At 41.1% G+C, this 144,179-nt stretch overlaps 2 protein-coding genes across 2 annotated transcripts; both read right to left on the reverse strand.

Moving 5' to 3' along the window:
• Nucleotides 1–16,031: 16,031 nt before the first annotated feature.
• Nucleotides 16,032–17,214, reverse strand: LOC147459658 (uncharacterized). Its single transcript, XM_086510883.1, has 2 exons — nucleotides 16,438–17,214; nucleotides 16,032–16,357 (listed from the first exon to the last, which is right to left on the reverse strand). The coding sequence occupies exons 1-2, from the start codon at nucleotides 16,576–16,578 to the stop codon at nucleotides 16,208–16,210; spliced, it is 291 nt and encodes a 96-aa protein (XP_086367009.1). The 5' UTR covers nucleotides 16,579–17,214; the 3' UTR covers nucleotides 16,032–16,207.
• A 182-nt stretch (nucleotides 17,215–17,396) lies between these two features.
• Nucleotides 17,397–20,029, reverse strand: LOC147459659 (uncharacterized). Its single transcript, XM_086510881.1, has one exon. The coding sequence runs from the start codon at nucleotides 19,252–19,254 to the stop codon at nucleotides 18,703–18,705; it is 552 nt and encodes a 183-aa protein (XP_086367007.1). The 5' UTR covers nucleotides 19,255–20,029; the 3' UTR covers nucleotides 17,397–18,702.
• Nucleotides 20,030–144,179: the final 124,150 nt, after the last annotated feature.

Consider the following 144,179-nt stretch of genomic DNA (forward strand, 5'->3'; position numbering starts at 1 on the left):
AAGGTGTGCATTTGATGGAACATGGATAGACCCATTCCGAAGCTTGTAATTTGAATATGGCGTGCTTTGGATCCTTTCTTCAAGAAATGGTGTTTGCTTTATTTTCTACAACATGCTACGAATGTTGCAAAATTGGATATTATGCTAGGAACTACCCCATGACTGGGGTTGTTAGTAAACCAACAGTCAAGAAAACGTGGAAGCAAGGTGTTAGAGATTTCAAGAATCTCTAGGCTGGTAATTCAAACATGTCAATAGAATAAGGGAGTCACCAAAATATGACAAAAGTTGTAGCCATTGAAGATACCTACCCACCGACTTCACAAAACAAGGAGGAAGAGAGCAATGGTTGCGAGCCCGCACATGAAATTGTTGGACCGTGAAACCCAAGAGAAAATTAACGCAAGGATTGATACACCTAGGCAACATATCATCCTCCATAGCCTTATGGCAAGCTCGAGGGATTTCACATGAGGTTTTATCGATTGAGAAAACCCAGATGCACGAAGTCATCAATGAGGCCACTCCAACGATGAATATCGACTTCTTGAAGCACCTTATAGATATCCCTAGCTCATCCGCAAGTACTAGTTTGATAAAAAAGAAGTATGGGTAATTGTATGTGCAGCTGGCCCCTTGCAAAAGACGGAAAATTGTAGTCCCTCTGGTTCCATGGCAAATTATCTTTGCATGGACTAGCTTGTATTTTCTTGTTTTTCTCAATACAACCCACATAATGTGGGAATCACTTTTTTAAACAAGGTGAGAAGGCATGAAGGGCTGCTAAGTTAAGGACGGATGAGATTTATGGAGAGTTAAGTTTAAATAAGTGCTTACAATCACATGGAATTTTTGCTGTATTTTATTATAAATTATTATATCCATTATACATACATAATCACAAATGGTTTATATATTAGGAAATTCCCTACAATAATAAAGTGAAAGTTGCACATTGTACATTATCATTTAAACACAAAATAAATGAAATAAGTACATAATCACATATGATTTATATATTAAGAAAGGCTTTGAGATCTTACTAGTCTATAGGGTGATTAAAGAGCTTGATAAGGTGGTGATGCCAATTTGTGAATCCAACTTTGAATGGGATGCTTGGAGATGGCCCAGGAGTAGCCTCTTTTGGAAACCACACTCTAAAGGCATTTACCATGCATTAATGCACGAGGCTAATTGGTGTAGCCCCCTCAACAAATTATGGAAGAGGCACTGGATGGAAAAACAGTGGGAGGGAGTCATGGAGAACATCTGGAAGCTAAGATGGCCTCAATATATGAAGATATTTCTGTGGAAAGTGACGTGGGATGCTCTACCGACGGGCATAAAGATACAAGAAAGAGGCATCGGGTTTGATCGTTGCTCGGGCTGCAGAATTGCCAATGAAGACCTAGCCCACCTTTTCATGGGATGCCAAGCAATCGGGGGCATGGCTGGGAAAATATGCAAGTGGATTCAAAGGACATGGAAAATTAAGTTCTTCAAGAATGATCTATTCTTTAATAGTAACATGATGGGATGTCCTGCTCTTCTTGTCTGCACTCAAATAATCAGGTACTACTTCTTGCACCATATTTGGCAAGCAAGGAACCACCGCGTGTTTGAGGGGGATCTAGCTGTGGCAAGCTTTTGTGAAATCATGCAAGAGAGTAGAGTGATGATCCACATGATCGGAGGCAAACAAGCCTCAGAAGACTAGTCTAGAACAATACATAACATGTTGTAATAAGTAAAGCCGGTGAGTAGGAGTGGTTTCTCTTCCAAGAAGATAACTTGTAATCCTTTGACCCTCAAGGCTCGGTCTGAGCTCAAGGATTGGTGTATATTTATGTTCTTAATACTATCCACCCGCAATTGTGAGTTTTGCAAAACAAAGGGGGGGGGGGGGGGGGGGGGGGGGGGTGAAAGGTGTACATTTGCACATTATCATTTGAAACCAAACTAAATGAAAAGGAAATAAAATAAAAACATATATTAAAAAAACTAAAACAAAAGAATATTTTTATTCCCTAATAAAAAAGGATAGATTTAATAAGCATAAAATATAACAAAACAATTTAATGAAAAGAATCTTTGTGAAGTTTTTAATGAAACGACTCTTTACAAATCAAAATATAAGAAAAAAGTATTGAATCAATACTTCACATCAGGGATCAAACTCCTATGAATACACTATATTTAATCTTTTGTTCTCTAAAGCCTCTTTTTGCATGCCAAACAAGGTGAAGAGGCACGAAAGCCTCCTAAGTCAAAGGGGGAATGAGATTTTTTGGAAAGTAAGTTTAAATGAGTGCCTACAGTCACATGAAAATTTTATTGTGTTTTAAAATATAATTATATTATCCATTAAAAATAGATAATCACAAATAGTTTATATATTAAAAAAGGCCCCACTTAAATAATAAGGTGAAAGATGCACAATGCACATTATCATTTGAAAACAAAATAAATTAAAATTTAAAAATAAAAATATATATTGTATAATTCATTATACATGCATTATACATACACAAGTTAGATTCACAAAAATCGACAACAAAAACCTCGAACTCTTTCTTCCACAAGAGACGGGGGTATTTCTATAAAGTTTATTACGTACGATTTTGATGTCTAATGAGCTGTAGTGTAGTGGTAGTGTTGTGCAGTACATAGTTGTTGCATTCAATTCAATCACACCAATTCACATTTCGTGCTAAAAAGTGGATGGTGGAACTGCTCTTACGAGGGGGGAAGGATTGCTAACTTTTTTGTGGGTCCAAAGAAGTGTAATTTCTTTTTGTGGTAATTGATACCCATTCCTTTTTGGCTTTCTAAAAGAAGCCTTAGTGTTGAGTAGAGTTAGGCATCCTTCCAAATGTTTTCAGTGAGTGCCAACGATGGAGACTCATCTTAATGTTGATGGAGTTTGTCAAATGGGTCCCTTTAATTTCATAGCCTTACATAGCTTTTTAAGACTTTGCCTTGTTTTTTTTTTTGTCCTTGCTCATCTTATATTATTTTCAACATGAACACACAATTTATACTTTTTCTTTTTTCTTAGGATAGAACTACATGCTTTTATTTTGTGTACCTTTTTATTTGTAAAGCTTTTAAAGAGTAAAGAGCTTTTTTCACAAAAACAAGCGATTGTGACTCTCTCTCTCTCTCTCTCTCTATATATATATATATTGTATTTTTATTTCTCTCATATCTTGATTTCCTTTTTGGAAAGCCATCGTGAAATCTCACCTTGTTTAATTTCTTTCATCGGTCTTGTGAACCCAACCATAATCTAGAATGGTTTATATATTAGAAAACGCTCCACTTAATTACTAAGGTAAAAGGTGCATTATTCTTTGAAAACAAAATATAATGAAAAAGAAATAAAATAGAAGCAATAAAATAAAAAATACACTAAAAACTAAAACAAAAAATTATACTAATGCTTTCGTCAAAAAAGATAAATTTAATAAGCCTAGAGAATAACAAATTAATTTAATAATTTAATAAAACAAATCTATGTGGAGTCTTTAAATAAAAGGACTCTTTACAAGTGAAAGTATATTAAAAAAATCATTAAAACAATACTTCACATTATGGATCAAACTTTTATGAATACTCTTCAATTCTTTGTTCTCAAAAAGACTAGGGTAAACCCCCCCAGTTTAAGAACCTTTAAGCCAATGTCGTGTGCATTTTTTGATTGTTGCGGAGTTTTGACTTCTCTCTAGTGCAAAACGTAGATGGCGTTAAGTTCGAGCTGTAGCAAAAATTTGAAGATCGATTGCATCTTTGGCAATGTGTGCGACAGCGGAACAAGTTTCCCTTTGTTTTAAAAAGGGATTTCAACAACAAGATTGATAAGGGTGATATTACGGACAAGAGTGCCACATGAGATCCAGCCTATGCGCTGGCCAATGAGAAATTGGAATGCAATCATGTAGCCATTCCATCACACCCACTTGCTTATACAAGAATTAACGCTCTCTAAATTCATTATTTAGCCCATGTCTATCTCTCTTCACGGAGTCACCCCATTACTGAACTCGTATCCTATGGATCAAACTCCTATGTAATCCTTTGTTCTTTAAAGTCTTTTTAAGCATGTCAAAAAAAATTAAATGAAATCAACATTAGGAAATAGCATTTGAAATTGAAAGGAAATGCTTTCTTTCTTTTTCAATTCTTAAAGGGATACATGCTTCTTTCATTGGGAAACAACATTTGAAAAGGAAATGCTTTCCTTCTCTCAATTTTTAAAGGGTCACATGTCAAGAAAATAAATTTGAAGGACCTTCACCCATATGGATACTAAGGCCTTTAGCATGCCAAAACATAAATTCTACTTGGGAAATAGAATTTGAAAGGACATAATTTCTTTCTCTTCAATACTTTAAGGCTCTCTTGAAAGATACACTTGTAACAACTAGAATTGAACTAACCTTCACTTTAGCATGCCAAAAAAACAACACACAGAACAATTCAAGAGTATCTTTGAGTAGGTGGGAGTATGCTCTTCTCCCATTCCCAAGCAGGATAAAAGTGATGAATACTTTTATGATTCCTTATATTGCCTTCACTAGCCTGCTTCTCAAGATGGCTAAGTGTCATTGGAAAGAGTTCTTAAAACCAGTAAAAAGGTTCTGATGGAAAAACAACACGAAATCCTCCAAGTCATGGCAATGGGCCCGTTGGGAATCAGTTGCTCGGCTAGTGAATCAAGGAGGCCTCGGAATTCTCAACCATGTGGCCCATGCAGAAGCTTGTTGCACCCAGTTTATTGTTTCCTTGGCTAAACAAGATCAAGTTTGGGTTGTCATGGTCAGAGATATGATAGAAGCAGCTAAACTTGGCTCGAATGGTGGAAAGTGGAGAGGGGTGGAGATTCATGACAAACTGCTAGCCCCGGCGTGGTCTACCTTAAGACTGGGGGGCAACTCAGGAGAATTGATAAGAAAATGCAATAGAGAAGCAGGAGTCTTAAAGTGGGGGGAAGAAGCAAGATACTTCAAGAACTCCATCTTGCATTGATCCCCCTAGATTTCCAAAGTTGTAGATCCACCACAACATGCCTATTGGATTGAGACAGCCAAGAAACTGATTAATAAGGGTCTGAAGCGACTTGGGCACTTTTGGGACAGTGACAACAAGAGTTGGAAACCGTTGGCCTTTTGGTTACCCAGTACCAACTTAATAGCTTGGAGGTTTTTCTTGTCCACAAAGTGATGAAAGAGCTTGACAATTTAGTGATGCCAATCTGTGATTCGGAGTTTGACTAGAATGCCTGGAAATGGCCGAGAAGCAGTCTCTTTTGGAAACCCCATCCTAAAAGCATTTATCAGACAATGATCCATAAGAAGAATTGGTCTAGCCCCCTTAACAAGCTATGGAAAAAAGCAATGGCCGGGAGCAAGCAATGAAGAACATATGGAAGTCAAAGGTTCCACAGCACATGAAGGTTTTTTTATGGAAGGTAATTTGGGGTGCTCTACCAACGGGGGTGAAGATTCAAGAGAGAGGGATTGGGTCAGATCGATGCTTGGTGTGCAGGATGGCTAGTGAAGATCTGGCCCACCTATTCATGGACTTCTCAACTATCAAAGGCCTCGTAGGGAAAATATGCAAGTGGGTCCAAAGAACATGGAAAATTAGTTTTTTCAAGATTGACCTATTCCTTGGAGGTAAGAATTTAGGTAGTCCTGCCGTCCTCGTAAGCACTCAAGTCGTCAGATACTTCTTCTTACATAATGTATGGTAGACAAGGAACCACCACGTGTTTGAAGGAGGTTTTGAGGTGGCAAGCTTCGCAGAAATTATTCAAGAAACCAAAGTGCTAATATGGACAATCGAGCACAAGCAACACTCGGAGGATTGGTCTAGGACTACTTGTGCCTTGTTGTCAGCACAGATGGAATGCATAGGATGGGGGGAAATCTTGGCCATCGGTAAATAAAAGATCTTAGAAAGAAGGATAAGATTATGGACCTTGTGTGTCAAGGAGGAGGGGGCAAGTTGATAGGGATGGCTGCCCTGATAGCCGATGTAATTATAGTCCCTAGATGATGTCATGGCTCAACAAGAGCATGACAAGACCTTGCAATTTTGTGGTCTGTTCAATATAATTCACTCACAATTGTGAGTTTTGCTATTAAAAAAAAAACAATTCAAGAGTTTCCTTGACTTGTGTGGCATGTATACATAAAACCTATATCTAGTTGATGTAACCTTCTGTCCCTCAAGGCTCGGCACGAGCTTGAGGGTGCTTTGTAATTTTCTTTATGAGATTTTAATACAACAACCACTCACATTGTGAGTTTTGCAATATATATATATATATATATATATATATATATATAAATATAAATAAATAATAAATTATATATATATATATATATATGTATAACAAGTTGAGTTTGAAAATTTCTCTACACTGCAAAATATATAGTTTTTAATTTATCTTTCAAAAACAAGAAAAATCATGCACTCAAATCGTGGAGTAATCACCTTTATCAAATGCAAGTTGTAGAATTATTGGATCACAATTGTTATAGGTCAGGCAAAAGTGAGATTGTTTTTGAAAGAACAAAAAATTTGTATTAAAGAGATGAAAAAGAAGAGCACATGGCCTCAAAGGTAGGGAAAGAGGCAGTCCCAAGAGAGGGTTACAATAGGCTACATGAGTTATCCATATCCAACCTTTCCTTGGAATAGAGAGACATAAGCTTAGGTCTCCATTTATTGCAAGCTATAGATCTTTGAATCACATAAAGGGGTTCAAAAGGTACATCCCTCATGTATTGAATACAGTAATTACCTAAAGACTTCATCTCAGCTATGAAGAGATAGGGGGAGTTAGACTCAAAGCCATTGTACAAAGCAAAGGGTGTATGCATGATAAGGTGTACCCACTTTCAGTAGTCTCCCTTAGTAGAATTACCAAAAAACAATCTATTTTTCCACACTATTATGTATATTTGACTTGCTTGCATGTACTTTTTAGCGACAAGATTTGGTGCCACACAGGATGCATAGTATTAAACACTATGGAAATCTCTGATATTCAATTTTTCAAACAAAAATAGAAATTTTAGTGTGCAAGAAGTACTTTGGTCCAGCATGTCACGCCCTATCACAACACTGTAACCTTAATGAACAATTGTCTATATCTTTATATGGATTTATTCGCTTGGCTTGTCCTTTTACACATCAATTATTCACTTGACAAGCAATTTAACTTGATTTTTTTTATAATTCTTTGGGTCTATATGTAATTATTGTTTATTTTTCTTTGTTAGAATCGCTATTTAAAAAAGCCTTAATTTTTTACACCAGATCTCTAATGATGTATAGATCATTTTCCAAGATCCAACGGTCATTTGATAGATTACGACCTGTAGAATGTGACGATGCAAAAAAGTAGAATCTATAACGGTTCTTTTTTTTTCAAATCTAGCTCAAAAAAATAACAAAGACTATTGAGAGGATCTTAAGGGAGTTTTTTATAAACATATAATAAATAATTTATATTGCCATTCAATTTGATTTTCATGTATCTTATGGCTTTCAACATAAAGTATTCATGAAAAAAAAATTGAGTCAATTTGAGCTAGAGAAAGGTACTTTTCTATTGTTCTAATTTTTCAATTCCACAATTAACTTAAGGTGTGGCTCCTTAGGTTTGGTAAAGTGTCAACCCTAGAAATTTTGACACTTGTCCATATTTCATGGTTTGGTATCTTTCTCCCAATCCTACTTATCTATTCCATGTCATACAAGGAGGCTACCACATCACCAAAAGTCCATGTCACCTTCCACATCACCATAGTCAAAAGTTTGACTTTACACTTGGTGTGCCATGTCATCCTAAACACCACCTCATCCACCATCCTCAATTTCCACCTTGTATGCCACCTCAGATTAGATGCCATGTCATCCACTACCTCACGTGACACTTGTCCGTGGTGCTTGCATGGCTTGCCACATCACACGCCACCTTAGATTCCACTAAGCATGACACATCATCAACTCTCGAACTCACCATCTACCTTTTTGCCACCTAAACATTCTATGTCACCATTTTGCAATGTCACATAATGACTGGAAGTTGAGGAGGATTTGATCGCCACATTATATTTCCACATAGACGGTTATGTCATCCATGCAAGGCCACCTCATTGCCACGCCATTTATTTCTATCTTTAATATTTTTTTATAAATAAAAATGAATTTTATAAATTATGTAATATAATTATTAAAAGACAAATTAAAATAAATTAATTTTTATATTTTTTTCTTTTTTATTATTTTATAATATTATGATTATTATTAATTTTTTATTTATTTAAATTACTATTGGATGAGAACTTAAGGATTATAATTTTAAAAAAATAAAAAAACACTTAACATAAGTCAACTACCTTAAAAGATAATTATAATTCTATATAAACTATTTTTCTAAAATTCTACTGGTGTAACCTTATCAAGATTTACACCATTTTAGATTACATTAGGGAGACAATGCATATAAACCCCTTTTTTTAGTGCACTTCATTTGAGAGTTTGAGAGTGAGTAACTTTGGAGCATTTATGCTCTTTTCATTCAATTACTAACTATTCTAACATTCATTTTTCTAAATAAGCATGGTTTCACAATCATGAAGGTCTCGAAAGAAGCAAGATAGATAGCACAAAGATCCCATCCAAAGTTTGAGATGTAGAAGCAATTGCCCATGCAGAAGAAACTCGACGGAAATCTCGAGAATGCAAGCAATGCTCTAAAGCAAGATTACGTGCGGATATGCTGCAAGAACCCACTACATGCCCTACGATCAAGGATTCTGAGGGTGTTTGCACGTATCACCGTACGAGGGTGATACTTCTTCTCTCCCTGTATCGCCTAGCTTTTTGCCTTCTTCCCCTTGCTCAACATCTACAATCTCGCTAGGAGAGGCGTCACCTGCTAGAGAGATCACACCCCCCACAGTGGGTGCCTTTGGGGAGTCTCACATGGTATCGCCAGCCTTGGAGCATTTCGGCAGTCCGTCGACGCAGCACAGTCGCTTCATTTCATTGAGTGGATCTTGGTCACTTGCTCTTCGACCACCCTTTGGAGTTGGCATGGAGGCATGTGTGGACCCTACGATAGCATCAGAGACCAGCCCTTCGGTGACGGTACGCTCCCTTAGCGCATTTGAAGCTAGATATCATGCAGGCATCATTGCAGAGACCTACTTCAGCGACATTGATCTTTCCTCATGCACTCAGGTGCTTGAGCATTTGTTGCGACACCCTTGTGTCGTTGAGGTCCACACAGCTATCGAGATCTGTAGTCCGAGGACCGGTCGCACAACGGTGACAGTTGTAGATAGTGTCAGACGCTCTTACATTGCACTATCTCAATGAGGATCCAGGGATGCACTTGCAGCTCGTTGCACACTCACCAATGCAGTGGCAGCTACATCCATCGCAGGTATTTCTCAGGCCACTTCTCGTGTGTTGTGCATTCTCGCCGGACCACCTTGCGTGCCAGACGCCTTAGGAGACAGTGACTTGATTTGGGACATAGTGATGAGCTTGGGCAAGCAATGGGCATACTCCACAATGCTCACACATTCTAGATTCACGCATGAGAGAGCTCATAGGAGAGTTTTGGGAGGAGAATTGTAGCGCCTTGCCAGACTTCAAAAAGGCAATTTGACATAAAATTGGCCGCAAGCAATACATAGAGCATGGTGTTATGATCCTAAAGATTACACAAAGTCAGCTCTTTCATGCATTCCAAGATGCCCACCCTGAGATTAGCATTGGCCAATGCTCCTTCGAGGATTGCAAGCCTTGGTATGTGTGATTCATGTGTGAGAGAAGACATGTTAATGTAGATACCATGTGCAGATTAAGATTATGTATGATGTGTTCCGTGCTCTTTTGGGGCATGGTGGAGAGGTTGCGATGGGGCCACGAGACTTTGTCCACTCTTTGTTGTGTGAGTATGTAGACGGAGCTTCCTACCATCAGATGTTGTGTATGGAGGGCAAGTGTGTCCAATGTGGGGATCTTGCACGACTTACATCTGTCATAGATGATGGTGATGCGGGTGCGATAGTTACATGGTATCAGTATGACTACCAGACATACATGGGTCTTCGAGGTGGCACATTTTGTAGGTTGCAACTCACATCTCATACTGCACCACATCCCTACTTCATGCAGGCTTTTAGGTCCGTTGTGTATCCATATGTGCAGCATGCGCATCACTCAAAGTGGCAGGATAGTGAGTTTCATGCTTGCCTTGCCGCCTTCCCCATTGACACTGTGGTCTTTGTCATGAATTTCGTAGAGAACTGCACCTTTGATCCTTAGGAGGAGATCCAACATGAATACTACTTCTCTGAGCAGGTAGAAATGATGATAGTTTGATAAATTTACATTTGCTTTGCATTTTTATCCACATTATATAATTGCATTTTTTCATTTACTCTAACCTTTTTAAATTCTCTTGAAGGTGGAAATCCTCGTCCATATATCTTATCGTCATGCAGAGGCGGAATTTGATGGAGTGGAGAGCTCTGAGGACGCACGAGTGATACATGAGTACCATTTCTACATCAATGACGATCGCTCACACAGTGCGCAGTTTCTGCAACATTGTTTCTAGGAGCATGATGGATTCCTTCGTGAGCCCCATATCTCATTCTTGTCACTATATTTGGTCGGATGGTTGTGGTGCACAATTCAAAAGCGCACGTTAGTTCTTTTGGTTGTGCAGATGGCACCATAGTAGTGGCATATCTTGCATTTGGAGATTCTTTGATTCTAGGCATGGAAAGGGAGAGCACGAGGGTGCAGGCGCTTGAAGCGTGCTCTTTGGTGATATCAGATTTGACGCAACAGTGACCGATTTAGAGATGCTAGACAGGTTGTGGAGTGGTGCTCACAGCACATGGCACATGACTCATCTTCAGGTAGTGGATGCGAGGAGGTTCTTTTGGTGTGTGGATAGCCAGGATATTGATCTCACTAGTTGGGACTGTGACACAGTAGCAGGTACGCTCCAGTTGCACAGCATTCGGAGTACCGCAGCTGGGGATCCCCCCGGGGAGTCCATTATGTAAAAATTGCATATAGCAGGTGCGAACAAGAGGTATTTAAATAATCCCTTGCCTGTATATTTTCAAGTATTAGATACCCCTTATGTATGCATTTTTGTAAAAAAACTAGCCCTTATGTATGAAATTTTTCACTTTCTCAATTTAAAAACCCTTTATGTAAGTACATTTTTTTGTAAATGTACCTAATTACAAATCCCTTATTTTGTTCGCACGTGTTATCTTACATATTTCCTAGTGGATGCCCTGGGGGGATCCCACTATCTTTACTAGGCACTACTCATGCTTTTGCAATGCTTGCATACATGGTGAGTGGGCAAATTACACCATGATAGAGTGGGTTGATAGGTGGACACTACATCCTCTTTCACCATCACAGGGTATGACCACATCAAGTAGCTCCATTGATAGCCACACCGCACAGTTCTCTGATGATGCTGATACTCTCACAAATTACTTGGCAGAGGGAGATGATTTGCATTTTTTACAGAGGAGGGAAATTCAAAGGGAGTTGACTATTATATTCTTGGGTGCACCAAGGCAAAGTATGTGCTTCAGGATTCCACCATGGATGATTATGGTGAGGTATATGTTTTTCACAGTATGGTTGTTTCAGGGCACTAATTTTAGCATGTCCGGCACTACATCCATTTTGTTCAGTATGAGTGGTCGAAGGTGGCCATACACTACTCCCATGTTGTCCTTGTTGTTTGGGTCCGGATGAGCACGAGAGCATCATGGAGATAGTCTGAAGTAGAGTAGGAGTTGCAAACATTTCAGATGATATTAAAGCTCCTTCTAGAGATGATAGTTGTGATGATGAGTGCTAGCGATGACCCCTACATTCGTGTTATTTACCATTCCACCTTTTGGTCATTTCTATTCTTGTCTACTGTTGTTCACTGATATTCTATATGGTGTTGTACTTTCCCTCGTTCATTTGATGTTCATTTTTTAAATTACCATTCATAGGTTGATATTTTATTAAAGGTTCACGGTCTTACGTTTTCGTCTTGACTGTCATTAGCGAGATGAATCCCAATTCGTTGTAAGAAACCCTACACGATCGAGACGGATTGCGATGCCCATGAAACTTTGTAGGGGCGGGGATTTGTGTGTTTTCTCCACCCCTATGGAGTTGCGTGGCCACCCACTCTCGTCTTGTTGGTATAGGTTAGCACAATCGCCAATTTTTCCACTTTGGCCTCGCCAAGGGCCCTTAGCGAGGCTAAAGCGGAAAAAATTGGCAACTGTGCCACCCTAGACCAACGATACGAGAGTGGATAGCCATGAAACTTTGCAGGGGTGTGGAAAGCACACAAATTTCCACCCTTGCAGAGTTTCATGGGCATCGAAATCCGTCTTAACGGTTTAGAGCGGCATAATCATCAGTTTTTGACCATTGGCCCCTTGGTGAGGCCAAAATAGAAAAATTGGCGATTGTGCCACACTAAACTGACAAAACAGGAGTGGAAGGCCATGCAAATCTACAGGGGCAGGGAAAGCACACAAATACCTGTCCCTATAAATTATCATGGGCATCGCAATCCGTCTCGATGGTCTACGGTGTCACAATCATCAGTTTTTGACCATTGGGCTCTTAGTGAGGCCAAAGCAAAAAAATTGGTGATTGGGAGCGGATGCCCATGAAACTTTGCAGGGGAGGAAAAAGCACATAAATCTCCATCTTTGCAAAGTTTCATGGGCATCACAATCCGTCTCGATGGTCTATGGTGGCACAATGGCCAATTTTTTTACCATTGGGTCCTTAGCGAGGCCAAAACGGAAAAATTGGTGATTGTGCCACCCTAAACCGACAAGATGGGAGCGGATGGCCATAAAACTTTGCAGGGATAAGGAAAACATACAAATACCAGCCCTTGCAAAGTTTCATGGGCATCGCAATCCGTCTTGACGGTCTACGGTGGCACAATTGCAAGTTTTTTACCATTGGACCCTTAGCGAGGCCAAAACGAAAAAATTGGCAATTGTGCCACCCTAGACCAACGAGACATGAGTGGATGTCCATGAAACTCTGTAGGCACGGGGAAAGCATACAAATCCCCACCCCTGAAATGTTTCATGGGCACCGTAATTTGTTTCAACGGTCTACAGTGGCACAGTCACCAGTTTTTGACCATTGGGCCCTTAGCGAGGCCAAAACAAAAAAATTGGCAATTGCGGCACCGTAGATCGACCATGAAAGTTTGCAAGGGCATGAAAAGTACATAAATCCCTACCCCTGTAAAGTTTCACGGGCATTGAAATCCATCTCGACGGTCTACAGTGGCACAATCGCCAATTTTTCCGCTTTAAAAAACTGACCATTGTGCCACCGTAGAGCGTCGTGTAGGATTGCGATGACCATGAAACTTTGAAAGGGTGGATAAAGCACACAAATTCCCTACCCTTGTAAAGTATCATGGGCATCACAATCCATCTTGTGGGTCTACGGTGGCACAATCGCCAGTTTTCTACCATTGGTTCCTTGGCGGGGCCCAATGGTAGAAAACTGGCGATTGTGCCACCTTACACTGACAAGATGGGAGCGGATGGCCATGAAACTTTCTAGCGGCAGTTAAAGCACACAAATATTTTCCCCTACAAATTTTCATGGGAATCGCAATCCGTCTGATGGTCTATGGTGGCACAATCGCTAGTTTTTGACCATTGGGCCCTTAACGAGGCCAAAGCAAAAAAATTGGCGATTGTGCCACCTTAAACTGATGAAACGGGAGTGGATGGACCCATGAAGCTTTGCAAGGATAGGGAAAGCATACAAATCCTTGCCTTGCAAAGTTTCATGGGCATCGCAATCCTACTTGACAATCTACGGTGGCACAACCGCCAATTTTTTACCATTGGGCCCTTGGTGAGGCCAAAGCAAAAAAATTGGTGATTTGGCCACGCTAAACCGACTAGACGGGATTGGATGGCCATGAAACTCTGAAAGAGCTCCCTCAACACCCAAATCCATACCCTTGCAAATTTTCATGGGCCTCGCAATCCTACTCGACGGTCTACGGTGGCATATTCACCAGTTTTTGACCATTGGGCCCAATGGTCAAAAACTAGTGATTGCGCCACTGTAGACTGTTGAGATGGACTAGGATACCCATGAAACTTTGCAGTGGTGGGTATCTATGTGCTTTCCTCTCCCTTGCAAAGTTCCATGGCCATCCACTCACGTCTCGTTAGTTTAGGGTGGCACAATTGCGAATTTTTTCGTTTTGGCCTCGCCAAGGGCCCAATGGTAAAAAATTGGTGATTGTGCTATTGTAGACCATCGCGATGAATTGTGATGCCCATGATACTTTGAAAGGCAAGGATTTGTGTGCTTTCCCCACCCTTGTAAAGTTTCATGGCCATCCGCTTCCGTCTCGTCTGTCTAGGGTGGCACAATCGCCAATTTTTTCGCTTTGGCCTTGCTAAGGTTCCAATCGTTAAAAACTTGACGATTGTGCCACCGTAGACCATCAAGACGGATTGTGATGCCCATGATACTTTGTAGGTATGGGGATTTGTGTGCTTTTCCTGCCCTTGTAGAGTTTCATGGATACCCGCTCCTGTTTCGTTGGTTTAGGATGGCACAATCGCCAATTTGTCCGTTTTGGCCTCGCTAAGGATCCAATGATAAAAAACTGGCAATTGTGCCACCGTAGACCGCCAATACGGATTTGATGCCCATGAAACTTTGCAAGATCGAAGATTTGTGTGTTTTCCCTACCCTTATAAGTTTTCATGTCCATCCACTCCCGTCTCGTTGGTCTAGGGTGGCACAATTGCCATTTTTCCGCTTTGGCCTCGCTAAGGGCCCAATGGTTAAAAACTAGCAATTGTGCCACCATAGACTTTCAAGACGATTGGGATGCCCATGGAACTTTGCAGGGACGGGTTTTTGTATGCTTTACCCATCTCTATAGAGTTTCATGGCCATCTGCTCTCGTCTCGTTGGTCTATGGTGGCACAATCGCCAATTTTTCCATTTTGGCCTCGCTAAGGGCCCAATGGTCAAAAATTGATGATTGTGTCACCATAGATAGTTGAAATGGATTTTGATGCCCATGAAACTTTGCAGGGGTGGGGATTTGTGTGCTGTTATTGCCCCTATAGAATTTCATGGCCATCCGCTCCTGTCGCGTCGTTCTAGGGTGGCACAATCGACAACTTTTTCGCTTTGACCTCACTAAGCGCCCAATGGTCAAAAACTAGCGATTGTGCCATCGTAGACCGTCGAGTAGGATTGTGATGCCCATGAAACTTTGCAAGGGCCGGTATTTATGTGCTTTTACCACCCGTGATGAGTTTCATGGCCATCCGCTCTCATCTTGTCGGTCTAGGGTGGCACAATTGCCAATTTTTCTGCTTTGGCCTCGCCAAAGGGCCCAATAGTCAAAAATTGGCAATTGTGCCACCGTAAACCGTCGAGACAGATTGCGATGTCCATGAAACTTTACAAGGGTGGGGATTTGTGTGCTTTCTCCACCCCTGCAAAGTTTCATGGCCATAGCTCTCGTCTCGTCGTACTTGGGATGGCACAATCTCCAATTTTTTCGCTTTGGACTAATGAACCGCATAAATTAGAACACGACTATTGTAATCATAATGACACATTTTTCAAAGGTAAAACTGCATAATGAAAAACGTTGTAATTACACTCATAAGAAGACATCAAACGAGGTATGCTACCATTGAGGATCGTACAAAGTTGTGGTACAAGTGAACACCCAAAACTATAACGAGGTGACTATAATAATAAAGACAAAGTTTACAGAGGTTTGGTACAAATGGACTCAAATGGACTGCAATAAGTAAACATGGCATTTAATCTCAACAAGACACATTGTAAAAAGGTTTGATACAAGTGAACCGCAAAATTGAAACATGGCGACTAGAATTACAAGGACATATCGTACAAAGGACAAAAATTAAAACATGGCGACTCAAACAAGAAGACTATAATCATAAACACCATTCAGGATTTTTTTTTGGTACAAATCGACATCAAAAGCTCGCGCCAGCCCAAACCCACATCAGGCATGTAAGGGTAGAGTGTGTATTGGGGGAGCGGCTAAGGTAAGTGTGCAGTCATGTGAAGTGCTTTGCTAAGCAATGCGACGCTCAATGGTGGAATCCCCCAAGATTGCTCTATTGTCTCTAAGTGCTTGCTCCAGCTTTGCAACCCTCTGCTGTGCTGTGGCCAGCTCTCGCGTAAGCTCATCTTTACTGCTGATGAACTCTAAAGAGGGGTCAGTCTACAACAAACACAAAATTAAAAAATTAACTGTCCAATTTTTTTTTTGAAGCTATAAAAACCATAGATGAGTGAATGTACCTGAGTAGCTGTAAAGGCAGTACTGGGTGCTAACTGGGTGGAAGGTCTGCTCAATGGAGGTGGCTCCTCGGGTGGTGTAGAGAAAGCAGCCTGATTGTGAAAAAACAAAAATTCCACAATGATAAGAATAATGAATGACATTCATAACCAAAGAAATGGAAACAGTGGAAAGGTTATGTATACAGTGGAAGAAGTAGCAGAAGCAACACGATCCTGTTCGTGTGGGCTACCAAGCCGTGTAGTATGTAATGGCACCTAGTATATAAAAAAAATGTATTACCTACCGCTCTACCGAATAAATATTTGTAGGTGAAGACTACAAAAATGTATCTGAGAAGGGCGTCCTGGCTGTGTAAACAGCTCGACAAGGTGGCTGAGTGTGTTGCCCACGGAACGGACCTCTAGTCCAAGCTCTGTGCTGAGACCTTGGACTACGCTCCAAGGAACCATCGGCTCTACTAGACATCGACGAGCTGGACGACCTATGAACTTGGTCATCCCTGGGAGCCTTTGCTACTGCCATAGTCTACCGAAATCGTGACCCCCTCCTGGACGTTGGGATGGGGGAAATGGAACAACACCCGACACAATTTAGCTGCCTCTCTATAGCCCAAGGTAATAGTCCTCCACACGGATTCACACACACACACACACACTTTTTGCAAACTTCCAATGCACACACTCGCCTACTAGCATTCCCGACCATACACACTCACATTGGCTGACGCATATACAAACAAATCTGCAATCACTCATTCACTTGGCTCACTCTATCTCTCTCCTCCTCTCTCTTTTCACACACACACAATCAGTTCGGAGCCACTGCTTCGAGGGACGAGACACACAAGACGAGACAAAGTAGATGATCACAATCGAGCCATAAAAAACTCAATAGACAAACTCTGCATCAACATAAAAATTCCAGGTACAATTACTGCATTTGGTCGAGCCCCCCCCCCCACCGGCTTAGAGAATCCCTTCTCTACCTCCTCGAGTGTGCCTCGCTACTGGCCAGCCCCGTTTCCTCTCCCTCTGTCAAGCTTACGACCCTCCCACTTGATGGCGAGTCCCCCTGGCTGCCTTGACGGCTCTCCAAAGAACCCTGGCTTTCCCTACCTGCAACAACTGACCCGTGCCACCCTCCTTTCTCTTTACTTGCCATCATCCGATGGTGCTCCACCTCCTCCTATTGCCACCCCTTGGTGGCCCTTCTACCCTCATGGCCTTCCCAATGGATGCAGCCCCTCGTTCACTGTTCCTTGCCCGCTTTGCTCCCCACCACCTGCAGCCCTCGGCTCCCTTCACTTGCTCCAAGTTAGCCTTCCTGTAACGCTGCCCTACAGCTGCTCATTATGCACCTAGGACCATCCCTCCATGCAGCCCCTACTGGCCCTGCCTTGTCTTGCTGGTCACCCCCCTGCAAACTGACGGCCTTCCTGAGTGGCGCCACCTCTGGCGACCCCTTCCTCCTTTCCCTGCAACCGACTGGCAGTATTCCTTATGCAGCCCCTACTCCTTCTCAGTGCTCACACCCTGCATGCCCCAGATGGCGCCCTCCTCTCTAAGAACTGCCATTGCCCACGGCATCTCCAACAGCTGGCGCTTCCTCTGCATATCTACCACCTGGTGCCACTTCTCAATCCACTACAGCTTGCTCTCGTTTGTTTTGTAGCATGGAAATCTTTTAAAAAAACTTAACTTGCAACTTAGCGGGTGTTCCCACCAAATGCAACCCGCAGCCAATAGCTTTGCATCTCTTACCATAACTTGAGACCTTGCTTTGGAACCAAGGCCTTCACGGCTTTAAGTAAACATAATTGACCTACAAGAACCAAATCCCGGGATGCTTTGATACTTGCCGATAATGGTGAGTGCAACAAACATTGGTCGCTCCGAATCCCAATGCAACCATGATAGACGGCCACATTCAAGCTCTGGTTTGGAATGAATCTCTAAAAGAACTCCAAATAACAAGCCAAAAAAACCAAGCCATAGAGCCTGCAAACATCTCGATCATTAGAGGCCCAAAATCATCGCTTGACCTGTAAAGTGCCACATCTGGCATACACATCACATTCCAACTTGCTGCAATCTGCATCTAGTATTTGCTCCATCTCTTCTTCATGAGTCCTCACAATTCCACACTGATGCTAGTATCTACATTCTCTAAGCAGTTACCTTAACCAACTTGCTCCATACGGCCTCGAACTCCCACACGAATGCTCAGAAATCACCATCAAGGCTTTGCTTTAGGTTGTCCATCATCTACTTCACTTCACTCCACTGCGTGTTGACCACGTATCGACTTCGAAATGCCGCTTCCAACGTGCTCCAATCCTGTTTTTCTTCAGCCTGCAAGCTCTCACCTTTTGCTTTTCCACGAACCAGGAGCGGGAAAGCATGGGCCACTCCCTCTTCTCTTGACAAGCCGCTCTCCAGCAGAAAAAGGCCATATTCTTGAAGCCAAACTTCTGCATCTTCAACAGCTGTAAAAGTCGGAAAACCCGACCATGCCATTCTTGTTAGATCCTGCTCTTCAAACCGCGACACCGTCTTCGACTTCACCAAGGAGCAATTAGTAGAACCTCTGTGGGGCACCACTGATGGGATGTGGGAAATGGAACAACACCCGACAAACAACTTAGCTGCGTCTCTATAGCCCAAGGTAATAGTCCGCACCCCTACCCACACAGATTCACACACACACACACACTCACTTTTTGCAAACTTCCAATGCACAGGCTCGCCTACTAGCATTGCCGACCATACACACTCACATTGGCTGATGCATATACAAACAAATCTGCAATCACTCATTCACTTGGCTCACTCTATCTCTCTCCTCTTCTCTCTTTGCACACACACACAATCAGTCCGGAGCCACTGCTTCCACGGACGAGACGCACAAGACGAGACGAAGTAGATGATCACAATCGAGCCATAAAAAACCCAATAGACAAACTCTGCATCAATATAAAAATTCCAGGTACAATTATTGCATTTGGTTGAGCCCCCCCTGGCTAAGAGAATCCTTTCTCTACTTCCTCGAGTGTGCCTCGCTATTGGCCAGCCCCGTTTTCTCTCCCTCTGTCGAGCTTCTGGCCCTCCCACTTGATGGCGAGCCCCCCTGGCTGCCTTGACGGCTCTCCAAAGAACCCTGGATTTCCCGGCCTGCAACAACTGACCCATGCCAGCCTCCTTTCTCTTTCCTTGCCATCATCCGATGGTGCTCCACCTCCTCCTTGGTGGCCCTTCCACCCTCATGGTGTCATCACCCTGCAGCAAGCCATGGCGGCCTCCCTAACAGATGCAGCCCCTTGTTCACTGCTCCTTGCCTGCTTTGCTCCCCACCACCTACAGCCCTCGGCTCCCTTCACTTGCTCCAAGTTAACCTTCCTGTAACGCTACCCTGCAGCTCCTCGTTATGCACCTAGGACCACCCCTCCATGCAGCCCTTACTGGCCCTGCCCTATCTTGCTAGTCGCCCCCATGCAAAACTGACGGCCTTCCTGAGTGGCGCCACCCTGGCGACCCCTTCCTCCTTTCCCTGCAACCGACTGGGCGGTATCCCTTATGCAGCCCCTACTCCTTCTCAATGCTCACGCCCTGCATGCCCCAGATGGTGCCCTCCTCTTTGGGAACTGCCACTACCCACGGCATCTCCAACAGCTGGCGCTTCCTCTGCATATCCACCACCTGGCGCCACTTCTCAATCCATTACAGCTTCACTTCTCAATCCATTACAGCTTGCTCTCGTTTGTTTTTTAGCATGGCAATCTTTTAAAAAAACTTAACTTGTGACTTAGCGGGGTGTTCCCACCAAACGCAACCCGCTGCCAATAGCTTTGCATCTCTTACCATAACTTGAGACCTTGCTTTGGAACCAAGGCCTTCATGGCTTTAAGTAAACATAATTGACTTACAAGAACCAAATCCTCAGATGCTGTGATACTTGCCAATAATGGTGACTGCAAAAAACATTTGCCACTCTGAATCCCAATGCAGCCATGATAGACGGTCACATTCAAGCTCTGGTTTGGAATGGATCTCCAAAAGAACTCCAAATAACAAGCCAAAATAACCAAGCCATAGAGTAAACGGTGATTATATTTCATGTGCCTACAAACATCTCGATCATTAGAGGCCCAAAATCATCGCTTTGACCTGTAAAGTGCCACATCTGGCATACACATCACAATCCAACTTGCTGCAATCTGCATCTAGTATTTTCTCCATCGCTTCTTCATGAGTCCTCACAATTCCACACTGATGATAGTACCACTATCTTGGGTCGACACAACTCAGTTGCACCAACGTTTGTCCAAATAGTCCACGTCGAGCCTGAGGACAAACTCTCTGTAGAGCTGGAAATCAAAGTAGGTAGGCACCTCCAAGTGGTGAGGCAAGGCATCGTAGTATGTCACATAACATAGAAGGGCATGCTCTCTCATGCCAAGGAGTAGACAGTGCTCTATGGAAAAGGGTGCTCGTGCCAATAAGTCTCATGGTCGTGGATGAAATTGTTGCAAAGTGGGTGAGCGTATTGAAGGAAGGACCTCCACCCAATGCCATGACAAACATGCTCTCCCAACACGGTGTGTGAGTGCGCACTCTTGGAAGGCACGAGGGTCCTACATCATAGCAAACACTACCGAGGTAGCCTCCAAGGACTCTACCGCTAACCTGGACCATGGGCAGGCTAAAAGAATGCGAAGGCACTCTGCCCCATGAAATAACTCCGCTGCCAAAGTGTGTATGTCTGCTAGAGAGGGTGTAGGAACAAGAGGTGTCGGTCCCTACTCTGTGGATGTGGCTGCTGTGAGGGAGCCGACTGTTGAGGGGGTGCTAGCTGTTGGGGGGAGGGGGTCACCACCTCCATGCTTTGATTGCTGCAACATGGTGATTGCAATGAAAAAGGAAATACAATCAGTATCAGGAAATGCAAAAGTGTGCAACAAAATTTTAATAGGTAAATAAGGTAACCCTTTTACTATTGCGAAGTGGAAATTGAATATCGGCCTTAAACCTCCCATCAATAAATTTGGTCCCATCGATAAATTTGGTCGTTCAATTGTATCTACGACACAATCATTGTGTGCTAATATGCACAAATTCAAGGGGTTAAAATCTATCTAGGATGAGTTCTAAGCATAGCACAACCGATGGCTAGGAGCCAAAGACCCTCATTTGAAGGTCATGAGCATGACTTTTATTTGGAGGACATTTTGATCCCTTATCTCCAAAATTTGTATTTCAGCCCATTGAATGTTTCGAAATTTGTACTTACAAATACTCTCCAAAATGCTAGCTATCTAGATTAATATGTTCTTTGTACTTCTCAATGTGGCGCCATGGAGATGTGTGTGTGTGTCACACACACACACACACACACACACAGATTATACATCTAGATTAATATGTTCTTTGTACTTCTCAATGTGGCGCCATGGAGATGTGTGTGTGTGTGTGTGTTTCACACACACACACACACACAGATTATACATCAAACTCTGCATATGTTGTTCAAATATACTGTATTCACACTTGCAACTAACACACACACACACACACACACAGATTATACATCAAACTCTGCATATGTTGTTCAAATATACTGTATTCACACTTGCAACTAACAAAGGGATAGAGGTAGTGAGACAGACCTCATCTTACAATTGAAATAAAGATATAACCAAATTGTGGGAATCATCTCACAATTAAAACAAAGAATTTAAATTGCAAGAAATGTTGGAATGGAAGTCATGAATATAGATTCATTCAAATTACATTGGCAAGAGGTTTGGACTCGACCAGTTAGTTCTCTATAGACAATCTCTTTTTCCCTTCGTTGCATTACTTTGCATTCACCAATTAAGAAATAGAATTACAAGGACTTGTTCTCCGCGGTCTTGTCCACAATGTCATGCTGAAGTTTCAAAAGGTTGCATTGCTCCCTTATTGTGACCATTGTCACAAGGTTGAGCTCTTTGTTGAATACCTCCACATCTATGACACCATCGTTCTCCAGGCCTGCCGACTCTTGATCAATAGGAATAAACTTAGAGTAGCTTGCAACAATCGGAGAGCACTGGTACCAGAAGGAGATGAGAAGGGACTTATTGTAGATTGAGTTGACTATCTTTTACACAAAGCTAAACACGTGGTCCGAGCGGTATGAAGTTCCTCAGCTACACTTGGTAAAAGAAGCACAAGAGGCCAAAGGTCAAAGACCAAAGTGATTGATAGCGAAGAAATAGAATCGAACATCCAATTGAGTAGTGAAATAAAGACCAAACATGGAGATACGCCATCGGAGTTCCAGACTACTACAGATGAAGAAGAAGAGGAAGAGGAAGATATTAGAGTGCAATTCAAGCATAGGCCACAAGAACAAATTCCCCATGATGCAAGCACAAAGATCAACAAAAGAGGCCCCAAGGTTGAGGGAAGAAAGACACAAAAAGATTGTAGAGGACAAAAAGAAGGTAGAGACAAAAGGTGTTGAAGAAGATGAGGAGGAGGAAGAAGACTTGGAAAAACCCCTCAAACAACAAAAAGCTAAATGACTTGAAACGATCAAGTAGTACAAGAGGAGGAAATTGGCTGATTCAATGGAGCTTATTGACACCATGCGATAGCATATCCATAAATTCTTCAAGAGCAAGGCTAAATAGAGAGCACAAGATGATTCCAAGAAACCATGAACATATGATTTGGAATCACTTGAGGAATCACCCAAGGGTAGGGATAAAGAATCTAAAGAATCACCAAGGGAGGAGATCGGTGTAGACTCTCTAGAGATCCACACAAAGACAACACCACATCTCTCTCCCATGCAAACCACACCACCACCTGTTGAAGAAACCAAAGATAACTGTGAAAAACAGGACATAACTTAAGAGCAGATTCCCCTAGAGAAAAAATATTTTGACAAGCAACAAGAGACTCAAGAAGAAGGATCTGGTTCCACCAAAGGAAGGGGAGGCAAGCAAAGCTAAAGAGAAACTAGAAGAGAAAGAGTTGGAGGCTAGTAGCTCTCAACAATGAATCACATAAAAAAGAGGACTAGCATCACTATGATCGAGAGCAGTGGTAGAAGATTGCGATTGACTCATCAAACAGTTCAACTTGGACAAATACCTTGATGCCATCAAGCTACATTTTCACTGTCAATGAGCCATATCGAACCTAGGAGAGTTGGATGTGAGCGATGCCAAAGTAGTAGCTCAAGAACTCAAAGATGTCAAACAAAGGCTCCAGCAGTAGATTGAGGATCTACAAGAAAGTTCAATCAAGTTGCAAGAAGAGCTAGACAAAGCAAAGAAGGAAGCTACGTACTATTTCAAAGAGGTCAAAGAATACAACAATGGTAAATAGACAAATGCAGGTAGAACAACAAACATTGGAAGAGGATCTAAAGAAAGAACATCACCAAATTGCAAAGCTAAGTGACTCTTACGATGCTATGAAGCACACCCCTCTCAAAGCTCTTGACAATCCAAGATAGAGACAACTACAAAAATCTATCATACTCCCACCACCAAAAGATCTTGCTCCATTAAGCAAGCATTCAAAACTGAAATTCCCTCCTTTGCAAGCAAGTTCAAACCTTATTCTTCCACTCAAAAAGAGCCATGGATTCTTCTTCTTCCTGCCTAATAGCTCTAGGGGTTGTCATACTCTCTACCCAACTAGCCTCACCAAAGTAGCACCATATACTCTCTCCCTAGCTAGTCACACCAAAGTAGCACCATATACTCTCTCCCTAGCTAGTCACACCAAAGTAACACCATATGCTCTATCACCATCTCAAACTCCATCAATATAGATAGTCAATGGCAACAACACATGATATCCAAAGTTTCTTGGGTTCTTATGCAACCAAGAAGGAGGAAAAGATCCTCTAACAAAAAATCTATTGCATTCAGCATGGAAAGCACGAGTGCTATATTTCAAAGTGGAGGTCAACAAGAAAATTGTTAAGGAAGTTTTGATTGAGCATGTCTTTAGTCACTCTGACGTGATTGCAAATGGCAGAGATGTCTCATTGGTTTATCATCCACAATGCAATTGTAAGTGCTTTCTTAGCCTTCCTTCTGTATTCTTCCTTTTGAACCTTGTTGGTCTCTTACTTTCTTTTCTTTTTGATTCAGCATGTCTTTAGTCACTCTGACGTGATTGAAAATGGCAGAGATGTCTCATTGGTTTATCATCCACAATGCGATTGTAAGTGCTTTCTTAGCCTTCCTTCTGTATTATTCCTTGTTGGTCTCTTACTTTCTTTTCTTTTTGAAGAGGTAGAACTATATGAAACAAGGTAGATCTAGTTTTCTAAAGTATTCCTAAGTTCTATTTAGTGGTCTCTTATGTTTTGTTATTGCAATTGATGTCTATCTTTCAACGTACAAGGAATGGGAGCTAGTGGAGTGTATTTTATGTCTCATATTTGTAATCCATGCTAACATTGGTGTTTTATAGTATTTTGGAAGAACTAGCAAGATCCTTGCAGATGAGGGAATTTTCTTCTATGAGCACTTCTACCAAAGAAATCAAAAAGGTACCTTGGTTAAAGTTCCTCTCCCTACCAATTGGAGCTGTATTGACTGTCTAGTTTCGGACACCACAATGTGTGAAGCTCTTTGAAGCAACCTGTTTAGGGATGCGTAGAGGTCCCTACAAAATTTTGTACCCATCAAATTGGTGAAGGTTGCTAATTTATGTCCTATAATTTGATTTGTGGAACTATTTCACACCTACCACATACATGTTGCAAAGACAATGCTAGTATGTAAATCTCTAGACACTTGCTTCTGTCACAAGCTTCTTGATAGAGGGTGGTATGTTAAAGAGGCGAACGGTATACATTGCGAGGTTGCACTAGACACTTTGGTGTCCAAGTACATGATCGGCACACACAGTCACTTCTCATCTCCTTCTGGTACAAGCACTCTCAAATTGTCGCAGGCTCCTCTCAGTTTGTGCCCATTGATCAAGAGTTCACAGGCCTGGAGAACAATACTTTCATAAATGTGAAGGTCTTGGACAAAGAGCTCAATCTTGTGATAGTGGTCACAATAAGGAAGCAATGCAACCTTCTACAACTCTGGCATGACATAGTGCACAAGAAGGCAGATAACAAGACCTCAAAGTTCTATTTCTTACTAGGTGGATGCAAAGTAATGCAACAAAGGGAAAAAGAGATTAGTTGTAGAGAGCTAACTGGCCGAGTTCAAATTGTGCCAATGTAACTTGGATGAATTCCATTGGGTGTAACTTATTCTTTAATTGAAATCTATATTCGTGACTTGCATTGTAACGTTTCTTTTTTTTTTCAACTGTGAGATGATTTTGACCAATGGTTGTATCTTTATTTCAATAGTAAGATAAATTTGTCTGTCTATCTCTTTCCCTTTATGAAAGTATGTGTCATTTCTTTACAATTTGTACAACATATGCAGAGTTTGATGTCTAATCTCTCTCTCTCCCTCTCTCTCTCTCTCTCTCTCTCTCTCTCTCTCTCACACACACACACACACACACACACACACACACACACACACACACACACACACACACACACACACACACACACACACACACACACACAAGAATAAATGGCACCACATCAACAAAGAATCATATTAATATATACATATTTAGCATTTTGTAAGTACAAATTCCAAAATAGTCAATGGGCTACAATACAAATTCTGCAAATAAGGGATCAAAATGTCCTCTAGGTAGAAGTCATGCTCATTCCCTTCAAATGAGGGTGGGGAGAGAGTTGTCCCGGTGGATTAAATAATCCCTTGTGTGTGTTGTCTATAAACAGAGTGTTGTCAACATTAAATGGGGCATGGCTTCAAGAAAAAGGTTTGTAATAAAGATGTACATTTGGTTTTGTAGGGTGGTAGTGGCCATCTATGACAACACACTCTAATTGGAAATACACAAAATTAAATTTCCAACGCTTGATTTCTATGTTACAAACTATGGCTACGAGGGGGTTGAGGTTTCTCAGCTGCATAGAAGACCTTATTGCAATGCGAAATCTTGGAAAAAGAAATTGCAAACATTCCTTGGTTCCTGGTCATAAAATGACTGTGTCCGGCTACACGGAAGTTGCACAGGTTGAAAGATCCTGCATTTGAATATACTGATCTCAAAACAACAACAATCCGTTGATGTCAAGAATAATTAGTCCCTTCAAACATTTTGAAAAACAAATAAGTAGTTAGGCAATAGGATGACTTCATCTTGATTTGCAGGTTGTGTCTTTCTTTTGAGGATTTCATTACCCTCTTTGCAAGGATAGCCCAAGAAATTTGATGCTTGCTAGGACTTGAGGCAACTTTCATGCAATTTTCCAATGCAAAGGCCTTTACAAATTGTGTCCCTACTTCATACATGAAGGGACCCTCCTGGTACACATCCCTATGTCTCCACACAATCTTCTGTAAGAACATTAAATGAGCATGGTATGCCTTCACTTTCTTTTGGCTACCAAGAATAGGCTTTGGGTATATGAATACATCTTCCTAGACCTCATCCAAAATTTCATTAGTCGTTATCAAGGAACGAGGGTCAATCCCCTCCAAGGGCAGTCCACACTTTATATGAAACTCCTCAACAAGGCAACAAAACTTCGAGTGCACAAGTGGCTCAATGTTCCTAATCAAGTTGCTACTTGCATGAGACAGGGGATTTGTGGAAGGTTCCATGTTGGTGTTCTTGATCTACATGCACATCACACAGCTACTGAGACATGTTGTGTGCCAACTCACAAAATCTCTACATGCAGCTTATACAAGCAGCAAAGGATGGTGTGGACGTGCTCGTGCAAACAAATATGGGGAATGCTGTAGAAATGTAGTGAATTGTGGCACATGCATCTCCACATGTTGCACATCATCTCAATGTGCATGCAATATCCTTGCAACAAAGGATGCACATGCAACAATGTACAAGGGGAGACATACCTTGAATAGAAGAGCACAAGTAGCTCAACAACTTTTTGCCTTCAAGCATAGCATCATTTGTCCAAGACTCCAAGTACAATAGCACTGCAGACAAGTTGGGTAGAGGTGCACGAGAGAATTAAGAATTACACACACACACACACACACACACACACACACACACACACACACACACACACAGGTCCCACTTGAAACTGCTCCCATTAATGAAAAAGAGTGGGGATGAGAAGACGAGAGGCCTATGTTAAATTTTTTAATTTAAGTATATATTCCATATGTGCAATTTGACAAAAAAATTTATTTTTCTATGCTATTAATTATATCACATGAATAGCTTTCCCCCTACTCATGCTTTCACCCTTGGATGCTTCTTCAATGCATCCCTTTGGAGAGCTCTAACTTGGGGGTAGTCCTTTGAGTGAAGATTTAGCCATGGTTGGTAGGAATTGTAGGTTCTTTCCATAGTGTTTTTTTGCCTAGCTTTCTAGCATGTTACAAATTATACCCAGTGTTATTTATGGGCTTGCTGCAATTTCCCAACCCGGTTCCTTTACTCTTCCCTTGAGTATTGGTGTCATCTTCTGTATTGGATATTGATTGAGAGTTCAATTGTGGGTATATTCTCTTCAGTTCAAGTACAAATGATGGTTTTGGTGATGCTTTCAAGGGAGAAAGCTACAACAATGGAAGTATATGTGCCTTTTTGAGTTTGTATTGGGTTTGGCATATTGTATTGGATTGTACCTACATGTTTGTTCTTGGAAAATACAAAGGAGTGGCGGACATTTGGTTTGATCTTAGGGAGTTTGCATGAGTACCCAGGTTCTATTGTACCTTGATAACTTCTTTGGCAAACATGATCCTTGGGTGATAACCTTTCACGTTTTCCTATTCTTAGCAATCCAAGTTTACTGATGGTGTGAATTTGTTTGGGTCTTGAATTTGTTGAGATTCATGTCTTATTGTTTAGTTACAGAGGAAACAATTTTACTCAAGGTTGTCTTAGATTTATTCTGATGGTACTTTTTTTCTTTTCCCAAGATTGAGTAGGAAAGGTTCTTTCTACCCTGGGGGAGTTCTTGACTTTAGTTTTGGAGCTTTCATTGATAGGGTTTGCTCCATTTTTATGTTGGGTTGAGTTAGCTATTACCTCAGAGCATACTTTTGAGAATACTTCTCTTTCAAAGGGGCCTTCCAAGTTCTTTTCTTCCATTGACTAGTGGTGCTCCATTGCCATGTAGACTATCTGCTAGTCCTTGGTTTCCTTGCCCATTTCTTGTGGCTTTGGATGGTGTTCTTTAGCACATAGTGCTACAAATGGAAGGTAAGGTGGCCCTGCAAAATACCAAAAACAACATACTTCACGACATAAAACAATAGATGTGCATACCTAGCAGTGACCCATGAGTGTGTAATCCAACTATACATGAACACACACACACACACACACACACACACACACACACACACACACACACACACACACACACACACACACACACACACACACACACACACACACACACACACACACACAGAGAGAGAGAGAGAGAGAGAGAGAGAGAGAGAGAGAGAGAGAGAGAGAGAGAGAGAGAGAGAGAGAGAGAGAGAGAGAGAGAGAGAGAGCATGTGCAAGTGCACCTCCTATAGCGGAGTGCAACATTGGCACAATGAGAGAGAAGAGAGGAGAGGAGAGAAGAAAATACAGATGCACTGATCTCCCCCCGTGCAAGAGTGATCATTTTCCTCTTGCACGTATCTACTTATAGATTTCTTGAATGCTCAAAAGGATCGTACAAATTGGCCGGCTGGTCATAAATGTCCATAGCTCAATTATGAGCACTTGAATAATAAATGTACATAAAATGTGATATCCTCCCTAGCCTTAGCTTTTTCCACCCGCCAACTCTAATAAATAAACAGTTATATATTTTCATTGCATACCTCTCTATTAGAAGGCAAATGTCCTCAGCTGCGAAGATAAGAATCTACAAACCATACTCATAAAAAACAATGGTTAGTATTTTGTGTTAAAAATATCACATATTAAATTAAAAATTTCATAAAACTAAACAACATTGCTTATGCCTGTTGTCGTCCACATACTATCTATTCGAGTGTCCCATACTACTAGAATAAGCAGTATATGTCATACCATGATGAATCAAGATATCATTGGTCACACTCATCACTCAGTAAATCAATTCTCATCAATATCAAGTTGAGTTCCATTAATACTGGTGTGATAGAAAATCATCATATACCAAATCCAAATCCAATTGCAAATCCAAATATAACCCAAATCCAAATTCAAATTGCTATCATTATATACCCGCGTAACAAAACCATACTAAGGATAGTGTTGGGTAGCCACTGCAACATGATCTTGTGATTGGTGTTGCCTCAACCGACGAATCTACACTAATAAGACACGCTGCCTAAATCGGAAAATCTGCACTAATGCTACCTAAATCAATGAATCTGCATGTACTTTTGTGTAAAATAATAAATCTATAATGTTACCCATATACATGTGGTAGTGATGTGTGTGAACACACTTAGGACCGTCGGGGAATTTTTACCCTCTTTAGGAGGTTTTTTCCCCCCCGTGCATGATATATACGCGCATTCATTCTAGGGCTATCTATCTTTCCATTGCACACTAAGTAATACACTCTCTATTGTGTGCCCTGAGATTCCTTAGTCTTCTCCAAGTTGTGTGTGTTTCCTTGCAACCCTAATTCCAACAATTGGTATAAGAACAGATTGCATCCTTTCGGGCTTAGTTTCTAGCGACTCTAGCACACGCCTGCTCACTTCCTTTGTTTTCACTACAGGTAGTACTGCACAAGATACTTTTTCATTTTGTGCAAAATTTCTATAAGTGCCTTTTTTTGCATAATAGGTCCCTTACAGTCTTCTACGGTTTGTGCTATATAGCACATATTGTTCCCGCTTTGTTTCTCCTCTTTTTTGGGCAATTTTCACATCAAGTGCAGCATTTACCATGGCTGACAACAACACATATTTGTTCAAGATGTTTGATGATGAGGACAAATTGGATGGGGACGATTACCCTATGTGGGCTTACATGGTGCAACATGTTCTTGTGTCAAAGAGCATCTAGAATATTGTGCAAGGAATTGATGTACATCCTGGTTCTGAGGATGTGGGCGATGTTGAGGATGTTGTAGGTCTTGCTGCAAGGATTGTTGTTGTTAGAGTTGTTTTGCCTATAGTAGAACAAGCTCGTTGGGATGTAAAGGATGTGCAGGCTCATGCGTTGATTGTGTTGTCTATGAAGCGCACCATTACTCCTCACATTTGTTCAACGAAATCTACAAAACAGGCTTGGGATATTCTGGCTGGTCTTCATGCAAGCCTCAATGAGGCAAAAATTACATTGCTACACGTAAAGAGTTGGAATCAAAGATTATCCATGAGGAAGATGATATGGACACATTCCTTGTTGGTGTCAAGGATATCAATGAGCAACTTAATTTTTGCAAGTGAAGTCATTTCAGCCAGTTCCCTTGTGTAGACTGTTCTTGATGCCTTATCAGATTCTTACCAGACTTTTGCTAGTACTTGAAGACTTATGACCCAAGGAAATCCTGAAATTGTCAAGTTTGATGCATTATGCACATTGCTGTTGCAAGAGTCACTTTCCAAAAAAGAAAACAGGACTAGACAGCGTGCAGGTGGAGTTGTGCTTACTGCTACAAATGACGGTTATTTCACACTTGCTGATGCACTTTATGTACCTGGGATCAAGAAAAATATTTTCTCTATATTTGCACTTGCTAGACTTCATCTTGTAGTCAAATTTGTGGATGACAGATGTACTGTACATGATCTCAATTTGGGTAACGAAATTGTTGCATATGGCATTTTATGTCGTGGGTTGTATAAGCTCACTTTGTATGACAAGTATGGGTAGAATTTTGCAAATGTAGGTTTGGATTCAAAGGCTATTTCAGATGCAAAACTTTGGCATGCACGTTTTGGTCATCTGAATTTTGCCAGTTTCCTGCGTTTGCAAAAATTTGATATGGTTTCTTCTTTGCCGCCTCTTGAAGCACGTGTCAAACACTTTTGTGAAGGCTGTATTTTGGATAAGATGCAGTGTTCTAAGTTTCCAAAGGATGGTTCAGATAGGGCCACATGCAGGTTGCAGCTTGTGCATAGTGATGTTTGTGGGCCCATGCAAACTCCTTCCTTGGGGAATTACCTTTACTTCATGACTTTCATTCATGATTACTCCAAGCATGCATGGGTATTTCCGCTTCAAGAAAATTCCAAAGTTTTTATGCGCTTCAAAAAATTTCTATTGGAATTAGGGTTGCAGAGAAACACACACACCTTGGAGAAGATGAAGGAAGCTCAAGGCACACAATAGAGAGTGTGTTACTTAGTGAGCAATGGAAATATTGATAGCCCTAGAGTGATGGGCGTATATACAATGCACGGGGGAAAAACCCTCCTAAAGAGGGAAAAAATGCCCCGGCGGTCCTAGTGTGTTCACACACATCACTACCACATGTATATGGTAACAAATCCCCCCTGGAGTGATGCGATGAACGAGAGCTGGCACATGAGTAAAGGGAAGTGCCATGCCCTGAGGAGAGAATCAGTCCACAAAGGGGAGTAAGCCCAAAGCTGTGCGGAAAGCTTCAAGCTTCTCACGAGTTGGTCATATGTCGGGACTGGTTTTTCAAGTGTGTCTTCCTTTGCAACTTGTATAGCCTTGCTATGCCTTTGAGAAAATCTTACAGCTGCCATACTATTCTTATGATCAGCCTTAGAGGACTCTCCACCACTTGATTCTAGCTCTTTTACCCTTTTCTCTAGCATTGCTATTGTCTCTTTGAGAGACATTGTTTTAGATGGAGAAGCCATGTAATAGCTACAATGTCACAAGTTATACCTTAAATCATATAAAGTGTAAACAAAACTTAAAAACCGCAACAAAATATTTCTTTCAATCAATTAAAGTATTTTTAATGTTAGATACATCAAAGGCTAAGCACTTGTGCATCTCCAAACTACTAGCAAATTTATTGTGCACCACTTCTTAAAGACATGCACCTCCTACTAACTACAATAAAGTCATGTATCACTACTTTGAATGAGTTCCAATCTCTCTCTTTGTACTGTTAGCTTTGTATCCTCCATGTACAATGATCAGAACTATTACGTACTAGCCAGGCTAATTTGCATTTTTTGCCTTGGTGGTCAATCTCTCTAACAAATGCATGTACAAGATCATCTTCACTCATTGTTGCCTGAGTTTTCTCTCTCTCTCTCTCTCTCTCTCTCTCTCTCTCTCTCTCTCTCTCTCTCTCTCTCTCTCTCAAAACATCCCAAATGGGAGGTGATCCCCCCCCCCGGCGTCTTCTCCCTCTCTGATCTCACCTCTTTTTTAGGAGAAATATTAATGAAGTGAAATATCGAGCAACATGATCAAAATACATTTAAGCCCTATGGACAAATAGATCAGCATGCCAAATATCTAAACATCTCGCTTCCCAGAGACATAATGACCATTGTGAATAACATTTCAAGAAAACCATAGAACATTGCATCTTTATGGATTAATCAATCGCAGTGTATTTTTTTCATGATTCACAAACCTTAAATCTCTATCAGACTCGTCCAAAATGCCATTTAAACATGAGTTGTTTCCTACTCTTTGATAATGTAGCGTCAATAAATAAAAGTGCTACATTTTAGCATTCACACTATTCATCTTAGCTTTGCATCTTGCTTTCCTCTTGAGTTGTGCTCATAATCTTTGTTTAATGAAGCTTGCAAAGGGAAGATATCGAGCACCAAGATAGCCCTGAAAAATCAGCACAATTCAGTCATCATCACCATTATCCACACAAGTCTTCTCTACCATCTATGCCACCTGCAATCTAGCAGCCACCATAGGCTCTCTTCCTAATTACGCCTTCAGAGATGGCCTCAACCCTTGCAGAATCATACTCAAAGTTTTGCTCATGCCTTACGTTTCAAAACTCTCTCTCTCTCTCTTCTCTCTCTCTCTCTCTCTCTCTCTCTCACACACACACACACACACACACACACACACAGACCATGCTGCAGAAGGTGACGAATACCTCTCTCTCTCTCTCTCTCTCTCTCTCAGACCTGTGACACAGAAAGCGTTGTCACAGATATCAAAATCCTCTCTCTCTCTCTCTCTCTCTCTCTCTCTCTCTCTCTCTCTCTCTCTCTCTCTCTCTCTCTCTCTCTCTCTAGGATGTGCATGCACATTCATGACACATGGCAACGCTCACAGCTCGATAAATTTTTAAGTTGTCTAAAGAAGTAGTATAGATTGCAAGAAAACCATAAGAAAATTGCATCTTTATGGATTAATTAATCGTAGTGTATTTGTTTCATGGTTCAAAAACCTTAAATCTCTATCAGACTCATCCAAAATGTCATTTAAACATGAGGTGTTTCCTACTCTTTGATAATGTAACGTCACTAAATAAAAGTGCTACATTTTAGCATTCACACTATTCTTCTTAGCTTTGCATCTTGCTTTCCTCTTGAGCTGTGCTCATAAACTTTGTTTAATGAAGCTTGCAAAGGGAAGATGTCGAGCACCAAGGTAGCCCTGAAAAATCAACACAATTCAATCATCATCACCATTATCCTCATAGGTCTTCTATACCATCTATGCAACCTGTAATCTAGCAGCCACCATAGCCTCCCTTCCTAATTTCCCCTTCAGAGATGGCCTCGGCCCTTGCAGAATCATACTCAAAGTTCTCCTCATACCATACGTTTCAAATCTCTCTCTCTCTCTCTCTCTCTCTCTCTCCTCTCTCTCTCTCTCTCTCTCTCTCTCTCTCTCTCTCTCTCTCTCTCTCTCTCTCTCTCTCTCTCTCTCTCCTCTCTCTCCTCTCTCTCTCTCTCTCTCTCTCTCTCTCTCTCTCTCTCTCTCTCTCAGACCCGTGACACAAAGAGAGTTGTCACAGATCATCTCTCTCTCTCTCTGAGATCATCTCTCTCTCTCTCTGCCCCATGATCTCTCTCTCTCTCTCTCTCTCTCTCTCTCTCTCTCTCTCTCTCTCTCTCTCTCTCTCTCTCTCTCTCTCTCTCTCTCTCTCTCTCTCTCTCTCTCTCTCTCTCTCTCTCTCTCTCTCTCTCTCTCTCTCTCTCTCTCTCTCTCTCTCTCTCTCTCTCCATAGCTGGAGGAGGCTAATCAATCACACTTCTTCAGGGCCCTCAAAGTCAAGAGAAATTGGGGAATGATCCACTCGTTGTCCGATGGGGAAGGAAAGGAATTAAGGACTCAAATGCTATGGCTCATATGATGCTTAACCACTTGCAATAGATCATTGGCCAACCTAAGACTCGCTCCCTGGAAGTGGATGGAGCTAGAGTTTCTTTTCTAGGAAGCATAAAATAAACGGTATCACATTCGGATGCCAACATCTTAAAGAAGGCGTTCTCCGAGGAGGAATGCTCTCACACAATGCAAGCTTTGGGCAAAGCAAAGTCACCGAGATGGGATGGCATGACTACGAAGTTCTTCAAAGAATTCTAGGAAGAGATTAAGTCTCTGATCACACGAATGGCTAACCAAGCCCTATTCAGTGGAGCTCTTGACTTGAGCATCAAAAGAGGCCTTATCAAACCGATCCCTAAACAAGTTTGTTGCTCCCTAAACAAGTTTTTTGCTCCCACTTGAACACTGTCGCCCAATAACTATGATGTCAATGGCATACAAAGTTATCACCAAAGATTTTTCTCTCAGGCTCTCTCCCCTCCTTGACAAGGTCATCATCCCCCACCAACATGGGTAAAAGGAAGATCTATCTACGACAACATTCTGGCAGCAATGATCAGCATAGAGTTTGCATCACTCACTACAAAAAAGTGTGTATTACTACAATTGGATTTAGATAAATTGTATGGTAGGATCACATGGTATTTTATCAAAGAGGTCATGAAATCATTGGGCTTTGGGCCCGGCTTTGGGCCGTGGATGTGTCGGTTGGTTAGCACACTGGGTGCTCGCAGCCAATATGAGCTCTTATTTAATAAGCGGATTGTGAGGACTTTTGAGGTAAAAAGAACAATTAAGCAAGGCTTCCCACTAGCTCCTTTTCCATTTTCCATTGGATATCATCCCCTGGTGACAATGCTCTAAGACAGTGCTTCAAAAGGGGAGATTCAAGGGCTATCCCTACCCAATAACAACCAACTCTGTTTGTGAATGATTCACTACTCGTCCTCAAATCTTATCCTCAAGTGATTTGGAAGGCACTAGAGATTGTGAAAACATATTCCATTGCATTAGGGTCGAAGTGCAATATTGAAAAATCTAGATTGCTCTTCCTCTCAAAAGATGACTCGTTCAATCCGGCAATGTGTTCTGGGGAGATTTTGTCCAAAGGGATGGTGTTTAGGCACCTGGGAACCCCTCTAGGTTTGGATATAACCCACAAGCAAAGATTCTCATGGGTGTTGGATAAGATAGGGAGCAAGTTGCTTTCCCCTCGGTGGTCAAACTTGAAGCTTGGGGGATTAACCGGTGAGCTTGCGTAAAAGTGCCACAGAGCAACAAAGACCTTGGAATGGGGAGAGGTAATTAGATACTTTCACAACTTGATATCTCACTGGTCCCCTCGTCTTTCTAAGGTGGGAAGCATCATGTTGGACCCTACTTGGAGGGAGGTGGCTAGAAAGATTAACAACAAAGGGCTCCAACGACTGGGCCAGTTTTGGGACTACAATAGCAGTGAACTCGGAAGGATCGGACCATCTAGCCCCCCAGTTCAATCTCAATGGGACTGAAAGATTGCTGGAAAATAGAGTCTTAGAACGGCTTGACAGTTGCTGCCTACCAACTTGCGAATCTAGGTTTGATTGGAAAGCATGGAGGTGGCCCATAGAAAGAAACTTTTGTAAACCACACACCAAGGAATTTCATAACATCCTCATGGGTTTGTTGGATTGGTTCTCCCCTTTGAATAAGCAATGGTCGGAGGCAAGGTGGGTGTCAATTGTAAAGAACATTTAGTGCCCACAATAGCCGCTTGGGATGAAGTTCTTTGTATGGAAGGTACTCTAGGGGACCTTTTCGACTGGGGTGAAGGTCCTAGCTAGAGGTATTGGTCTAGATAGATTCCTGCAATGCAGATTAGCAAGTGAGAACCTCCCCCACCTTGTCAAGGACTGCTCGAGGATATGTAGCCTAGCAAGAAAGACATGCAAGTGGGTTCAAAAGACATGGAAGGTTGGGTTATGCAAGAATGACCTCTTCTTGGGTGGGAAGGTGTTAATGAGCCAACCACTGCTAATCAGTACACAAATTGCCAGGTTTTGCTACTTTAAAGACGTTTGGAAGGCCGAGAACTGTAGAATTTTTTAGAACATCGTTGAAACAGCGAGGTTCATAGAGATCATTCAAGAAAGCAAGGAAGTGATTATTGCCATTGGGAAACGGAGGAACTCTGAAGAGTGGAACAAAGTCCTGATTGCAGCAATATCGACGGAATTGTATGGGTAAGAGTCTAATCCTTGGCTAGTCAAGTGCTCTACCTTTCCCATAGGGTGGCCCCACATTAGCCAATGTACTGATGTTTGCTGGAAGATGTCATGGCTCAACACGAGCATGACTAGTAATTGTAATTATTTTGGGTTGAAAATATAATCCCCTCACGATTGTGAGTTTTGCAACAAAAAAAAAAAAAGTCTTCAAGCTTTGAAGGTCTTGCCACATTGGCTTGCACTAGACGAGTATCAAACTTGTCATCTCGAGGTCATAGACAATCCTTTAGCATAATCCATTGCATTGTGTGAGTGTCATTGTAGGCTCAACAAATCCCTACACTAAAAAGAAAATCTTTGTTGATCCCTTCCTTACATGGTTCATAGAGATCATTCAAGAAAGCAAGGAAGCGATTATTGCCATTGGGAAACGAAGGAACTTTGAAGAGTGGAACAAAGTTGTGACTGCAGCAATATCAGAACAATCTCGTTCTCTACAACTCTCTAATAGGAAGTGCTCCGACAATTTGAAAGTAAGAGAGTAATGGCCTAAGGTGTGTGAAATTTAAGTATGATGAAACGATGGAAATCTTATGACCCCTTCCTTCATGCAACACAGCTAGCTCAATGTCATGCTCTGTGATGTAGCCTATGTGTGTGTAAAAAGAAAGAGAGAGAGAGAGAGAGAGAGAGAGAGAGAGAGAGAGAGAGAGAGAGAGAGAGAGAGATGCCACGTCCCCAATTGCCACGGTGTAAAGCGTCTTCCGACGCAGTGATGGAGCCTGGAAGAGAGATAAAGATAAATGTGTGCTCCTAGAAGAGATTTGGTGTTATTTGTGCACCCTCACTCTTTTGAATGTCATCTACTTTCTTGCTAGATTCTTATCAACACTTTCGATGAGCTCGAGCATGTCTCCAACCCCCCAATCCCCCCCCCCCCCCCCCTTTTTATAAGTGATAGATTTCCGCTATTAACCCCTTTGTAAAAATTAACCACACCTACAAATCGGTCCAAAGGAAACATCTTGATAGATTCCCGCTATTAACTCCTTTGCAAACACCTACTAATCTGTCCAAATCTTGTACTATCCGCCTCTCTCTCTCTCTCTCTCTCTCTCTCTCTCTTTCACACACACACACACACACACACACACACACACACACACACACACATACACACACACACACATATGCATGCAATTTCTATTACACCTCTCACTGTGCATCTGGGATTACTTTCCCCAAGGACTGTGTTAACCCTCACGGCTCACGGACACCCCATCACCTACAACGGACGTGTATTATGTATTTGGTAGAGTCAGGTACCGGGCTTGTCAGACCAATAGGAAAAGGGTAAGAGTGATCGCCGATGAGAGGCGCACTCTAACTGGGACATTCAAGGGATTAGTTGGCTAAGCATGGGCGCCCAAGTGTGAATGGGGTGAGCTCATATAAAAGCCAACTAAACCTAAAATTCACTTATTCTCTCATTTGTGCAATAGAAGAGTGCTCTTGCTCCATCTCCATCTCCATCTTCTTCTTCTTCACCTCCTTGTATGTGTGTGTGTGTGTGTGTGTGTGTGTGTGTGTGTGTGTGTGAGAGAGAGAGAGAGAGAGAGAGAGAGAGAGAGAGAGAGAGAGAGAGAGTGCGATCGAGCATTGCGGTGGCACGACGACGGTGAAGTGGTTGAGCACGACGTAGCGGCGTCTCCTTCTTCTTCCCGGCGAGGAATCCTCCACGACAGGAGCATAGAGCGGTGAGTGACACACCATTGCTCTCTTTTAAGCTTACTAGTTAAGCTAGTTGTGTGCTTGGAGCCGTCTGTGGCTCGCACACAATGTTAGGCAAGGCCCTTGCTTCGACAGTGCGGCAAGGAGCACACATTTTTGGTGTCGCTGCCGGGGAATCGCCCTACACTAAGCCCAAGAGGCACCTTGTGCTTCTCCTATTAGTTGTTTGTAGTAGGAAAGAAGAGGAAGAGGAAGAGGAATGAGTTATTTTTCTGCAAGTTGTTAATTTCTGTATTGTCTGCAAGTTCTGTGATTTCTGCATAATGTTGTGTTTTCTGTTTGCACACAGTCTTTGCACAATTAGTAGTCGTTAGCTTGTTCGCAGTGAATGAATAAGTAGGTAGACAGTTAGCAATTTCTGTTTGCACACAGTCTGCACACAGTTTTCTGTCAAGGTTTGCCTACACACAGTCTTTGCACAGTAAGGTAGTGAGAGAGGAAGTAGGTGGACAGTTAGCCCACTGTCAGAAAGTAGTTAGCAGAGTGGTTAACAGATTAGTTAGTAGAGTAGTTAGTGGTTAGCAGCATTGTTAGTAAGTAGATAAGGTAGTGAGCTATCTGTGAGCTGTGAGCTGTTGATAAAGAGGTTAGGTAGGTGTTGACAGTGTGTGTGGCCAAGAAAGGGTCACCTAAACCATGCGCGGTCGTCGCCTCAAACAAAAAAAAACCGAAAATATTTAAGCGTGAGTGATTGGGAGGCTACACTAAAATTTTGATCGGGATCGGGATCATTTGCCCAAGCCCGAGCGACTGGGAGGCTACACTAAAATTTCGATCGGGATCGGGCCCAAGCCCAGGCCCAGGCCTCAGTCCTCAGTCTTATGATATATACTAGACTCACTCTTATATATATACCCTACCCCCTCAAGAGGGAATGAGAGCATGTGGGGCAAGTCCTCCACTCTCCTCCCTTCTCTTCCCACTTACACCCTTAGACTTTCTAATTTGGGCTTAGTTCCCTACTAGAAATTGACGGTTTTAGGGATTCCGAGGACATAAAGTGACCAAACGGAGGGCTGTAAAGCACGGCACGTCCCTCTGACCGAGACACTCGTTTTGAGCTATCATACGTTCTATTCTATAGTTGGGTCAGAAAAAAAAGGACCAAAAAATCAAAAAATAAATAAATAAGAAAAGACTTGGGTTGCAAAACACCCAAAATTACTAGGTGAGCAGCCTTCACGGGCACTCACTGACACTTCTAGGGAATCCAAGTCATATGAACCTATGCTCTGGACGAGTGTTAGAGCACGATCATATTGGTAGTTCCTCCATTTACGCGGGCACACATTATTCCTCCACCCTAGGTTCTGGACCTTCGGCCGGGACCCAAGATCCTCATATCGCGTCTAGTGATTCTTCCTCTGACTATGAAGTCATGGAGGGGTATCCTACACCAAACCCTGATAGTTCAAGTCAAGACATGCATGCCATGGGCCCACGACCCGGGTCCAGCGTGTTTAGCCGCTTAAAAGAGACCCTTAGTAGAGCTACTCGCTCCGAACATGCAATTAATGAAATAAATGAAGGGAGTGGGGAAGTAAATTCTTCATTCATGCCTAAAATAGACCCTATGCTTCTTGAGAGTGTGCATGTGAATGTTCCATCCACTGCACCTCCTGATCCTTTAGGACTATCTCCCTTTGAGGTTCTACTACCCGATGGTAGGAGTCTTGCCGAAGTAAAAGAGATCCAACGCTATATGCAAGCAACAAGGGAGAGGGAAATTGAGAACCTACGAAGGCTGGAAAAAAGTCGAGCCCTAAAAGCAAAGGCTCCTATGACAACAATCATGCCAGCTGAGCAACCGAGTGCTCCCAAGGTAGTAGTCACGGAGGGGCAAGCGATGGGGAGCAATAATGCTTCCACTTCGAGGGAAACCTCCAGCACGCCAGGCCTAGATGGGATATTCCTAAACAAAAATTGGGAGTATGACCTACAAGCAGAAGCCTTAACTGATCGGTACATAGGACACACCTATCATGTGGGTTGGTTAGATGTTCTACAATCCACATCGCGTGCTACTAGCATAGATGAGCAACAACAGAAAGTCTGTGATGTCCTCCATAGGATTGTCGAGTTAGAAAGACAGAACACAGGGATCAACATGCCTTCAACAAGCCTAATGAGATTCTTGGATACGGGAAAGGCCAACCAACCAACCCTATCACAAATGGAGACTCTCTCAGTGAGCCCCATTGATCCTCCATATGTTGTTTCTCTAGGAGCCTCAATACAATCTGAACCCACAAGTGGCAGCTTTACCTTCCCAGATCTAGCTCATCTTTCTCTTAATGACACTACGGCTACCATGCATATCCCAGTGGTGAGCATGACAAGAAGTACACCATGGAGTTCATTTGTTAACACTACGCCAATGCCTAGTAGCACAGTGCCCCCAACTATACCTACATGTATGTATCAATCATGTGCACCTGTCGTACCTCATCCTCATGTAGCTCCTACACCTCCGATTATTCCAAGAGCTTACAATCCACAATGGCATTATCCAAGCTCTTATACAAGTGGAGCCATGCCATTTAATAATAACATGCCATATCAGGCACCCCCTATGCCTAGGGCCACGCCTGTAAACTTTGGACCATCGTCTGGTACACCACCATACGAAATATGGGACCCAAGAGCCACGCGTATGCCAAGGCCAAGGCCAACTCCCATCTCACATGTGGTTCCAGGAGCACATACATCCATTATACCTGCTCAAATAGGAGATTTGGCAGCATTTGCTCAAACTATCGATCGCTCTATTGCGGAAAACATGCGTAGTGCACCTGATAGAGAGCCTAGGAGCAAGGCAGCCCAAGTAGCTAAGCTCACACAGAAATTCAGTGGAGACGGAGATGCTAGAAAGCATATGGAAGTCTTTGAACATGTGTGCAATTCCTTGGAAGAGCACAATGAGCTACATAAGTGTAAGGCTTTGAGTTTGACCCTAAGCAGAAAGGCTGGAGATTGGTATAGAACCTTAAGAGTAGAAGAGAAAACGATCTACTCTACTCTTAGGAGACTGTTCTTAAAAGAATACATACGAGAGGGAGTACTTTGGGGTGTAGCCTCTCAGCTCTAGAAAGCCCAACGAGAAGAAGGTGAATCCGTGAGAGACTTCATTAGTCGCCTAAAGAATTTGAATTCTCGATGCAATCCAAACGAGCGATTCAACAACAACCAATTGCTCGATAGATTCATGAGGGGACTACGACATGAAAGTATTTATAATGGCCTAGTCATTAGAGGTATCACTACTTGGGAAGCAGTCACCATGAATGCAATCCAATTGGAGGATAATTTAATGATTGCAGGAGAAAGAGTGTCTACCGAGCCGAAGTCTAGTAGCTTGCAAGCATCAAGGCATGAGCCAATGAAGATAAAGCCAATCGTGAAAGAGCAAACGATATCTGAGATGACTTTGGTAGATCTCACCAAGGCTATCCAAGAAATCCTTAGGGGTAATCGTGCTCCACAAAACACTCATATGTATCCAAGAAGGGAGAAGCAATGGTGCTCAATCTGCTTGGGCCCACATACTACGAGTGAATGCCCTACTTTCAGAGTAAAGTTTAACGGGACTTGTAACGCGTGTGGTAGGTATGGCCATCAAGCGAAGGATTGCCTAATGCTTAAACGCATCATGGAAAATAGACCGCCTATAGCTTGGGCAGACTCACCTCGAGTTCCTGCATTGATGCCTACCCCACCCATGGAGCAACAATTGTCATTACCGCACATGGTCCCTAGAACCCAAAATGTGGTCCAAACCACACCGTTGCCACCTCTAGTGCTAGGACCGCAACCCCCTCATCCAAGATCTACACCTATGAACCAAATAGGTTGCGAGTCATCTAGTACTTATGTAGATTGCGAAGAGGACATAGACTCTAGTATCACCTATGGAGTCGACATGCTTGAGGAGTGTCCCATGTACTATATGGAAGACCATTGGGGACAAATCAAACCGGTATATCAAGCTACCGCGTTAGCAGCGAGAGGCCAAAACATTAATAGTTTTGCCAGGAGACCACCTCTTCAGTGCTACAAATGTGGTGGACCACATCGAGTAGCTGAGTGCCCCATTAGAATGCAAAAGAATGCTGCACTAATGCAAACAAGTCAAGGGAGTGCATTGGCAATGCCAATACTCATTTTTAATCGTTGTGGCATAGATCATTTGATCGCACAGTGTCCTAACAATCCAAACGCGCCGAAAATCACACCATTGAACTTAATAGAGATTGTTGATGGGACATCACACACTATAAACATAGCACCAGTGAATGCACTCACACGGTGTCGAGAAATTTGCGGTCTTGCTAGGAAAGCACCGGGCTTATGGCTGTGAGAGTTTGTGAGAGAACTCAACAAAAACTATATGAAGAAGTTAAACCATAGATGCCATGAAGACTAGGGTTTGGAAAGAAGCGCAATCAAAGAAGACTCACTCTTTCTCTCTTGCATTCACACACACAAATAAAGAATGCAAAAGAGGATGTCAAAACAATACGAAGATGAAAACATCAAGGCTATGGTCATATCGTATCATGGGTAATATGAAAGGATTAATGGATGAGTTAATGGCATTCAATCTTGGCTGACCAAATAGGCTACGAATTGTTCTTTGGAATTGTAGTTTTGTGCTTACCATAATATATATATTTTGTCTAGTGATTGGGATTAATTGTGTGTACAAATCCTCTTGGTTCATAGCAAGATAACTACGCTTACATCAAAAGAAAAATTATAGTCTATGAGAGGTAGTATGATGGGATCCGGTGATAGAAGTATTTCATTAAGCCTTTCGGGGCCAAAGAGAAACACTATACGTTGTTGAAAGTGTATTTTTCGGCTAATCCATACGTTAATTCTAATAGATCGTACAAAGTGAAAGCGATAGAAATGATCATCATGTGGGTTATTCATCTAGGATATTATGTGAGAGAAATGTAGATATGAGAGAAGTGAAGAGATGAGAAGTTTCCCTCCCAAGCCCTATTCTTGCCCGTAGGCAATAAGGATACTGCGGGGAGAGATGTACCTGTAGCAAAGAGAACCTAGAGAGGATGAATTACTAAGAATGAGAGAGATAGGTTTGGTTAAGGAGATGAGATTAGATAATATATATATATATATATATATATATATATATATATATATATATATATATATATATATATATATATATATATATATATATATATATATATATATATATATATATATATGTTGGATTAGAGATGAAAATGAAAACAACAAGAAATCAAGAAAACATCAATGTAGAACACATCTTACTTGAAACCCTTCGGCACCATTATTGATGGGAGAGAGAAGAAGAGTGGATAATTCCACTTTGATTGATACACCAAGTGCAAGACCTTATTTGATTAGAGTTGATCTTCCAAGGTTATCTTGTTGCAAGAATGGCTAGTCTCCCTCTAGGAGAAAGTGTAGGTTTGGGCTTATGTTAATGGCTAAGTACAATTAGGCATTACTACTCACTCCCTCAAGAATTCCTCTCATCAATGGCTTGAATGCTTGAGTTCCTTCCAAGGAGGAAGAGGTCCCCTTTTATAGTTGAAGGGAACCCCCAAGGGTTTACACAAGAAGAGAGGAGCCAGTGTGAACAGGAATTGAAAAAGTTGGAAATGAGCTACCCCTGGATGATGTGGGCAGACTGGGGTCCAGTATTTTGATTATATCTCCTCAACCGTGGCTTCAAATAAAAAAGTAAAAATATGGGCAAAAACTTCAGCTCATTAGCTACGATTTTCATTTTTAAATCGTTTTCCAATTCGGATTGGAACCTTCTGTAAAAAATTCATCAAAATAGGGTCCATTTATGGCAGCAAAAGTCTTCATGTGGTCTCCTTAGCCTAAACTTTCATTTAATTCCAAAGGACACCTCATGCCATATGAAAGCATGACATTGCTCCTTGACAAATTTTTATAATCATGCTTGTAATAATGCATTAAAATAAGTGTATCTTTGAAATCATGCCACATAGTGTCCCACTAGGATTTGATTCTCTCCTAGTAGCTATTTAAAAAGAAATATAAGAAAAGTATAAAAAATACATAGAATATATATATATTGGAGTTTACCCTAGATATAGGATCTAGCTAGGGTGTGAGATGATAATGAAATAGTAGAAATAAAGAATCAATGCTTTTTGCCCCAAGTTAAAGAGACGGAGCTATTGATGCTTTTCCCATAGTATTTTCTGATGGTAAAGTAAGGATATGTTACCCTTGAGAAACATAATAGGATGAGATGGAAGGCTTATTATTATACTTAAATATGCATATGTACACTATAGGAAATATAATTATGTATCTAAAAAAATACAAGATAGATCTTGTAGCATGCGTTCCCACTATGTACGTGTCACAGCACGACATCCACCCCCTCTAAACCTGCACATCCTCCGGTATGTACCACATTGTCTCTTTGTAAGATTAAAATTCTTGTACATCTTCCTTGTCTTCTTCTTCAGTGGATGATTCCAGAGCTTCATGTTCACTTTGATCTTCACTTGTGTTTTTCTCTTCTTCCTCATCCATATCTTCTAGATCATTGTCTCCTCTTCTCTTAAACATTTTAATCCTTTTTTCTGCAATGGGAATCTTTACTTCTGTACCATCTAGTTCAGACAAGCTGTAAGTAGCATTTTCATGCACATGCTTTACAACATACGGTCCAAACCATATTTTTGAGAACTTACACATGACTGTGTGCTGGTTATCAAGGCTACTATCATACACTAAAACCCCGTCACCTTTGTCAATTGCTTTGCTCCTGAGTCGATGTCGCTTATCAAAATAGTCCTTGTTTTTCAACCTTGCATTTTTGAGTCGTTCTTTTGCTGCTTCAATGTCTCCAGGTCTTCTCTCTAGCTGCCTTATACGCAGTGCAAGGAGATCTTCCCTACTAAGCCCCTCTTGCCAAGGTAGTACATTCCATGTGGGAATTGTATCCTCAATCGGCATCACTGGCTTTTGACCATGCATTAGCTTCGCAGGCATGTAGCCAATTATTGAGCTATGTGTTGTACGATCAGCCCATAAAGCATATGGTAACAATTTTGGCCACTCACCAACTCTTCCTTCGCAAGCCTTGGCCAAAGCTTTGATGATAGGAGGATGCCCTCTTTCACTCTTTCCATTGCCTTCAGGGTTGTAAGCTGTAGTAAGAGAAAGCTTGATCCCTAATCTAGAAAAGAACTCCCTTGCTTCTTCGGCATCCAGTTCACCTTGATCTGCAGTGATTTTTTCCACACAACCATAACGGCAAATCACCTCATCAAGAAGGAATTTGCACACAGCTTCTGTGGTCTTAGCTCTTAATGCTCTTCCTTCAACCTAGTTAGTTAGGTCCTCTCGTGCAAGAACCAAGTATCTCATCTTCCAGAGTCCTAAAGGCATCGTGACTAGATCCACAACCCATTTATAGTGCATGGCTAGTGGATATGTAGGGTGCAATCCATCACGATGCCGAACATTTGAATACATTTGACAAGTTACACATGACTCTACAAACTGAGATACATCTTTATACATACCCTTCCACCAGTATTTTTCTTTCATCTTGGAGAAGGTTGCCCACACACCCCTGTGTCCAGCCCATAGACTCTCATGAAACTCTTGCATGAGCTTTACTTGAGTCTCTTTTTTACATATAACCCGTTGTGGTGTAGCACCCTTTTGCTTAGGGTGCTTCCACAAGTAACCATCCCTTTAAAAGTACCCATATGCTTTCCTGCGTATCGTCTTGAATTCTTGTTCAGACCAATCATCGTGTTTTGTTAGAGTACTCAAGTACCTTCCAATAGAAAGCCAATCACCTTCATAAAGATCTTTCAAGAACAATTCAAGCGAATTAGTCATGCAGACATTATTACCTTTGACATGAGAGATAGAATAGAATTTTGTGCCTACATCATCTCCCTCATCAATCATTTGTGACTCATCTTCATACCTTGCCCTTGATAGCATATCTGCCACTGTATTGTCTTTACCTGCAATGTGCTTAAACTCGGGATTTAAGAAAAAATGTAGGCAATCCACCGCAACATAGCAATGTCTAGTGTTGAGCAGCTTGTAATCATCCCAAGAAGTGGTAGACAATCTGTTTCTACAACCACACATGCACCAATTAGGTACTCTTTCCCACTTTTCAAGGCTGTAACCATACCCCATAACTCTCTCTTTATCTGTGGATAGTTTCTTTGGCGAGCACATAGTACCTTTGCTCCAAATTTTACCACATACCTGTGTCCTTCTTTGTCATCTTGCCCTATTGCCCATCCAATCCCTGTAGGACTGGTATCTACTATCACAATCACTGGCCTTTGACACTCATAGTCTACCTTTCTCAAAGTCGTTGCTGACTGGAGTAACTCCTTTAGCTTTTTCATGGATTTTACATGTGCTTCTGTCCATTTAAACTTTTGATTCTTTCTAAGCAGCTGATAAAGAGGATCAACTACATGTGCATAATGTGTAACATAGAAGACACATGCTCCCAGAAACCTTCTAACCTCAGTGATGCTAGTGCATGTTTCTTTCATTCTTTGGATGGCATCTACCTTTGATGGACAAGGTTTCCTACCATATAGCCCAAACATGTGCCCCACAATGAGCACTTCTTTGACACCAAACATAGACTTTTTCCCTGACAATGTAAGATTCACTTCTTCCAACCTAGACAAAATTTTATCACAATCATTTATGTGATTTACCACAAACCTGCGACATCCCTTGAGATCCAAAGCTTCATCTTTGTCACTTTCTTTACATCCTTTGATAGGCAAATCATCAATGAAAGGCATTGTGATTTGAGGAATAAAGTCACGTAAGACCTTATTCATCCCATTCATCATATGTGCAACCGAGTTGGGTACTCCCTGTGGCAAGGTACACATCCTTACCAAACCCAAAGGTGTCCTCATGGTTGTCAAGTCTCTGCTTTCGATTGCAAGATGAAATTGATCATACCCTGAGTAGAGATCCCCCATTGAGTAGATTGCCCTCCCTGCAAACGCCTCTGCAAATTCATCCACAATTGGACCTGTACCTACATTTCTAATTGTCACCTTGTTCACTGTTGCATATCTTGGATGAAGCGTAGAGAACTATTCTTCTTTGGAACTGTGAACCACCTGTTTGAGTATGGAACACAAGAAGGCTCCAAGATTCCCATTTTGATTTTCTCATTCAGTAGCTCTACTAACTTTGGCAAATGAGCCTTTGGAACCGGAATAGGCCACAGATTCCAAGGCACATGAGGTATTGTGAAAATTACCATAGGAGCTACAATATAAGGATCAACACATCCTATCTCATGTGGCTCAAATGCAAAAGCCTTACCATGCTTTGAAAGCATTTCTTTGAAGCACTTTGTCTCGTCTTGTGTTAGAAACTCCTCGCAACCAATCTGCAACTCTTGAAAGGACTTCTTTGTGAAGGTATGCCCGATCTTTTTAGGATTCCGCAAACTTGGTTGTAAAGAAGCCTGTTCAATCTTTTCCTGTTGTTGGGTGGTAAGGGTGAAGCTACTGGTTTCACCTTCTTTGCTACACTCTTGTATTTAGTTTCAACATGGACTTCTGGGCCAACTGTTTGGCTTTCTTTAAAGGCTTCTATTACTTGATACATTTCCATAGAGCAAACTTCCATAACTTCATTTTCAAGATGCAAACTAGACCTCATTATAGCATCAAGCTCACCCATAGTATCTACAAAAGAAACTTGTTCACACAAACCCAAAACATTTTCAGTAGGCTTTAGAAACCCACTCTTTTTCATGCCTATTTGTACATTATGCACATATTGCCTCTCATATCTCTTCAAATCTTCAAGTTTTGTAAAACATACTGATCCATTCCTTGTTACCAAGGAGCTCATCGAGAAAGTTTCACCTATTTTTGGATCAAGCGAGACCCTTTTTCTTTCTGTACCACTGCAATCCCGCTTTACAATGGTGCTTGGCCAAAACCCATCATTTCTCTATGATCATGAAACTCTTTGCTTACCTTTGGTAGAGGATGTTCTCTGAGGTTGTCACAATTTCTTTCATGGTTTACACAAACTGTGAGAAATTGGACAGCACGTTTACCATCTTTGCTACGTATCCTAGCATATGCTGAACCATCGTCCATTACCTTTGTTTCCATTCAAACTCCCACAATGTAGGGTTGTCCAAGGATGAGATGATATGAAGATGTATCCTGTACAAAGAAGTTTTGGTCAATCTTTACATCACCTATTGTTACCTTCACACCTGGACATGCTGCATACAATTCACCGGATGAATTGTTTGCCACTTTTACCATCCAGCCATGATCTGTGTCCATCGGCCATTTGCACTTGTTGTAGAGACTCTTTGACATTATGTTTATTTCTGAACCATGGTCAATCAAGGCAACAAATGGCTCTTCAAGATCACCTACCTTGACCAAAGTTTCTGTAGTAGCCCTTGCCCAATGACTTCGTGAATAGTAACTCCTAGGAATATCTTCAACTTCTTCATAATCATTTGAGAAATACACTTGCTTCACTCTCCCACTAGATTGGTAGCATCCTACCACAGCTCCATCATTCTCCTTATTTTGCAGTTGCATCCCTTGTGTCTTTGAGGTTTCCCCTTCAACCTGTGGACGAGAAACTTCAGCAAGGGTTTGCCTCTTTCTCTTGATGATGTCAATGATCTCCTCATGGAATTCACGCTTTGCAATGCCAAGAACTTCTCCCAGAGTAAACTCAATCTTGCTATTCAAGATCCTTTCCTCCAAGACTTTCTTTAAATCTGTAGCAACCTCAATATCAGATTGTAGTTTATAATTTGGGCCTTTTGTCTTACCTTTCGTTGGCTCTTTCTTCTTTCCTGTTGTTGACTCCTCCATGAGTACTTCAGGCGGAGATGCTCCTTGTGTTGAGGGTGTTTGAGAAGGCATTGAGTCGCTTCTTCCCCCACTTCTAGAAGCTCTTTTTGATGGTCCTTCATCAGCATTCTCACGTCTGCGCTTCTCTTCTACAATTGCCTCATTTTGTTGGCATTTTGTAATGTAGGCATGCACTGACAATGAGTCCACTGGATCATTCCATCCTGTTTCTAGACGTATGCAATCACCTGCTTCATGTAGAATCTCTTTTGTAAGCTTTCCCTTTTTAGCTAATTGCATGACATTTGGCCAAATTTGACCATGATGGTCACTCACCTCTTCATCACAAAAATGTTCAATTTTTACTCCATAAGTAGCTGCCTCAACTGAAGAGGTGGCATGCTTGGTTGCCATATCTTCAACTAAGGTTTGCATTCCCCCCTTCCCAAAGTTAGTTCTCAAGGGTAGACCTGTCTCTCTTAAGTGGATTTTACCATCCTTAAAAAAGACAACATCTTTTGACAAAGCATCACTAAAATCATCACAATCCCTTCTTACATGGTCTGTACTGTCACACCAAATACATCTATTAACAAACCCTTCTTTGGGCTGTTGTCTTTGCCTAGGAAGTGGCCCTGATGGTTGGCCTTTTTCTTCAAGCTTTGCAAACTTCACCTTCAAGTCACGCATTCCCTTCACAAGCTCATCTAGCATGGACTCATCAAACTTAGGAGCGATAAAAGTAGGCTTTACCATTTTGTCAGAAGTTGAGGTGAAGGACTTGTAGTGTTTACTACCATCTTGTCCCTTCTTCTTTGTCGTTTGGCAAGCAGTGAGACAACACCTTCAACCTCATTCCAGTCGGTCTTTAGTCCTTGCTCAGCATCTTTATCTTCAAGAAGAGGCTCCAAATTTTCTTGCAACTCTTTACCTGCAGCTTGTAAGAAAAGATCTGTCTTCTCTGCATCTAGTGTGGCCCTTTCTGTCCTAGTGAGTTGTGCATAGCGCCGCTCAAATTCCCTAAGTAGCTCTGTTATTGATAGTCGTTGCTTTGGCTTGACTACCCATTCTAAGAATGTCCTTTTGGTCACTCTCTCCGAGTCCTCCATGAAATATTCCTCCTTTAAAGCTACTTTGAGTTCTTCCCAATTTCTCCCATGCCCATCTTTAATTTCCCTAACATGCTCCCTAATTTTTGGAGCAACAACTAGCTCAAAGCTTTGAATCATCTCACATCTTTGCCATTGAACTGATCCATTCTGTTGACGACCGCTTGTATGGCCTTCGTTGCTGAAATCTCCCTTCTTTCAGTAGCATGTTGTTGTTGCATGAACATTGCAAATGCTTGAAACATTTGCATTGTTGCTGGGTCAAAATGCATACCCTGTTGCTCAACATGATCACCCATGGTTACCCACAAACTCTCACCCTAGCAGATTCGCGTCGGGTTCACCAAAAATATGTCGAGAAATTTGCGGTCTTGCCAGGAAAGCACCGGGCTTATGGCTGTGAGAGTTTATGAGAGAACTCAACAAAAACTATATGAAGGAGTTAAACCATAGATGCCATGAAGACTAGGGTTTGGAAAGAAGTGCAATCAAAGAAGACTCACTCTTTCTCTCTTGCATTCACACACACAAAGAAAGAACGCAAAAGAGAATGTCAAAACAATACGAAGATGAAAACATCAAGGCTATGGTCATATCGTATCATGGGTAATATGAAAGGGTTAATGGATGAGTTAATGGCATTCAATCTTGGCTGACCAAATAGGCTACGAATTGTTCTTTGGAATTGTAGTTTTGTGCTTACCATAATATATATATTTTGTCTAGTGATTGGGATTAATTGTGTGTACAAATCCTCTTGGTTCATAGCAAGATAACTACGCTTACATCAAAAGAAAAATTATAGTCTATGAGAGGTAGTATGATGGGATCCGGTGATAGAAGTATTTCATTAAGCCTTTCGGGGCCAAAGAGAAACACTATACGTTGTTGAAAGTGTATTTTTCGGCTAATCCATACGTTAATTCTAATAGATCGTACAAAGTGAAAGCGATAGAAATGATCATCATGTGGGTTATTCATCTAGGATATATTATGTGAGAGAAATGTAGATATGAGAGAAGTGAAGAGATGAGAAGTTTCCCTCCCAAGCCCTATTCTTGCCCGTAGGCAATAAGGATACTGCGGGGAGAGATGTACCTGTAGCAAAGAGAACCTAGAGAGGATGAATTACTAAGAATGAGAGAGATAGGTTTGGTTAAGGAGATGAGATTAGATATATATATATATATATATATATATATATGTTGGATTAGAGATGAAAATGAAAACAACAAGAAATCAAGAAAACATCAATGTAGAACACATCTTACTTGAAACCCTTCGGCACCATTATTGATGGGAGAGAGAAGAAGAGTGGATAATTCCACTTTGATTGATACACCAAGTGCAAGACCTTATTTGATTAGAGTTGATCTTCCAAGGTTATCTTGTTGCAAGAATGGCTAGTCTCCCTCTAGGAGAAAGTGTAGGCTTGGGCTTATGTTAATGGCTAAGTACAATTAGGCATTACTACTCACTCCCTCAAGAATTCCTCTCATCAATGGCTTGAATGCTTGAGTTCCTTCCAAGGAGGAAGAGGTCCCCTTTTATAGGTGAAGGGAACCCCCAAGGGTTTACACAAGAAGAGAGGAGCCAGTGTGAACAGGAATTGGAAAAGTTGGAAATGAGCTGCCCCTGCATGATGTGGGCAGACTGGGGTCCAGTATTTTGATCATATCTCCTCAACCGTAGCTCCAAATAAATAAGTAAAAATATGGGCAAAAACTTCAGCTCATTAGCTACGATTTTGATTTTAAAATCGTTTTCCAATTCGGATTGGAACCTTGTGTAAAAAATTCATCAAAATAGGGTCCATTTATGGCAGCAAAAGTCTTCATGTGGTCTCCTTAGCCTAAACTTTCATTTAATTCCAAAGGACACCTCATGCCATATGAAAGCATGACATTGCTCTTTGACAAATTTTTGTAATCATGCTTGTAATAATGCATTAAAATAAGTGTATCTTTGAAATCATGCCACCTAGTGTCCCACTAGGATTTGATTCTCTCCTAGTAGCTATTTAAAAAGAAATATAAGAAAAGTATAAAAAATACATAGAATATATATATATTGGAGTTTACCCTAGATATCGGATCTAGCTAGGGTGTGAAATGATAATGAAATAGTAGAAATAAAGAATCAATGCTTTTTGCCCCAAGTTAAAGAGACGGAGCTATTGATGCTTTTCCCATAGTATTTTCTGATGGTAAAGTAAGGATATGTTACCCTTGAGAAACATAATAGGATGAGATAGAAGGCTTATTATTATACTTAAATATGCATATGTACACTATAGGAAATATAATTATGTATCTAAAAAAATACAAGATAGATCTTGTAGCATGCGTTCCCACTATGTACGTGTCACAGCACGACATCCACCCCCTCTAAACCTGCACATCCTCCGGTATGTACCACATTGTCTCTTTGTAAGATTAAAATTCTTGTGCATCTTCCTTGTCTTCTTCTTCAGTGGATGATTCCAGAGCTTCATGTTCACTTTGATCTTCACTTGTGTTTTTCTTTCTCCTCATCCATATCTTCTAGATCATTGTCTCCTCTTCTCTTAAACATTTTAATCCTTTTTTCTGCAATGGGAATCTTTACTTCTGTACCATCTAGTTCAGACAAGCTGTAAGTAGCATTTTCATGCACATGCTTTACAACATACGGTCCAAACCATCTTTTTGAGAACTTACACATGACTGTGTGCTGGTTATCAAGGCTACTATCATACACTAAAACCCCGTCACCTTTGTCAATTGCTTTGCTCCTGAGTCGATGTCGCTTATCAAAATAGTCCTTGTTTTTCAACCTTGCATTTTTGAGTCGTTCTTTTGCTGCTTCAATGTCTCCAGGTCTTCTCTCTAGCTGCCTTATACGCAGTGCAAGGAGATCTTCCCTACTAAGCCCCTCTTGCCAAGGTAGTACATTCCATGTGGGAATTGTATCCTCAATCGGCATCACTGGCTTTTGACCATGCATTAGCTTCGCAGGCATGTAGCCAATTATTGAGCTATGTGTTGTACGATCAGCCCATAAAGCATATGGTAACAATTTTGGCCACTCACCAACTCTTCCTTCGCAAGCCTTGGCCAAAGCTTTGATGATAGGAGGATGCCCTCTTTCACTCTTTCCATTGCCTTCAGGGTTGTAAGCTGTAGTAAGAGAAAGATTGATCCCTAATCTAGAAAAGAACTCCCTTGCTTCTTCGGCATCCAGTTCACCTTGATCTGCAGTGATTTTTTCCACACAACCATAACGGCAAATCACCTCATCAAGAAGGAATTTGCACACAGCTTCTGTGGTCTTAGCTCTTAATGCTCTTCCTTCAACCTAGTTAGTTAGGTCCTCTCGTGCAAGAACCAAGTATCTCATCTTCCAGAGTCCTAAAGGCATCGTGACTAGATCCACAACCCATTTATAGTGCATGGCTAGTGGATATGTAGGGTGCAATCATCACGATGCCGAACATTTGAATACATTTGACAAGTTACACATGACTCTACAAACTGAGATACATCTTTATACATACCCTTCCACCAGTATTTTTCTTTCATCTTGGAGAAGGTTGCCCACACACCCCTGTGTCCAGCCCATAGACTCTCATGAAACTCTTGCATGAGCTTTACTTGAGTCTCTTTTTTACATATACCCGTTGTGGTGTAGCACCCTTTTGCTTAGGGTGCTTCCACAAGTAACCATCCCTTTAAAAGTACCCATATGCTTTCCTGCGTATCGTCTTGAATTCTTGTTCAGACCAATCATCCTGTTTTGTTAGAGTACTCAAGTACCTTCCAATAGAAAGCCAATCACCTTCATAAAGATCTTTCAAGAACAATTCAAGCGAATTAGTCATGCAGACATTATTACCTTTGACATGAGAGATAGAATAGAATTTTGTGCCTACATCATCTCCCTCATCAATCATTTGTGACTCATCTTCATACCTTGCCCTTGATAGCATATCTGCCACTGTATTGTCTTTACCTGCAATGTGCTTAAACTCGGGATTTAAGGACTTAATGTAGGCAATCCACCACAACATAGCAATGTCTGGTGTTGAGCAGCTTGTAATCATCCCAAGAAGTGGTAGACAATCTGTTTCTACAACCACACATGCACCAATTAGATACTCTTGTTAGGAAATAAGACGTAGCTAAATAGATAATTGAGTAGATTACTTAATGGAGAGAGACAAATTTATATACACGAGATTATAGTGTAGAGAGAGAGAGAGAGAGAGAGATTACACACGATATACGTGGTTCACCCAATGTGGGCTACGTCCACGGGAAAGCAGCCACTCAATGGCTTTGGTACTTCAAAACAAGAAGTAGTTTACAAAGGGATTATACTTATGGAGCTCCCGCCTTGCTTCACTCTCACCACCTCACACTCACCTTGTTGCATCAATTCACACTATGAAATGTGTGTAGAAATGGCCTCCTTTTATAGGCCAAAAGGGCTGCCTCTCTTATGAGAGACAGCCATGTGTAGCCGCCCTTGTGCGAATAAGTCCAAATCGGACTCCAATCCGCCCATGTGTGGCCGCCCTTGAGAAGACAAGTCCGCTTTTGAATTCGGCCACCGGCCACCGGCCATTGACTTCCGACCACCGGCCACCGGCCATTGACTTCCGACCACCGGCCATTGGCCATTGACTACCGGCCACCGGCCAACCGACCGGTGTTTTCCGACCACTTTCCGATCGCCGTCCGCCATAATATTCGGCGAAAAGAATATTCCGGCTTTAAAGTTGCCCTTGATTCTTGTCCGTGAAAATTTTGGCAAGCCTAATTGAGTTCATTTTTACAACAGGAGAAAATATTTCATGAAGTCAATACCTTTCTTTTGAGAAAAACCTTTTACCACAAGCCTAGATTTGTACCTTTTCTTCCCACCTTCTTCTTCCTTTATCTTGTACACCCATTTGTTTTGAAGTGCCCGCTTACCTTTAGGCAACTCAACCAACTCCCATGTTTGGTTCTGATGTAGTGAGTCCATCTCACTTGCATGCTCTTCGTCCATTCTTCTTGGATTCATGTTGCATAGCTTCTTCATATGATTCCGGCTCTCCAGAATTGAGATCAAGAGATGGTTGAAGGAAGGAACAAACCTTTCTGGAGGTCTACTTGCTCTTGTAGATCTTCGGGGAATAGGTTGAGGCTCCTCATTTGGTTGATGTTGTTGACATTGTCACCGTTTGCAGTCCTTGAGTCTTCACGTCCTCAAGCTCCATGTACTCATCACCTGTTTCTTTTGTTTGTTTTCTTTCCAAGTAATCTTTGTACATATTTTGTTCATTAAAAATTACATCCCTACTCCTTAAGATTTTACCATCTTCAGATTCCATAGCGATACCCAAAGTCTCCTTCTCCATAGCCAATGAAGAAACACTTTTTGGACTTGCATCTAACTTTGATCTTAGGCTTCTATCTATGTGTGAAAGCCTCACACCCAAACACTTTGAGAAATGCATAATTCACCGGTTTACCTGTCCATGCCTCTTCTGGAACTCCCCCATCCAATGCCGTTGAGGGTGACCGATTGATTAGTACACAGACGTACTTACAGCTTCCGCCCAAAGTTCAAGCGGTAGGCCTGCATGTAGCCGCATGCTTCGTGCTCGTTCCATAATTGTCCTGTTCATCCTTTCCGAAATCCCATTTTGTGAGGTGTCCTTGGGGTTGTCCTTTGCCTCCGAATTCCATTGCTAGCACAAAAGCTTTCAAAAGCTTGGCTGCAATATTCACCTCCATTGTCGGATCTGAGGCATTTAACTTGGTACCTGTTTCATTCTCCACAAGGCTTTCCACCTTTGAAATATGGAAATACATCGGATTTATTCTTCATGACATAAACCCATGTTTTTCTAGTCGCATCGTCTATGAATGTTACATAGTACAATGAGCCACCAAGTGATGGTGTACTTGCAGGACCCCAAACATCAGAATGAACCACTCAAGTTTTTTATTTTTCTTTCATTTCCTGATTTTTGAAATTTTACCCTCTTTTGTTTACCATAAACACAATCTTCACAGAACTCTAAGTCACTTCTTTCAAACCTGGTAGAAGCTTCTTTGTTTGAAGGATTTGCATTCCTTTGGCACTCATATGCCCAAGTCGGTAGTGCCACACCGCACTGTCAACTTCTGTAGTTGCTGCACAAGCTGAAGGTTGCGTGCTAACAGCACACAAGTAAAGTGTACTGACTTTTTCACCCTTGGCAACACAAAGATCCCTTTGAGATCTTCCACCGTTTGTTTTCGAATGCAATGTTGTGACCTTCATCGTCCAATTGTCCTGTAGAGATCAAATTTTTGCGAAGAGAAGGAACATGCCTAACATCTTTCAGCTTCCATTCATTTCCGTTAGCAGTTTTGATAGAAACTGTACCTTTGCCGACAATCTCACAAGCTTCATCATCTCCCAAGTATACATACCCAAAATTACCTTTGGTGTAGTCTTGGAAATGTTGCTTGTGTTGGTGTCGCATGGAATGAAGCCCCGGAATCTACTATCCAGGAATTAGACACATTGTCTAATGAGAGAATTAGAGCATCTTGCTCTACTTTACCTGCCACATTGGCCTCCGATGTTGGCTTGTTGTCTTGAGACTCTGTCTCCTTCTTCTTCTTGGACCAGCAATCCTTCTTGACGTGGCCCTTCTTGCCGCAGTTCCAACATTCAAGAACTGACTTTGTTCGTGATTTGCTCCGTCTTGAGCGATCACGACCCTTTTGGTTTTTGAACCTCTCCTTAGGCCTTCCTCTTGTTTCCACTGATAGTGCAGCACTTGATGATTCTCCTATGCTTCTCCTTCGCATTTCCTCGCTTAGAAGAACACCCACAACATCATCAAACTTAAGAGTATTTGTGCCAGAGATAGAATTACTTACAGCCATCACAAGGCTGTCCCAACTATCCGGTAGAGATGATAGTATAAGGAGAGCTCGCACTTCGTCATCGAAATTGATTTTCACTGATCGAAGTTGACTTATGTTTGTGTTAAAGTCATTTAGGTGTTCTGCAACTGAACCATTCTCTGCCATCTTTAGATTGAACAAGCGCTTCATAAGAAATACCTTATTGGATGCCGATGGTTTCTCGTAGAAGTCGTCAAGTGACTTCATCAAGTCCTCCGTGGTCTTCATCTCCCGAAACATTGAAGGCCACCGTTGACGCCAAGCTTAACCGGATTGTTCCCAGTGCCTTTCGATCAAGGACAATCCATGCTTCATCTGCCATTGTTGTGGGCTTCTTCGCAAGACCGCCTAGTGGCAAATAGAGGTCCTTCTGGTAGAGATAGTCTTCAATCTGCATCTTCCAATGTTGGTAGTTTTTGCCGTTTGAACTTCTCAATCTTGAGCTTCCCCTCCTCCGCCATAACTCCCACTCAATTCAAGGAATCCTTTCCTTGAGATAATTTAGCTACGAGCAAACCTTGCTCTGATACCAGTTGTTAGGAAATAAGACGTAGCTAAATAGATAATTGAGTAGATTACTTAATGGAGAGAGACAAATTTATATACACGAGATTATAGTGTAGAGAGAGAGAGAGAGAGAGAGAGAGAGAGTACACACGATATACGTGGTTCACCCAATGTGGGCTACGTCCACGGGAAAGCAGCCACTCAATGGCTTTGGTACTTCAAAACAAGAAGTAGTTTACAAAGGGATTTATACCCTTAATGGAGCTCCCGCCTTGCTTCACTCTCACCACCTCACACTCACCTTGTTGCATCAACTTCACACTATGAAATGTGTGTAGAAATGGCCTCCTTTTATAGGCCAAAAGGGCTGCCCTCTCTTATGAGAGACAGCCATGTGTAGCCGCCCTTGTGCGAATAAGTCCAAATCGGACCCTCCAATCCGCCCATGTGTGGCCGCCCTTGAGAAGACAAGTCCGCTTTTGAATTCGGCCACCGGCCATTGAATTCGGCCACCGGCCACCGGCCATTGACTTCCGACCACCGGCCACCGGCCATTGACTTCCGACCACCGGCCATTGGCCATTGACTACCGGCCACCGGCCATTGACTTCCGACCACCGGCCACCGGCCATTGACTTCTGACCACCGGCCATTGGCCATTGACTACCGGCCACCGGCCAACCGACCGGTTGTTTTCCGACCACTTTTCGATCGCCGTCCGGCCATAATATTCCGGCGAAAAGGAATATTCCGGCCTTTAAAGTTGCCATTGATTCTTGTCCGTGAAAATTTTGGTTTCCGGTGAGTGATTTTCCTTCACGCACGATGGCTTCTCCTCATAATGGGGGCCTTACAAATGTGCGCTTTTACCACATAAAATTACAAGGGTAAATCAGGCTCCATACTTAACAACTCTTTCCCACTTTTCAAGGCTGTAACCATACCCCATAACTCTCTCTTTATCTGTGGATAGTTTCTTTGGCGAGCACATAGTACCTTTGCTCCAAATCTTACCACATACCTATGTCCTTCTTTGTCATCTTTCCCTATTGCCCATCCAATCCCTGTAGGACTGGTATCTACTATCACAATCACTGGCCTTTGACACTCATAGTCTACCTTTCTCAAAGTCGTTGCTGACTGGAGTAACTCCTTTAGCTTTTTCATGGATTTTACATGTGCTTCTGTCCATTTAAACTTTTGTTTCTTTCTAAGCAGCTGATAAAGAGGATCAGCTACATGTGCATAATGTGGAATCCAAATAACATAGAAGACACATTCTCCCAGAAACCTTCTAACCTCAGTGATGCTAGTGCATGTTTCTTTCATTCTTTGGATGGCATCTACCTTTGATGGACAAGGTTTCCTAACATATAGCCCACACATGTGCCCCACAATGAGCACTTCTTTGACACCAAATATAGACTTTTTCCCTGACAATGTAAGATTCACTTCTTGCAACCTAGACAAAATTTTATCACAATCATTTATGTGATTTACCACAAACCTGCGACATCCCTTGAGATCCAAAGCTTCATCTTTGTCACTTTCTTCACATCCTTTGATAGGCAAATCATCAATGAAAGGCATTGTGATTTGAGGAATAAAGTCACGTAAGACCTTATTCATCCCATTCATCATATGTGCAACCGAGTTGGTTGCTCCTATGGCAAGGTACACATCCTTACCAAACCCAAAGGTGTCCTCATGGTTGTCAAGTCTCTGCTTTCGATTGCAAGATGAAATTGATCATACCCTGAGTAGAGATCCCCCATTGAGTAGATTGCCCTCCCTGCAAACGCCTCTGCAAATTCATCCACAATTGGACCTATACCTACATTTCTAATTGTCACCTTGTTCACTGTTGCATATCTTGGATGAAGCGTAGAGAACCATTCTTCTTTGGAACTGTGAACCACCTGTTTGAGTATGGAACACAAGAAGGCTCCAAGATTCCCATTTTGATTTTCTCATTTAGTAGCTCTACTAACTTTGGCAAATGAGCCTTTGGAACCGGAATAGGCCACAGATTCCAAGGCACATGAGGTATTGTGAAAATTACCATAGGAGCTACAATATAAGGATCAACACATCCTATCTCATGTGGCTCAAATGCAAAAGCCTTACCATGCTTTGAAAGCATTTCTTTGAAGCACTTTGTCTCGTCTTGTGTTAGAAACTCCTCGCAACCAATCTGCAACTCTTGAAAGGACTTCTTTGTGAAGGTATGCCCGATCTTTTTAGGATTCCGCAAACTTGGTTGTAAAGAAGCCTGTTCAATCTTTTCCCTGTTGTTGGGTGGTAAGGGTGAAGCTACTGGTTTCACCTTCTTTGCTACACTCTTGTATTTAGTTTCAACATGGACTTCTGGGCCAACTGTTTGGCTTTCTTTAAAGGCTTCTATTACTTGATACATTTCCATAGAGCAAACTTCCATAACTTCATTTTCAAGATGCAAACTAGACCTCATTATAGCATCAAGCTCACCCATAGTATCTACAAAAGAAACTTGTTCACACAAACCCAAAACATTTTCAGTAGGCTTTAGAAACCCACTCTTTTTCATGCCTATTTGTACATTATGCACATATTGCCTCTCATATCTCTTCAAATCTTCAAGTTTTGTAAAACATACTGATCCATTCCTTGTTACCAAGGAGCTCATCGAGAAAGTTTCACCTATTTTTGGATCAAGCGAGACCCTTTTTCTTTCTGTACCACTGCAATCCCGCTTTACAATGGTGCTTGGCCAAAACCCATCATTTCTCTATGATCATGAAACTCTTTGCTTACCTTTGGTAGAGGATGTTCTCTGAGGTTGTCACAATTTCTTTCATGGTTTACACAAACTGTGAGAAATTGGACAGCACGTTTACCATCTTTGCTACGTATCCTAGCATATGCTGAACCATCGTCCATTACCTTTGTTTCCATTCGAACTCCCACAATGTAGGGTTGTCCAAGGATGAGATGATATGAAGATGTATCCTGTACAAAGAAGTTTTGGTCAATCTTTACATCACCTATTGTTACCTTCACACCTGGACATGCTGCATACAATTCACCGGATGAATTGTTTGCCACTTTTACCATCCAGCCATGATCTGTGTCCATCGGCCATTTGCACTTGTTGTAGAGACTCTTTGACATTATGTTTATTTCTGAACCATGGTCAAATCAAGGCAACAAATGGATCTTCAAGATCACCTACCTTGACCAAAGTTTCTGTAGTAGCCCTTGCCCAATGACTTCGTGAATAGTAACTCCTAGGAATATCTTCAACTTCTTCATAATCATTTGAGAAATACACTTGCTTCACTCTCCCACTAGATTGGTAGCATCCTACCACAGCTCCATCATTCTCCTTATTTTGCAGTTGCATCCCTTGTGTCTTTGAGGTTTCCCCTTCAACCTGTGGACGAGAAACTTCAGCAAGGGTTTGCCTCTTTCTCTTGATGATGTCAATGATCTCCTCATGGAATTCACGCTTTGCAATGCCAAGAACTTCTCCCAGAGTAAACTCAATCTTGCTATTCAAGATCATTTCCTCCAAGACTTTCTTTAAATCTGTAGCAACCTCAATATCAGATTGTAGTTTATAATTTGGGCCTTTTGTCTTACCTTTCTTTGGCTCTTTCTTCTTTCCTGTTGTTGACTCCTCCATGAGTACTTCAGGCGGAGATGCTCCTTGTGTTGAGGGTGTTTGAGAAGGCATTGAGTCGCTTCTTCCCCCACTTCTAGAAGCTCTTTTTGATGGTCCTTCATCAGCATTCTCACGTCTGCGCTTCTCTTCTACAATTGCCTCATTTTGTTGGCATTTTGTAATGTAGGCATGCACTGACAATGAGTCCACTGGATCATTCCATCCTGTTTCTAGACGTATGCAATCACCTGCTTCATGTAGAATCTCTTTTGTAAGCTTTCCCTTTTTAGCTAATTGCATGACATTTGGCCAAATTTGACCATGATGGTCACTCACCTCTTCATCACAAAAATGTTCAATTTTTACTCCATAAGTAGCTGCCTCAACTGAAGAGGTGGCATGCTTGGTTGCCATATCTTCAACTAAGGTTTGCATTCCCCCTTCCCAAAGTTAGTTCTCAAGGGTAGACCTGTCTCTCTTAAGTGGATTTTACCATCCTTAAAAAAGACAACATCTTTTGACAAAGCATCACTAAAATCATCACAATCCCTTCTTACATGGTCTGTACTGTCACACCAAATACATCTATTAACAAACCCTTCTTTGGGCTGTTGTCTTTGCCTAGGAAGTGGCCCTGATGGTTGGCCTTTTTCTTCAAGCTTTGCAAACTTCACCTTCAAGTCACGCATTCCCTTCACAAGCTCATCTAGCATGGACTCATCAAACTTAGGAGCGATAAAAGTAGGCTTTACCATTTTGTCAGAAGTTGAGGTGAAAGGACTTGTAGTGTTTACTACCATCTTGTCCCTTCTTCTTTGTCGTTTGGCAAGCAGTGAGACAGCACCTTCAACCTCATTCCAGTCGGTCTTTAGTCCTTGCTCAGCATCTTTATCTTCAAGAAGAGGCTCCAAATTTTCTTGCAACTCTTTACCTGCAGCTTGTAAGAAAAGATCTGTCTTCTCTGCATCTAGTGTGGCCCTTTCTGTCCTAGTGAGTTGTGCATAGCGCCGCTCAAATTCCCTAAGTAGCTCTGTTATTGATAGTCGTTGCTTTGGCTTGACTACCCATTCTAAGAATGTCCTTTTGGTCACTCTCTCCGAGTCCTCCATGAAATATTCCTCCTTTAAAGCTACTTTGAGTTCTTCCCAATTTCTCCCATGCCCATCTTTAATTTCCCTAACATGCTCCCTAATTTTTGGAGCAACAACTAGCTCAAAGCTTTGAATCATCTCACATCTTTGCCATTGAACTGATCCATTCTGTTGACGACCGCTTGTATGGCCTTCGTTGCTGAAATCTCCCTTCTTTCAGTAGCATGTTGTTGTTGCATGAACATTGCAAATGCTTGAAACATTTGCATTGTTGCTGGGTCAAAATGCATACCCTGTTGCTCAACATGATCACCCATGGTTACCCACAAACTCTCACCCTAGCAGATTCGCGTCGGGTTCACCAAAAATATGTCGAGAAATTTGCGGTCTTGCCAGGAAAGCACCGGGCTTATGGCTGTGAGAGTTTATGAGAGAACTCAACAAAAACTATATGAAGGAGTTAAACCATAGATGCCATGAAGACTAGGGTTTGGAAAGAAGTGCAATCAAAGAAGACTCACTCTTTCTCTCTTGCATTCACACACACAAAGAAAGAACGCAAAAGAGAATGTCAAAACAATACGAAGATGAAAACATCAAGGCTATGGTCATATCGTATCATGGGTAATATGAAAGGGTTAATGGATGAGTTAATGGCATTCAATCTTGGCTGACCAAATAGGCTACGAATTGTTCTTTGGAATTGTAGTTTTGTGCTTACCATAATATATATATTTTGTCTAGTGATTGGGATTAATTGTGTGTACAAATCCTCTTGGTTCATAGCAAGATAACTACGCTTACATCAAAAGAAAAATTATAGTCTATGAGAGGTAGTATGATGGGATCCGGTGATAGAAGTATTTCATTAAGCCTTTCGGGGCCAAAGAGAAACACTATACGTTGTTGAAAGTGTATTTTTCGGCTAATCCATACGTTAATTCTAATAGATCGTACAAAGTGAAAGCGATAGAAATGATCATCATGTGGGTTATTCATCTAGGATATTATGTGAGAGAAATGTAGATATGAGAGAAGTGAAGAGATGAGAAGTTTCCCTCCCAAGCCCTATTCTTGCCCGTAGGCAATAAGGATACTGCGGGGAGAGATGTACCTGTAGCAAAGAGAACCTAGAGAGGATGAATTACTAAGAATGAGAGAGATAGGTTTGGTTAAGGAGATGAGATTAGATATATATATATATATATATATATATATATATGTTGGATTAGAGATGAAAATGAAAACAACAAGAAATCAAGAAAACATCAATGTAGAACACATCTTACTTGAAACCCTTCGGCACCATTATTGATGGGAGAGAGAAGAAGAGTGGATAATTCCACTTTGATTGATACACCAAGTGCAAGACCTTATTTGATTAGAGTTGATCTTCCAAGGTTATCTTGTTGCAAGAATGGCTAGTCTCCCTCTAGGAGAAAGTGTAGGCTTGGGCTTATGTTAATGGCTAAGTACAATTAGGCATTACTACTCACTCCCTCAAGAATTCCTCTCATCAATGGCTTGAATGCTTGAGTTCCTTCCAAGGAGGAAGAGGTCCCCTTTTATAGGTGAAGGGAACCCCCAAGGGTTTACACAAGAAGAGAGGAGCCAGTGTGAACAGGAATTGGAAAAGTTGGAAATGAGCTGCCCCTGCATGATGTGGGCAGACTGGGGTCCAGTATTTTGATCATATCTCCTCAACCGTAGCTCCAAATAAATAAGTAAAAATATGGGCAAAAACTTCAGCTCATTAGCTACGATTTTCATTTTAAAATCGTTTTCCAATTCGGATTGGAACCTTGTGTAAAAAATTCATCAAAATAGGGTCCATTTATGGCAGCAAAAGTCTTCATGTAGTCTCCTTAGCCTAAACTTTCATTTAATTCCAAAGGACACCTCATGCCATATGAAAGCATGACATTGCTCTTTGACAAATTTTTGTAATCATGCTTGTAATAATGCATTAAAATAAGTGTATCTTTGAAATCATGCCACCTAGTGTCCCACTAGGATTTGATTCTCTCCTAGTAGCTATTTAAAAAGAAATATAAGAAAAGTATAAAAAATACATAGAATATATATATATTGGAGTTTACCCTAGATATCGGATCTAGCTAGGGTGTGAAATGATAATGAAATAGTAGAAATAAAGAATCAATGCTTTTTGCCCCAAGTTAAAGAGACGGAGCTATTGATGCTTTTCCCATAGTATTTTCTGATGGTAAAGTAAGGATATGTTACCCTTGAGAAACATAATAGGATGAGATAGAAGGCTTATTATTATACTTAAATATGCATATGTACACTATAGGAAATATAATTATGTATCTAAAAAAATACAAGATAGATCTTGTAGCATGCGTTCCCACTATGTACGTGTCACAGCACGACATCCACCCCCTCTAAACCTGCACATCCTCCGGTATGTACCACATTGTCTCTTTGTAAGATTAAAATTCTTGTACATCTTCCTTGTCTTCTTCTTCAGTGGATGATTCCAGAGCTTCATGTTCACTTTGATCTTCACTTGTGTTTTTCTCTTCTTCCTCATCCATATCTTCTAGATCATTGTCTCCTCTTCTCTTAAACATTTTAATCCTTTTTTCTGCAATGGGAATCTTTACTTCTGTACCATCTAGTTCAGACAAGCTGTAAGTAGCATTTTCATGCACATGCTTTACAACATACGGTCCAAACCATCTTTTTGAGAACTTACACATGACTGTGTGCTGGTTATCAAGGCTACTATCATACACTAAAACCCCGTCACCTTTGTCAATTGCTTTGCTCCTGAGTCGATGTCGCTTATCAAAATAGTCCTTGTTTTTCAACCTTGCATTTTTGAGTCGTTCTTTTGCTGCTTCAATGTCTCCAGGTCTTCTCTCTAGCTGCCTTATACGCAGTGCAAGGAGATCTTCCCTACTAAGCCCCTCTTGCCAAGGTAGTACATTCCATGTGGGAATTGTATCCTCAATCGGCATCACTGGCTTTTGACCATGCATTAGCTTCGCAGGCATGTAGCCAATTATTGAGCTATGTGTTGTACGATCAGCCCATAAAGCATATGGTAACAATTTTGGCCACTCACCAACTCTTCCTTCGCAAGCCTTGGCCAAAGCTTTGATGATAGGAGGATGCCCTCTTTCACTCTTTCCATTGCCTTCAGGGTTGTAAGCTGTAGTAAGAGAAAGATTGATCCCTAATCTAGAAAAGAACTCCCTTGCTTCTTCGGCATCCAGTTCACCTTGATCTGCAGTGATTTTTTCCACACAACCATAACGGCAAATCACCTCATCAAGAAGGAATTTGCACACAGCTTCTGTGGTCTTAGCTCTTAATGCTCTTCCTTCAACCTAGTTAGTTAGGTCCTCTCGTGCAAGAACCAAGTATCTCATCTTCCAGAGTCCTAAAGGCATCGTGACTAGATCCACAACCCATTTATAGTGCATGGCTAGTGGATATGTAGGGTGCAATCCATCACGATGCCGAACATTTGAATACATTTGACAAGTTACACATGACTCTACAAACTGAGATACATCTTTATACATACCCTTCCACCAGTATTTTTCTTTCATCTTGGAGAAGGTTGCCCACACACCCCTGTGTCCAGCCCATAGACTCTCATGAAACTCTTGCATGAGCTTTACTTGAGTCTCTTTTTTACATATAACCCGTTGTGGTGTAGCACCCTTTTGCTTAGGGTGCTTCCACAAGTAACCATCCCTTTAAAAGTACCCATATGCTTTCCTGCGTATCGTCTTGAATTCTTGTTCAGACCAATCATCCTGTTTTGTTAGAGTACTCAAGTACCTTCCAATAGAAAGCCAATCACCTTCATAAAGATCTTTCAAGAACAATTCAAGCGAATTAGTCATGCAGACATTATTACCTTTGACATGAGAGATAGAATAGAATTTTGTGCCTACATCATCTCCCTCATCAATCATTTGTGACTCATCTTCATACCTTGCCCTTGATAGCATATCTGCCACTGTATTGTCTTTACCTGCAATGTGCTTAAACTCGGGATTTAAGGACTTAATGTAGGCAATCCACCGCAACATAGCAATGTCTGGTGTTGAGCAGCTTGTAATCATCCCAAGAAGTGGTAGACAATCTGTTTCTACAACCACACATGCACCAATTAGGTACTTTTGTTAGGAAATAAGACGTAGCTAAATAGATAATTGAGTAGATTACTTAATGGAGAGAGACAAATTTATATACACGAGATTATAGTGTAGAGAGAGAGAGAGAGAGAGATTACACACGATATACGTGGTTCACCCAATGTGGGCTACGTCCACGGGAAAGCAGCCACTCAATGGCTTTGGTACTTCAAAACAAGAAGTAGTTTACAAAGGGATTATACCCTTAATGGAGCTCCCGCCTTGCTTCACTCTCACCACCTCACACTCACCTTGTTGCATCAACTTCACACTATGAAATGTGTGTAGAAATGGCCTCCTTTTATAGGCCAAAAGGGCTGCCCTCTCTTATGAGAGACAGCCATGTGTAGCCGCCCTTGTGCGAATAAGTCCAAATCGGACCCTCCAATCCGCCCATGTGTGGCCGCCCTTGAGAAGACAAGTCCGCTTTTGAATTCGGCCACCGGCCACCGGCCATTGACTTCCGACCACCGGCCACCGGCCATTGACTTCCGACCACCGGCCATTGGCCATTGACTACCGGCCACCGGCCAACCGACCGGTTGTTTTTCGACCACTTTCCGATCGCCGTCCGGCCATAATATTCCGGCGAAAAGGAATATTCCGGCCTTTAAAGTTGCCCCTGATTCTTGTCCGTGAAAATTTTGGCAAGCCTAATTGAGTTCATTTTTACAACAGGAGAAAATATTTCATTGAAGTCAATACCTTTCTTTTGAGAAAAACCTTTTACCACAAGCCTAGATTTGTACCTTTTCTTCCCACCTTCTTCTTCCTTTATCTTGTACACCCATTTGTTTTGAAGTGCCCGCTTACCTTTAGGCAACTCAACCAACTCCCATGTTTGGTTCTGATGTAGTGAGTCCATCTCCACTTGCATGCTCTTCGTCATTCTTCTTTGGATTCATGTTGCATAGCTTCTTCATATGATTCCGGCTCTCCAGAATCTGAGATCAAGAGATGGTTGAAGGAAGGAACAAACCTTTTTGGAGGTCTACTTGCTCTTGTAGATCTTCGGGGAATAGGTTGAGGCTCCTCATTTGGTTGATGTTGTTGCACATTGTCACCGTTTGCAGTCCTTGAGTCTTCACCGTCCTCAAGCTCCATGTACTCATCACCTGTTTCTTTTGTTTGTTTTCTTTCCAAGTAATCTTTGTACATATTTTGTTCATTAAAAATTACATCCCTACTCCTTAAGATTTTACCATCTTCAGGATTCCATAGGCGATACCCAACGTCTCCTTCTCCATAGCCAATGAAGAAACACTTTTTGGACTTTGCATCTAACTTTGATCTTAGGCTTCTATCTATGTGCATGAAAGCCTCACACCCAAACACTTTGAGAAATGCATAATTCACCGGTTTACCTGTCCATGCCTCTTCTGGAACTCCCCCATCCAATGCCGTTGAGGGTGACCGATTGATTAAGTACACAGACGTACTTACAGCTTCCGCCCAAAGTTCAAGCGGTAGGCCTGCATGTAGCCGCATGCTTCGTGCTCGTTCCATAATTGTCCTGTTCATCCTTTCCGAAATCCCATTTTGTTGAGGTGTCCTTGGGGTTGTCCTTTGCCTCCGAATTCCATTGCTAGCACAAAAGCTTTCAAAAGCTTGGCTGCAATATTCACCTCCATTGTCGGATCTGAGGCATTTAACCTTGGTACCTGTTTCATTCTCCACAAAGGCTTTCCACCTTTGAAATATGGAAAATACATCGGATTTATTCTTCATGACATAAACCCATGTTTTTCTAGTCGCATCGTCTATGAATGTTACATAGTACAATGAGCCACCAAGTGATGGTGTACTTGCAGGACCCCAAACATCAGAATGAACCAACTCAAGTTTTTTATTTTTTCTTTCATTTCCTGATTTTTGAAATTTTACCCTCTTTTGTTTACCATAAACACAATCTTCACAGAACTCTAAGTCCACTTCTTTCAAACCTGGTAGAAGCTTCTTTGTTTGAAGGATTTGCATTCCTTTGGCACTCATATGCCCAAGTCGGTAGTGCCACACCGCACTGTCAACTTCTGTAGTTGTTGCACAAGCTGAAGGTTGCGTGCTAACAGCACACAAGTAAAGTGTACTGACTTTTTCACCCTTGGCAACCACCAAAGATCCCTTTGAGATCTTCCACCGTTTGTTTCCGAATGCAATGTTGTGACCTTCATCGTCCAATTGTCCTGTAGAGATCAAATTTTTGCGAAGAGAAGGAACATGCCTAACATCTTTCAGCTTCCATTCATTTCCGTTAGCAGTTTTGATAGAAACTGTACCTTTGCCGACAATCTCACAAGCTTCATCATCTCCCAAGTATACATACCCAAAATTACCTTTGGTGTAGTCTTGGAAATGTTGCTTGTGTGGTGTCGCATGGAATGAAGCCCCGGAATCTACTATCCAGGAATTAGACACATTGTCTAATGAGAGAATTAGAGCATCTTGCTCTACTTTACCTGCCACATTGGCCTCCGATGTTGGCTTGTTGTCTTGAGACTCTGTCTCCTTCTTCTTCTTGGACCAGCAATCCTTCTTGACGTGGCCCTTCTTGCCGCAGTTCCAACATTCAAGAACTGACTTTGTTCGTGATTTGCTCCGTCTTGAGCGATCACGACCCTTTTGGTTTTTGAACCTCTCCTTAGGCCTTCCTCTTGTTTCCACTGATAGTGCAGCACTTGATGATTCTCCTATGCTTCTCCTTCGCATTTCCTCGCTTAGAAGAACACCCACAACATCATCAAACTTAAGAGTATTTGTGCCAGAGATAGAATTACTTACAGCCATCACAAGGCTGTCCCAACTATCCGGTAGAGATGATAGTATAAGGAGAGCTCGCACTTCGTCATCGAAATTGATTTTCACTGATCGAAGTTGACTTATGTTTGTGTTAAAGTCATTTAGGTGTTCTGCAACTGAACCATTCTCTGCCATCTTTAGATTGAACAAGCGCTTCATAAGAAATACCTTATTGGATGCCGATGGTTTCTCGTAGAAGTCGTCAAGTGACTTCATCAAGTCCTCCGTGGTCTTCATCTCCGAAACATTGAAGGCCACCGTTGACGCCAAGCTTAACCGGATTGTTCCCAGTGCCTTTCGATCAAGGACAATCCATGCTTCATCTGCCATTGTTGTGGGCTTCTTCGCAAGACCGCCTAGTGGCAAATAGAGGTCCTTCTGGTAGAGATAGTCTTCAATCTGCATCTTCCAATGTTGGTAGTTTTTGCCGTTGAACTTCTCAATCTTGAGCTTCCCCTCCTCCGCCATAACTCCCACTCAATTCAAGGAATCCTTTCCTTGAGATAATTTAGCTACGAGCAAACCTTGCTCTGATACCAGTTGTTAGGAAATAAGACGTAGCTAAATAGATAATTGAGTAGATTACTTAATGGAGAGAGACAAATTTATATACACGAGATTATAGTGTAGAGAGAGAGAGAGAGAGAGAGAGAGAGAGTACACACGATATACGTGGTTCACCCAATGTGGGCTACGTCCACGGGAAAGCAGCCACTCAATGGCTTTGGTACTTCAAAACAAGAAGTAGTTTACAAAGGGATTATACCCTTAATGGAGCTCCCGCCTTGCTTCACTCTCACCACCTCACACTCACCTTGTTGCATCAACTTCACACTATGAAATGTGTGTAGAAATGGCCTCCTTTTATAGGCCAAAAGGGCTGCCCTCTCTTATGAGAGACAGCCATGTGTAGCCGCCCTTGTGCGAATAAGTCCAAATCGGACCCTCCAATCCGCCCATGTGTGGCCGCCCTTGAGAAGACAAGTCCGCTTTTGAATTCGGCCAACGGCCATTGAATTCGGCCACCGGCCACCGGCCATTGACTTCCGACCACCGGCCACCGGCCATTGACTTCCGACCACCGGCCATTGGCCATTGACTACCGGCCACCGGCCATTGACTTCCGACCACCGGCCACCGGCCATTGACTTCTGACCACCGGCCATTGGCCATTGACTACCGGCCACCGGCCAACCGACCGGTTGTTTTCCGACCACTTTTCGATCGCCGTCCGGCCATAATATTCCGGCGAAAAGGAATATTCCGGCCTTTAAAGTTTCCCCTGATTCTTGTCCGTGAAAATTTTGGTTTCCGGTGAGTGATTTTCCTTCACGCACGATGGCTTCTCCTCATAATGGGGGCCTTACAAATGTGCGCTTTTACCACATAAAATTACAAGGGTAAATCAGGCTCCATACTTAACAACTCTTTCCCACTTTTCAAGGCTGTAACCATACCCCATAACTCTCTCTTTATCTGTGGATAGTTTCTTTGGCGAGCACATAGTACCTTTGCTCCAAATCTTACCACATACCTATGTCCTTCTTTGTCATCTTTCCCTATTGCCCATCCAATCCCTGTAGGACTGGTATCTACTGTCACAATCACTGGCCTTTGACACTCATAGTCTACCTTTCTCAAAGTCGTTGCTGACTGGAGTAACTCCTTTAGCTTTTTCATGGATTTTACATGTGCTTCTGTCCATTTAAACTTTTGTTTCTTTCTAAGCAACTGATAAAGAGGATCAGCTACATGTGCATAATGTGGAATCCAAATAACATAGAAGACACATTCTCCCAGAAACCTTCTAACCTCAGTGATGCTAGTGCATGTTTCTTTCATTCTTTGGATGGCATCTACCTTTGATGGACAAGGTTTCCTAACATATAGCCCACACATGTGCCCCACAATGAGCACTTCTTTGACACCAAATATAGACTTTTTCCCTGACAATGTAAGATTCACTTCTTGCAACCTAGACAAAATTTTATCACAATCATTTATGTGATTTACCACAAACCTGCGACATCCCTTGAGATCCAAAGCTTCATCTTTGTCACTTTCTTCACATCCTTTGATAGGCAAATCATCAATGAAAGGCATTGTGATTTGAGGAATAAAGTCACGTAAGACCTTATTCATCCCATTCATCATATGTGCAACCGAGTTGGTTGCTCCCTATGGCAAGGTACACATCCTTACCAAACCCAAAGGTGTCCTCATGGTTGTCAAGTCTCTGCTTTCGATTGCAAGATGAAATTGATCATACCCTGAGTAGAGATCCCCCATTGAGTAGATTGCCCTCCCTGCAAACGCCTCTGCAAATTCATCCACAATTGGACCTATACCTACATTTCTAATTGTCACCTTGTTCACTGTTGCATATCTTGGATGAAGCGTAGAGAACCATTCTTCTTTGGAACTGTGAACCACCTGTTTGAGTATGGAACACAAGAAGGCTCCAAGATTCCCATTTTGATTTTCTCATTTAGTAGCTCTACTAACTTTGGCAAATGAGCCTTTGGAACCGGAATAGGCCACAGATTCCAAGGCACATGAGGTATTGTGAAAATTACCATAGGAGCTACAATATAAGGATCAACACATCCTATCTCATGTGGCTCAAATGCAAAAGCCTTACCATGCTTTGAAAGCATTTCTTTGAAGCACTTTGTCTCGTCTTGTGTTAGAAACTCCTCGCAACCAATCTGCAACTCTTGAAAGGACTTCTTTGTGAAGGTATGCCCGATCTTTTTAGGATTCCGCAAACTTGGTTGTAAAGAAGCCTGTTCAATCTTTTCCCTGTTGTTGGGTGGTAAGGGTGAAGCTACTGGTTTCACCTTCTTTGCTACACTCTTGTATTTAGTTTCAACATGGACTTCTGGGCCAACTGTTTGGCTTTCTTTAAAAGCTTCTATTACTTGATACATTTCCATAGAGCAAACTTCCATAACTTCATTTTCAAGATGCAAACTAGACCTCATTATAGCATCAAGCTCACCCATAGTATCTACAAAAGAAACTTGTTCACACAAACCCAAAACATTTTCAGTAGGCTTTAGAAACCCACTCTTTTTCATGCCTATTTGTACATTATGCACATATTGCCTCTCATATCTCTTCAAATCTTCAAGTTTTGTAAAACATACTGATCCATTCCTTGTTACCAAGGAGCTCATCGAGAAAGTTTCACCTATTTTTGGATCAAGCGAGACCCTTTTTCTTTCTGTACCACTGCAATCCCGCTTTACAATGGTGCTTGGCCAAAACCCATCATTTCTCTATGATCATGAAACTCTTTGCTTACCTTTGGTAGAGGATGTTCTCTGAGGTTGTCACAATTTCTTTCATGGTTTACACAAACTGTGAGAAATTGGACAGCACGTTTACCATCTTTGCTACGTATCCTAGCATATGCTGAACCATCGTCCATTACCTTTGTTTCCATTCGAACTCCCACAATGTAGGGTTGTCCAAGGATGAGATGATATGAAGATGTATCCTGTACAAAGAAGTTTTGGTCAATCTTTACATCACCTATTGTTACCTTCACACCTGGACATGCTGCATACAATTCACCGGATGAATTGTTTGCCACTTTTACCATCCAGCCATGATCTGTGTCCATCGGCCATTTGCACTTGTTGTAGAGACTCTTTGACATTATGTTTATTTCTGAACCATGGTCAATCAAGGCAACAAATGGATCTTCAAGATCACCTACCTTGACCAAAGTTTCTGTAGTAGCCCTTGCCCAATGACTTCGTGAATAGTAACTCCTAGGAATATCTTCAACTTCTTCATAATCATTTGAGAAATACACTTGCTTCACTCTCCCACTAGATTGGTAGCATCCTACCACAGCTCCATCATTCTCCTTATTTTGCAGTTGCATCCCTTGTGTCTTTGAGGTTTCCCCTTCAACCTGTGGACGAGAAACTTCAGCAAGGGTTTGCCTCTTTCTCTTGATGATGTCAATGATCTCCTCATGGAATTCACGCTTTGCAATGCCAAGAACTTCTCCCAGAGTAAACTCAATCTTGCTATTCAAGATCCTTTCCTCCAAGACTTTCTTTAAATCTGTAGCAACCTCAATATCAGATTGTAGTTTATAATTTGGGCCTTTTGTCTTACCTTTCGTTGGCTCTTTCTTCTTTCCTGTTGTTGACTCCTCCATGAGTACTTCAGGCGGAGATGCTCCTTGTGTTGAGGGTGTTTGAGAAGGCATTGAGTCGCTTCTTCCCCCACTTCTAGAAGCTCTTTTTGATGGTCCTTCATCAGCATTCTCACGTCTGCGCTTCTCTTCTACAATTGCCTCATTTTGTTGGCATTTTGTAATGTAGGCATGCACTGACAATGAGTCCACTGGATCATTCCATCCTGTTTCTAGACGTATGCAATCACCTGCTTCATGTAGAATCTCTTTTGTAAGCTTTCCCTTTTTAGCTAATTGCATGACATTTGGCCAAATTTGACCATGATGGTCACTCACCTCTTCATCACAAAAATGTTCAATTTTTACTCCATAAGTAGCTGCCTCAACTGAAGAGGTGGCATGCTTGGTTGCCATATCTTCAACTAAGGTTTGCATTCCCCCCTTCCCAAAGTTAGTTCTCAAGGGTAGACCTGTCTCTCTTAAGTGGATTTTACCATCCTTAAAAAAGACAACATCTTTTGACAAAGCATCACTAAAATCATCACAATCCCTTCTTACATGGTCTGTACTGTCACACCAAATACATCTATTAACAAACCCTTCTTTGGGCTGTTGTCTTTGCCTAGGAAGTGGCCCTGATGGTTGGCCTTTTTCTTCAAGCTTTGCAAACTTCACCTTCAAGTCACGCATTCCCTTCACAAGCTCATCTAGCATGGACTCATCAAACTTAGGAGCGATAAAAGTAGGCTTTACCATTTTGTCAGAAGTTGAGGTGAAAGGACTTGTAGTGTTTACTACCATCTTGTCCCTTCTTCTTTGTCGTTTGGCAAGCAGTGAGACAACACCTTCAACCTCATTCCAGTCGGTCTTTAGTCCTTGCTCAGCATCTTTATCTTCAAGAAGAGGCTCCAAATTTTCTTGCAACTCTTTACCTGCAGCTTGTAAGAAAAGATCTGTCTTCTCTGCATCTAGTGTGGCCCTTTCTGTCCTAGTGAGTTGTGCATAGCGCCGCTCAAATTCCCTAAGTAGCTCTGTTATTGATAGTCGTTGCTTTGGCTTGACTACCCATTCTAAGAATGTCCTTTTGGTCACTCTCTCCGAGTCCTCCATGAAATATTCCTCCTTTAAAGCTACTTTGAGTTCTTCCCAATTTCTCCCATGCCCATCTTTAATTTCCCTAACATGCTCCCTAATTTTTGGAGCAACACCTAGCTCAAAGCTTTGAATCATCTCACATCTTTGCCATTGAACTGATCCATTCTGTTGACGACCGCTTGTATGGACTTCGTTGCTGAAATCTCCCTTCTTTCAGTAGCATGTTGTTGTTGCATGAACATTGCAAATGCTTGAAACATTTGCATTGTTGCTGGGTCAAAATGCATACCCTGTTGCTCAACATGATCACCCATGGTTACCCACAAACTCTCACCCTAGCAGATTCGCGTCGGGTTCACCAAAAATATGTCGAGAAATTTGCGGTCTTGCCAGGAAAGCACCGGGCTTATGGCTGTGAGAGTTTATGAGAGAACTCAACAAAAACTATATGAAGGAGTTAAACCATAGATGCCATGAAGACTAGGGTTTGGAAAGAAGTGCAATCAAAGAAGACTCACTCTTTCTCTCTTGCATTCACACACACAAAGAAAGAACGCAAAAGAGAATGTCAAAACAATACGAAGATGAAAACATCAAGGCTATGGTCATATCGTATCATGGGTAATATGAAAGGGTTAATGGATGAGTTAATGGCATTCAATCTTGGCTGACCAAATAGGCTACGAATTGTTCTTTGGAATTGTAGTTTTGTGCTTACCATAATATATATATTTTGTCTAGTGATTGGGATTAATTGTGTGTACAAATCCTCTTGGTTCATAGCAAGATAACTACGCTTACATCAAAAGAAAAATTATAGTCTATGAGAGGTAGTATGATGGGATCCGGTGATAGAAGTATTTCATTAAGCCTTTCGGGGCCAAAGAGAAACACTATACGTTGTTGAAAGTGTATTTTTCGGCTAATCCATACGTTAATTCTAATAGATCGTACAAAGTGAAAGCGATAGAAATGATCATCATGTGGGTTATTCATCTAGGATATTATGTGAGAGAAATGTAGATATGAGAGAAGTGAAGAGATGAGAAGTTTCCCTCCCAAGCCCTATTCTTGCCCGTAGGCAATAAGGATACTGCGGGGAGAGATGTACCTGTAGCAAAGAGAACCTAGAGAGGATGAATTACTAAGAATGAGAGAGATAGGTTTGGTTAAGGAGATGAGATTAGATATATATATATATATATATATATATATATATATATATATATATATATATATATATATATATATATGTTGGATTAGAGATGAAAATGAAAACAACAAGAAATCAAGAAAACATCAATGTAGAACACATCTTACTTGAAACCCTTCGGCACCATTATTGATGGGAGAGAGAAGAAGAGTGGATAATTCCACTTTGATTGATACACCAAGTGCAAGACCTTATTTGATTAGAGTTGATCTTCCAAGGTTATCTTGTTGCAAGAATGGCTAGTCTCCCTCTAGGAGAAAGTGTAGGCTTGGGCTTATGTTAATGGCTAAGTACAATTAGGCATTACTACTCACTCCCTCAAGAATTCCTCTCATCAATGGCTTGAATGCTTGAGTTCCTTCCAAGGAGGAAGAGGTCCCCTTTTATAGGTGAAGGGAACCCCCAAGGGTTTACACAAGAAGAGAGGAGCCAGTGTGAACAGGAATTGGAAAAGTTGGAAATGAGCTGCCCCTGCATGATGTGGGCAGACTGGGGTCCAGTATTTTGATCATATCTCCTCAACCGTGGGTCCAAATAAAAAAGTAAAAATATGGGCAAAAACTTCAGCTCATTAGCTACGATTTTCATTTTATAATCGTTTTCCAATTCGGATTGGAACCTTGTGTAAAAAATTCATCAAAATAGGGTCCATTTATGACAGCAAAAGTCTTCATGTGGTCTCCTTAGCCTAGACTTTCATTTAATTCCAAAGGACACCTCATGCCATATGAAAGCATGACATTTCTCCTTGACAAAGTTTTGTAATCATGCTTGTAATAATGCATTAAAATAAGTGTATCTTTGAAATCATGCCACCTAGTGTCCCACTAGGATTTGATTCTCTCCTAGTAGCTATTTAAAAAGAAATATAAGAAAAGTATAAAAAATACATAGAATATATATATATTGGAGTTTACCCTAGATATAGGATCTAGCTAGGGTGTGAAATGATAATGAAATAGTAGAAATAAAGAATCAATGCTTTTTGCCCCAAGTTAAAGAGACGGAGCTATTGATGCTTTTCCCATAGTATTTTCTGATGGTAAAGTAAGGATATGTTACCCTTGAGAAAAATAATACGATGAGATAGAAAGCTTATTATTATACTTAAATATGAATATGTACACTATAGGAAATATAATTATGTATCTAAAAAAATACAAGATAGATCTTGTAGCATGCGTTCCCACTATGTACGTGTCACAGCACGACATCCACCCCCTCTAAACCTGCACATCCTCCGGTATGTGCCACATTGTCTCTTTGTAAGATTAGACCTCTTGTACATCTTCCTTGTCTTCTTCTTCACTGGATGATTCCAGAGCTTCATGTTCACTTTGATCTTCACTTGTGTTTTTCTCTTCTTCCTCATCCATATCTTCTAGATCATTGTCTCCTCTTCTCTTAAACATTTTAATCCTTTTCCCTGACAATGTAAGATTCACTTGTTCCAAACTAAACAAAATTTTATCACAATCATTTATGTGATTTACCACAAACCTGCGACATCCCTTGAGATCCAAAGCTTCATCTTTGTCACTTTCTTCACATCCTTTGATAGGAAAATCATCAATGAAAGGCATTGTGATTTGAGGAATAAAGTCACGTAAGACCTTATTCATCCCATTCATCATATGTGCAACCGAGTTGGTTGCTCCCTGTGGCAAGGTACACATCCTTACCAAACCCAAAGGTGTCCTCATGGTTGTCAAGTCTCTGCTTTCGATTGCAAGATGAAATTGATCATACCCTGAGTAGAGATCCCCCATTGAGTAGATTGCCCTCCCTGTAAACGCCTCTGCAAATTCATCCACAATTGGACCTGTACCTACATTTCTAATTGTCACCTTGTTCACTGTTGCATATCTTGGATGAAGTGTAGAGAACCATTCTTCTTTGGAACTGTGAACCACCTGTTTGAGTATGGAACACAAGAAGGCTCCAAGATTCCCATTTTGATTTTCTCATTCAGTAGCTCTACTAACTTTGGAAAATGAGCCTTTGGAACCGGAATAGGCCACAGATTCCAAGGCACATGAGGTATTGTGAAAATTACCATAGATATAGGATCTAGCTAGGGTGTGAGATGATAATGAAATAGTAGAAATAAAGAATCAATGCTTTTTGCCCCAAGTTAAAGAGACGGAGCTATTGATGCTTTTCCCATAGTATTTTTTGATGGTAAATTAAGGATATGTTACCCTTGAGAAAAATAATAGGATGAGATAGAAGGCTTATTATTATACTTAAATATGCATTTGTACACTATAGGAAATATAATTATGTATCTAAAAAAACACAAGATAGATCTTGTAGCATGCGTTCCCACTCTATACGTGTCACAGCACGACAACGGTCGATTCTCCAAAAGCAAAATTACATCCTCGAAGAGAGAGATGCTGCATCCATTGACCGAGCGAGAAAGAAGAAAACACGAAGAAAGAAATCCCTTAATGCTTCTAGCTCAAAACCTAGTTCAAAGACTAAGATAGGGACAAGAGAGGATCTCGTGTATATGAATGACCCTGCGGATGACTCAGATTTGATAGATACCACAAAGACCAAAACTGTTACGACAAAGGAAAAAGCCAGTGAGGAGGATCACGAGAGGGAATTACGACGAAGACCAAAAGAGTATTCAAAGTTAGACCACCCAGTTGCGAACCCCCAAGATAAGCCACGAGAGACAAAAAATGAGGATTGCAAGAGAAAGATTGGAACCTATCCAAACCCAACAGTGGAAATTGAACGAGTCAAACAACTGAGGGGTTTGGTGGAAGAAACTCAACGAACATTAGAACCTGAACCCAAACATATCCAGATGTCAGACACAGTGTTTCCCACACAAGTTCAACCTCACAGGAACTACAGGCCATTAGCTATACCCAGTATCATTCGGGAAGAGAGTGAGGGTAGGACATCTGAAAGTGGACACACACCTTTCCTACTAGAGAGAATGTTTGGTGAGGGAATTCTTGACCCCCTTGAGGAAGTGGAGATTCCATCTTCACCATTCTCTTGTCAGGGTCCTACATCCCACAAGATCCCATTAAATGTTTCCAAATTGATGGATTTCATGTCTTCAGAAGTTAGAACCACCATCATGTCCAAACTATATAAAGACCCCGAGCTAGTCTCAACTCTTCGAGCCTTCCTCAATGGAGAATTACAGGCCGGATTATCACAGTTTGCACATATGAACAAACCTGACTCGGTAATGAATGATGAGGAATATTTAGCACCACCATCTGACCTAGCGGGACATGAATCTGTAATTGAAATACCCGTTAACAAGTTGGGGCAATACTTTGAAGGTGATGAATCTAATGCTACTCTACCAATCACTACTAAAGGATTAACTGTAAAGGGGGTCCTTGACGGTAGTGCGGGAGTCAGCATGGTGACAAAGAGTTGTTGGGAGTCTATGGGGTGACCTCACCTTGAAGCCACAAGCGTAGTGGTAAAAATGGCTAATGGATCTATTGTTACGCCTATTGGAATGCTAAAGGATCTCAGAATCAAGGTCTTGGGACACAAGGTAAGGCAGACTTTCATTGTTATGGATTTTTCCAAGCATCCTATGTCATTTGAGATGATCTTAGGGCGTCCATTCATGAGGGAAGCAAAAATGGTACATGACTGGTCCAAAAACCACGTCTACTTACAGTTCCAAGACTCTGTCATTCGAGTTGATCTTTTAAGTGGTCGAACTCATCCTCTAGGAAATAAATTCATCATTGATAATCGATCAAACACAACAATTCACTCAGCTCCATTACAGTATTGTTACACGTGTAACGAAGACACGGATATTGGGGAGAACTCTCCTTATATGGATATCCTACCCGAAATGGCTGAGTCAAACAATGTCGATTGGGTACACCTAGTGACAACTATAGATACATGGGGAGCTAGAGGAACGACCTGGGTAACACCAGATGGGGAAGAGATACCACACATTGCACCAGTAAACATGTTAGGTGTAGCGCATGTAACATCCGATGATAAGAAAGAGTCACACCTACCTGAGAGTGAAACCGATGATTCCTCAAAGGCTTCAGGCCAATACACATCAGAAACGGAATCTCAGGGAGAAATGGATTCAGAACCTGAGGAAACATCGAGTGAACCAAGTATAGAAAATGAACACTCAAGGCCTAGTACGACCATCTATGGTAATTTATATGAGAGTGAAGAAGATACAAGCGAAGAACTATCAGGTGAGTCGAGTTCAAACATTTACCAAAATCAAAACCTTAACAAGAAACAAAGGTCATATAAGAGACGACGATATCGAGCAAATGTGAGAGCTAGGATAGACAAGGAAAGATCTACTGTAGAATGGCTTAGCTATCTAGGGGCATGTGATGCTCATCGAAAGCTAGTAGACAATTGGGGTGAACATCTTCAGAGTGTCATGTGGTGCAGCCTGCGACCCATTGACCTCGCTCAATTGGAGGTTACAGAGCCGAAATTGAGTCGAACTATAAGAAGATGTCAAAACCGAGAGTTAGCACAACAACAAAAGGAGGCAGAACTAAAAGAAAGGTCTCCGTCAGGACAAGAGCCTGCTGACTTACATACGGCTCCTGAAAATTTTAAATCTTATACCACGGGGGAGCGAAAGGTTGTGTATGCCACAGCCCAACGAATACCTACCAATGGAAGCAGTGGAGTTTATGATGGTCCAGCGGTAGTTAAAGAGATAGAATTAGTAGAACCAGGTGAGGAGTCTAAACGAGTCTTTATTGCTCAAGACCTTACCGAAACTGAAGAGGCTGTACTTAAGGAGCTCCTCAAGGAATACAAGTATATCTTTGCTTGGACATATCATGACATGAAGGACGTTCCACCTTCTGTGGTGCAACATACAATTCCCATTATCAACATTTCTAAACCCATCCAGCAACGACCCTATCCAATGAATCCTAAGTACGCCAAAATTGTACAAGAGGAGATTGAAAAACTTATCCAATGTGGATTCATATACCCTATTGAGCACTCAGAATGGGTTTCTCCAATAGTCATTGTGCCAAAAAAGAATGGGAAACTAAGAGTGTGCGTGGACCTCAAGAAAGTTAATGCAGCTACTAGGAGAGATCATTATCCCTTGCCATATTCAGAACATGTGCTTGAGAGAGTTGCGGGCAAGGAAGCTTATAGCTTTTTAGATGGGTACTCTGGTTACAATCAAATCACAATTTCATTTGAGGACCAAGATAAAACTGCTTTTATCATAGAGTTTGGAGTGTTTGCATTTCGTGTTATGGCTTTTGGCTTAACAAATGCCTCTGCTACATTCCAACGATTAATAAACACTGCGTTTAAAGAATTTCTAAGGGAGTTTTGTGAAGCTTTCCTAGACGACCTTTGTGTTTATTCTTCTTGGGAGAAGCATTTGTTATGAAGGGGATCGGGGAGCACACCACAGACGGAGAGTGAGAGAGAGAGAAAGAGACACACACGATGTGGGTGGGGAGACTCAAAGAGTGAGCAGCCCCCTATACACTTATGCTATGTATAAGGTATACAAGTCAGTGGGCGCCAAGACTCTGGGCGGCCGGGCAAGGCACAGACGCCTATACCCCAACAAACTCCCACTTAAAGGCGACTGTGCCTTTAAGCAAGGGAACCTAGTCTAAAGACTACAAAAGGTGAGAGAAAACCGCTCTCAACCGATGCCCACTGGCTTGCTATGATCGTGTGCATCCGGCTGTCCTGCTCCCGTGAAAGTCCATACACCACCAGACGTACCGCACACGTACTGCAAGTATGTACGCAATACCTGCATATCTCCCTCGTGCACTATGCCATCATCAGTCAACAAACGACTGACAATCCCAACTGCAAATGCTCCCACTGTAGCTGCGATATCCGGTCTCAAGATCAACATCTCATACATGAGACCACCGAATGCCGATGCAATGCTAGCGGGCCCTGCTAGCTCTACGGAGCATGCATCAACATATATATCCCTGGCAATAGGAATCTTTGACTGACAAGGCATGTCAGCCACATGCATCTCCTGACTGTCCACAAAAGACGCATCAACCTGTCGTGCAACCTCATAGCACACCAGCTGCTCTAGGTGTCTGCTGGAAGACATATCCTGCACAACTATATCCCCATGCTCACTGTCGAGCATAGAAAGGAATGACTGCATAATCGCTGACATCTCAGTCTCCTCTGCAATCATCCACTGCAAACATGACCACTCAATCTGTTGTGACTGACTAGAGCTCTCATGCTCTAACTTCGTATGCATAGACTCTTGCACAACGTCCTCCTGTCGTGACTCACTAGAGCAAGACCTCTCTACCTGTCTATCCTGCATATAAGTATCTCGCACAACTGACTCTCTGCTTTGCTCAGTCACTAGCAAAGCATGCATGTCTGACTCTGTCACCTCTCTGTGTGACTGCTCAAGTCGTGCCCCAACTGTGTGCACAACGAGCTCACTACTCTGCACTCCATGCAAAGTACCCTGCAACCCATGAGCAAAAGAGACTCGCCTGCTCTCTCGCTCTCTACCTAGCTGCATGATCATAGAGACAACACCGTCTCTCCCGTAATCCACATGCAATGGGTAACCTATACCACTCCTGGCACCTCTCGCAATCACTAGCGAACCCAAATGCATCACAAAATCTCTCTCTCGTAGCGAAATGTGACATCCACTATCCCGTAACTGTCTGACTAAGATCAAATCCCGTCTCAGATCTGGCACATAACGCACATGACGCAGGGTAAATCTCATACCACTAGGCAAGGACAAACATACGTCTCTTGTACCCTCAATGTCATACACAGCACCATCAGCCATGTGCACAGAACCAAGTCTCCCACTAGAAAACGTGCTAAACCACTCACGATGCGACGTGACATGGAAAGTAGCATCTGAATCTAGTAACCAACGTGAAGAAAATGTGCAATCCGATATGCAATCCGTAGACATAAGATCGTCTGAAGACAAGATACATGTAAATGTGACATCGCCGTCACAAGCATACTCAGTAACCACCGTACTAATCTCACTAGCATCTGTCGTGCCCAAATCTGCATCACGCATCTGTCGCCTCCGTTGTCTCAAACGCTTGAAACATTGACGCCTAATGTGCCCTCTATGTCCTCAATGCCAACATGTCAAGTCTCTATGTCGTTGAGACTTGCGTGTGGGATCAATCTCTCCCATGGACATAGAAGTGGGACTAGACTCCCCTGTAGACATGGATGTCACGTACATAGCATGTAAACTCTGGCATAAAGCATGAGTTGTAGTCTCCCTCGAGACCTGCCAGTCAACAGACTCAACCAGGTGCAAACGAATCGTAGACATTACTAACTCATCAAGATCCTGCCAATCATCATCACACATAGACTTGGGCTTCGCCGATAAACCACGCAAGCGTTTATCCTGCCCCAAATCCACCAATGCAACAAGCATATGCTCCTTCCAAGCAACAAAATCTGCACCATCAAACTGTGTCAGACCATAACGTTGGAAGTCAAATGAAAAATCAGCCAATATGTTCACAAAAGAGCAACCAACAATGAGTAGCAAATGTCAACCAAATCAGCCCCAAAACAGCCCCAAAATTCAGCTCTTAAACAGCTGCATAAACAAGTCACAAATGTGTCCCAAATCAGCCTACAACTGAGCCATACATGGACACTTGCAAAGAGGAAACAATGGCTGAAAATTCAGCGCCCAAATAAGCCCTCAAACTTGCCTGTAAACTTGTAAACCTGTAGCTAAAACCTGCTGAAAAACCTCAAGCCATTAGTGCTCGAATCCGGCTACCTAGCTCGTAGCCACACAAGCATACATCACAATACTCACTCCTGTGATTGTGCCAAGATAACTGTATGCCTGTCAAACCGTGAGCAAATCACCAAGCCCACACTGTGCGGTATCGATGCATACACACGCACAAGAGCTCCTGCAATGTCAATACAAGCCTCGCATGCTCTAGTATCACACTGCAATCTGTGAGCTAATCACCAAGCCCACACTGTACGGTATCGATGTATACACATGCACAAATCTCCCATCTGCAGAGAACACCACACGCAAATGTTGAGTGCAACCCGCAATCTCTACCTAGATCGCATAAATGATACGCATAAAACTCCTGGGAAAATTTCGCCAGAGTTTCGTCAGTAAAACGGCCACAAAACTAGTAACCAAACTGACTGCATGCTCAAAACCATGAGCAACCAAAGCGCATCAAATCTCACTCCAAATGCATGCACCAATCTCCACACTTTGCATACATCATTGCAAACACCTGCAAATCTAGTACACAAATATCTGCTCTACTTGTGATTGCCAAAAAACATACTCGAGGCATACATTTCCGAGCTCAAAATGCAATCACATTAGTCTCCCTGAGCATCAAACCACATAAGGCATACATCGTATCCTCCCACCTGTGAGGAAACTTGCAGCAAATATAACTCTGACATCTGAGAGCAAGCCATGTGTGGAATCCTCGACACACAATAAACAACTGCTGCTGCAGAAAATTCAGCGTTCAAAATTTTAAAATTCTGATATGACGAGCGCATCCGGAGCGTGCCAAAACCCCAAGGTAGACTCGTGGATCACATGTATCCGAGTCCGGGTGTGAAAGCTATGCCAAAAACCTCCGTTTCGACCCAAAAACGCAGCATAAACTACCAAAAGAGGGCTGAAAAATGCAGCTCCTCAACCGTAGCTCAAATGAGGTTTCTGAGGGGTCGAATGGCTTCGAAAGGGGGGTAAAACGCCAAGACACCTAGGGGAAACGCTCTCGGATAGCTGAATTTGCCGATGCCGAAGTCGAAACCCTGTTTGCACTCTTGAAAGTGCGCGCGTGCGGACGCGATTTCGGAAATGAAACTGGCTCTCCGCTGTCGTCGTGACTGTGCACACACGCGCTCCCTCTGCACCTACGCTCTGATACCAATTGAAGGGGATCGGGGAGCACACCACAGACGGAGAGTGAGAGAGAGAGAAGGAGACACATACGATGTGGGTGGGGAGACTCAAAGAGTGAGCAGCCCCCTATACACTTATGCTATGTATAAGGTATACAAGTCAGTGGGTGCCCAGACTCTGGGCGGGCGGGCAAGGCACAGACGCCTAAACCCCAACATGTTATATCTACGAAAAATATTTGAAAGGTGCAGATTTTATCGCATCTCATTGAACCCTTTCAAATGCCAATTTTGGGTTAAGCATGGAGTCATTCTAGGGCATATAGTGTCCAAGAACGGGATATCCACAGATGAGAGTAAGATTAAAGACATTGCCAATTTGCCACCACCTACGAACTATAAAGGAGTTCAAAGATTTATGGGCCATGTTGGTTATTATCGAAGGTTTATTTTAAACTTTGCCGAGATAGCGCGTCCATTGTACAAGCTTCTTATCGAGTTTCACTGGACGGACGAATGTCATCAATCTTATGAGTTATTAAAGAAGGCCCTAACAAGTGCTCCAATCTTGAGAACACCTGATTGGAATGTACCTTTTCATGTGCATATTGATGCATCAAACTTTGCTATTGGGTGTGTTCTAACTCAACCAGGAGAACATAAATTGGACTACCCTATTAGCTTTGCAAGTCGCCAATTAAATGATGCCGAGATGAACTACACTACTACAGAGCGCGAAGGTCTAGCTATGATTTACGCAGTAAAGAAATTTCGCTATTACCTTCTTGCTACCAAGTTTGTGTTTTATGTGGATCATCAAGCATTGCTATATTTGGTAAACAAGCCGTGTTCCACAAGTCGAATTACACGATGGTTGTTAATTCTTCTTGAGTTTGACTTCACCGTTGTTGTGAGTCCTGGGAGAAAACATGTCATGGCGGATCATTTATCTCGTATCCCTAATGGCGAAGCTCCTACGGGGGTTGATGATGAATTGCCTGATACTCCTTTGTTCATTGTTGAGACAATGCCTGAATGGAGTGAAAAGATTGTTAACTTCTTAGTTAATGGTTTTCCACCCAAAGAGTTGCGAAAAGATATAGCTCAAAAATTAATCAAGGAATGCGAACCCTATTGCTTACTGGCGGGAACTCTCTATAAGAGAGGAAAAGATGATGTTCTTAGAAGCTGTGCCCGCGAGGATGAGTATTTATATATTCTACAAGAGGCACACATGGGCGTAGCTGGTGGTCACTTTTAAAGAAAGTTGACTGCCCGAAAGATCTTACAGTCAGGCTATTGGTGGCCCACTCTGTTTAAGGATGCATCACTTTTTGCAAAGGGATGTGATGAATGCCAACGCTTCAAGAAGCCACAAAGAAGTGATAGGATGCCTCTACATCCCATCAAGGTAACCCAACCATTTGAAAAGTGGGGCTTAGACTTTGTAGGACCGATTAGTCCGGCTGCACGTAACACGCAATCACGATATATCATTGTGGCTACCGACTATGTAACCAAATGGGCTGAAGCAAAAGCAACACGGAAGGCGGATGCAAGAGCAACAACTAAGTTCCTCTTTGAGAACATTATCACACGTTTTGGATGCCCCTTTGAACTTGTGAGTGACAATTGAACTCATTTTATAAATGAAGTAATAAAAGAACTCACATCAAACTTCATGATATCTCACCACAAGTCTACACCCTATTATCCCCAAGAAAATGGCCAAGCTGAGAGTACCAACAAAACTCTCATCTCCATTTTGACAAAGACAGTTGAGGCTCATCGCACTGATTGGGACCTAAAGCTTACATCAGCTTTATGGGCTTATCGTATTGCGTATAAAGTTGCTATTAATTGAACACTGTTTAAGATGGTGTATGGCCAAGAAGCAGTTATGCCATGGGAGTTTTTCATTCCTAGTCTTCGAGTAGCTTCTCAAGAAGGTTGGGATGGTAACCCCTTAGTGGAGCGATTATATATCCTGGTAAGGCTAGATGAAGAGAGGCAATTAGCTGTGCGAAATGCTCTAGTGGAGAAGGATAGGAGAAAGAAGTGGTTTGATAGACATTTAAAGGATAAAGACATCAAGGTTGGTGATAAAGTTCTTATGTACGGGGTACGTAATGAAAAGAAGAAATTGGAATACGCTGGTAAGGGACCATATCGAGTGTGTGAAATTACCCCGCAAGGTACCATTCGTGTGGAGACTCTAGATGGACTTGAAACTATTGGATTCCTTAATGGGAGTAAATTCAAAAGATATTATGATCCTCTAAGCCAGGAAGAGTTGCAAGCCATCCATCAAAAGAAGGCTGTCAAGGAACAAGCAGAGCTTAGAAAAATCCAAGCAAGAGTTGAGGCTCGAGAACGACAACAATGCCTTAGACGCCAACGAGAGGCTAATCTGGGAATCACGCAAGCACTTTTCGAGGACACAGATGACGACTCATTAGAATCTGAGCCACCCTTACGATACCCAATTGAGCTAAATAGCCCCTATGGGAAAGTACTATACAATGCCTTATTAGATACGGGAGCTAAACACAATTTGTTGTCCTATGGAGTTTGGTGTCAATTAGGGAAACCGACCCTATCCCCGAGTACGATGCAAGTCAAGGGCATTAATAAAAAGAAAACTACTATTCTTGGAGTCCTTCAGACCCCTGTTGTCTATGAAAATGGAAGCATAATGCACAGGTTTCTAGTCATCCCCGCGGGAGCTATGGAAGGCAACGTAAACCTGGGACGCACATGGATGTTGGCAACCAAATGCACTATTGATTGGGATACTGGTAGTGTCACGACGCGACCACCGACTCTTACCCCTATCATTCAAGCAAAGTCACCTACGTTGCAAACTCTAGCAAAGTTGAAGGATAGCCAACATTCACAAGCCAAGGTGGTTAACTCGTCTTTGCCGGCTACCCATAAACCTAGCACTTCAACACTTGTAGTTGCAACAAGTAGTAATATTGCAAGTACTCAGCCTGCACGACCTAAGAGTACATATCAATGGGTCCCCAAGGCCTTACTTCCAACTACCTCAACCCTCCCATCCATTCCAAGAAAAAATTTCCCCGGAAAACCAAGAGCATGCCCTAGGAGAGTCAAGACCAAATCACGATGGATTCCAAAACAACTATTAGAAGCCCAAGGCTACTATGATGGAAATGAGCAAATTTGGGTACCTAAACGTAAAATGTGTCCTTCCCTATCGACAACAAACCCATATGAGTCAAACAGTGTAACGCTAAAGCCAATGGCAGACCGTAGGAAGGGAAAGATCACAGAATGCTACACACCTAGTCCGGAGCTAGTTTGGGCTCCAAGGCAAAACCAATTTATTCCACCTAGCTTAGGAAGGGGGGAGTTCCATGAAGCTTCTAGCTCCTCATGTAATACATCCATAGAGGTAAAAGCTTCTACACAGCCTCCACCTACAATAGTGGACCTCCATGAAGCTACAAAGGAATCCACACCTTCCAGTGTTCAAGAATCACCCGATGAACCACTTCAAGTTTGATCCTGGGAGAGTACCTTACCACCCTTGCAACTCGACGAGGCACCTAAGGTAAAAGAAAACTACTGGCAAAAATCTTCACCTATAACAACTTGGAAAAACTGGTTTCAAAGGGTGATGACATCATTTCAAACAGTATGATCTACCCAAGGAAGGGGGGAGTGTTTGTGGACATCCATTATTCACTTGCTTCCCTCTCAACCTTTCTCCCTGACCTCTTAATCTCCAATCTTAGGGAATGTATATATAAAGCCTTATACTCACAAAACAAGATAAAAAAGTAAAAGAGCAAGAGCCATAACACAAAATCATAAAAGCAAATTATGCACAAGAACACAGCCCTTGTAATATTTGCACTCTAACCATCATCTATTTGCGTGTACAGATATGGCTAGTACGCTATAGTCATCCACTCCTGCCTTGGGTGAGAGGTACCCTTGTTACTTTTCACAAATATTTCACATGGTCTTTCCAGTGCTTGCATGTGAATGGGATTTGATAGATACGCTAGCATGTGAGAGGAATTTTGAGGAGTTAGAATGGCTGATACGTCTCTTGACCACGTCTGATCCATACTTAGTAGAGAGCGTTTCTCCCATTGCACAAGTCTACCCTTTTGACCAAGATGACTATAGGCGTCTAGTGACCTTCTTAGTAAACATGGGCACCTATAATGACGAAGAAAATTTGCAGGACTACACGGATGGCACATATGGTCTCATGGATAATGACTTTGTTTATCTCGACGACGAGGATAGGGGTTTAGCCTTAGGGTTTCCCCCCAACCTCTACAATATCCTATTCCCTTGACTCTCTAGGGGGAGTGCAAATAATTAGGTTAGGGTTCCTTATGTTTTTTGTTGTGTTCAATAAGTGTTGGTACCTTTTCCCACTAATGTGCCTCCTGGAGGTATTCCTTTTGTTTCCTAGTGTGTACAGGAGCGTGTTGCTATTGATAGGATTTCGACCTTCATGGAATCTTTATCTCGACTCACTCTTCAAATCAAGCGCGACCATCGACACAAACAGGTGTTTCTTGTCCATTAGCATTGCCCCTTATCTTTTTTGCATCTATGATTGTCTGCTTTAATTGTGATTGGTAGCCTAATATTCACCGCATTTGCTTAGTATCAAACATTTAATTCAATGTAATTTTTTTGTCATAATCACTTGTCTAGGTTCAAAAATCAAGTAGTCCGACTAAGCTAGTTTGACCAAGTTAGGTGTTAGAGATCTTCTCTTAATACCATGGGGAATGCCTTCCTAATAATCAATGGTTACTTAGGTTCTTAATCCGATCTAGGCAACATTGTGTGAAATGTACTAGGGCTTTCTAGTGGGCTTGACCCTATTGACCTTTAGCTTAAGTATTATAAAGGGAGTTTACTAGTGTGATGAGCCTGGGGAGGTGTATCAGTGTTATATGACCCCCCAAAGTTACAAAATTAAAATGTTGAAAATGAACAAACAAAAAATCAAAGTGCCACACTGTAAAATCTTAAGCTGGAAGAGAAATCTCAGCTTGATTTGGTACTTCACTCACATGTATTGCCTATGGTACTAGAGCCCTAGAGGTTCCCAGTGTGGGCGCTTTTCCTTGAAAAGCAAAAAACCCAAGGCATACAAAATAAGCACACACATCAAATTGAATCACTGTGAAAAGACTTTGGGGGGTCAAAGAAAAAGTAATCAGTCAGGCGATGATTTCATGAGAAATTCCTTTTATGGTAGCTTAACTACAAGGTCTTCTAGATATAGCCCCTAGTCAGCCCTCGAACATGAATACTTGGCTCTCGCGATTAAACAACTTAATTGACCACAGAAAATTAAGAAGCTTACCCATGGTATTAATATTCGATCTCTAGTGCCTTTCGACCATCAAATTAGCGACCCCAGACTTGTTTAATTTTTTACCTTTACATCTGTTTATGCATTTGATTACATTGCAATTTAATGTTCATTGCTGACAAATTGTTTGAAATTCTTTTACCAATCAATTTGTCTACCTAAAACTGCATATGCTTTTAAATCACTTATGAGAATGCAATTACTGTGTCAATGTTGTTTGATTTTGCAGTGACTGAAGAAGGCTAAGGACATTCATCTCAAATGCTCTTCCACCTTGACGAACGAGCTTCAACTCAATAGCTTCCGAGGACGGAATCTACATCAGGAAGGAGGGCATGTTAACCCTCACGGCTCACGGACACCCCATCACCTACGACGGACGTGTATTATGTATTTGGTAGAGTCAGGAACGGGGGTTGTCGGACCAATAGGAAAAGGGTAAGAGTGATCGCTGATGAGAGGCGCACTCTAACTAGGACATTCAAGGGATTATTTGGCTAAGCATGGGCGCCCAAGTGTGAATGGGGTGAGCTCATATAAAAGCCAACTAAACCTAAAATTCACTTATTCTCTCATTTGTGCAATAGAAGAGTGCTCTTGCTCCATCTCCATCTCCATCTTCTTCTTCTTCACCTCCTTGTGTGTGTGTGTATGTGAGAGAGAGAGTGCGATCAAGCATTGCGGCGGTACGACGGCGGTGAAGCGGTTGAGCACGACGTAGCGGTGTCTCCTTCTTCTTCGCGGCGAGGAATCCTCCACGGCAGGAGCATAGAGCGGTGAGTGACACACCATTGCCCTCTTTTGAGCTTACTAGTTAAGCTAGTTGTGTGCTTGGAGCCGTCTGTGGCTCGCACACAGTGTTAGGCAAGGCCCTTGCTTCGACAGTGCGGCAAGGAGCGCACACACTGCAAGAGACACACACACCCACCTTAAGTACTCCCCCCCCCCCCCCCTCTCTCTCTCTCTCTCTCTCATACACATGCATGCACACCTCACTACCTTCTCTCTCTCTCTCTCTCTCTCTCTCTCTCTCTCTCTCTCTCTCTCTCTCTCTCTCTCTCTCTCTCTCTCTCTCTCTCTCTTTGGTGTCGGTCACAGATTCACAACCTCTAGACTCTCGTTCTCTACAACTCTCTAATAGGAAGTGCTCCGACAATTTGAAAGTAAGAGAGTAATGGCCTAAGGTGTGTGAAATTTAAGTATGATGAAATGATGGAAAGCTTATGACCCCTTCCTTCATGCAACACAGCTAGCTCAATATCATGCTCGTGTGATGTAGCGTATGTGTGTGTAAAAAGAAAGAGAGAGAGAGAGAGAGAGAGAGAGAGAGAGAGAGAGAGAGAGATGCCACGTCCCCAATTGCCACAGTGTAAAGCGTCTTCCTACGGAGTGATGGAGCCTGGAAGAGAGATAAAGATAAATGTGTGCTCCTAGAAGAGATTTGGTGTTATTTGTGCACCCTCACTCTTTTGAATGTCATCTATTTTCTTGCTAGATTCCTATCAACTCGAGCATGTCTCCAACCCCCCCTCCCCCCCCCCTTTTTATAAGTGATCATCCCTTATTTCTACAAACAAAGAAAGCTTGAAAGTGGGGGCGAGACTTGACATCATTGACAACAACAAGAGACTTGAACTTGAGTTATAACAGACACAAGAAGAAATAACCTCGTGGGAACAATTGAGAGAGAGAGAGCGCCTTTCAAAACAAATCTTACTCTTCAACAAGGATTCTAACTCTTGGGATTGCTTTTAGAGTTTTTCCTGCCCATAGTCTCTTTCTACAAAGATGCTTTGTACCTCTTAATTGTCTTGTTGTACCTCCATTTGGATAGGCCATTCAACTTGAAGGTTTAGAAGTCTCTTTTGAAAAAGCAACCATAACTTGCTTTCAATCTGCTCCTCCTCTAGATGGTTATCTAATAGTACCTTCTCCTTTTTGGCTTTCTAAAAGAAGCCTTAGTGTTGAGTCGAGTTAGGCATCCTTCCAATGTTTTTAGTGCCAACGATGGAGACTCATCTTCAATGTTGATGGAGTTTTTCAAAGGGTCCCTTTCATTTTATAGCCTTACAGACTTGTTTGTTTTTTTTATCGTTGCTCATCTTATATTATTTTCAACATGAACACACAATTTATACTTTTTCTTTTTTCTTAGGATGGGACTACATGCTTTTATTTTGTGTATCTTTTTATTTTTAAAGCTTTTAAAGAGTAAAGAGCTTTTTTCACAAAAACAAACGATTGTGACTCTATCTCTCTCTATTATATATATATATATATATATATATATATATATATATATATATATATTAATTGTATTTTTATTTCCCTCATATCTTGATTTCATTTTTGGAAAGCCATCGTGAAATCTCACCTTGTTTGTCCAGAAATGTGTTGACCTCCCTTTCATTGTTAAGACCAGCTTAAAGAGATGGTTGATGAGCTCAATCGGGGCTTCCCTCCCTCCTTGCCATGGTCCATTGCGTGTGCACGAGGTTGGGCCTTGGAGCAATTGGTTTGAGCTCTCGTCTCAACCATGTCACTTGGTGTTGCCCCTCATGTCAATTTATTGCATGAGGTGTCTTTTGTACAGGTTTTTGGGAATTGCACAAAAAAGAAAGGACCAACTTAAAGAGAACTAGTATTACCGGCCGCCTCTCTCTCTCTCTCTCTCTCTCTCTCTCTCTCTCTCTCTCTCTCTCTCTCTCTCTCTCTCTCTCACACACACACACACACACACACACACACACACACACACACACACACACACACACACACACACACACACACACACACACACACACACACACACACACACACACATTGAGCATGCTGGCTACAAGGCACACTGGTCGGACTAAGAGAAACTGCCACGTGTTTCGTGGAGGGGCTGGAATCCCTCCCCCCATTATAATAGTATAGATAAGCAAATTATCTTCTTTGAAAGCAATGACTTTTTTTGCCTTGACATGGAAAATGCCTTATTGTTTGGTTATTTTTTGTTAGCTTTGGAGATAAGGTGATGATGATTTGAAATTGTAATTCTTTTTTTTTTTTGGCAATTACCATATTATGTGGGATTTTTGTATGGACAGAAACAAAAAAGATACAAAGCTACCCCATGCAAAGTAATCTTGCCATGGGGACACAAGGACGAAAAGTACTTTCTTTTACAAGGATCGAGCAACCTATACAACCAGTTACTTATTAGAGCAAAAGGGAGTCCAGGTACACCTCGAGGGAGGACCCAGGTGGTTCAGCTGATCAATCCTCTGTTATTGAATAGCATCGACCAGAAAATCTTGGTTGCAGGTTTCCTCAATCGTTCACCCAAGGGGCTTGGCGGTTCAGATATTTCCTCCTCCCTTTCTGCTAAAGGATGCACATCTTCCTCACCCTTTTCATCTTCAGCCATATCACTATCACACACATCCTCCTCTAGCTTGCTTGCATTTGTAAATGGTTGGGCATCTCTAGAAACAAGCCTCCGAGTGGATTTGACCATCGGTTTGCTGACAATCACCACCTCAGTGCAATCCCCAACATGGTGTTTAATTATGCTGCATTTGTAACATGTGTTAGGGAACGAGGCAAATGCCACCTCTTGCCAAAAGGTGCCAAAGCATCCAATGTTGAGTACCAAATATTTAGGAATGGGTTTGCCTATGTTCCACAAAATGCAAACTCCAAGCCAGATCCAACTCATTGTAGCCTCGATATGAACAACACCCGACCCATCATAGAAGCAATGGTGCACATGAATGTAGTGCAGCAAGCCTCTAGAATCTGAAAAGCTATCTCTTTGGACAAAAGACTACATTCATCACATATACATCAAAGTCCTTATTGTGGTTGAACATGATATCAGTCATAGTGCGTTCTCCCAAAGGAAGATGACTTTAGTGCTTTTTCAAGGCCATTTGGCATTAGAAGAATTTTCATTGTTGGTGTGTTTCTTACTCGTTGTAGCAAACAGAAATTCTAGTTTTTTGAAGGGCTACCATTTGCATCCATGTTGAGAGGTGCTTCTTTGAATTGATCAACACTCCCCCCCTTGTTGGAGGCATCATGTAGACCGACGCCGAGTTCCATACGGAGCTCTTATGAAGGGAACAACCCCTTCAAAAAGGACCTAATTTGTGACCTCATTCTTAAGAGCTTTAGAAAAAGAAAACTTACTATGGGTAACAAATAGCACTTATTATGTAGCGTAACAAGCCTAAGGTGTGGGTCAGGATAATAATTGTGCAATAATCTTGCACGGTGTTGGAGCGGCAAAGGACGGTGACAATGCTCGTCGTCACCTTCTCTTAATCATTGTTAATTTCTTCAATGTTATATATTTAATTTGAGAAAACCAATATTCATCATTAACCTTTGCACTCATCTTTTTATTTTTTATTTGATGATATACTCGCAATTGTGAGTAGAGATTATATATTAAATAAGCAAAGAATATAGAAGAAACCTCAAGCACTACACGTGCCTTGAGTGGACATCTTTGCAAAAAGGGGTTGTACAATCCATAAGCAGAGGACTCTTATGTTTCCTTAATCAATTGCTCTGACCCTAGAAGACCAACATATTATTCTCTCCTAGAGACCAAAACCTGAGGATGTGATGCATCTTAAAGCATGTTTCCATTCTTTGGCTTGCGTAGCTATTCCTAACGTAGATGCTACCAAGTAGATCAACTCAGTGCTTCCACATACGATATCATTGAACTAAGCTACCACAGGATGACCTTCAAAGACTTGAAGGTTTCAAACTTTCCAAACCTAATTCACATTATATCTCAATGTGATTTGTTCCCTTTGCTTGATGTTGTTCTTAATTGGAATATTGTACTTGTGCCAACAATGCCTCTTATCTAGTTCAAGGAGTTGGAAAGATTGTACTCATCATAGTTAATGGAATTTCCTTCACACTTTCTCATGTACTTTTTGTGCCTGGGATCAAGAAGAATCTCTTGTCTATTTTTGCACTAGCAAGATTTGGTCTTATTGTTGTGAATTTTGTGGACGACAAATGCATTCATTAGGGAATTTGGGAGATCATTTGGAGGGCCTTATTGAGGAGAGAGAAAAGGAGGCGCATCCAATGAACAACAAGCCAACGTAACATAGAAATAGAAAGAAATAAATTAAAAAATGCAAAAGAAAGAGAAGAACATGAGGTAAAACCTCATTTTTATGGCGTTTAAGGTATCTATATGTGGGCCCAGGGTCTAATTGTAAATATGGTACTGAAAGACATCTACGATAATGAATCATTCTCTCACCACTAAAAGCTCTTGCTCTATTACCAAGCATTCAAAACTCTATTGCCCTCCGTTGGAAGCAAGTTCACGCTTTCTTCTACCACTTAGAAAGAGCCATGGTTTCTTCTTCTTCTTTTTACTGCCCCTAATAGCTCTAGGGGTTGTTGTGATCTCTCCCCAGCCAACCTCGCCATTAGTCTCCCAAGGAGGCCAAGCAGCACCGTAAGCTCTATCACTATCTCAAACTCCATCAATATAGATAGCCAATGGCAACAACAGACAATATACAAAGGTTCTTGGGTTCTTATGCAACCAAGATGGAGGAAAAGATCCTCAATAGCAAATCTATTTCGTTCAGCATGGAAAGCTAGAGTGCTAGATTTCAAAGTGGAGGTGGGCAAGAAAACTATCAAGGAGTTTTTGGTACATCATGTCTATAGTCACTCCGATGTGATTGCTAATGGCGGAGATGTCTCATTGGCTTATCATCCTCGATGCAACTGTAAGTGTGTTCATAGACTTCCATCTCTATTCTTTCTTTTAGACCTTGTTGTTCTCTTAATTTAATTTTTTCTTTTTGAAGAGGTAGAACAATATTAATAGAGGTAGATCAAGTTCTCATAAGTTCTTCATTCGTTTCAATAGTTAGACTAGGTGGTCTTTTAAATTTTGTTGTTGCATTGCAGATGTCTATCCTTCAACATACGAAGAATGGGAGCCAGTGGACTGTTTTATAGGTTTCATCTCTGTAATCCACATTGACATTGGTGTTTTATAGTATGATGGAAGAACTAGCAAGAGTCTTGCAGGTGAGGGAATTTTCTTCTATGAGCATTTCTACAAGCTCAACCAAAAAAATAAAAAAGGTACTCTGGTTAAACTCCGTCTCCCTACCAATTGGAGCTGTATTGATTGGCCACTCCTGAACACCACAATGTGTGAAGCTCTCAGAAGCAAGCTGTTTAGGGATGTGCAGAGGTCCCCACAAAATTCAGTGCCCACTAAATTCGTAAATATTGCTAATTTTTATCCTATAATTTTATTTGTGGAACTATTTCACACCTGCCACATACATGTTGCAAAGACAATGCTGGTATGTAAATCTCTAGATGCTTGTTTCTGTGACAAACTGCTTGATAGAAGATGGTATGTTAAAGAGGTGGACGACATACATTGCGAGGTTTCACTGGACACTTTGGTGGCCAAGTACATGATCGGCACACAGTCCCTTCTCATCTCCTTCTGGTACCAGCGCTCTCAAATTGTTGCAGGCTACTCTAAATTTCTTCCTATTAATCAAGAGTCGGCAGGCCTAGCGAACAATGGTGTCATAGATGTGGAGGTATTGAAAAATAGATCAACCTTGTGACAGTGATCACAATAAGAGATCAATGCAACCTTCTGCAACTTTGGCATGACATCGTGGACGAGACCGCAAAGAACGAGCCCTCATTGTTCTATTTCTTAATCGGTGGATGCAAAGTAATGCAACGAAGGGAAAAAGAGATTGTCTGTAAAGAACTAACTGGCCGAATCCAGATCGTGCCAATGTAGCTTGAATGAATCTATATTCATGACTTCCATTCAAACATTTCTTGCAATTTAAATCTCTTGTTTTACATTTCCATGGCACCACATTGAGAAGTACAAAGAATCATAGAATCATATTAGTACAAAGTCTGAGACAGTCAATGGAATGAAATACAAATTCTGGAGATAAGGCATCAAAATGTTCTCTAGATAAAACTCATGCTCATGACCTTCAAATGAGGGTGGGGAGAGAGTGGTGCTCGGTGGATTTAGCAGGCCCTTATGAGGTGTGTCCTACAAATACTGCAAAATCAAAAAGTCTTTCATCCACACATGTAGGATGTTCAACCCCATCCACCCCTTTCTTACATTTTGTAGCTGGCTCATTGGCAGAAGAAAGATCAATGTTGCTCTTCTTGGTGCTAGTCACTTGAAGCTTCTGGCATACATGCACTTCTTCCTGTTCTGAAGCTTCTGAGTCATTGGGGGGTTCCTCTGTCCCCACAACATCATCTCCAAGAAATGTATCTTTGGCCTGAATAAAGTTCACATCTCTCTTGAAAGAGACTCTCAGCAACTTAGGTGGTATCTCTTCTGCTTCCTATTCACCTAAGACCACTTCTAGATCAACCCACTCCCTCTTCATTCTCTGGGATATTAATCCTAAGAAAAACAGAATACAAGCAAAAATAGGTAAGTATTGGGACACACCATCTTTTAACTTTTTTTATTAAATATTATAACACATTTCTCCTAAATTGCAAGTTGTTGGTCTCTCTCTCTCTCTCTCTCTCTCTCTCTCTCTCTCTCTCTCTCTCTCTCTCTCTCTCTCTCTCTCTCTCTCTCTCTCTCTCTCTCTCTCTCTGTGTGTGTGTGTGTGAGAGAGTGGCATTATGGCGTGTGTGTACAATTTTGCGACTGATAGAATGATATCCACATGCCATTGTGCACACAAGGGCTCAACTTTTTTACCACAACATAAAATTTCTTTTCTATCAAACATAGGAACACACACACTCTCTCTCTCTCTCTCTCTCTCTCTCTCTCTCTCTCTCTCTCTCTCTCTCTCTCTCTCTCTCTCTCTCTCTCTCTCTCTCTCTCTCTTTTTTCTCTTTGTACCTTGGCTATACTTCTCCTCCATGGTTTCATTCCCATATCTGACTCTCTAACAATCTCTCTCTCTCTCTCCCCCCCCCCCCCCCCCCCCCCCCCCCTTGAGAGTGGCATTATGGCTCATGGGAACGATTTAGCGACTGATAGAATGATATCCGCGTGCCATTATGCACACAAGGGCTGAAGTTTTTTACTATGTATCAGTCTTATTTGGGTGCCTACCCCCCTACATTCTCATTTAGTGCTCTACGGCACACGGACAACAATCGCTTGACCACACAACACCCTTCCGTGCACCACAAGACAAGTAAAATTGTCGTGTCTATCTCTCTCTCTCTCAAAATGTACATAAGATCGCGCCTATAAGAAATGAACAAGAGTAGGGGTTACCTTTTCCTGGGCTTGGCATGGAAACCTTCAAGAGATGTTGTTTCTGCAGACCTCTCTCTCTCTCTCTCTCTCTCTCTCTCTCTCTCTCTCTCTCTCTCTCTCTCTCTCTCTCTCTCTCTCTCTCTCTCATAATCAAATCGCTCTTAGTACCGTTGCTCACATGCACAGAAAATAACTACATGTTTTACACGTGTCAAACAATGAACAATAACTAGTGGGCATTTATTGCACCGTATAATTTTGATTGAGAAGTCACTTTCACACTTAATGGGTTGTACAATATTTGTTGGCATGCTTATTATAGCACCTTAGAGAGAGAGAGAGAGAGAGAGAGAGAGAGAGAAGAAGAAGAAGAAGAAGATAGAGCGAACATCTATCGTGAGAGAGAGAGAGAGAGAGAGAGAGAGAGAGAGAAAGAGGGACAACAACTCAGAAAAGATCGGACAAGGTGACAACGCAGAGGGTCTTTTTGTCCAACTGAGAAACCCAAATTCTACATATACCTACATGTATGAGAGAGAGAGACATAGAGGGGAAGCAGATTAAGAGCAGGGAAAGGGGAGACAGAGAGTAGTGTTGTGATGGGACTGCTATACAAGCCAAAATCACAATCGCCCATAAATTTGATGAGTTTCCACAATGGCACGTGGAAACGATTTTAGGTTCAGCTAAACGTCATATGTGTGTCATAATGACACTTTGTCGCAGATAGAGAGTCAAATATGGTGATGAAACCATAGAGGAGAAGTACAACCAGGGTACACAGAGGAAAAGAGAGATAGATAGAGAGAGAACTAGTATTGCCGACGGCCTTTGACCGCCTCTCTCTCTCTCTCTCTCTCTCTCTCTCTCTCTCTCTCTCTCTCTCTCTCTCTCTCTCACACACACACACACACACACACACACACACACACACACACACACACACACACACTCACACACACACACGCACGCACGCACGCATGCATGCACACACTGAGCATGTTGGTTGCAGGGCACACTGGTCAGATTGAAGAGAACCGCCACGTGTCTGGGGGAGAGGTTGGAATCCCTCCCCCCAGACACGTAATGACATATAGATAAGCAAATTCTCTTTTTTGAAAGCAATGACGTTTTTTGCCTTGACATGGAAAAGGCCTTATTGTTTGGTTATTTTTTGGTTAGCTTTGGAGATAAGGTGATGATGATTTGAAATTGTAATTCTCTTTTTTTTTTTACAATTACCATATTATGTGGGATTTCTGTATTGACAGAAACAAAAAACATACAAAGCTAACCCATGCAAAGTGATCTTGCCATGGGGACACAAGGACTAAAAGTACTTGCTTTTACAAGGATCGTGCAACCTATACGACCAGTTACTTATCATAGCAAAAGGGAGTCCACTTCTTTTTCTTCTTCTTTTTGGTCAAGCTGGTATTGATAGACACCTAAAGGGGAGGACCCAGGTGGTTGAGCTGATAAATCTTCTGTTTTTGAATGGCATCGACCAGAGAATCTTGGTCGTGGGTTTCCTCAATTGCTCACCCAAGGGTCCTGGTGGTTCATATATTCCTCCTCCCTTTCTGCTAAAGGATGCACATCATTCTCACCCTTTTCATCCTCAGCCATATCACTATCACACACATCCTCCTCTAGCTTGCTTGCATTTGTATATGGTTGGGCATCTCTAGAAACAAGCCACCGAGTGGATTTGACCATTGGTTTGCTGACAATCACCACCTCAGAGCAATCCCTAGCATGGTGTTTAATTCTGCTGCATTTGTAACATGCGTTGGGGAAAGAGGAAAATGCCACCTCTTGCCAAAAGGTGCCAAAGCATCCAATGTGTAGTACCAAATATTTAGGAATGGGTTTGCTTATGTTCCACAAAATGCAAACCTTTGCATCCAAGCTAGATCTAACTTGTTGAAGCGTCGGTATGAACAACGCTTGACCCATCATAGAAGCAATGGAGTGCACATGACTATGAAGCCAGAGACGGAGGTTTTTAATTGTAACCCAGACATGGTAAAACCCATAAACTCTTCATTCGAGCAGAATTTTGGTGTCCACGGCATTGGGTACGCAAAATAGGAAGCCACCAAACCCTTCCTTTGATAACAAGATCTTGAATTATCTATCCAAAAGCACACTCAGCCATATAGAGGCCGTTGCTCACTGCTGTGAAGTGGCTTATCATGTTTCTTTTGTGAAGTATCATAGATGCCCACTCCCACAAACATAGGGTTGTCATTCGTCAGTCCATAAAGTATAGCACAACCAATTTAGTGCAGCAAGCCTCTAGGCTCTGAAAAGCTATCTCTTTGGACAAAAGACTACATTCATCACATATCCATCTAAGTCCTTATTGTGGTTGAACATGATATCAGTCATAGTGCGTTCTCCCAAAGAAAGATGACTTTAGTGCTTTTTAAAGTCCATTTGGCATTAGAAGAATTGTCATTGTTGGTGTATTTCTTACCCGTTGTAGCAAACAGAAATTCTAGTTTTTTTGAAGGGCTACCATTTGCATCCATGTTGAGAGGTGCTTCTTTGAAGTGATCAAAACTCCCCCCCTTGTTGGAGGCATCATGCAGACTGACGCTGAGCTCCATGCAGAGCTCTTATGAAGGGAACATCCTCTTTAAAAAGGAGCTAATTTGTGAGCTCATTCTAAGAGCTTTAGAAAAAAAACTTACTATGGGTAACAAATAGCACTTATTATGTAGCGTAACAAGCCTAAGGTGGGTCAGGATAATAATTGTGCAATATTCTTGCATGGAGATGGAGCGGCAATGGAAGGTGGCAATGCTTGTGGGCACGTTCTCTTAATTATTGTTAATTTCTTCAATGAATATATTTAATTTGAGAAAACCAATGTTAATCATTAACCTTTGCACTCATCTTTTTATTTTTTATTTGATGATATACTCGCAATTGTGAGTAGAGATGATGTATTAAATTAGCAAGGAATATACAAGAAACCTCAAGCACTACACATGCCTTGAGTTGGACATCTTTGCAAAAAGGGGTTGTACAATCCATAAGCAGAGGACTCTTATGTTTCCTTAATCAATTGCTCTGACCGTAGAAGACCAACATATTATGCTCCCCTAGAGAACAAAACCTGAGGATGTGATTCATCTTAAAGCATGATTCCATTCTTTGGCTTGCGTAGCTATTCCTAACGCAGATGCTACCAAGTAGATCAACTCAATGCTTCCACATACGATATCATTGAACTAAGCTACCACAGGCTGACCTTCAAAGACTTGAAGGTTTCAAACTTTCCAAACCCAGTTCACATTACATCTCAATGTGATTTGTTCCCTTCGCTTGATGTTGTTCTTAATTGGAATACAGTACTTGTGCCAACAATGCTTCTTATTTAGTTCAAGGAGTTTGAAATATTGTACTGAGCATAGTTAATGGCATTTCCTTCACACTTTCTCATGTACTTTTTGTGCCTGGGATCAATCTCTTGTCTATTTTTGCATTAGCAAGATTTGGTCTTGTTGTTGTAAAGTTTGTGGATGACAAATGCATTCATTAGGGAATTTGGGAGGTCATTTGGAGGGCCTTATTGAGGAGAGACAAAAAGAAGCGCATCCAATGAACAGCAAGCCAATGTAACGTAGAAATAAGAAGAAATAAATCAAAAAATGCAAAAGAAAGAGAAGAACATGACGTAAAACCTCATTTTTACGACGTGTAAGGTATCTATATGTGGCCCCAGGGTGTGAATGTAGTTATGGTATTGAAAGACAGCTACGATAATGTATGATTCTCCCACCACCAAAATCTCTTGCTCCATTAACCAAGGATTCAAAACTCTATTGCCCTCCATTAGAAGCAAGTTCACAATTTCTTCTACCACTCAGAAAGAGCCATGGTTTCTTCTTCTTACCGCCCTAATAGCACTAGGAGTTGTTGTGATCTCTCCCCAGCCAAGCCTTGCGATTAGTCTCCCAAGGAGGCCAAGTAGCACCATAAGCTCTATCACTATCTCAAACTCCATCAATATAGATAGTCAATGGCAACAACACACAATATACAAAGGTTCTTGGGTTCTTATGCAACCAAGAAGGAGGAAACAATCCTCAATAGAAAATCTATTTTGTTCAGCATGCAAAGCATGAGTGCTAGATTTCAAAGTGTAGTTGGCCAAGAAAACTGTCAAGGAGGTTTTGGTACAAGATGTCTATAGTCACTCCGATGTGATTGCTAATGGCGGAGATGTCTCAATGACTTATCATCCTCGATGCAACTGTAAGTGTGTTCATAGCCTTCCATCTCTATTCTTTCTTTTCGACCTTGCTGCTCTCTTAATTTCTTTTTTAGTTTTGAAGAGGTAGAACAATATTAACAGAGGTAGATCAAGTTCTCATAAGTTCTTCATTTCTTTCAGTAGTTAGACTAGGTGGTCTATTACATTTTGTTGCAGATGTCTATCCTTCATCATACGAGGAATGGGAGCCAATGGACTGTATTATAGGTCTCATCTCTGTAATCCACGTTGACATTGGTGTTTTAAAGTATGATGGAAGAACTAGGGACAGTCTTGCAAATGAGGGAATTTTCTTCTATGAGCATTTCTACCAGCTCAACCAAAAAAAAAAAAAAAGGTACTCTGGTTAAACTCCCTCTCCCTACCAATTGGACCTGTATTGACTGGCGAGTCCTGGACACCACAATGTGTGAAGCTCTCTGAAGAAATCTGTTTAGGGATGTGCAGAGGTCCCTACAAATTCAGTGCCCACTACATTGGTAAATATTGCTAATTTTTATCATATAAGTTTATTTGTGGAACTATTTCACACCAGCCACATACATGTTGCAAAGACAATGCTGGTATGTAAATCTCTAGATGCTTGTTTCTGTGGCAAGCTGCTTGATAGAGGATGGTATGTTAAATAGGTGGACGTCATACATTGTGAGGTTGCACTGGACACTTTGGTGGCCAAGTACATGATCGGCACACAGTCCCTTCTCACCTCCTTCTGGTACCAGTGCTTTGAAATTGTTGCAGGCTACTCTAATTTTATTCCTATTAACCAAGAGTCGGTAGGCCTAGAGAACAATGGTATCGTAGATGTGGAGGTATTCAACAAAGAGCTCAACCGTGTGACAGTGTTCACAATAAGAGAACAATGCAACCTTCTGCAACTTTGACACGACATCCTGGACGAGACCGCGGAGAACGAGCCCTCACTGTTCTATTTCTTAATTGGAGGACACAAAGTAATGCAACGAAGGGAAAAAGAGATTGTTTGTAAAGAACTAACTGGCCAAGTCCAGATCATGCCAATGTAGCTTGAATGAATCTATATTCATGACTTCCATTCCAATGTTTCTTGCAATTTAAATCTTTTGTTTCAATTGTGAGATGATTCCCACAATTTGGTTATATCTTTCTTTCAATTGTAAGATGAGGTCTATCTCACTATCTCTGTCCCTTTGTTAGCTGGTAGTGGTGATTATTGTATATTTTGAACAACATATGCAGAGTTTGATGTATAATCTCTCTCTCTCTCTCTCTCTCTCTCTCTCTCTCTCTCTCTCTCTCTCTCTCTCTCTCTCTCTCTCTCACACACACACACACACACACACACACACACACACTGTGGTACTATAGGTATTCTTCTTGTTATAAAAAACAAGTCCCCCCCAACCCACCCCCCCCCCCCTCCTACTTTGATCGAGCCTGGAATTTGATGGGTCACTTTAGGGATACTACTTAAAATATGCCATTACCTTTGTAAAGACCATGGGGCCTAGCCCTTGATTATTAAACTAAGATATAGATCCCCCTGGCGTGCCAAGCATGATTTAGTTCTCCTTCTTCATTACACCGTGAAGGCGGCCTCTCCTCTCTGGCTATGGATCTCCCCACTCATGGGTATCTGCGTGTCGTTTGGTGCTACCACACACTCACACGGGAAGGTAGCCCGGCTCACTCATTACTCCCTCTCAGAGTATTAATAGTCCATCCTCTGTTGGAATTAGGGTTACAGAGAAACACACACAGCTTGTAGAAGACGAAGGAAGCTCAAGGCACACAATAGAGAGTGTGCTACTTAGTGTGCAATGGTAAGATAGATAGCGGCGTATATACAATGTACCGGGGAGGACAACCTCCTAAAAAGGGAAAAAATGCCTCGGTGGTCCTAGTGTGTTCACACACATCACTACCACATGTATATGGTAACAAATCCCCCCTGGAGTGATGCGGTGAACGAGAGCTGGCACATGAGTAAAGGGAAGTTCCATGTTCTAAGGACATGATCAGTCCACAAAGGGGAGTTAGCCAAAAGCTTTGCGGAAAGCTTCGAGTTTCTCACGAGACAATGCCTTTGTGAAAAGATATGCAAGGCTGTCCTGCTGAGAGCCTCTCCCTGACATAGTGGTAATGCACCTCAGTGTGCTTTGTGCGAGCATGAAAAACTGGGTTCCTCGCAACTGCCAATGCGCTCTGACTGTCAGTGTAGATAGTGTTGGCAGTGTCCTATCCAACACCCAAATCAGCCATAAGGTGTCTGAGCCATGCACACTCAACCGTAGTTGTGAAGAATGCCATGTACTCAGCCTCACAACTCAAAGTGGCCATAGTAGGTTGCTTCTTGCTCAACCATGATATACATGAACTGCCAAGCATGAAACAAAAACCACTTGTGGATACTCGCGTGTCAAAACAACCAGCCCAATTTGAGTCCGAAAAAGCATGTAAATTTGATGGCAATGATCCCCCGTTGGGATAAAACAAGCCAAGATGCAAAGTGCCACTAGGGTAGCAAAAAATCCTCTTAACAGCCTACCAATGCTTAGACCCTAGGCTATGCATAGATCTGCTGACCTGTGAGACTGCAAACTAAATATCTGGCAGCGTGTTGCATACATAAATGAGGCAGCCAACAGCAATTTGGTAAAGAGTGACATTAGCAGCAGCAGGATCCCCAGCATCATGTAGACTCAACTTCAAACCTATTTCCATGGGAGTGCCAATAGGTTTGCAATCCTCAAGTTCAAACTTACATAACAATGTTTCTATGTAACTTTTCTGAAACAAGTCAATACCACCATCACACTTCTTAAACTGTATGCCCAAATAATGATGCAACAGCCCCAAATCTTTCATCTTGAAAGTAGCATTCAAATCAGCCTTAAATTCAGCAATATGTCTCTCATTTGGTCTAGTGATCAGTAAATCATCTACATAAAGAACCACAATGAGAAGTACATCACCCTCACGCTTTACATACAATGTGCTTTTTGTTGGACTATTACGAAAGCCTTGTTTGACCAAATGAGTGTCAGATTTCTTATACCAAGCATGAGGAGATTGCTTCAACCCATACAAAGCCTTGTTACATTTGCACACTTTGTCCTCTTGTCCTTTCTTGACAAAACCGCGAGGCTGTGTTACATAAACTTCCTCAAATATGTCACCATTCAAGAAAGCAGTAACAATGTGTGATCCCAACCAAAATGAGCTGCCAATGCACATAGAAAATGCACAGTAGTAGTCATACGACAAGTGGGAGCAAAGGTCTCTTCATAATCTATGCCTTTTTGTTGTGCATAACCCTTTGCAACAAGTCGAGCCTTATGGCGTTCGATCTCACCATCCGGCTTGGGTTTCAACTTGTAAACCCAATTCGTACCAATGGCCTTTTTGCCAGGAGGAAAATCACATAAAGTCCATGTGTCATTTTCTATAAGTGCATCATATTCTGATTGCATGGCAGCCATCCAATTTTTCGAACTCTGTGCTTCATCAAAAGACAGAGGTTCCTAAACATCATGTAAGCTAGACACAACCAAAGCATAACAATCTGATGCATAAGATGCATGGTGAGAGCCTGAACAAGTACGACTAGACAAAGGTGCATCCAATTTATTGTCATGTAGTATGCACCAGCCATTTTGGCATACCTCTAGCCTGCTCATTTTCAGCCCTTTCCTCATCAAGTACATCATGTACATCTGCATCAGTAATAGGCTGATCTGTAACATTTTTAGAAACCCCCATAGGCTGTAGGTTTGCCTCATTGAAACTTACATTCATATTTCTACCACTGAAAAGAGGCAACAAAGTGTCATAAATGTCTTGTTTGCTTACATTATTGTCTCTAGTACATAACAACAAGGGCTGAACAGAATATTCCACAAACACTACATCCCGCGAAACCAGAATACATTTTGTTTGCGGATGATACAACCTGTAACCTTTGCTTTCAGCACTATAACCAACAAAATTACATTTGACAGTCTTATCATCCACTTTTCTGCGTTGTGTTTGTGGCACCAAAGCATATGCCAAATAGCCAAAAACAGGCATGTGCTCAATAGAAGGCTTTCTATCATGCCATGATTCATATGGAGTAATAGACTACAAAGATTTCGTAGGACACCTGTTTAATACATAAGTGGCACACATGATGGCCTCAAGCCAAAAAGAATGCGGAAAAGCTTGACTTTTGACCATACATCGTGCCATTTCCATAAGTGACCTGTTTTTCCTCTCAGCAACACCATTTTGCTGAGGTGTATAAGGCACTGTACATTGGTGTTTTATCCCACGACTAGCCAGAAATGCATTGAATTCATGAGACATATACTCCCCCCCTCGATCAGAACGGAGGGTGCCCATAGTACATTTCGAGATATTTTCAGCCATAGCCAAAAATTGTTTGAAGCACATAAAAACTTCGGACTTCGCTGTAAGCGGAAATACCCATGCATGCCTAGAGTAATCATCAACGAAAGTCACGAAGTAAAGGTAATTGCCCAAGCATGGAGTTTGCATGGGCCCACAAACATCACTACGCACAAGCTGCAACCTGCAACCTGCATGTGGCCCGAACTGAACCATCCTTTGGAAACTTAGAACGCTGCATCTTACCCAAAATATAGCCTTCACAAACATGTTTGACAGGTGCTTCAAGAGGTGGCAAAGAAGCAACTATCTCAGATTTTTGCAAACATAGCAAACTCGCAAAATTCAGATGACCAAAACGTGCATGCCAAAGTTTTTCATCTGAAATAGCCCTTTTGCAACAGCATTTGCAAAATTTTGTCCACACTTGTCATACACAGTGAGCTTATACAGCCTACGACACAAAAGGCCAGATGCAACAATTTCATCACCAAAATTGAGATCATGAATTGTACATCTGTCATCCACAAATTTGACTACAAGTCGAATTCTAGCAAGTGCGGATACAGACAAGAGATTCTTCTTGATCCCAAGTACATAAAGTGCATCAACAAGTGTGAAAGAACTACCATTAGCAGTAGTAAGTACAATCTTTCAAACTCCCTGAACCGGATAAGAGGCATTGTTGGCACAAGTGACTAAATTCTCATGAGGAACAGACTCGAGAGAGGTGAACAATTCACCTTGTGAGGTTAATGTGCTTTGTAGCACCACTGTCGAAATACCACATATGTGAATCTGCAACAACTGACAAGCATGCATCATGGACAGCAGGATTGTAAGTACACTCTGCACTAAAAGCCCAGTCTGCATCAACATTAGCAACACAGTCTCCTTTCACAGAAGACTTAACAATGGCTGCATTTGTAGTGAAACCAACATTTGCAGTGGAACCACCCTCTTTCTTCTTAGCCTCTTTGGCCTTCAACTTAGGACATTGCTTGATCAAGTGATCATTAGCTTTACAATAATGGCAATGCATCTTCTTTTTGCCCTTATCACCAGAATTTCCAGACGAATTGCTACCAGCAAAAGCATTAGGAACAGAAGTTTTATCACTCGCAGTAGAACCATAAGAAGTGGCTTCATTACTGTTACCACCCTTTCTTTGAGAATCAATAAAAGCATGTTCAACTGCACGTTGTCTAGTTTTGTTTTTTTTTTTTGGAAAGTGACTCTTGCAACAGCAATGTGCATAATGCATCAAACTTGACAACTTCTGGATTTCCTTGGGTCATAAGTCTCCAAGTACTAGCAAAAGTTTGGTAAGAATCTGGTAAGACATCAAGAACAGTCTGCACAAGGGAACTGTCTGAAATGACTTCACCTGCAGAAATAAGTTGCTCATTGATATCTTTGACACCAACAAGAAAAGTGTCCATATCATCTTCCTCATGCATAATCTTTGACTCCAGCTCTTTACGCAACAAAGCAATTTTAGCCTCATTGCGGCTTGCATAAAGACTTGCTAGAATATCCCAAGCCTGTTTTGTAGATTTTTCTGAATAGATGTGAAGAACAGTGGTGCGCTTCACAGACAACTCAATCAATTCATGAGTCTGCGCATCCTTTACATCCCAATGAGCTTGTTCTGCCGTAGGCAAAATAACTCTAATAGTAGCAATCCTTGCAGCAAGACCTGCAACATCCTCAACATTGCCTACATCCTCAAAAGCAGGACGTACATCAATGCCCTGCACAATATTCCAGACGCCCTTTGACACAAGAATGTGTTGCATCATATAATCCCACATAGGGTAATTGTCCCCATCCAACCTGTCCTTAGCAGCAAACATCTTGAAGACATCTGTGTTGTTGTCAGCCATGGTAAATGCTGCACCTGATGTGAAAACTACTCGAAAATAGGAGAAATGGAGCGAGAACAATATGTGCTATATAGCACAAACTGTAGAAGACTGTAAGGCACCTGTTATGCAGAAAAAGGGCACTGACAAAAATTCTACACAAAATGGCGAAATTGCCTGTGCAGGCCTGCCTATAGTGGAAACAGAGGCCGAAATAAGCCCGAATCAAAAATCTAAGAAAGTGAGTAGGCATGTGCTGGAGCTCCTGGCGACTAAGCTCAGAAGCTTGTAACCTACTCTGATACAAATTGTTGGAATTAGGGTTGCAGAGAAACACACACAACTTGGAAAAGACAAAGGAAGCTCAAGGCACACAATAGAGAGTGTGTTATTTAGTGTGCAATAGTAAGATAGGTAGCCCTAGAGTGATGGGCGTATATATAATGCACGGGGAAAAAAAACCTCCTAAAGAGGGAAAAAATACCCCAGCGGTCCTAGTGTGTTCACGCACATCACTACCACATGTATATGGTAACATCCTCCTTCCACTATTTAAACAAGTGAGGGTGCATCTCTGCCCCTCACTTAGCCAGTGTTGTTCTATTTCGTTTTTTTGAGAAGACTTACTGCTTGCTTCACAAAAGGAACTATGGAGCTCACTACTCATGTGTCTCAGGTTTTTTTCTACCCTAGCTTGCCTCGTTGCTGGTTATGTTGAAAGTTTTTACATTAAACATTCTTCTGCTATTTATTGGCACAATAAGGTTAACATTAAACACTTTTCAATAGCATGGAGGCGGTCGTTTTACCTCAGGTGCATATTGCTTGTGTTCATGTTGGGTTTTACAGTTGTCGGTAACTGTCATTTTTCACACTGAGCCCAACACGTGTATGTATTACTCATGAATGATAGGTTTATTATGTTACTCAGCATGGAAAATGTTGTTAACGTTGGTCGGTATAATTTGGCACTTGCATCCATTGGAAAAGGAAAATTTGGGTTTTCTTGGCTGGCCTAAGCTAGTATTCACTTGCTGTAAAAAGGGTTTTCCCATGTGCTAATCAATGTTGTACTGGTTCTCTGGCTTTAATGAGGTAATTGCATATAGTAGGTATTGTTTGAGATTGGATTGATAAGCTTGGATTAACGGTTCATTGTTAATTTAGTAATACTGCGAACCTGGTAAAACACATCTATTGGGTTATAAGAAGTTTTGATTTGACTTCGTGCGCAATGCGTGCAGGGATAGTTGGCCCGACTACATATGTTTGCTGTACCAAACTCATTAACTAGTTTGTCTATTACTTCTGTCGCATTCGCTGGTTATAAAATTTTGTAAAAAAGTAATCCAAGAACGGTTGAACCTGATGCTTTGTAACAAACCCCACTTTCTTACCAAAAAACCTATACCAATTAAAGGTAAGTATACACTATGGGACCGTTTTTTTTAACTACATTTGACTGCATAGTATGTACCCCTTGGATTGGCATGGGGATCATATGATGCTGGGTATCTTCTTCTGTAAGATTTGATACTAGCTCTGTTCTAGCTTATGGTTTTAATTTGGGAGGCTTGGCCTGCCGACTGCATATGGGTATTGAACTACTCTTCAGTTATTTGGTTACTTCAAGGGCTCCGTGCCACTTAATGTGCTGAGAGATTTATCTGATTATAGATATACATACTAAAGGATGTTTTAGATTCCATATACCATGATGAGCTTTAAACTTTATTTGACCTAAACAAACATAAACTAGCTTATTATTTTTTTGAACTATAAATAGAGATTTTTTTAGCTTCGGTTGAGTTTCATTATTCTTGAAGGATATTTGGATAGGGGACTATGACACTTGGATTAGAAGGGGAGGTGGCCTTCTAATCATAATAATGTTTTTTCTGCTAGTAACTTGGGTTTATGAAAAAGAGAAAAAGAAGAACATTTTTTAACACATATATCACTAAGCTTGTTAAAATAAAAAAAGTTTATAAGATGGACATGGATAACAACTGGCATGGTCCATTGATACCTGTAAAACACATCCAAGGATACGTGAATTGTTGTTTTGTTTGGATGGATGCAGGTAAGTACTCTATCTTATCTTGGAAGGTTTTTTTACTTTGGCAAGCTATCCTACTCTGGATAAAACACTCACTGATGACTGAGGAAGTTCATTTACTTTCTACATACTGAAAGGGGATCTCTTTCCTACAAACATTGTACTTAAATGATTCTAATACTAAGTTGTTTGGTACATATCTATTCCTTGTTCCATTGCCAGCTATCTTTTGAATGTAAAAATTTAATTATGTCTTATTATCTACAGCTACACACACATCCTATACATAAGGTTTTTTTTTTCCGAGAGAAATCGGGATGCTGGCTTTGGAAATTTTCTTCAAATTTGAGTTCTAAGTTGGACCCACAGTCTGTAATCCCTTGACCGGTTGACTGGTGTTAGGTGGTCCTTTTTAGACTCTTTTTTTGGTCCTCTGCTCATAGCTACTATAGTATTTGACTTTGCTGGTTGAAGGTTTCCATGCCCAAAAATTACAATTACTGTTTCTACCTTTATTTATGTTTACATTGTTCCCTTTTCAGGACTGCCTACCCTATAGAAAGACAGCTCGCATGAGCACTAATCACAACCCTCAGAATTATGCAAAGATTCTCGAATAGATTAAGCTTTACCTTAAGGATCGTAAACCAAAGAATGCTTTGGCAGTTAGAACTAGACCCTTCCTCTCTAGGAAGGCCAAAAATTGTATTACTTACTATGGTAAGTATAAGTGAACCTCACCTCATTTCTTTTGCAGACTCTTGCTCTCTCACAAGGATTGGTATTTTCCTCGGAGCCCCTCTCAGTGGCCACTTCTCTTGTTCTCAGATGTATTAGCAGCTTGGATGCTTCTCAACTAATTAATGATTCGGCTCTTACCTCTGACAAGAAATTATATGTCTTACATATGCTGTCTTTTAATGATTGGGTCAAGATTTTGGCTACTTTGGATAAAGACTCCATGGAAGGAGTGAATTTAATTTCCCATTATATTGCCCAACTTCCTCTATTATCCTCACAATATCAGCAAGAGCTTGCCCTTTTTTCCTCCTCTGGTGCTGATTTGTCTAACTTTCTTAGGAAGTTTTGTGGGCTCAATCCCTCGTTTGTCTGTGCACTGGCTATTCCATCTATTCCACAAAGTGGTGGAATCTTCTGTCGAGATAGTGCAGCCCTTGAAGGAGTTAAGGAATTTCAGAGTAATCTTTGCTCCCTCAATGACTCAAACCTCTTGGAGATGGTGCCTAAAATTTCCAAAGTTTTTCCCGTCTTGCCCGTGAGACAAATTGAAATTGAATCCCTCGAGGTTGACCATCAGCTTTGGGTCCCGCCCAACAAAGCTTTCTTAGCACCTATTTTGAGTGAAATCTGGGTTTACCTGGCCAACCTCCCTGCCTCTACTGTGGAAGATTGCAGACTCAAGATTCTTAAAGGAGGCCAATTTTTGGACAAAGGTGAGCTCATCAAAGCACCCTTCAATCTCAATCCCATTGACCACTCCAAGTGCTTCTCTAATACAGGCATGTACATCCGTACCAAAGGAAACATGGAATTTGCCAAGAGTAACCTTGATTTTTACATTGAATCCATCTGGAATGTCTTCCGTCCTTATGTAAAATGTGCCTGCAGATTTCTTGACCCTAAAGCCTCCTGTGTATCCAACATCACTAAGCTTATTAAAATAAAAGAAGTTTATAAGATGGACATGGATAACAACTGGCATGGTACATTGATACCTATAAAACACATTCAAGGCTAAGTGAATTGTTGTTTTGTTTGGATGGATGCAGGTAAGGACTCTATCTTATCTTGGAAGGTTTTTTTACTTTGGCAAGCTATCCTACTCTGGATAAAACACTCACTGATGACTGAGGAAGTTCATTTACTTTCTACATACTGAAAGGGGATCTCTTTCCTACAAACATTGTACTTAAATGATTCTAATACTAAGTTGTTTGGTACATATCTATTCCTTGTTCCATTGCCAACTGTCTTTTGAATGTAAAAATTCAATTATGTCTTATTATCTAAGATTGAACAGCTACACACACACAACCACACACATTTCCATGGCACCATGTTGAGAAGTACAAAGAATCATATTAATCTAGATAGCTAGCATTTTGGAGAGCATTTGTAAGTACAAATTCTGGAATAGTCAATGGGATGAAATACAAATTCTGGAGATAAGGGATCAAAATGTCCTCTAGATAAAAGTCATGCTCATTACCTTTAAATGAGGGTAGAGAGAGAGTGGTGCTCGGTGGATTTAGCAAACCCTTATGGGGTGTGTCCTGCAAATACTGCAAAATAAAAAAGTCTTTCATCCACACATACAGGATTTTCAACCCCATCCACCCCTTTCTTACATTTTGTAGTTGGCTCATTGGCAGAAGAAAGATCAATGTTTCTCTTTTTGGTTCTAGTCACTTGAATGTTCTGGCTTACAGGCACTTCTTCCTGTTCTGAAGCTTCTAAGTCATTGGGAGGTTCCTCTGTCCCCACAACATCATCTCCAAGAAATGTATCTTTGGCCTGAGCAAATTTCACATCTCTCTTTAAAGAGCCTCTCAAAAACTTAGGTGGTCTCTCTTCTACTTCCTATTCACCTAAGACAATTTCCGGATGGACCCACTCCCTCTTCATTCTATGGGATCTTAATCCTAAGAAAAAGATAATAGAGGCAAAAATAGGTAAGCATTGGGACACACCATCATTTAACTTTTTTTATGAAATACTATAACACATTTCTCCTAAATTGCAAGTTTTCTCTCTCTCTCTCTCTCTCTCTCTCTCTCTCTCTCTCTCTCTCTCTCTCTCTCTCTCTCTCTCTCTCTCTCTTTGTGAGAGTGGCTTTATGGTGTGTGTGTGTGTGTGTGTACGATTAAGCGACTAATAGAATGATATCCACATGCCATTGTGCACACAAGGGATCAACTTTTTTACCACAACATTAAATTTCTTTTCTATCACACATAGGGACACACACACACACACACACACACACACACCTGTTCTCTCTATCTATCTCTCTTTTCCTCTCTGTACCCCGGCCATACTTCTCCTCCGTGGTTTGAGTCCTATATCTGACTCTCTCTCTCTCTCTCTCTCTCTCTCTCTCTCTCTCTCTCTCTCTCTCTCTCTCTCTCTCTCTCTCTCTCTCTCTCTCTCTCTCTCTCTCTCTCTCTCTCTCTCTCTCTCTCTCTCTCCCCCCCCCCCCAGAGAGTGGCATTATGGCACATGCGAACGATTTAGCGACTGATAGAATGATATCCGCGTGCCATTGTGCACACAAGGGATCAAGTTTTTTTACTATGTGTCGGTCTTATTTGAGTGCCTATTCCCCTACTTTCCCATTTAGTGCTCTACGGCGTGCGGATGACAATCGCTTGACCAACAACACCCGTCTGTGCACCATAAGACAAGTAAAATTGTCGTGTCTATCTCTCTCTCTGAAAATGTACATAAGATCGCGCCTATAAGAATTGAACAAGAGTAGGAGTTACCTTTTCCTGGGCTTGACATGGCAACCTTTAAGAGATGTTTCTACAGACCTGCCTCTCTCTCACTCACTCTCTCCCTCCCTCCCTCCCTCTCTCTCTCTCTCTCTCTCTCTCTCTCTCTCTCTCTCTCTCTCTCTCTCTCTCTCTCTCTCTCTCTCTCTCACACACACACACACATACACACATAATAAAATCTTTCTTAGTGTCGTTGCTGGTAAGGAAGTCCGGGGCGGGTGGCAAGAAGATCGGCCTCTAAACACCCTTCAAGGCTCCTGTGTTGCTCAATGGGGGTTGGGACAAGCACAATCAAAGACAACAACCCACGTCCAAAAATCAAACAAGAAAAGGGGCACCACCTAGTTGTAGATGCGAACTAGGATGCACGTGATATCTCCTTGTACTCAAACACACAAAGAGAGGGGAATGCAAGATAGCCACACACACCAAACACAAACATTCACCACACCAGAGAGAGGTAAAGAGCACAAATCAACTTGAGCAACTCACTCTTAGCCTTAAAGACTAGATGCACACAAAGCTTGGTGAGAAACAGAGAGACAACACAAAACTTGACCTTGTTGCCAATAAACAAATTGTCTTAGGGTCACAAGAGCCCTCTCACGGAGCACCCTCTTACAATTGACTTTTTAGGCAAACAATTCAACAAGCCCTCAAACCACCAAGCATGAAATGGCACAACAGACTTCAAGGACAATATACCTTCAACCACTTGATGAGCCAACTTATCAAATCCATTTGGAGAGAAGAGTCATAGTTGCTGCATACAATTGCACCCAAGACTATAAATCTTATTTATGCACAAGACTAGGCTACAAGTGTGATGAAGAGTATGGCATCACTCCCTCCTCTAGATGGCATAACTAACTTCAAGCTTCTCCATGCACCTATGTGTAGTGATGGAATAGAGCACTCACAATGCACACTCTAACAACTAGGCTTGAAGAGTGGTGTGTTATGTGTGGAGAATGGTGTGGTGCAGTGTGATCATGTGTTTATTTACAAGGAAGAGAAGGGATCTATTTATAGGTTTTAGAAGCCCCGATTAGGATTAGACCTGAATCAAGTTTATTTGAAGAAATCAAAGAATATGCCTATTTCTATTTTCTAAATGAGGGTGCCTTTGAGTCACATGGATGTGGGCTGAAGGGAAGAGAATTATTGAGCATGAAAGGAGAGAGGATTGAGTGAATAATTTGGGAGTGCCTACTCTAATAGATAGTAGAGGGTGCATTTTTACAATAAGGTTAGTGGTTAGTAATAATCACTAGAAAACATTTACAAAATCATTCACCAAATGGTGCAATATATGATGAGTAAAGTTATAGAAGGGATAAGCTTGTAAAGAGAATTTGAAGCTTTGGAGAAGTTGACATTCATCTCTTTACTGCACCGATAGAAGAAGCGGTCAGCATGGCAAAGTTGCACGTGTCGATGAAGCTATGTTATCTTCAAACCTTGGATAATTCATGATAAAAGCCTTCATTTGTAGAGGTTAACCTTGGAAATTTTTTGATTTTTTGGAGTTCTTTAGAAAGCTGAAGAGGGTATTGTAATATGGACATATATGTATAGAGAGAAAGGGGAGCGCATAGGGGTGTAGAAATGGAGGGTGAAGGCTATAGAGGTGTGAGAGAAGTAGCAATGGTGAAGAGATGAAATAGGACATGGGAGTTGCAGGTTTGGGTGTGGGAAAGAGAGGGAGGAGTGTGTAAGAGTGAGTAGGTGTGTGGAAGGGTGAGAGAAAATAGGAAGATTTTTTGGTGTATCAGGTGGCAGTTTTGAAGTCGGCCATAAATTTCATGTAAAATTACCCTTGACTTCAATTTTTTTGAAAAAAAAATAGAAAAAATACTTCAGCTCACAAGCTACATTTTCTCTTTTCAAAGTATCCTCAGATTCTGATGAGAAGAGGGTGCCAAAATTCGAGCAAAAAGTTCTCCCTACAGCACCTCATAAGGCTTGAAGTGGGCCACTATTTGATTCTTTTCCTTTGTAGTCTTCCAAGTGAGCCCCCCATACATCCACCATGACCTAATATTGCCAAGGAGCTTGCACACATGTAGGGTATAGGATAAGTATCAAATATAATATATATTTGTGGGATAAGAAGATAGGTTAGCTAGTCATGAAAAATGGACACATGTGATGCATGGTGGCAAAAAATATATAAAATAAGAGGAAAATCATGAGGGAAGGGACCCTCAATTATTCTCTACTTTGAGTGATTTATGGAATTTATTTGAAGATGAAACCTATGTACTTGTGAATATTTATCTGGGAGGGATGGAAAAAAATACGACGGAGCCGATAAGGTTATTGGTGAATTTTTACGATGAAGTCACATAAAGGTTTTTCAAGGCTTGTGTGAGTAGAGCTTAAGGGATAGAATAATAGTAAAATATGTATAAGGAATGACACACGATGGAAGCTAGCATACTTAGGCCTGATAACGCACCTAGGAATATATATTTTTATAAATACAAAAATTTTGAGAAAAAACCCTTATACTTAGGTCCTTTATTTGATAGAAAATATTTACATATAAAGAGGATCGTAATATTATAAATTTACTTTTTTGTCTCCTAGCCCAATGACTCGCTCAATGATTTAATAAAAAAATGTGATAAAAACCTTAAACGTATGCACACTATTTACAATGAAAAAGCGAGCCTAGTCATTGTGCTAGGGTGTTTTTGTCGGGTGAAGTGGCTTTTTAAAATATTTTATGAGATCCGAAGAAACGGCTATCATTTAGCCCCCCCCTAGATGATGTACCATTCATGTACCATCAAAAGGCATAGATTCTTCCAATGAGAGTGTTTTTCAATCCTTCGTGATATTTGGTGCCTTAATCGAATCTTCATCTTGTAGTGCCAAGCTCAAAGACTTACATGGTATTATAGTTTTTTGATACTCTTGTAGATCCTCTGGTAGAACTCGACTCAAGTAGGGCTTTAATCGATACCCATTCAACTTCTTGGGGTGCTCCTTGCCATCCAAATCCATGAGTTGATAGTAGCGTGATCAGTAGGCCTTCTTTACAATGTAGGGACCCTGCCATCTAGTATTGAACTTCACATAAAAGAGATTGTCAAGGCAATTATCATACCTTAGCACCAACTCTCCTTCCTTGATCCCTTTGTCTTTCACCTTTTTGTCCAGCTTGTCCTTTATTTGTGTAGCCTTTCTTTTATAGCACTCATAATCCGCCTCCCATTTCCATTCTAGTTCTGCGAGGGTGAGAAGGCGATCTTCCCATACTGCTTCTTTGCCTTGTGCCACCTTTCCATGAAGTCGCATCGTGGGAATGTTGAGCTCGATGGGTTGCTTCTTGACCATAGACTAGGTGGAAGGGTGTGAACTCTGTCGCTTCCTTGTAGGTAGTCCGATAGGCCCACAATGTTCCATCCAAAAAGTCATCCCATAGCTTTGTCTTGTTCTTTACCATCTTCCGGATGATTCCTGCAATGATTCCATTAGCCTTCTCTACCAAACCATTTGATTGAGGATAGTAGGGTGTGCTATGCCGATGTAGAATGTGAAGCTCATCACAAACTTCTGTGAGCAAGCCCTTCCTAAATCCTGGACCATTATCAGAAACAATCTCCAAAGGTGTGCCAAATTTGCAACAAATATGAGTGTACACAAACTTGCTAGTTGTCCTCTCATTTACTCTTGCCACACTTTGAGCTTCTACCCACCTAGTCATGTAGTCTATGGCCACCAAGATATACAAATTTTCCATTTTTAGTCCTAAGCAATGGACCCATAGCATCAATGCCCCATTTTTCAAATGGACCATTTGCAAGGACTAACTGACGTGGACCATGCAACAGGTGCATGTTTTCATTAATCTGACAATTGTGGCAGGTTTTACACCAATGTTGAACATCAATGTGCAAGCTTGGCCAAACATACCCAGCAAGAAAAATAATTTTCGCAGTGGTTTCCTGTGCAAAATGACCACCACACGCTTCCTCATGCAAACCTTCAAGAATGGCTAGAATCTCCTTAGTTGTCGGTATTCTCCTGCAAACTTGATCTTTTCCCCTTTGGTAGAGGGCACCTTCCAAAAACAAATACGAACTCGCCTTCTTAATGAGCCTCCTCTTTTGAGCTTTTGTGAAGCCCACTGGAAACTCGCCCTCTAAAATGTAGCTTACAATGGGAGCTAATGACTCCATCCCCTGGTACCTTGGCTGCTTAATCACTGTTGCTGCCATGATGACCTGCACTTCATCTTCAACATATGCAACTGCGTTTTGGGCAAGCAAATCAGCATCTTCATTTTGTTTCCTATGAATATGATACAATTGTACTTCTTCAAATTGATTGAAGAGTTTACGGATGGCATGAACCTTTTGCCTTAGCCTTTCATTCTTACAAGCCCAAATACCTAGAATTTGCTTCACAATGAGAAGTGCGTCCCCTTTTACCATGAGACGCTGTATCTTTTGAGCCACACATATCTCCAAACCATGGATTATATGTCGTACTCTGCTTCATTTTTGCTCGTGGAACCAGGCAAATTCACATGCTCTTTCATAACAACCTCACCATTTGAATCAAGCAACATAAGCCCTCCCCCTGCTTTTCTTGTAGCCTTCTTAAATGCTCCATCAAAGAACAAGGTGAATGCATTAGGTAAATGCCATGGTGGTGGTAAGGGTAGAGTTTTCACTTCAGGCACCTTGATGTCCCTTTCATGCACTCTATAGGTGAGAATCCCTGCTAATTGTGCACGTACACTATCTTCTACTATGAAAGAGTATTGGAACTCTTGCAATTCCATGATCCATTTTGAAATCCTGGGACTTAAGTGTCATCTGAGATGACACCCAAGGAAACAAGTTTTCAACAGTGATTATGATAAAGGGTTTTGGCAGGAGGTAGGATCTAAACTTTCTCACTGCGAAGACAAGAGAAATCATCATAGATTCTGCTTCTATGTAATCCTTTTCAAGTGCATTCATGACCCAGCTAGCAAAGTAGACAGGCTGCATCCTAGTGTTATGAGGATCTTGTTGCAACAATACCGCACCCAATGTCTCCTTACCCACACTTGAGCTAACAAAGAATGTAAACTCCCAACGTGGAGGCATGAGCGTCGGTAGTTCTGCCAAAACCATTTTTATACAAGAGAAGTACTCTTCAAGCTCATCAAACCATGCAAAATCTACATGTTGTGTCAACTTTTGGAGGGGGTGAAGTAACTCCGATGCCAAGTGAATGCAACGTGACATGTACTTCACCTTTTGTATAAATGAACTTACCTCCTTAAGACTCTTTGGTGATGGTAGCTCAATGAGAGCTTTTGCCATTGTTGGATCCACCTCAATGCCCTTGGAAGAAACCTTGTGACCAAGCAAGATCACTTCATCCTCACCTATGTGGCACTTGTCGAGATTGAGTTGACCTCCCATATCATATAGCTTCTTCAAGCCTTCTTCTACCTTCTGTAGATGCAATGATTTAAAGCTATAGATGCAAAACTCATCTATGAATACTCTAATAGACTTCCCAAAGAATGCTTGAAACACCATGTTCATGAATCGTTGAAACGTTGCTGGAGCATTTGTCAAACCAAACGGCATGACTCTAAAACCAAAACAACCCCAAGGGGTGATGAAGGTTGTTTTTAATTGATCCTCCAATGCAATACCTATTTGAAAGTATCCAGAGTAGCCATCACATACCGTGTACTTTTCTTTACCTGATACCTCATTAAGAATCTCATCTTGAAATGGGAGGGGAAAGTGATCCCTTTTTGTTGCCTCGTTGAGTGGACAATAATCGACACATACCCTCCACTTGCCATTCTTTTTCGGAGTGACCACAACTGGAGAGACCCACTCAGAATTCACTACGGGGTAGATGAACCCTGCTACTAGAAGCTTCCTCACCTCTTTGAGTAGTGCTTGCTCTTTGATGACTCCTAACCTTTGTAGATTTTGTGCTTTAGGTTTGGCCTTTGGCTTTAGCTCGATCTTGTGTTGAATCCACTCCACGTACATCTGTGTAATCTTTAGCAAAAACCCTAGGAAACTTTCTTAGCACACTTTTGAATTCCTCTCTTTTCTCCCAAGTAAGAGTCTTAGACAACATACCATCTAGCATTTCTTCATCATGCAAACTTTGGTTCTCCTGGGGGCCTACCTCTTTTAAACCTTGGCAAGATGTCTCTTCGTTATTTGGCCTAAAACTTACACCCATTAATTCAATGGATGACTCCTCCCTTGTAGTGCTTCCACTGCTTTCTTCTTCTGAGGTGTCATCGGTCCAATCATCCCCACTTTCACTTTGAGAAGATTCCTCCTGGAGCTCCTCTTGACGTTGCTCCTTCATGTCAAAGACAACCTTCTTGTGATTGTCATTCCTGCAAATCAACTTTCCACTTTCCCAATCCTGCAAAGCTCGCATCCTCATTAGCCACTGTCTACCTAGGATAAATGGATAGCCATTTCCCCTTGTAGACATAACATAGAAATCAACAGCCTTCCTAATGCCAAAAGCTTCCACAGAAACATTCTTACAAACTCCCAAACACCTAGCCTTGCTATTATTTGCCATTTTCACTTTGATTTCAGGAGTTTCATGAATGTGCATGCCTAGTCTCTGCATAAGGTCCTCTGCCATGATGCAAGTTTGTGCACCCCCATCCACTAGACCCTTCCTAACTAGTTTTCTCTTGATATAGCAATCTAGCACCGATGTAATATCCTCATTCATTTGGGCATGTGCAATTTTAACAACAAGAACATTTTCTTTGGTCCTTCTCCTAGTGCTAACTGCCTTTGTTAACTCCCTCCTAACTTGTGGGCACAATGCAAGAAATCGAGGCCATGATATGCTTGGACCTTTACCTCTCATGTCCTCCATAATGTTGTAGGGAGCGATACCATGTCCAAGAGGGAAGTCTTGAAGGTTGATACGGCGCCGGGTCCTCTTGGCTTCCTTGGTTTTCTTTGCTTTCTTTCCTTGTCCATGGTCACTTTGTGATGTTTTTCCTTCCTTTTCCTTACCTTTTCCCCGCCCATGTTTGATGCCATTTGCTTCAATGTCACCCTCTTTGGATTGTGTGACTTCTACAACATTGACATTTGGGTCAGGCAAAGGTGGAACTCCTTCCACCCTTTGTGGAGGTGGTCTTGCTTCATTTGGCCTTTGTAGAGGCCGTGGTTGTTGACTAGTTCCTTTACGTGCATTCATCACTGGGTAATTCAAGTTAGGCCTCACTAGCTCCCCACGGGGCCAAGGATAATTATACATCTCATGTCCAGACTCTCCGCAATTCCAACATTACAAGACTCTCCTAGGTCGTGGATCTCGCTCTTCAGACTTATTTGCTTGTCCCTTTGGACCTACAGCTTGTGCAAGGTGAATTGACAGGTTGTTTAAAGATTCATTAACTTCTCAATCACTTCCGTCGTTACCTCAGGAAACTCCCTAGATGTTGATTCTTGTGACTTACCTTTTGGTCTTAGAACTTCTATTGGAACCTCTCTCCTTAAGCACTTGAGTTTCCTATCTTTCTCGGCAACCCTAGTTTTAGCTGCCTCAAAGGGAGTAGGTGCACCCGCCTCAACTTTTACCTTAACACTAGGTTGGTAATGGGACACTTTTATGTCCTGGGACACTTTTATGTCCTGTTAAGTGACCATTTTCCTTGAATTATGTCAAGAGTTTCAAAATGGATTTTGAGGTGCTATCTATCTAGAAAGTTGTCTCATGAGCTGAAAAAAACTTGACATTTTTTGGGAATATCAATTCCATCTTTAACCTTGTCCTTGCACAACATTTCACAACCTAAACTGTGTGAAAAAACGAGTCCTGTTTTTGGCTTTTTTCAACTTTTTGCAACTATACCACTCTAGAATTCATGTTTGTGAGGTCTATAATTCTAGAGAACTATCTTTAGTAGTCCTCAACATGTCCTGATGCTTCTAGGGAGAAATAAATGTTAAAGTTGTAAGTTATGACCAAATTACAAAAATTGTCAAATCCTGTTTTTTAGCCAATTTTAGCTCTTCTATGATTTTTTTGGTGGCTTTCATGATATCCAAATGTAGTTTTCATTTTCTATGTCCCATATTGTAACATAAAGCTAATATTCCTTGAGTTTTTGGGCACCTAATACCCTATTTTGCATAGTACACAACGATGGTTGGTTTTTTCTATTGTAGAAGAAAACAAAACATTCTAGTATATCAAGTATAGCTTTTTCAATATTGCTAGTTTCTTGTGACAACTATATGCATTTTGTAGGTAGTAACCATATCTAGTCATAAGGATCAAATTTGGCTAGATATTCAATAGTTTCTATGGGATTCTACAACTCATAATGTTGAACCCAGTTTTTTCATGTTTGCTGTATTTAGCACTTCATCTTTGTCCCCAAGATTCCCCTTGGTAAGAGATGTATTATTCTTTTGACATGCTCCATGTCTCCTTATGAACCTAAAGGACAATAGGGAACTAAGAAAACATGCATATATTATTTGTATTCAGCGTGGCTATAGAAACTTTGATGATAGGTTTGCAGAATGGTAAAAATTCAACTTTTTTGTACCTATTTCTTTTGGAAAAACAAAAAATAGTGAGTGAGAAGCAATCATATGTTCTGATCCCGAACCCATTGAAGTTAGCAAGGGAATTTATCTCAAGTCCTACAAAAATCCCTAATCTTATTTTTATACAAAAAAACGTAAGAAATGACTGTTTTGATGAAAATGTACTGGTCCATCAACTTTGGAGGCTTGGTGTGACCAAAAGATGAGAAATTTTACAAGTCTCTTATTTTTTCCATGTGTAGTAGGCCTTGAACTATAACCTCATATAAGGATTTTACAAAATGAGTGGATCTACTATGGTTTGGGAGTTTTTTTTCAAAACCCTGAAAGGACACTTTTATGTCCTGTTAGGTTACCAACCTAGTGTTAAGGTCAGGAAAGAGTCCAACTATGAACCTCTCCTTCTTTAGAAATTCGGCACCATCACCAGGGTTAGCAACATTTTGTATCTATAGAGCCCAAAGACGTAGAAACTCTTGCTTGTACAAGTAGTAGTCATCTAAGTCTTTTTGCTTATGAGAAACAATGTCTTGCCATAATTTTTGAGTGTTTTGGGGATCAAAGAAGTATTTTTTGAAATGATTCAAAACTTCCGTGTAATTCCCCTTAACTTCCTCAAGCAAAGAGTCAAACCAAGTACTAGCATCTTTCCTAAGGACTACCTCAAACATTTCTACACGTTCTTGATCAGTTACTATCCTCTTGATACGGCAAGACATTTTCAAATTTTCTAAGAATAATTCTACATCCTCCACAGGCTCTCCAAAGAACAAGAGGTAGCCACTCGTTTGCCTAGTTGTATCCATGTTGCTGGTTTTACTCAAAAATTGCTTTTTCTTTTTTTTTTAATTTTTCTTTTACAAAATCAAATGTCAAAGTGGAGTGAAAATGTAAACATCAAAGCTTAGATCGTAGTGAATCAATGGCAAAATGAACGGAATTGAGGCATTGATAGCCGCTACTTGACTAGGTTCAAACATACCACATGTGGCTAATTAATCTAGAATTTAGATCTTCCCCACATGGGGAATCAACACAAGGCTTATTATAACTACCTATGCCTCCACATCATATGATATATTGCATGGGTGTGTTCAAATGGGATCTATGGTTGCAAGGATTTGGGTCATCTGGTGATGTACATTTGTAAATTTTGGAAACTAAGTCTTTGTATATTTGGGGCTAAAAGTAAATTGGGATAGGCTTGTAAATGTGGGCCAGTCTACACCCCTCATCTTAAACTCATGACCTCTTTGTAGCAAACCATGTGCTGAGCCACTATAGAGGATTTGGGTGCGTCATATTGTAACTATGGGCAGATCTGTAAATTTGGAGAAATTTGATCCCATTTGAACTCGCCCGTGTGATATAGTGTTGAGGCTAATTGTGGACATAAAATGAGCATGGATTTCTAAACTATGAGGCCATCGGGATGTTTGTTGCACCCATGAGAGAGAGAGAGAGAGAGAGAGAGAGAGAGAGGACTCAAAAACTTTAGGGTTAATGATAGTTTTGAATGCTCATATTTTCAAGCTCTGGCCTACTAGTAGGTGGGATTTGTATTTGGTAGTGTTTTTCTAAGCAACTTTGTGTTTTTCAAGAAGATTTTCATTCCATTTGCACTGCTTTATGAAGGGTCCAAAGTGTCTCATTGTATTATGTGACATTTATAGATGATGCAACTAGAAAGACATTGGTTTATCCGATGAAAAATAAACCCGATGCGTTTCTATATTTCAAAGGTGGCAAGCCTCCATAGAAAATTGAAGCAGGTAATAAGTTGAAATGCTTGAGATTTGACAATGGTGGAGAGTATTGCGGCCAAGCTTTTGTGCTATCAATGGCATACAAAGGCAAAAGACAACACCAAGGAAACAATTTTCCATTTGTACTTTGTGTACGATTAGAGCACAATCTTTCATTTTTACAACATCTACTTGATGAACAAGACAATCATGGAGCGAGCAAGAAGCATGAGACTACTTATAGGTTGCCGCTTGAGATTTAGTCAGAAGCAGTCAATACAATTGTCTTCTCGATAAACCAATCACCCTCAACAACATTGGATGGAGGAATTCCAAAAGATGTATGGATAGGTAAAACAATGAACTACCCACTTCTCAAAGTATTTGGATGTGAGGCCTTCATGCACATAGACAAAAGTCTAAGGTCTTAAATTAGATGCAAAGTCCAAGAAATGTTTTTTCATTGGTTATAAAGAAGCACATTTTGGGTATTGCCTATGGAATCCTCAACATGGTAAAATCTCTAAGAGTTGAGATGTTATTTTCAACGAATATAGTTTATACAAAGATTACTTGGAACAAAAAACAAAGAAAGTTGTCACTCATGTGAGAAGGCAATCCATAGAGGCTCCTTTGAATCTATAAAAGGAGGCCTTTTTTACACATGAAAAAGAGAAGTGAGAAGAAGTAAGAAGTTCAAGGTAGAGAGAGAATCACGTGGGACGTTCATTAAAGGCTTCTAAGCCCTTTGTAAACTACTTCAATTTTGAAGTGTAAAGCCATTGAGTGGCTGCTTTCTCATGGGTGTAGGCCATACTTGGGTGAACCACGTACATCTTATGCTCTCTCTCTCTCTCTCTTATTATCTCTCTTGTGTATGTTTTATCTCTCTCCATTAAAAACACCACTTTAATTGCTACTTAGTAACTCATGATCTTAACATATAGCACGTATTTTTGGGTACGAATTTACCTGTTCAAGGTTTGAAATCTACAACTACCCCTTTTTGACCTAGAATCTTGTATGGCTATAACTGGCTATAACTTGACTTGTGGTGGGTATTTTTGGATTGGTCTTGAAGATATAGAAAGTGCTCAAGTGTCTCTACAACCCTATCAATTTAGATATCCCTCTTATGAACAATAGTCTAGTATCACCTTGGAGTTCTAGTGTATGACAATGTTTTGACCTAACACACGTGTTCCTATTAGGAATTATACGACCCTATTAAACTTTAATCAAATTTGGATAGCTTTAGGATGTCCAAAAGCCCAATTTTTTGTCAAACAAACTGCTTGATTTTAGTTAAATTTGGTCTTTGTTGACTATCAGAAGGTTCAATTTTGACTTTTCCTTTAGTTATAGGCGTTGCTAAGCATGTATATACTCTCTATGCCCAAAACTTGGTGAAAAATTTGGTCCAATCTCCATATCTAGTATCACAATACTAGACTTTTGTCCCAATTTTTAGCAAAAGTTTTTGGTTTGATTTTTCTCTGCTTTGTAAACCTAATGGTACCTATTGTGGGCAATTTGGACTTATTTCTAGGAAATTTTACCAATTTTTTGGTCAGTTTGTGCGTTTTTTAACTTTGCTCAGGTGACATTAGTTTCAATGTCCAAATTGGTCAAAATTTAGGGAGTGGCTGATGGTTGGATATTTCAATATGGTCGAGAAAAGCAATGATAGTTCCAATTGCACCGAGCAAAGAGGAATGGAAAAGAGGTCGCCCACAAAAAAAACCAGGGAAAAATCAATCTACGTCAACCTCTAGACAAGCAAATGCTACAAGCAGCATGCAAGGAGTAAGGTAGATTTGGGTACCAAAAGCACAAATCAAGGACAATCTGTCTCAAATTTGGGTGCCCAAAATCTCAGCTACCATACTGAAGAAAGTTTCACATCTACCAACTCAAAGAAAAACATCTTTCATAAGAGAAACTAGCACTAGATGGGTTTGGAAACCAAAGGACCATTAATCTTCTCCACAAACTGTAAAGCCAATGAATCAGTGGAAAGTTAAATTTCAAAAAACTCCACCACAACAATTCATCAACGAAAAACCAAAATACCAATGGAGAGTTAAATCTCAACAACCGTCATCATTGTTACCTACAACTCAGGAAATCAATGTGCCAAAGCATCCAGATGGTACAATCAGGCAAAGAGCACATAAATTACAAAATCTGCTATTTAGAAAACATCAACAGGAAACCTCGACCAAGAAAACCCTTGAGTTAACTACTCAAGACCCAACTCTTGCACCGCATACTGGTTTAAATTGCATTGACCTTCAAAGTATGATAAAGCCAACCACGGCTATGCATAGACACGATTGTTCAACCCATGCACATTGTCGTCTCGGAGTACTCCATCTAGGAGGGGTGGGAGGAAACTCCATCAATTAATGGCAATGTTTGAAGAGGGAGAAAAAAGTTAGATGTTAACGTGTGGTTTTTGTAAAATTACCTAATAATGCCCTTAAAAATCATCAACAGGGGAATTTCAGCTAATAAAATATCCTCGTTGAGTGTAAATATTGTATATACTATCAGAAATTACATCAAACAATAGCCCTTTTTGTTTATTTTCATCAATCTTTCTCGATATTGGAGCTAAAAAATGAAAAAATCCACCAAAAAGTAATAAAATAGTATTTTTCAATGGATTTTCTTAATTTTTTTGATCTTTCAATTTGCTTTTTTAGTGTATTTTATTATTTTCTTTAATTTTTCTAATAAACATGTCAAAAATTAATCATAAATAGCAAATGAGCTCAAATGGAGGAACTAAAAATACGATGATGATCATGAGGACAAGACGAATAGGCACAAAAAATTTTGATATAAAAGACAAACGAAAACAGAAGGCCTAAATTAAGCCGCTAGGGCCTGTTTTTGCGAATTCTTGTAGAATGAGCTAACGGAGTCTGATTGAGGAACTTTTCGAGTCTAACATAGATTCACGGCCTATTAGGACTAACAGGGAATCTGGAGAAAAGAAGTTTGAGAAGTCCAAGTATACATATCTTAGGTAGCCCAAAAGCACCTCATTTTCACTAGTCACTCTTGGAGAAGAGAGCTCTCGGCCTACTTCGTGCGTGATTTGCGGAGTCTACAGTCACCCATTCTTAGCACCATTTCGCACGAGACAAAGCTAACCCATGTAACATTTTTTGGGAGCTTTATTTTAAAAACACTTAATATTTTTATAAATCAGGAATATTGTAACTCCTATTTAACGAGTGGATATTGTAATCTATCAGCCGGAGCTATAAGCTTCCAGAGTGTATCAATTTATCCTTGGTTAAAGCTCCCAGATGATTTGTTTTTGGCCTAAGAAACCTTGGCTAAGGTATAAAGGCCAACTTTGTATAGTTATTTTTGGATAAGAAATACACAACGTGAGCTTACAATGCTCACTTCTCTCCTTCTCCTGCTTCTATCTCCCTTGTCGATTGTCACATTGCAGTGTCACCTGTTGCGTTGCAACCACATATAAGAGCTATACGCATTGACGTAAACATATCATGATAAATCATAGCTTTTGACGTCATCGACCTGCGGCCTAATTTCATCATAAGTAGGAATTTAAGCTAGGAAATCACAAAATAAGTATAGGCAGGATATTGGGGAATCATTGCTAAGCATTTAGATACATTCAAGGTCAGAAATGACTAGGTCAAAATCTCACTACTGTTAATAATCGTATTTTTTGCTTTTCATCGAAAGTGAGATTTGAGACCATAAGCATGTGTGCTTAGGTCTTATATACTTGTCTTAGAAGTTTAATAACATTCGGATATCATTTGATGCTGTAACGATCATATTTTGCTTGCCAGTTAGCGACTAGCTTGACATGCTGGTCCTTTGTTGGTGGCCAGACTTTCTTTTGTGTGTGGCTACTTGAGATGATGGAGTACATGGCTTCCCCCTACTTCGGCTCTAGTTGATACTCTCCTTTTTTGAAGGGTTGGTTCCTACAACAGCCTGTCTTCTTCGACGGTCCTGCTTAGGAAGGCATATCCGGTGGCAAAGGTTATGCTTCTTGTGGCACTCAAGCTAGTCTGTTCCTAATGGGTGACTCCCTTTAGCCAATGTACTTGAAGTGATGATGTGGAGTTTGTATCCTGGTAAAGGCGTTGTACTTAAGGGCTACTTATGATGTCATGGCTTGTTCCAAGCATGACTTACCGACGTAATTTTTTGATTTTGCTAATTTATTCTACTCACTAGTGTGAGTTTAAAGGAAGGACATATTCTCAGATTCTCGTTAAAAACACCACTACTATTTGTTTTGGTGTTGATATCTTTTCTTTTTTCCCAACTCACAGTGGAAAAGTTTTATTATCTCAAAAATGAATATTTGTTGCTCATATCATAAGCCAATCACTTTTAGGATATCTACTTGTATTTTGCCTCCCTCTCGCCTCTTGGGCTATAGTGCCATGTATCTCGGTCATCTTTTCCCTTTGTAAGCTTCTTTGCTTTTCTATTATATTGCTCGCTTTTATGGTAAATAAATCGCTTAGAGATAGGAACTTAGCTCTTGTGATGGTTTAAGATGTTGAAAGTTGCAAAATTTAAACCTGGTCAAAGGCCTATTTAAGTTTTTTATTCATGAGAATCAAGCAACAAGTGTCTTTTCTTTTTTGTTTTGCAAAAATCACGAGAGTGAGTGATGTTATATTAAGCAAACAATTGCAAGACTAGCCCTACTCACAATCTGAGCCAGGGCATCCATAGGACCAGGAGGATACAAGAGGGGGTTTACCATTGTCTCTTGGCCTTGCCAGAATGGTTTTATCCCCTTAATAGACTCTGGGGTAAGCAATGGTCCGAAGCAAGGTGGATGGTGGTTACTAACAACATTTGGAGGCCACAATGTCCTATATCGATGAAGATTTTTCTTTGAAAAGTGCTTTGGGGGCTATTCCGATAGGAGTGAAGATTTCAGCCAGAGGGATTGGATCCAATAGGTGTTCTGGCTACAAAGTGACGAGTAAGGACCTTGTGCACCTGTTCAAGGAGTGCCTGACTATATGTGGATTGGCAGGGAAGACGTGTAAATGAATTCAAAAGACCTGGAAGATTGGGTTTTACAAGAACGAACTAATCCTTGGCGGTAGGGGGATGAAAATCCAAGTGTTGCTGATTTGTACTCAAATTGTTAGATTTTGCTATTTCAAGCAAATTTAGAATCCCAAGAATGGTAGGGTCTTTGAGAACGATCTTTCTTGTGCCTGCTTCTTGGAGATCGTGCAAGAAAGTAAAGAATTGGTCACCTCATTTGGTAAAAGCAAGGACTTTGGTGAATGGAATTGGGTCGTCAATGTGATGTCGCTAAACTAGGGATAGCCTAAGTCAATCCACAATTGTCTTATTCCAAGGAAAATGATTGGAAAGTAAACTTAAGCTAGAGATAGGCACCGATACAAGGTCTTTCATGGTTTGAGAGGGAAGGTTCACTAAGAGGGTAGGCAGACATACAAGGATGGTGGTTTGAGAAGGAAAGGTGGATTGAGACTAGGTGGGCGAGCTTGGGTGCTAGCAATGGGGCGTCTCTGATTGTATGCAGGTAGGACAAGGGCGGCAATAGGGTTAGCCACTAGGGTTAACAATCGACAGGGTGTATTGGTTGAGCTTGAGGTGGTGAGGTGTGTCGCGAAGTTGGTGAGGCCTTTGGTGTTGGGTCTTCTTGCATGCGGGTTTGCTCAGAGCTTATGTGTGCAAGCTCCTTTCCTCATATGTGCTTGTTCAAGTTTCTAAAGTGCTATTTTGATGCTCGATAATAATCGCCTTGTTGATAGTCTTTGACACATTGATTATCTTGATAAGTTGTATTTTTTTGTTTGAAGACCTTAGCTTAGGCAAATTCAGTGCGCTTTTGTTCTCACTTTTTGTGTGTGCTGATTATTTTTTAGTGTTTCTTTGAAGTGCTACTTCATGAGCGCAATTATTTTCACCTTTGGGGGTGTTTCTTGGTGACATGGAATTGGATGTGACGATGTCAAGGGGTCTGGGCGGCCTAGGGACACCAGGTCCCGGTGGATGGGTGGTAGAGTTTGTATTCATTACAAAGAGTAGGAAAAGGGTGATTGATTCAAATACCTCAAATTTAGAGAATATTTTGAAGCCCTTTGTGTTTGGCACTTGTTCATTATCAAAAGAAATCCTACTTAGAGTGGTTAGGTAAAGTCAGAACAAGGTGGACGATGGCTATGCGATGCAGGCTGAGTTTAATCCAAAAGTCACAACTTGGAGCATAGGGTTTTGCTTTGTGCACTCAGTAGTGTTATATTTTATGGGCCGGTGAATGTCAACACATGGCTTATGGAAGTGGGCGGCAACGGTGACTAATAATAGAAATGCGGTCTGCCGGTTCACCACATTGGGAAAAAGCTTCTATGTGGTAGGATGGTGCATGATAAACCTATGCAGATGGAAAACCCCTTAGATAAGCCAGAGCCAATTAGCTTAGAGGCTTTAAATCTTGAAGGAAATAGCAATGAGGCAGAGTGCCCTCTTGTTGAGGTGGAGGACAAGATAGAGATAGTCAATAAGGATGTGCAATTGTAGAACCAACAGCTAGACCTAATTAGTCGCTTGGTGAAGGTTACATCTCCTTTGATCACCATTGTGTCTGCTAAAAAGAATAGCTACAAAAAAGTGATAAATGTAGCAATAGGTTTTGGCTAGGTGGTCAAGGGTGCACTGTGAGAAGGCTCTCTCCTTGGTGGCAATCCCAAGCCAACCTAAGTCCCATTGGTGTCGTTTAGTTTTAGGGTGGCACCCTTCATTAGCCGATGTAACAATTTCTTTGTGTCTTAGGTGGTGCCATGGCTCGATAGGAGCATGGCTTACAATGTAACTTTTTTGGATTTGTAATATAAACATACACTCACTATTGTGAGTTTGAAAAAAAAAACAAAATTTAAACTTGATCAAAAGACTATTTAAGTATATTATTTATCAAAATCAATCAACAAGTGTCTTATTCCAAGGAAAATGATTGGAAATATATTCTACTAAAAAAATATACAAATTGGCAACTAGGGCATTATAGTTTTTGGCTTTCTAAAACAAGCTTTAGAGAAGAAGAGGTTAGGCCAGTGTTAGGAAAACTCAATTCCATAGATATACAAAATTCCCCTTAAGGTAGATCTAAATAGGAAATTTTCTAAAATAATAGACATTTTTTGCAATTTAATCTATTTTCTTAAAATTTTCAAGTAGATTTTCTCCTTCTCCTTCTCCCCAACTAGCTCATGTCTAAGCGAAGGCATAGTGGCACACTCTCCCAAACATTGGGTAAGGTGCACATTCAAAATTGTATTGTTTTCTAATTGATTGAACCTTTCTTTTCACGTGAACAATTGAAATCTTCTTTAGGCCTTAGTCTAACAAATGGGTCCTCTCATTTCATAGCCTTATATAAGTACATGATTTCATAGCCTTAGTCTAACAAATGGGTCCTCTCATTTCATAGCCTTATATAAGTACATGATTTCATAGCCTTACAGAGGGACACCGATTGATTTTTTGTTTTTTTAAACGTTTTACAATGCCAAGGCAAACTTCACCTTGGTTGTTTGGTTTATATAAGGCCATAGGGTTGTGGTGGAAAAATGGTGAACTTTTTAAGCCATTGATGTAAAGGTTGACGATGGTGGACATGTGTTCGCTTTGGTTAAAAAGTAAGGTTTTATAAAGATTATATATTTCTTTTATAATGTAAATGGGTCTTTTCATGATTGTAATTTGGTCTCTTTTTTTAATGCTCACTAATTTTCTTGTTTTCTTCTTTCAAAAAAGTTTTAAAAAGATTATATCTTCATTTTATAATATAAATGGTCTTTTCATCATTGTAACTTGGTCAATTCATTTATTGCTCACTTGACTTTCTTTCTTTTGTCTTTGTTTAGTTTGTAAATGGGTCCCTTTATTTAAGAATATGACTTTCTTTTCAACTTTTTGATTTAAAGTATACTTTTTTAGTTGTACATTTTTCTTGTTTTAAATGAATTTATAACTAAACAAGTGAAAGAATCACAGTGGCTTTCTAAAATCATTAGAACGTGATAAAATCATTAGGTTGAGTTTAAGTAGAATCAATGTTCAAGAAAGGATTGCCTCAGCTTTAGCCTTGAGCCGGTTGAAAATGGAGACTATCTGGTTGCAAACCATGGTAAAGGAAAGAAGAAGTGGTGAAATATGTGAGAAAATAGTTCAAAAATCCTTCAAATTTTAAATTTAGGCTAATATTTCCGGTTCGCTTCTTTGTGGAAAGGAAACTCGGTCTACGGCCGTTGAACAAAAGAAACTTTCCTGAATATTGACTAGAACTAAGTTATAGAATGTAAGAAAAGTCAAGCCATGTGAGTCTGTGAAATGAAATGTGAAATTAAAAAAACTCATTAATATATATGTGTGTGTATATCCATAAAATTTACTAGAATTATGCAAGTGAAGTTTCACTTTAACATTCTAAAACAATAAAATGCAAAAAAAGTCAAGACATGTCAGGATATGAAATGAAAGTGAAATAAAGATTTGAAGTAAGTCTCCATCATGCACTAAAAACGATGAAAGTCTCCCTAACCCAACACAACACTAAGGTTTCTTTTAGAAAGCAAAAAGTATAAATTTTCCTTAATGAAAGAATTTTTTCATAACTAAGATTTCTTTTACTTTTGGTTTTAATATTCAAATGTCACCTTGTTATTTAGTGTAATATGTATTATTATTAGAGATTAAGCTTAGACATTTTCAATATTGATAAAATATATTTCAAAAAAATTATATATATATGTTACAAGTATACTTAATCAAGAGAATGCTGCAAAAAGAAAAGTAATATTAACTAGTGCCATCTTCATGAAATAATATTAATAATAATTTGAATTTTCACACAAGATTACTTAAGCCTAGCACTTCTTAAAGATGTTTCTAAAATTCAATGATCTATGTCATTTGATCATACTTCAATGTCATTTTAAGGGGTCGATATTAACTCTAAAATCCCAACCTACATTGAAATAGTCATCTTGGTTTCTTTATCTATTTCACCACAACATTTATCTAAAAAAACAACAAACTAAACTTCCAAGTTTGATCAAATTTGATCAATAAGTAACTTCTCCATGTTTACCACTGAAATAACTTGACCTATTAGCCACCTTTTTTCATATATCTATTACTCCCTTTATAATATACCCTCTCTATAACTTCATCTATTAGTCACCTTTTGCTATATATCTATTACTCCCTTTATAATATACCCTCTCTGTAACCTTTCAAACTATTTGTTATGAAAAAATTAATTCGATAAACACAACCCTTATCTACTTTTTCCTTAATAGGCCATCATGATTCTTCACCTTGTTTTTTTTCGAGAAGTTGAACTTTGAATTACTAGAAAAGGAAAAAATTACAAGGACCCACATGTAAGGGGAGGGTCACCCCAATTACATAACCTATATCATATATTAAACATTATCCATCCTGAGTCTTGTAGCAGAATAGAACTTAGGAATCTTTTTCCTCCACTGAATCCACTTGAGGGATTTGTGCATTTCAAAAATTAATTGAGAGGAGTAGTTGAAATAAGACCAGTAGTAGTTAATTAATTTTCTTCGTAGTTGAAATGTTGAAGAAAATGTGAGGAATATGCTCCATATTTGGAGGCCACAGTGTCCTATATCGATGAGGCCACAGTGTCCTATTTCAACTATTGTAACCAGTAGTTGAAATAAGACCAGTAGTTAATTAATTTTCTTGGTAGTTGAAATGTTGAATAAAATGTGAGGAATATGCTCATATATAGCTGACAATGGTAAAAATATTAGTAATGATTCCAGCTCTCAAAGCTCTATTACCAAACGAGCCTTGGTGCATAATTAACCAAAGCAGGAAGCCGATTTTGATTGTTACAAAATAAGACCAGTAACATTTGAATTTGTAGGTCCACTGTTTGCAGCTTCACTAGAGCTTCCATTTTTTATTCAATTGCTTCTTGAGTTCCTCCTCCACTCCATCTCTAAGAGTATAACTGGAAAAATATCCTTAGCTATTATCCCTAGCTGAGCTTTGGTGCAGTCATCCCTTCAGGGTAATTTCACTTTGGTGAGAGAGCGTTTGTAGTCTGGAGATACACCAAGATGCTTCCCACAAGCTGATGTTGAATTGGTCTTGCAGAGTGGTCTCACTTTTTATCTTGGGTCCTTGAAAGAGATATCCCTACTTTTGGATTCCAGCCTTAAAGCATCTGTGAGCCTTTCTAGATATAGGGGAAGCTTACAAAAATCTACAAAACAATCAGTCCAAGGAGAATCCTGTAGAAAACAAAGAATGTTAGGAAATAAAATAGGGGATGGCTTCCATTGTTCCCTTATTGTTTTCCAACACATCACCTTAGACGCATTTGGGGTAAACTTTATAGGGGATATAATCAAATTACTAATGTTGACAGGCCTTGTACTCATATAGTTGAATTTTCCCAAGTTTCTTTTAAGTATTAGATCCCAATAGTCATCTGAGTCAATACATTTTATTACCCATAAACCTAGCAATATACAAGAAATCACATTTATATTTAGCAGTCCAATTTCCCCCCTTTGGCTTTAGGCAAACAACACATCTCCCAAGAAACTTTTGAGATTTTAGGATAATCTAGATCTCCTCCCCAGAGAAATTTCTTGGAAAGGGAGAAATACTTTTGGAGCTGATATTAGTTGGATTCCAGCATACCAAGAAGTAGATTAGTGAGGGCATTATATATAATGGTTGAGATTAAATGCTCTACTAGGCAGGGAAGAATGGTATCCATGCCATCTAGAGACTATTAATTTGATCTTGTTTAAGATCCATCCCTATCTTTGATTGAATGAAACTTTGAAGACCATGGGAATTCCCAACAATCTTTAGGAGCAAAACCTGTTGAGGATTTATATCCAATTTTGGAATGATTGACAATAGATCCACTAGCATCACAGAAAGTATTAAGGCACTGCCAAAAACATTCAATGGACTATTGATCATTGTGCACCATAGCATTAGTATCATCTGCAAGTTACTGGAGACAAAGCTTCGTTCTAGCCCCAGGGATGTCAATACCTTTAATTTGCCCATGTTCCATGGCATGCTTAGGCAACCAGCCAAGAGCATCTGAACAGATAGCATACAATAGAGGTGCGATTGGCCAACATTGTCTAATGGATCTCTGCAAGGGGATATAGTCATTCAAATCTCCATTTATGGTTATCTTTGCTAGGGCATTACCAAAGATCGATCACTTGAATGAACATTTTGCAAAAGCCAATGTCATGCAAAGCTTGGAAGATAAAGTTTGATTCAATTCTATCATTATCAAAATCAATTTTGAAGAAAATGAGCATTTGTGCTAATTCTTTGAGTAATCTATTGCTTCCAACATGGTAGCTATTGCATTTAAAATGAATCTTCCATTAATGAAGCCTTTCTGCTTAGGAAGAATAAAGTCATGCATAATAGGACTTATCCTTCTTGCTAAAGCTAGGGAAAATATTTTATAGGCAAAAGTTAGACAAGTGATGGGTCTTTAATTACCTAAGTCTCCCCCCCCCCCCCCCCCCCCCCCCCCCCCCCCCCCCTTCCTTCTATGAATGAGCTTTATGATCCCAAAGCTCAAAGAAGGGGGGAGAGCTACTAACTTCAAGGCTTCTTGCCAGACCCTCATTAGATAAGGGGTGATAAAGTCTTGGCAATGCTGGTAAAACTCATTGGGTAGACCATCTATACTAGGAGATTTTCATTTTTTAAGAGCTTCAATGGTAGACTTCAACTCCCCCTCTATGAGTGCTAGTCCATCATTCTAGTCATAGATGGGGTCACCATCTCTCATAAGAAAAATCTGGTAGTTGCCAAAGATTAGTTTGCAGCTATCTCTTCATCTCCCCCCAAAAGAGGGGCTAGTCATAACAATATTTCCATCATTATCCTTAAGAAAAGGGACAAATTCCTTAGCCTTTTTCCTTTTGAGAAGTTTGAACATATTTTTTTCAGGAGTGTCAATTTTTCTAGCCCAGTATTCTCTAGTGTAGGACATAGAATCCTTTGCAATTAAGAGCTCCTCTCTTCTAAGTAGGTCCTTCAGCTCTCTAAAAGGGTAGGGTAAGGAGGACTATCAGGTGGAACAGAATTCTCTAAAGTAGAGATTCTAATTTTAATCATCATCCTTCTGCTTTTTCTAATTGCCCTAGATTTAGTCTTAAAATCTGTAAGAAGCTTTTGAGTTTCTTTCACAGCCATATCCCATGCTTTAAAGGTAGAAGAGTTAAAATTGAAAGCTAACTCAAAAATATCTCTGACCTTTTTCTTGACACATTTAATGACCAGTAAAGAATGATCCACATGGGGCCATCGTGCCATGTACATGCATGCATCCTCGTGAATATCAAAAATTAATGGAGTATGATTAGACAAGAACAGAGAGCTATCTTTCCAATCGTTAGTTTTGCAAAAGTCTTGAACCAAATTAGAATGCATATATATCCTATCCAACCTTGTTTCTTTGTAACAATTATCTTGTTGTTTATTAGCCTAGGTGAAACCAGTATCTTGAGAAATGTCTAGAAGCTTCAAGTTGTCTAACATTGCAGTCCACTTGGTCCTTTTTGAGCCTCCTATGACTTGTCCAAGTTTGTTCCACCGGTCTTCAATTGTATCTACCATGTTGAAGTCCCCTACAATTATGCATGCTTGAGGCAGATTCTCTAGTTCTGACCAAGCTATACCTCTATTGCATTAGGAGCATAGAGAGAAACCATAGTAAAATTGAAGGGTCTGTTTAATGAAATAGCAACCTAGCAGTTATTAGAGGATCTATGAACAACAAAAACCAAGTTGACATACTTCTCTACTATAGCAATAGCTACACCCCCTTTTCCACTTGCATGGTGTGTGGTGTACCATTTGAATCCTGCACCTATTTTAAGGAGATTAGAGTTGAGAGTATTTCCAGCAGCTTATCTTGCAGACAAACAATGTTAACTTTAAAGCTTGAGTCTGAGATGCATTGCTTGATGATATGAGCCTTGAGAGGGTCAATTAACCCTTTGCAGTTAAGGGTAAATCGTTTGAGAGGAAGGCTCTTTATTTTTTACTGCAGTAAGGCATCCACATGTTAGATTATGGGTGTCTCCATTTTTCTCCTTTTGAAGGCCATAAAAAAACCTCATTTCTTTCTATATCTACACATATCCACTCATTGCTTTTCTTCAAATTCGATCATGAGAGGGTTTCCTTCAAAACTCAAAGATTTCTAGATTTCCAAGTTTATTTGAGATAATAGAAGTGGACAATCTGTATGCGGAGCAAGACGGCTTGGTTATTGAGCACCTTTGCTTCTAGAATTAGGTCATTCTTGAGAGAGTGGATTTTTTAAGTCTTTTGCACCAATTTGTAGATTTCACTTGCGAGACCTCCTGTGGCCACGGGCAACCTTTGAATAGTTGGAGGTCTTCTATTGCTGTTTTACATCCATAACATATGAAGAACTAGGGAAATACGTGACCTTGTTTGTCTTGTTTTTAGCTTCATATTAGTAAAAATTGCATTATATGGGTTTTCTCTTTAACAATATTTGGGCATCAATAACCATCTCAAGGCAATAAAAATTCGTGTTAGGTCACTAGATTGTATGTTGGCCTAGAAAAAAAGTGTGTTCTTATGGCTGGCTCCTATAAACTTAAGCCATAATCCCTTTTTTTTCCATACTCACAATAACGAGTGGATGTATTATACTAAACCAAGAAGAAATGTACAATGGCCTCAAGCACAGCACATCAGATACCTTGAGGGATCACATCACACATTTTAGAGCTACACATACCTTTGCAAACGATAAACTTGCTTGAAGTAGTAGAAGTGGACAAGAGATAAGATATGGCTTTTATTTTTCCAACTCTTTCCTCCTAGGAGCAAATCTTTCTTGAAGAATAGGATCTTCCACGTCTTTTGTATATAGGATCTTCCATGTCTTTTGTATCCATTTACAGATTTTACTCGACGAGGCCTCTTATAATTGGACGATGGAGGAATAGGTGAGGGGGATCCTTGCTAGCCGCTTTGCACCCTGAACATCTATCAAAGACAATCCCTTTGGCTTGTATTTTGACCTCGGTAGGCATGCCTCCATAAAACCTTCCATAGGAAGAACTTCATTACTGAGGGCCATTGAGGGTCCCGAATGTTGTTTAATATTGATGTCCATTTGGATCTTGGCTAGTGCTTCTCCCATTGCTTATTCAATGGGACGAACAATTTTATTTGAATAAGGTTGCAGTAGATTGAGTTGGTTTGCAGTTTGTTGAAGTTTCTATGCCCGTGCCACTACCAGGACTTCCAATCTATATCAATCTCACAAATCAACACAAGCACCTGGCTAAGATCCTGGATGGCCATGCTAATCAGAAGTCATTCAATTTCCTTGAGATTGAAATGGAAAGCCAACTACTCTACTTCCTTCCATCCCCTATTGTTTCCATCCCCCCAAAAGTGTGTCATATGTATGAGTCCCTTGTTGTTGACTTTTTTGGTGACTACTCTCTAGACCGGAGTTAGAAAATCTCTTCCCACTTCTGAGAGCCAAGGGGACCATTGTGTTCTGGAGTTTTTAAAGTATCTAACTGCCTCACCCTACTCTAGTTTCTTTGATGTTTTGGTACATTTTCTTACTAGCTCGCTCGTACTACCACCCAATTTCAAGTTTTCCTATTGAGGTGCCAACAATTTGCCATGGATCTTGACCTCTTTCCACGAGCCTCACTAGGAGATTAGCTTTACTTTGTCAATCATTTCCCATGTCCTGATGGCCCATGCTTGGTCTTGTTTGGCAATTGAGACCAAAAATTTAGCACTTTGGGCTTCAACATGAATTGTCAATAAGAGTTACGTAGAGGTTCACCACAAAGTCGTTAGAGAACGCGCACACCATGAAAAGAGAAGAGAAGATAGTAAGCAAATAGAGAGAGAATATTCGTCTTCTTCTTCTTCTTCCCACGAATGAGAGAGAAGATCTTATGGAGATGGTGATGAAGAGCTTGCACCAATCCGTATAATAGATACGTATAGCCATGCGGTAGTAGTCGTAAATGTCAGCCGTGAAAACTGAGCCTTGTAGGTCAATTATAGGCACTCTTCGCAGGCTAGAGTGATACCCAAGGCAACAGGTAGCGCTACCTCCTCTCTTGGAATAGCTCCCAGCTTCTGGGAAACTTTGCTAAAACCATGGCCTTTACTTTTGGTGGTCAACTCCCTAATTTTTCCTTCAATTTTTAGAGTAAAATTTGACTAATTGGACAGTATCCCGATAACTAACGTAATCGTGATTAGACTATGCTACACTGTGATGCCCATACATAATTATGACTTTTTCGTACTGTCCTGGCATATTTACAGTGTTGCTTTTTTAAAAATAATTCCCTTTTAATCTCGATTCTTCACTGGATGGTCATCTTTATACCCGATGGTGACTAAAAATAACATTTTTATACTTAGGTAATCCTAAAAAGCACATTGCTTAACAAAAACGCTGAAAAGCACAAAACACTAAAAATAGCGTAAAAAAACAAAAAAAATTAAAATTGAACCACAAATTCTTCTTGTCCTCCGAAATAAGAAAGCGGGCTCGCTTTTTACTAAAAAGCACTAAAATTCATGAAAAACTAAAAATAGTGTAAAAAGTGTTCGAAAAACATATTTTTTCAAAATTGAACGATAGCTTCCCCGATACTCATACATTATGGATCTGGCCTTGCTTTTTGTAAAAAAGCACCGAAAAGCACCAAAAGCATTAAAAATCTATTTAAAAAAAGCAATTTCTCAAAATTGAACTAAACATCCGTTTGACCTACCAGAACATGGAAACGGCCTTGCTTTTCACTTTAAAACCTTACAATGCTACGAAACAAGAAATTAAAACCAAAATTTCACGAAGCAAATATTAGAATCTATTTTGTTATTTTTAAAAGAGACCCAAAAATTGAGGATCTTACATGTAGAGTGAGGCTAAACAAGTGAAATTCCAATAGAAAATAAAACTCAAGATAGTTCACCACAACCAACTCTAGCAGAAAATCCAAAGCATACTGCAGAAACCTTGGAAAGATCCCCAATGGAAGCCAAACAAGGGAGCAAGAGATAGTAGAGGTCAACATGCCAAAGGAAACTCTATCAGACATAACAATTTTTCTCTTTAACGATGATGGCGTTTGAGTTATAAGTATAATTTAATAGTGCAAACCGTCTTGAGTATTCTAAGCAACTTAGTGCATGATTCCATTCTTCCTCCTTGACTGATGTCTCTCTCTTTGCTCCACACCATGGATAAGCTTAGTGTTCAGACACACAATATCATCAAATTGAGCCACAACCAATTTTGCCTCATACCAAGTGTGACGCCCCAGAATGTGGGTACGTCGGGGAGGGGACGTTTCGGGCCCGGCTCGGACGGGACCGGCTCGGGTCGGGGTGTTTCTTCAAGGGGTCCTGGCGCGGACGGCACCGGCTCAGGAGGGCCCGGCTCGGACGGGACCGGCTCGGGTTGAGGTGTTGCTTCAAGGGGTCCTGGCGCGGACGGCACCGGCTCAGGAGGGCCCGGCTCGGACGGGACCGGCTCGGGTCAAGTTGCCTTCACGGGGGCCCGGCTCGGACGGGACCGGCTCGGGTGTGGTTGCGTTCCATGGGTCGACGGCCGTTTGCGTTTCGCGGGTCTTCGCGGGTCTTCGCGTTCCGGGTCCCTAGCCCCACGTAGCCTCAGGCTCCGCCGCACTGACGGAGGGTCATAGCGTGCCCCGAGGAACCTTGCGTGGAGTCCCCACGGTGCGCGAGTGCGTGGAGTGAGGCTACAGTGTCTAGGTGGGGGGTCCCCTCCCGTGGCCGGTCTCGGGAGGCTCATACCCCTTATATACACCCCCGGTTGAAGAGAGTTCGACGACCGCGTCGAACGTGGGAAAAGAGTGTTCGGCTATGCATGAGGCCGTGGGGACAAAGGGGTGCATATAAGTGCAAAGTGATCAAAACTGTTCCCAAATGCAAGTAAGTAGGCATGCTTTGTTTTTGTACTTTTGAGAATAAAGTGAGTGTGTATATTTTTGGGGTTTTGGCAGAAGGCTGAAAAAGTATGCTTTGAACACCCAAGTAGAATTCCCCGTACTTGAGCGTTCCCCGAATAGGTAACCCAGTGTGCGCGGAGCCACCTGCTGCGTTGGCCCGCGCGGAGGCTTCTTGAAAGCCGAATCTGAAGTAGCGTTCCGTCGCAATGCAGCACTTGCGAGTTGGTCCCTGTTTGGACGTCATTTGGAGGGCATAGCTCGGGGCCCTGTGGTCTCTTTGTAGACTTGAATGGGTCTTCAGCTCAGCATGGGCCACATGTAGTGTTGATGGAGCCCTGTGGTCTCTTTGTAGACTTGAATGGGTCTTCAGCTCAGCATGGGCCACATGTAGCTCAAATACCCAAGGGTTCCTAGACTTCCAGACCTGATTCAAGTAGCAAAATCTAGTGATTTGGGTGCACACCAAAATGGTATGGCTTTGAAATCCACACCCTCCCAGGATCAAATCATCAATAAAGGAAAAAAACTTCTAAGTCTTTTGTACCCACTTGCGCACTTTAGCGGCTAGTCCCCTGTCATTCTCTTTCTTCTTAAGCGAGCATCTTTTCAATCAATGAGGAGTGCCTTTATTCATTTTTGAAATTGAAGGTATAGCTCTCTGATCGATCGATGTATTTATGATCATATGATGATGTCATGGCTCGTGACGAGCATGGCAAGAATTTGTACTTCTATGTTTTTGCTAATATGATCTTCTCACCATTGTGACTTTTGGAAAAAAAATATGAAGGTATAGCTTGCAAAGCTTACTCAGCTTACTCTCTATGGATATTACAATATCCTTTTGAATTAATACATTTTATGTCGAAAAACCAAAGAGACTTCATTGGCTAATAAAAAAGGGTATTTCATATTAGTATCAATAGGCATGAATATTTATGCAACTTATTAATTCCTTTGCTGGCTCTTGAGAAATGATTGCTTTCTTATGGATTTCAAGTGCTTCTAAAAACCAAGCTTGAGCCTTCCTAAAGAGCGAGGTTCCACCAAGGAATACATCAATTGCATTATTGCATTTCTTTCTTGCCATAACAAGTTGCCTTTATAGCAATCCTAGATCATGCTTTCCACAAATTACGAGTGGAGATATCTTCTTTAGCTCTATGTAATGGGCACTGGATGTCCTCCTCCCTTTTCTTAGAGGTATATTCTTTGATAAAAAGCTTAATTCTACATAAAATCCCATAGCAAGAGGCCCCACCTAGGTGCACCTTATGAGCACTATAAATTTTTCCTTAAAGAAGTGCTTGCCACCTGTTTTCCCTTTAGCTATAGCCTCAATTATGAGATCAATCTTCTTTGTAAGCTTGATCTTCTTGTTATCTCTCAATTCTTGAGGACTTAGTGGTGGGGGTGCAAATAACATTTTGGCCGTGCTATCTTATCTTCTTTCTAATATCGATCTTCTTGTCTATCTTGACCCCTTTTATCTACCACCCAAGGAATTTCATGGTGGGAGCCCAAGTACTTCTTAGCCTTGATTCTTTGATGGGTAGACGATAAATGTATAGAGTAGACAGTTCAAGCCTACAGGCTAAAATGCTCCATTTCCTTGAACCTTTGTCCCATATATCAACTATAGCTATAGCCTTTGCGTGATATTTGTCACACCCTAACGTCCTCTAGCTTGATCAAAGTCCACAGAGTAAAAGAACCTACCAACTATAGCTATAGCCTTTGCGTGATATTTGCCACACCCTAACTTCCTCTAGC

The sequence above is a fragment of the Adiantum capillus-veneris genome, chromosome 4, assembly GCF_014529385.1.
Source record: "Adiantum capillus-veneris isolate H3 chromosome 4, ASM1452938v2, whole genome shotgun sequence".
Classification (NCBI taxonomy): Eukaryota; Viridiplantae; Streptophyta; class Polypodiopsida; order Polypodiales; family Pteridaceae; genus Adiantum; species Adiantum capillus-veneris.

What these genes read in the sequence shown, in the direction of transcription:
- LOC147459659 (XM_086510881.1), bottom strand. Translation starts at nt 19,254, where the DNA reads ATGAGTGATTGCAGATTTGTTTGTATATGCATCAGCCAATGTGAGTGT.
- LOC147459658 (XM_086510883.1), bottom strand. Translation starts at nt 16,578, where the DNA reads ATGTCATTCATTATTCTTATCATTGTGGAATTTTTGTTTTTTCACAAT. An exon ending in CTGCCTTTACAGCTACTCAG is followed by an intron (nt 16,358 to 16,437) that starts GTACATTCACTC and finishes TGTTTGTTGTAG; the next exon opens with ACTGACCCCTCTTTAGAGTT.